Source organism: Hypomesus transpacificus, unplaced genomic scaffold, assembly GCF_021917145.1.
Source record: "Hypomesus transpacificus isolate Combined female unplaced genomic scaffold, fHypTra1 scaffold_223, whole genome shotgun sequence".
Lineage (NCBI taxonomy): Eukaryota > Metazoa > Chordata > Actinopteri > Osmeriformes > Osmeridae > Hypomesus > Hypomesus transpacificus.
This window is the reverse complement of record NW_025813758.1, coordinates 3334-145111: the sequence shown is the minus strand read 5'-3', so window position 1 is coordinate 145111 and position 141778 is coordinate 3334. Positions and strand designations below refer to the sequence as shown.

The window sequence follows — 141778 nt, the reverse complement described above, 5'->3', positions numbered from 1 at the left end:
TGATAGCACATGGTGTGGTAAGAAAGACCTCTGCAATCATTTAAATACCATCATTTCTCCCCAGTAACAAAGTGGCGGAATGTGTGACGTGTCCTCTTGTTAATACTGCTTCCGTCCTCATATTCCCCTTCCAGGGATTGACCTAGGGTCCTCTCATTCACACACACAACAACAACCTTTCAGAAATACTGCTTTAGACAGTTACGGTACCAACAAGCTAGACATTTGTGACACAAACATTGAATTGTATTTCCACAGAATTCCATTTCAATTGGTTGGTTTTCACCAAACCGTGCAACATGCAAAATGTCAATGAATTTAGCTATTGTTGCAAATCTGAATAAATACAAAGTATTCTGCCTTCACACTTGCAAGTCCCCTTTCCACCATGGTTACAGTTCCTGTAAAGCTAACCATAGGACTTCCCCCACTGATAATCAAATCATTCTGCTGCTTGAACGGTTCATCCCTACTGCATTTCCAAAACAGTTGGCAGCAGTAGCAAAGTGCCTGTAAAGTTTTTGAGTTATTGTCACAGGATGTGCAATGTGGTCTGCACTGTGATAATCCGAGTAGGCACAGTAGTAGGTAGCAGAGTCGGTTATCTCTAAATTAACAATCTTTAGAGGGTAGTTATTTCCTGTTTTTTCTACTGAGACCTGGTCAAATCCAAGCTCAGTGTACCAATTTGTATTCTTTTTTTGCATTTCCGGTGTTCTCAGATCTTTGGTTGCAATAATCGCGACCCTTTTTAAACGTTCTCCGTCTCTCTGACTGTACCACTGCACGTAGCTCGAAGGAACGTTTTGAGATTCACAATCAATGAGAACCATTTTGTTGGGAGTTTTTATCAGGACGGCCTTCTGCTTCAGCTCTGAAGCTTCTGATGCTACAGGGTTGCACAAAAGAAGCAGTAAGATATTGTAAAAACCATTGAAACTGTCTAGAAGTCATGCAACAACATTTTAGCAGTGACAGCTAATACTATATTCATCTCACCAGTGCACCATATAGTCCAATAGCACCAACGTGAAATCTAATTATAAAAACACATAATACCGTACAGGTGTGCTTCCTCAACATAAATTCTCCATTAACAAAGCTTACTTTATCTATATCTTCTATTATATGTTTGTTTACTTACCCAGATAAAGAAGACAGGTGAGACTTATGAGAACTGAGGACATGATTGTTCATAGACAGTCTGTTCACACTGACTACAACTCTGACTTGTGGTGCTCTAAGGTCTTTGAGGCCAAGAGGGAGTGACAAGGAGATGATGCTGGCTGGATGCATGAGGCCTTGTGACCTGCCTCTGAATCATCATGTTTCTACTGTGATTAAGTACAATAATTTACTGTTTGTGAAAAATAAAACGTCAGTATCATTTTAACATACCTAGTTTCAAGTTTCATGTTCACAGTAATCTCCAATTCTTAAGCAAATTGAACACAATCCAGAGAAGTATGTTCCTATATATTCCTATATATTCCTAAATGGATTAGACCCTATTTCTTGAATGATACTAAGTGGTTGTAAAAAATAAATTAAATAAATGTAAAAATGCACAAGGTAAGTGTATGAGTTTGTGTGTCTTCATGTTTTCATTTGAGTTTGCACATTGCTGGATTTGTAAGTCATTGCGCCCCCTTGTGGCTCAGATGGGGCAGAGTTGGTGTGAGAGGAAAACTGATCTGTGAATTGCTCCTCATTTGTAGCGTGTACGCGTATTTTTAAATGTATCTCTCCTTACAGCATGAACCCTTTTCTATCTTCCCTAGGAGTATGGTGCCTCCCTCAGAAGAGATCCCTCCACTCTGACTGAGGGGTGGAGAGGGGTGGACACATGGGCCACCACCCGGCCGAGGGCAGGGGTCCCTGGGCTGAGGAGGGTGGACCTCCCTATAGAGAGAGCAGGACCACCAGACTGGGAAGGGTGGAGCCTGTGGACAGGAGGGCACCAACGTACCAGGAGGCACTAGAACAGCAGGTGACTCCCCTCCCCCTCCTCTCTGTGTTGGGAGACTGTACTATACACTAAATACCATGAATGTAGTTATTCTGCTCATGGAAAAGTGTTCAGGATTGAAAGTACAGACTCATCAACACATGGACTGTACCGTAACACGTTGAATGTTCTTTATCAACTTTGAGTTGTGGTTGAAATTGAGATTCCATGTATTATTATAAATGCTGGATTCCATATTGGTCAGAACCAAGATCTTATCTGCATTGAATTACTTTATCTCTAAATATATATAGTATATATACACAAATATTTGATATTTCAGTTGGTTGCTTTATATTAAGTTCTCTAAATTATTATGTGTACTTGTTGCTGGTGATAATCAACAAGAGCACCATCACCTGAAGTATCCAGCTGACGTTGTTTGTTCCCTGTCCAGACCCCATAGGCGTCCCCTACCCGGTGCTCTGTCCCCCTCAACAGAAGCCCCCCCAGCTGTCTGCCAGAGAGGAGGCTGGCCAACAACAACGATAGTTAATGGAGGTAACTCCAGTTCTATGAGTGGAGCGGAGCCCCGTAGGGGAGCTCTGCTCCTAATGGTTTACCCGCTGCCTAGTGCAGCCAATGACTGAAGATCAAAATGTATCCGCACCTATCACTCACACAGGTGCCCTATATAAAGGGGTGACAGCTGTCACTCATCCTCCCAAAAGTATAAAATACAGCCGGGTTGAATAAGTCGAGCTGGGCCTGCAGCCCTATGGGGCTCCGCTCCACTCATAGAACTGGAGTTACCTCCATTAACTATCGTTCTATTTCGTGGAGCTCCGCCCCATAGGGGAGCTCTGCTCCTAATGTTTTAGGCGGAGCGAGCGAGGCCAGATATACCCCCAGCGAGACTAGATCTAAAAAGACACATCATCTCACAAGACACCGAGGACAGACCTGCTGATGTAAATAATACATAGGGTCTGTCCTCCCGGTCAGGCCCCTACTGTGACACAGAGAGCCGTCCAGGGTAAGAAAAACAGGGGAAGTTTACTTAGAAACTCATGTTGTTTCTCTCGCCTGCACAACAGAATAGCTGGAGGGGCAACAGAATACATACAGTAAAGACATCTCAACTGAGAACGTCTGCCTGTCCCACATTTGGCGATATAACCAACGAACAACTCGCATCTAGGGCCCACAAGAACCTAGCAAGTTGTCATGTCGCTACACCTGATCCACCAGCCATGCTGAGGACAGAATGCGCAAAAGATGAGGAGGAAACGTCCAACAGATAATATCGCACAAATGGTGAAGGCGACGACCAAGACGCCGCCTCACAAATCTCCTCCACTCCCACACCCCTGAGGATGGCGGCTGAAGCTGCCACTCCTCGGGTGGAATGAGCCCGAATGCCAGGTGGCACGGAACATCTCATAGACTCGTATGCGAGACCAATAGCCTCGCAGAGCCAGTGAGAAAGTCTCTGTTTGGAGAGTGGCAAACCAGCTCTCGATCCACCGTAGCAGATTAGTAACTGGGGAGAAGATCTGATACTTGCTGTGCATTTCAGATGGCGCGACAGAGCGCGCACTGGGCACAGCCCATGTAAGCGTCTTTCCTCCTCGCCGCTGTGCGGAGGCGGGACAAAGGCTCTCAGTTCGCAGCTCTGTGCCCTGAACGCTCGGCTAATCACCTTGGGGATAAAGGCCGGATTAGGACGCAACACTGCTCTCGTTCGATCACCCGAGATGATCAAACAATCCGCGCGCGTGGACAGAGCGCACAAGTCGCTCACTCGCTTAGCCGTAGTCAAAGCGAGGAGCAGACTCGTCTTGAGAGAAAGCAAACGTAATGACACGTTGTCTATGGGCTCGAAAGGTGGTCCGCACAGAGCGTCTAACACCAGAGATAAATCCCATGTAGGTGCTGACGCTCTCGGAGGTGGCATGAGCCTACACACCGCAGCCAGAAAACGCTTGACCAGCGGGTGGCTGAACAGTGTCGTCTTGGCGAACCCTTCGTGACATGCCGAAATGGCAGCCGCGTAAACACGCACAGTGCTCGCGGCTAAGCCCTCGTCAAACAACGATTGTAAGAAACACAAGAACACTTCGACCGGACATGAGACCGGGTCGAGGTTCCGTTTTCCACACCATTGTGCAAAGGCTTGCCAGCGCGACGCGTACCCTCTAGCAGTAGATTGTGCGCGCGCACCCAGAATGGTCTGAATGACAGCATCAGACAGACCCCTGCGCTCTAAGAGCTCCCTCTCAGTAGCCAGGCCATAAGTGGGCCTCCGATCACTGGAGGGCTCTTCACCAGGCCTCCGGCCTGAGAGAGCGCATCCGTCTGATGAGGTATGGGCCAAGGCCCGCCTACCAGCATCCCCATCAGTTCCGGGAACCACGGGGCTCCGGGACGATCGGGGGCTATCAGAATGACCGACAGCCCTTCCGACCTCACCCGAGCCAGCAAGGGAAGGATGGAGGCCAGAGGTGGAAATGCGTACAGTAGACCTCTCGGCCAGGAACGGTGCGCGAACGCATCGACTCCCAGCGGAGGTCTGTCCTGTGTGCGCAGCGAGAACCATAGAGGACACTGTGTGTTGGCTCGTGACGCAAACAGATCCACCTGTGCTCGGCCGAAGCGTGCCCAGATCAGAGAAACGATGGACGGTTTCAACCTCCACTCGTCCTCTCTCGGGCCGCCCCTTGACATCAGGTCCGCTCCCTCGTTGAGCAGACCTGGAATGTGCTGAGCTCTCAGGGAGCGCAGGTGCGTGAAAGCCCAAGTCCACACTTCCTCCGCTAAGCGATGAAGTGATGAAGAGCGCACCCCTCCCTGTCTGTTGATGTAAGCCACCGTCGCCCTGTTGTCGGATCTGACGAGAACGTCTTGATCTTTCAGAACAGGCGCGAAATGGCACAGAGTCAGTCGAACCGCTTCGAGCTCCAGGGGGTTGATGTGACGCGTCTCTGACGGTTCCCATCTCCCTCCTATCGAGCCCGCCTGACATACTCCACCCCACCCGGTCAAGGACGCGTCCGTAAAGACCGGGTAGAGAGATGTCACTCTGCCCATGTCGACTCCGCGCGTCAAGACACGCGGGTCTCTCCAATGGTTCAGATCGGCTTTGACTGATCTCGGTATCACTAGCAGTCTGCGGCGGTGTCGCACCGGATCCAACCGCAGCTGAGCAAACCATCTCTGCAGCTTGCGCATGTATAACAGGCCTAATGGCACTACTACATGAGCCACCGCCATCAACCCCAACAGGGACATCACCGACAGTGCGGTGATTGTGCGTGAGACCCGGAACGCACGGAGAGCTATCGAAATAGCCTCTCTCCGTGGTGCCGACAGTCTGGCTCTCATCCCAACAGTGTCCAAATGGATACCTAGGTAGGTAAACTGCTGAGCGGGCCATGGAGCGCTCTTCTCCCAGTTGACCGCGAACCCCAACTGGCTGAGCTGAGTCACCAGTGAGATCGCGTCCTGGATAGCTCTGTCCGGAGACTGAGCCAGAACTAACAGGTCGTCGAGGTACGCCAGAATGCGTATACCCCTCCGCCGTAACGGTTCTAGAGCTGCTTCCACGCACTTGGAGAAAGTTCGAGGAGCCAGCGCGTACCCAAACGGCAGGCGCGTGTACTCATACTTCTTCCCCTCGAAGGCAAAACGCAGAAATCTCCTGTGCTTCAGTTTGATAGGCACATGGAAATACGCGTCCTTCAGATCTATGCTGATCCCAAAGTCGTTCCGCTGTACACAAGTCAGCAAACGCTTTATCGTCAGCATGCGAAAGGGCCGTTTGGCCACACTCTCGTTGAGCACCCTCAGACCTAAAATCGGTCTCATCTGCCCGTTTTTCTTGGGAACCAAAAAATAAGGGGAGTAGAGACCCGAGTTCTCCTGATCTCTGGGGACAGGGATCACCGTCCCTTTGGTCAGCAAGCTCGCTATCTCTTTCCGGAGCGCGAGTGCTTTCAGTGGGCAGGACAAGCGTGTCTCCCTCACTCCTCTGAAAGGAGGGGGAGTCCGCATGAACTGGGTGGCATAACCCTCCCTCAGTATCCTGTCTAGCCAGCTTGGCAGTGAGCATGACTCTCGCCACTCTGCATAACGCAGAGAGAGCGGGCGTGCGTTTAGCTGCGGAGCCGCAGACAGGAAACGGCCGTACTCTCGTCTGACCCCAGCCGCCGCTGTGCACCGAATCGGCGACACAGCCCAAGGCGGGGTCACCTTGAAAGGGCTGGAGCAGTGTCTCAAGGCCAAAAAGACCTGAGTGCTGTCCTCGTTATGAGCCTCGAGAAGACTCACAGCGCGACCAGAGGTCTGCGCGTACTGTTGAAGCGGTGGCTCATGTAACGTGATAACAGAGTCACACGTTGTGTTATGGTGCATGGGGGCGGCTAGCGGTCTGGCCACACGCTTGCTAGCTGGGCCAGACTCCGCTATGTACGTGCTCGATGGTTCGGCATCACTCGTTGAGGACAACTCGCGAACCGAAACCAACTCATTAACCCGCTCGACAGCAGTACGAGTGCTCAGCTCTGTACTCGTCGAGAACGTAATAGGCACTGAATGGAACACTTGTCTTTCTGGGAAAAGGTAAAGTGGAGGTCCAAGCCTCTTTATTTCATTCATTAACACTGGGGTGAGAACCGAAGCCTCGGTCCCCGCCGCCAGTCACGCTCTCCTCTTCTTACCCCCTCCGCCACCACGCCAGCTGGTGTTCGGTGGACGGCTGTAACCCGCTCTCTCGGGGGGAGCAGTCGAGGGTGGAACAGGTGCCGCGGGAGGAGCAGTCTGCGTCACAGCGGCCGCTCGCGCCGCCGGACGGCGAGCCCGTTTCCTCCTGCTTTGCGAGAAACCTGTGGAAGCAGAGAAGGGAGCAGTGATACCTTTGCTCTGCAGGGGCATATGCCCTAGCAGGTGTTTCCTCTCCTCCTCCAGGCGCGAGAAGCGTTCGGAGGCTGACGCCACAGCCGGTCCAAACAAGCCTTCGCTAGCCACTGGAGCGTTGAGCAGGGCGGACTTGTCCGCCTCCCTCATGGCCGTTAGTGATAGCCTGATTCAGGTGGAACGCGGCGGATGACATCCTGGCAACCCACGACGTCTCCTCGGCCGACAGCCCCTCAGGTCTCTCCATAGAGAGCTTGGAGACCGCCGCCGTCAGAAGGGCGGCGTTCCCAGAGGCAGCCGCTGCCTGCGCACCCCAGACATACGCCTTGTCTGCCAGAGAGGCAGTAAGTTTGTCCCGGGCTGATGGCAGGGTTGCCTTCCTCGCCGTCATCCAGGTGCTCGCCCCTGGTACCAGGTGAGCCACGAGGGACGGCTCCAAGGGTGGGGGACCGGACTTCGCTGCCTCACCCAGCCCGCTCACCCTGCGAGACAGCATAGAGGAGACGGGAGTGGCGGGAGCCGACTCTTCCGTCATCCTCTGAGGCTGAGGTCAATAATCTTTATTATTCTTAATCTTAATCTTAAAGGTTCTTAATCTTAAAGCCACTAAATTCGAGCAACCCGTGCTGAATTTTTTTGGGAGGATGAGTGACAGCTGTCACCCCCTTATATAGGGCACCTGTGTGAGTGACAGGTGCGGATAGATTTTGATCTGCAGTCATTAGCTGCACTAGGCAGCGGGTAAACCAATAGGAGCAGAGCTCCCCTATGGGGCGGAGCTCCACGAAATAGACCTTAATTCAGTGATGGCAGATTGGCGATAATTATTTGTATCAATATTTATTGTACCTTGCATTTAAAGAACACAATAACTTTGACACAAGACAAAGAGTTGTAAGACAATGCGCTTTTGAAGAATGTAGTGGGTGGCTCTTAAAAGAGCCTTTGGGTAAAATGAAACTGAGGTTTAGTCTTTACTTGGCTTTGACGGCCTTCTCGGTCTTCTTGGGGAGAAGCACCGCTTGGATGTTGGGCAACACTCCACCTTGAGCGATCGTAACGCCACCGAGAAGTTTGTTGAGCTCCTCGTCGTTGCGGACGGCCAGCTGCAGGTGACGGGGGATGATACGAGTCTTCTTGTTGTCACGAGCAGCGTTGCCGGCCAGCTCCAGGATCTCAGCAGTGAGGTACTCGAGCACTGCAGCCAGGTAGACGGGTGCGCCCGCTCCCACACGTTGAGCATAGTTGCCCTTGCGGAGAAGCCTGTGAACACGACCCACGGGGAACTGGAGCCCGGCGCGGGATGACCTGGTTTTGGCCTTAGCCCTGGCTTTGCCTCCGGTTTTGCCTCTTCCGCTCATCTTCGTGATATTTCTGTTAAAACGAGTAGTGAGTTGTATCTGTCGGAGTACAGACTTTATAGGCTAGCTGACGGTAAACGGCTTTCATTGGTCACAATGTCGGTTGGGTCTTGATCCAATCGAAAGTGGCAACAAACTCGGGGGTGGAGCCATTCTCTCTCCGCAGAAGGCGCGTTTTGTCGTCTGGTCTGCCCTCCTCACGTCTCTTTGTTCATTCAGTCGCTCCTCGTTTAAGGCGCCAATCACATACATGAATGTGGCATGGATGGATCAATGCAAAGTCTACTATAGGCTACAATCGTCAATTGTGTAGTGTGAACAATTTTATATATCCGATTACATATTTACCAGAGATATAGGCCTACAATTATCCAGTTGGTGATGGTGGTTTTAAATTGGATTTGCACCCTTAATATTCCAAGCAACTATTTGCAGGTTGCTAATAGCATAAACACAATTTATATGCAGCTCTACAGGTACACGAAGCACTTTTACAAATAAAAGTCTCATGCACGATCATTAATCAAATCAGCTTGCTGTGTCATTAAATTTCTTCATTTGTTGTATGTTTTTTCTTGCTAGATTATGCCAAATGGGTAGTGCCATTGCAACATGTTCATTTCCTTTTTTTGTATCTTATTTATAATCGTTTCGTGGCGGACGCGTAACAAGTATCACTTCTACCTCTGGTACTGGCTGGTTACTTAGATTTCATATTGGCCGTCCCGGAGATTTAGCTCATGTTTGAGACCAAGGTAATTTAAGGTGCAGCAGAAGTGGTCTGCAATAAAAGTTCTAAAGACTCCCACACTACGAATGTACTGGGCGTGATGAAACACCATCATGCATGTGAAAGTGTTTGGTACAGGGGCAAACAACATGGACATGCACATTTAAGGACAGGTGGGTGGCTCTTAAAAGAGCCTTTTAGTGATACAGACGAGGACTAAGGTTTACTTCTTCTTAGGCGCTGCTTTCTTTGCCTTGGCCGCCTTGGGCTTGGCGGCTTTGGGCTTAGCTGCCTTCTTGGGGCTCTTGGCCACTGTTTTCTTGGGTGTTGCGGGCTTCTTCACCTTCTTGGGGCTCTTGGTTGCCTTCTTGGCTGCCGCGGGCTTCTTAACCTTCTTGGGTGACTTCTTGGCAGCCGCGGGCTTCTTCGCAACGACCTTCTTGGGCTTCTTGGCAGCAACGGGTTTCTTGGCGACTGCCTTTTTGACTTTCGGAGCGACGACCTTCTTAACGGGCTTCTTTGCCTTGGCCTCAGCCCCCTTGTTGATCTTAAAAGACCCGGAAGCGCCCGTCCCTTTGGTCTGGACCAAGGTTCCCTTGGTGACAAGGCTCTTCACTGCGATCTTGACGCGGGAGTTGTTCTTCTCTACGTCGTAGCCGCCTGCCGCCAGGGCTTTCTTGACCGCTGCCAGGGACACGCCGCTTCTCTCCTTGGAAGCGGACACCGCCTTGACGATCAGCTCGCCGACGCTGGGTCCAGCTTTCTTGGGCTTGGCTGCCGCCTTCTTCTTGGGTGCCTTGGCCGGAGCGGGAGCTGGAGCGACTTCTGCCATGTCTAAACACTCGTGGGACGTGTGAGATTTGAATATGTGAGGCTACACTCTGCTGTTTAGTGCCGCTCCGACGATCAGAGGGCTGAGTTTAAATACGACATGAGAACTGTGTAGACTCAACTCCCGGCCGGGCATATTTCTGTTGCTGCTATCCGTTGGCACTTGTGTTTTCTCCTTGTGAACAACGGGCTAAAAATCTATGTTGGATTGTGCTCAGGTCAAGAAGTAAATCGAGCAGCAAGCAGCCTTTTCAAAGTTCAAAATAAAACGGTATGTGGACCGGAGGCACTCTATGTTTTGTTGTGGCCGGCTCAAATCATCGCCGTTGGCCTCGCGGAGGGAGTTCTGCGCACCGTGTTGTCTGTGCCATTTGCCCCCAATAGCATTTAAAACGGCAGTCGTGCAAAACGAAAATATGTTTTCCAGAGTGCCAAATAATCTGTCGAGAAACGGAACTGTTTTACAACACGCATCTGGGGTACCAGGTGCTTAAAACTGGTCTCTTTTGGGGGTACACAAAACACAGTGTGGGTCTGTGGACCAGGGGTGGATGTCAGGGAAATCTTGGTCTCCCTATTGCACTACCTTGCTCTCCCTCCCCTAGTTTTTCCATCTCCAAGGACACAATCCTTACTATAGGTCTTACAGTAGCCTACTGTAAGACTTGTTACTTCTTACTGTAGCCTACAGTGACTGTATTCCGTGTATGGTGTGTGTCTTGTCTACCTGTTCATTATGAGCCGGACTCGTCAGTTAACATCACCAACCTACATGTTAATATCCATGTTGTTGGTGATGGGAAATGTATCGAGTCGTAAGGACTTTTCATGTATTTCATTAGTCTGGACAAGTGGTTGTATTTTGTTCCTAATAGCCTGTTTGCATGAGGCTCCGTTTCAGAAATTAGGACTGTCCTCACACAAACACATGAAATACATACACATATGAAACGTTCACACACACACACACACACTTTACGACTGAAAACTCACATTCAAATTTTTTTTAATCCTCGCACACACTTATGAAACACATTCACATGTGAAATGTTTACACACATTCATACTACTGAAAACGCACACACACACACACATTTAATGCTTGCACAGACGCATGGGAAACTCATTTACAAACTCAAGAAATGCTCGATTCTTATAAGGATGAGTAAGAAGCTTAGAGAATGTAAGAGTGTGACAACATTTTCACCATATATCCAGCAGTCGGTTCAGTAGCTAGTTTAGTATTTTTACAGAAACAGGAGTGAAATAGTTTTAAACTAGAAGGAACAATTTTAAATACTGAGTGACCAAACACGGATCTAGAAAAGTCATAAAGCAGGATTCTGGAATTCGAAGGAGTGCAATGTTTTTTTTTTTGCTGCTGCTGCTGAATTTTTTGGGATGGAAATTGCGAAATGTTTTGGGAAGAAAATTGTTTAAAAAAAAAATGGGAAGAAAATGGCTAAAAAAATTACACAAATATCTGTACTTTCTACTTCTTACATTTCCAAGCCAGGTTTGTTAATTTAGTTTTAATCTGTCGCACAGGGTGATGGGGGTGAATGGGGCTGTGTTCTTCTTGAAGTCTACAACCATCTCCACTGTCTTGAGAGCATTGAGCTCCAAGTTGGTCTGGCTAAACCAGGTCACCAGGTTGTCAGCTTCCCACCTATAGTCGGACTCATCTCCACCAGAGATGAGCCCAATGAGGGTGGTGTCGTCCGCAAGCTTCAGGAGTTTGACGGACTGACAGGCTACACAGGCACCTACTGTGAAGATGTAGTTGAAGAATCGAGATGTTAGTATTGCACTGTGCTTGAGCTATTAAACTGGTTTGTACTAGAAATGGTTTGATGCAGATTGCTTAATGATACATGAAATGACTTCTATTAGTCCATGTTTATTGCATACTCGTCGGACATAAGTCAAAGTGGAGTCAGATGGCTCCGGATCGATTCCCCGCCCCGCCAAAATGACATTGTGTCCTTGGGCAAGGCACTTCACCCTACTTGCCTCGGGGGAATGTCCCTGTACTTACTGTAAGTCGCTCTGGTTAAGAGCGTCTGCTAAATGACTAAATGTAAAGTGCGTTCCCCAACGCATCACACACACATTTAAAAACCCTGTGTAAAACTGTGCCCTTGTTAGAAACCGTATTGGTGCGCGGCATTATATGCAGTCGTAAATTTGGTTTCAGAATAACCTGTGCCTGTTCAAGGAGGCCTATAGTTACTTCATATAAACATTCAAGTAACGTGATGGACTTTACTCAAACATAGAGACCAGTGGGTGGCTCTTAAAAGAGCCTTTGGGGTGAATTTGAAGGAGAGCCTGTTTACTTGGAGCTGGTGTACTTGGTCACGGCCTTGGTTCCCTCGGACACGGCGTGCTTGGCCAGTTCACCGGGGAGCAGCAGGCGGACGGCGGTCTGGATCTCCCTGGAGGTGATGGTTGATCGCTTGTTGTAATGAGCCAGGCGAGACGACTCTCCGGCAATACGCTCGAAAATATCGTTGACGAAGGAATTCATGATTCCCATGGCCTTGGATGAGATGCCGGTGTCAGGGTGGACCTGCTTCAGTACCTTGTACACGTAGATGGCGTAGCTCTCCTTCCTGGACTTTCTGCGCTTCTTGCCGCCCTTTACGGCGGTCTTGGAAACGGCTTTCTTGGAGCCCTTCTTGGGCGCGGGCTTTGCTGGCTCAGGCATGGTTAAGTATCGTTGCTTCTCAGAAACGAATGATGATGGTAGTACTTGGTTACCCGGTATATGTAGCGGGAGACATGCTAATTTTGAGGTACGCCTCCTGCTTGTCGCTGCACCCAGCTGGGATGTGACTTTCGTGAGGTATATTGAAATCTACTGCGCGTGCGTGGGATTTACCGATTGCCCCCTTCTCTTTCAGTAATCATAAACTGACAGTTATGATAACTGAAAGGAAATATTAAAAACCTTTTTACACTGAAAAATCCTAATTTTCATCAATCATTAATGTCACAGCGGAATGTTTGCTGTATGGTTGGCGGGGAGATGGGGCAACTCAAAGCTAGGAAGTTGCGCCGAAATCCCTGAGCAGTTTACCGCGTAGTTTAACCAGAAACACGTGGTTAATGACGTCAGAACCTTCGTTTGGTTGCAGTTCCGCGCAAACCCCGCATGCATCCAGCTCTTAGTCAATAGGTGGTGTTCGACTTCATGCAGAGCCGGCGTCGCCTGCAGCCGGCTGTTTGCGCGCTGCGCGAAGTCGAACACCTATTGTTATTTACGAGAATTCTAATAAAGCATTAATTGAGCAGATGCTGGTATTTAAAGTGATGCACAGGGGGATTTGAACCAGGTACATCCCGGTCAAACGCTCTCCCCGTCCGGCTAATATAACCCATTTATTGATGCTATAGCCCAAACAGCCTACACACAGTTGAAGCCTGAATAAGTAACCTTTACAATACCATTGTCCGCTTCAGATACGCCCTGACCACCGAAATACAAATTGAACGTAGTATTGGTGCTTGATTAGACCAAGATGGGTATGTAGCCTACAGACTGATGTTACATTCAAGTTTAAATGCGCCAAACACTGGGGAATAAACTCAGCTACTCAAACAAGTTATTTATTGTGCATTCTTCACCGATAATACATTATAAAATAATTTTAAAGGCTGAAATCTAATAATTTTTAACACCCACAATTATGGAAACAAAGTCTCTGATTTGAAACATTTGGGTGGTTCTTAAAAGAGCCTTTGTGTTAAATTTCGATTGATATTCTTGATGATGTCTTAACCGCCGAAACCGTACAGAGTACGTCCCTGGCGCTTCAGGGCGTAAACCACGTCCATAGCGGTCACGGTCTTCCTTTTAGCGTGCTCGGTGTAGGTCACGGCATCACGGATGACGTTCTCCAGGAACACCTTCAGAACTCCACGTGTTTCTTCATAAATCAAACCTGAAATACGCTTGACACCACCGCGGCGAGCAAGACGGCGGATGGCGGGCTTTGTGATGCCTTGGATGTTGTCACGGAGGACTTTGCGATGACGCTTGGCGCCTCCTTTTCCGAGCCCCTTGCCTCCTTTGCCTCTTCCTGACATCTTGTTCTAGCCTGACGACAATATCGATGAGAATTGTTCTAAACTTGGCAAGAGCCAGGATGTTTAAGTTCCGTAAGCGGACGTGAAGGAGGCCAGTTCCTTACTTGGAGGGCGTTGCAATGGGAGGGAACTTGAGTCAGAGAGGGAAAATATGTATATTTTACGTTTCATTCATTCAGCACATTTAAGTAGACATATTTGTACATATAATACATACTTGTTAAAAAACGATTTGAAAAATTATAATAATACATTCGTAAATGTTTCAAGGAATGTCTTGGAATTGCGTATTTTCTGTGACTTTATTTAATTGGTCTGTTGACTCACCCACCAGTGTTGGTGTTGGATGAGTCATACAACTCTAGTCATACATTTACATTTAGTTATTTAGCAGACGCTCTTATCCATAGCGACTTACAGTAAGTACAGGGACATTCCCCCCGAGGTCCAAAATATTCCCTTTAAAATATATATTTTTTTAAACAATGAAAATCATTAGCCTGGCTTTGCCCTCCTACGTACTTCCGCTCAATTTGAATGTTGCTTCTGTACTAGGGGTCTGGTAGCCTGACGTTGTCATACTCATAATTCTAGTCAGAATATGAGTCTGAGAACTCTCCGTTGGGCTTTGACTACGAGGCCTGTTTCAAACGAGCCTGGAAAACAAATGCCTCTTCGCTCAATTGGATAGATCTACAACCAATCAGAGCAACAGAGTTTAAACAGAAATTAAACTTTTACCGATTCCCGTAGGAAGGACGGCAAAAACATATTTTCCATTGACAAATGCCTTGATTGCGTCTCTCTGTTCCTCTTTCAAAATTAATGCGCTGTCGATGTCTTCTAAAACAGACTCGATGGCAGAATCATAACATCCCAGATCTCCAGCGGTAGCCATGTTTGTTCAAAACGAATTCAACGTAAGCGCTCTTTTGTGTCGTGGGTAATTACGTTACTGTTGATCATCTGTCCATCATCGTATAAAGCCCGCCCTGGCAATTTCATTGGTTCGCCCAGATTCTGGTTTTCTGTAGTTGGTCCCCAATACGAGACCCTCCAGACCAAACTTCCCGACCAAATTTTTTTGGGGGCGGGAAGAAGTTGGGCTGGCAGCCAGCCAGGCTAGGGTTCTGGGAGTTTTGCTTAAAGTCGTTTTTCAGAAACACATTTTTTAGGTCCAATCAACGAACAGAGGGAGTGGCTGAGAACGATGACGCTAAAGTCGTGCACTAGTTTGAGTTGTAGTTCATTAATGGCGGATGAAAGATGCGACCGAAGCTATTCTGCGGTTGTGGCAACGCTGCCGAATATTCATAAGTTAAAGCCGGTACAAGAACATTCCTTACTGAGTTTTGTTGGTGGCTATGATGTTGTGGCCCTCCTCCCCACGGGGTTCGGGAAAAGTTTGATTTTCCAGTTATGGCAGCTACCTCTGATACAGTAGTGGTGAAGGAGTTGGCTAAGGCGAACGCTAGCGATTGGTTAAGGCAGATCAGAGTGGCTCTGGGCAGATCCAATAGTTTTAAACTTCAACAGAGCACCCGCCTTCAAGGAAGTTAACGCTTGTCAATGGAGCGATCCCAGACCCTCTGTACAAATGAAATGTACGAGGGTCTTGTTAGACCAGGCTAGAAAATCATGCCCACTCAATTACAATTTTCATATAAATAATTTGAATTCGGAATCTTTGGATGAACCTATTGGGATGTCAGTACTTGTCTCTTTTTCATTTTCCACTGAACAGATGAATTTAGTCTTGCCAGTCATCTTTTTCTTGATGATCACACTAATCACTCTCCCGTCCTCCCTCTGCTCCAGCTCTTCTCTCTCTGCTTCAGGCACCTCCACCAACCAGACATCTTCTCTCTGCTTCAGGCACCTCCACCAACCAGACGTCTTCTCTCTGCTTCAGGCACCTCCACCAACCAGACGTCTTCTCTCTGCTTCAGGCACCTCCACCAACCAGACGTCTTCTATCTGCTTCAGGCACCTCCACCAACCAGACGTCTTTTCTCTGCTTCAGGCACCTCCACCAACCAGACGTCTTCTCCCTGCTTCAGGCACCTCCACTAACCAGAAGTCTTCTCTCTGCTTCAGGCACCTCCACCAACCAGATGTCTTCTCTCTGCTTCAGGCACCTCCACCAACCAGACGTCTTCTCTCTCTGCTTCAGGCACCTCCACCAACCGGACGCTTGATAGGCCGTCACTATTGGTTCTTTTACATTGTTGTGAAACTCCTTTGACCGTAAAAGTGTAATAGCCTACTGCTCAGTGCCTGTGCAGCTGTCAGTCTTTTAGTCCATAGTATCAAGCTTGGTGGTTTGGAAAATATCTGGAATTGAATTAACAGATGTAGCCTAATACTATGTGGCTAACGAGTCAATTCACTTGAACAAAGAAATGTAAATTATGAAACTGCATCTAGGACCTTAGCTAGCTAGTAGATGCTGGTTCAGTTAAAATTGGGAGATTTGTATGTGATTTAAGGTGAGTGGTGGATGCCCAGTTATAACCTATACATGTTGACCAGAATACAGCTCTTTATTTATGTCCTAAGTGTATTTCCTGTTATCTGTTGCCATTGTCATGTTACTGTCACTGGTGGGCCATTGTAATGTGTGTTCTTGTTCCTGACATAGAACACAGACCTCTCAACAATTCCTCTTTGTGAGCCACTAGAGGGCGCTGTTGACCTTAAATAAGATCTTTCTAAACTAAGTATCCAACCAGCACATTTGTCAGTCTGTTCCCCGTGGAAAATAACAAAGATTGTTTTTCAACATACTTATTCTTACTTTGAGATAATATTCATACATTGTCTAGTGTCTGCTTAGGGTGTTTTTCCCATAGGCATATATGTCTATGGTTTTTCCTATGTATTCACCACAGACAACACCTGCAGCCAACAGTTAGCTTTCTGATAGAACAAGTAATTTTATTAAAGGTATGTAACAAGGCAATAAGGTTTTGACTAGATTTGTTGTTTGTGTAATTTAGATCATCTCAAATCATACAGTCTGTTATAATATCACTTAACAAACAACTAACTATATTTTTTACTATGTCATTGTAAACTTTATTTCCCTAATTTTTATGTTGCTAAGATTTCATGGAAGAATTCCTAAAACTTGTTTTCCTGCTAATTATTTTTGTTTTTCCCCCCCCTGTGTTATTAGACTTTGAGACAGACTTTGTGTTGTATTAACATGTGTAAGTGGACTCCACCTCCCCTGATGCAGTGTTAATAATGACCCATCTGTCTGTGAAGGGAAACTCGCCTTGGAAAGATCATGTTCCCTGTGACTGGGAATGCATGTTCAACTTGTTCACTTATGCTTTGTCATATCATAGGGAGTCAGATGGCTGAGCTGTGACGGAGTCGGGCTAGTAATCAGAAGGTTACCGGATCGATTCCCCGCCATGCCAAATTACGTTGTGTCCTTGGGCAAGGCACTTCACCCTACTTGCCTCGGGGGGAATATCCCTGTACTTACTGTAAGTCGCTCTGGATAAGAGCGTCTGCTAAATGTAAATATCTTTACACCTCTTGGCTACTGAATCTTCAAAGCAGAACCATTTTAAAGAAATACCTTTATACTTTTTATGGTCATGTTTTGGGATTTGTAAACACACCTTTACGGTTGTGACTGTTGAGAAAATAAATTCACGTAAGAAATTAAGGGAAGATCATAGTGTATGTAAACAATGTTATCTTTCCAAGTGCATGCATCTGTGGCTTATACAGTATCTCTGAGGCTTGATTGCTTGAAATCGATGTGTGGTTATGCTGTAACTAGTTTTTTCACAGGAAACTTGACAAACTAACCACATTTCACAACTATAATAATTAGTTCCACCTGGGTCAGAGTACAGATGAACATCTGTGTCAAAAGGTTATTTAAGAACAGAGCAGACGCTGTTGAATGAAAACAGAGCTTTATTGAAAATGCAAACATTTTCTTTGACAATATGTACCATTTAGTATGTACCACCTAAAAGATTTACTGAATATCCATCTGTTCATTAATATGTTGACAGTCATTGATTCATTAATTCAATCAAAATAGTACTTGTTTTAGTATTAAAATAATAAACATAAATATACATGCATACAAAAAAAATGGTATTGCATAAAATAGGCAATTTTTTATTTTTTATAAACTGTATTTGAAAAAAAAAAAATGCGAAAAGAAGACAGAAACTTAAACGTAAACAATCTAGACCGACACTACTGTTTTCTTAAAACCTCCATCAAGGCTCTAACACTTTTGACTCAACATGCACAATTATTCATGTCTACCCATTTCTCCACATCCCACATCCACTCAATGCCATGTGGCTTCAGGCAAGATATGGATCCATCTAAAATTAGTAGTAATGCAATATTACTGAGCAGTGGCTGTAGGTTTTAATGAGCTTTTCGCCATGTGTGTGGTGGACTTCCCTTGTTGTCCCTGAGGAGCAGCAGGAGGGAGAGCCCACAGCAGTACACCAAGCTCTTCACTATCATCACAGTGTAAACCAGAGAGGCCAGGTTCACACTGCACATGGACTGCAACACTTCTGGAAGGGAAACAAACCAACAATACCATACATTGACACAGACAAATCATTATATTTCTCCTAAGGCAACGTAAGGGACGTACAGATTTATGTGATGGTGATCATAAATGTCATACCTTTTCAGTAAGATTTATTAGGAAACAAAAGCACATGAAATGTACTGGTAAAAAAAATATTCAATAAATCGTATTCTAACATTTTTTTTTTTTTTACTTGCCATGAAATAAAAGTCAATAGCAGTTACATCAATCCATCTGGGCATTATTATTACGTGAAAAATATATTAAAATACAGACATACAAAAATAAATATGTATCGACTATTGATAAACAGTTTACAACGGTATTGTAAATGTGTCTTACCTTCAGGGACGTGGACGGCAGGAGAGACGTGTGTATGATTCTGGGGTGGACAGGGTGGTGGAGAGGCAGCCGTGGTAAAAGAAGATTCCTCTGAGACAGATGTGCCAGAACATTATTATAATTATGTGACAAATAGCTGTGCATTTAGAAAGTAATTTGAATACAAAAACAAGACAGAAAGACAGGAATATAAATTAAATTACAACGGATGAATATCTTTAGGTGAGCCTATTTTGTCCTATTAACTATAGACACTTCCAAATAGGTACATAAATGAAACAAAGATAAACCTTTTTCGTGTATTTCAAAGTCTTCAACTTCAACATCACCCACTTCATGCTTTACAGTACAGCTGTAGTTTTTAGTTTTATCCTCTTGGTTCTTGATGATGATCACACTAGTCACTCTCCCGTCCTCCCTCTGCTCCAGCTCTTCTCTCTCTGCTTCAGGCACCTCCACCAACCGGCCGTCTTCTCTCTCCATCTTCCATGAAAACCTCACCAAGTCTGGGAACATGTCACTGGCCTGACACAGCAGGGTTGTCCTCTCATTTGTTTGGGTCTTGGGTGCTTGATAGGCTGTCACTTTTGGTTCTTTGACATGCTTGTCTGATGATATGATAAAAGTAAAGTAAATAAGTACGGTCCTATGTTCACTGGAATTCATTATTGAGTATCGAGAAATTAAAATGTACAGCAAATATTAAGTTCCTTGCAGATTACTTGAGTCTTTAACATGATATACATTTTTGAATAGAGCTAATCATTAAAAACAAATGGATATGTCCCTTGCTGTACTGTAAATTGTATTACTTAATATAATTACTACCACAGTTTGTACGTGAACAGTATCTGCATGCACAATCATTCAAAGTAACTTCATCAAAGGACATTCTGGGTAGCGTTCTGGGCTCTGGGAAACACTGTGATGACACTCATGACAAGTATTGTACTTAAAATGTCCATCCCTAAAATTACTTTATGAACAAAAGTATGGAGATAACAAAACAATTTATTTAGATATAATTTGAGAATATGGGAATTTAAGAATCACTAAAACAACAACTGAAGAACAGTATCAATTAAACATTTTACTTTGTTTTGTAACATGAAATTTATTACAAACATAAAGCCATAGAAAACATATTCAATATAGCGAATGATGAAGTCAAGTTTATAACTCAAATACTTGTATCTTACCAGTAATGTAAAGTCTAGTGCCAGGACCAAAGATGTAGACACAATGAAATGCCCCATACCTTTAAGTCTGTTGGATGGAGTAAGGGGTATAGGCGTGGTTTATTTAAATGTTCTAAATATCTGATGTATAAACTAGCACCATTTAATACAAAGGTATACTTCAAACTTACATATTTCTACATTCATACTTAAAACTCAAAACATTGTTACACCACATAAGAAATTATTGGGTCTGGGGTGTCCTTGCTAAATGTATTCCACCTACCGTAAGTTTTTCATTTCTGCATTTAATGAGAAATGATTTTCTATATATCCTCTCTACACAGTCATGGCTGTCACTTCACCTGAAAGTGTTCCACTTCTCTATCATTTTGAGTCTACCCTCCTCTATATTAGTGAGTGTGAGTCTGCCCTCCTGTCTAATAGTGAGTCTGCCCTCCTGTATAATAGTGAGCCTGCCCTCCTCTATAATAGTGAGCCTGCCCTCCTGTATAATAGTGAGTCTGCCCTCCTGTATAATAGTGAGTCTGGTAATGACCTTCCGAGCAGTGAACGGGACTGCACCCGACTACATCAAGTCTCTCCTCCAGCCTTGAACCCCCACCCGCCACCTACGGTCTTCTTCTGACAACCGTCTGGTTGTCCCACCACTCAAGAGCGCCCGGTCCCAAAAAAAGCTCTTCTCCTGTCTGGCCCCCCAATGATGGAATCACCTCCCCACCTCCATCAGGGACACTGACTGTCTTCCCAGCTTCAAGAAAAGGCTCAAGACCCACTTGTTCCGGGAGTACAACTGTACTTAGGAATGCTTGGCTGGACCTGATGTTAGTTTCCTCCAGGATCACAATGACTCTTATTGAGTGACTTGTTGCTCTTGTAGGTTAGTTATAACGAAGTTAAGTCTTGTACTCGCTGTGAAATATTTACTGCTGATTGTTCTTCTACAGGTACAGTTCTGCATTTTTCGTGGTTCACTTTTTGTGGTTCATGTTGTTTTAATTTATAAGTTATCTTGTATAACTGCATGCTCTTATGGGTCTTCCCTTTTGGCATTTGTTTAGTTTTTCACAATGTATGCTTCATGTTTTGGCTGCTTGCAATGTTTAGGACTACCTTGTTGTTATGATCAGTGACCTAAGATCTTTTGTAAAGTTTTCTTTTGGAAGTCGCTTTGGATAAAAGCGTCTGCTAAATGCATAACTGTAAATTTAATGTTATATGTTTTGATTATTTACCCAAACAAAGGACATGGACCAAATTAGTAAAGATTACTTTCATGTATCCGCTATTTAACTGTCTAACTGCGCTAAACAGTTAATTACATGAAACTCAGGCGTAGGTAAAAATCGTCTGCTTAATCAGAGCATCAACCCTAAAGTATGCGTGTTCACTAATCAGTCGTTTATCTCTCCAATAATATGGATTTAACCACCGACCTAGTATGTAAACCAACCACTCAGAGGCTCCGGTAAAGCGTGGAGATCCAGTTTAAGTGACTCAGAGGCCTTATGTTAAAACCTACTCCAAAAGTCTATGTTTATAATCAATATATAGCCATATCAACCAGACTAGATCAACGTTTTCACCGCCGTAGCGTGATAGATATGTTTCTGAGAGAAAAAGTAACTTAAAATGCACAATAATAGTTTATTATCTAAATAGTATACATACAATGTTTCTCCTGGTACCAACCAGCAGACAGGCTTCACTCACCAGTGCCTTCCTGGTACCAACCAGCAGACAGGCTTCACTCACCAGTGCCTTCCTGGTACCAACCAGCAGACAGGCTTCACTCACCAGTGCCTTCCTGGTCATGTGTCTTTTGAACAGTTAATTTAACCTCATGTCCCTCTCTCCCTCTCCTGGTCCATGACTTCTGGTCCTGGAACAACTGTTCTCCAGCCTCTATTATAGTTCAGAAAATGAATTAAACGATTTCACTTGTTTAAGATTCAAGATTAACTTTATTGTGTTAAATTTTGCTTTGACCTTCACCCATAATGCAGCTGTAAAATACATTTTTCAGACAAGTGAACCAAAACATACATGAATGTTCTTTCTTAAAAGCATTATTTACAAACAAATAGAAAACCAAACATCCATTTTAGAAGATGTGTACCAATCCCTTCAATACAGGCAGAGATCCCCCTGTGTCCATCCTGGCCTTGTTCATTCCTCATCCTCTGGTATTTACATTTTGTATTGAAAAAGGGACAACATATTTGTTTTATCTATGTAATCTACAACAGCTGCTGGTACTCAGCATGTAGAACATGGGATGGGTCAGTGGTGATCTCCTGGGCTTTCCTCAGGCCAGCCTGTTCTTATAATAATGCCTGTTCTTAATAGTAGTAGTTCAGACTACAAGGTGGAACCAAACTGTTGGTATTTTGATACATGATTCTGCTTTGTCCTCATTTAAACCAGAAATGTATTTTCAGTTGGAGCAGAAGTATGAAGCTAACTGTTTGGCTGATTTCTACTAACTCTGTCTCACTATGTCACTTCCTGTTGCAATGTTTTATCATCTATCCAGATGAAGCCCAGACAGTTTTTGAACTGAGCATCAGAGACAGTTGTCACTGTGGTGCACACCACTCTTCCAGCAGGCACAGTAGTAGGTGGCAGAATGGGACAGTTTAACTGACTTTATCTCCAAATCATAGTTGTTGTCCCTTCTCAAGGCTGAGAAGTCATCTTTTTGAGGATGACTATATCTGGAATCTATGTTGCCATTATTCCTGTTTATGTCCAAAATCAGAACAAAAGGCTCCCCAACTCTTTTCTGGTACCAGAAGACATAAGCACGAGTACACTGCCCAGTGCCTCTGCAGCTGAAGGAGACACTCTCGCCCTGTCTCCTGGTCCATGATGTCTGGTCCTGGACCAGTTGGTCTCCAGCTGCTGCTGTTTTACAGGGAATAAATCTAACGTTATCTTGTGATCACAGCTGTCTATGTCACATTTACAGTACATGTGGAAAACTCACCTAAAAACAGGACAGATGTAAAAGCACTGAAAACAAGGAACATTTCTACACCATTAAACTGTCAACTGTTGAAAATATAATTGTTGAAGTCTTTGTTCAGTGTGGGCAGAGAGATGAAGATGTAATAGGGTGTGGTTTCAGATAGTTCATCTAACCTCATGTCACATGTCCACCATGCTTCAATCCTCTATTGGTTGAGATCATTGCCTAGCATGACCTTTAACTTGTGTAAAAGACGTTAACTGTACACATGGACTCCCAAGCTAATCTGTAGCTAAATGGAACGTTGGTTAGAGTGACTGTCTAATGCATATGATGAATCACCTGTCAATCTAACTGTGGTTGAACAGTCTCACTGTATTTCCAGTTAACAACATCAGAGCCTTCATTAGAAAACCATGAACATGTTCACCACATTCCTACTGTGCAGCTGTGTACCAGCAAACTCATAGCAATGTGCCTGTGAAAGGACAATTATAAAACAGTCAAGCTTTATGATTATATAGTATCAAATCCATAACATATCTTAGTAATAATAATACAATTACAAATTGTATTATTGCCCTGCCCTACTCTGCCCACACTGAACAATACAATTACAAATAATTGGGTTCATTGAAAATGTTTTAAAAAATATACACACTGGCTGCAGACACATTGACACTATGCAGATATAGCAGCCGTACATTCATACAGTAAACAGCCTTTCAATCTTCATCCCGAAGAAGCTTTATTGAGTTGAGGACAGTCAGGAATGCTGAATTTATGATAACAAGTAAATCACTAGCTTTATGCAGAGCCATATTAAGATAATGTATTTGGTGTTTATTTGTCCTCAAGAAGGTGGTCTTGCACGCACTTACACTCCCCTATGTATGTATTAGAAATCCATATGATGTTTCTGCTGCACACTAAAGACACACGAAAACATGATTAAAAGAAGAACAACATCTTGGTATTAAACTTATTAAATTAAATTGTCCAAACACTTCTGCTTTGTTAAAATAGAAAGGTGAAACACAAATTATTGTTATTATAAGTTTGTAAAACACACACATTTTGAAACAGACACAAATAAAAGGTCAAATTCTTAACTTCTGCTCCATGATCATGTTTTCAGGTAGTTTGTATTTATTTTATTTCATCTTGTGACATTACTTGAAAGGGCGGCAGCTACATTGCCTATCAAAATGCAATTTATACTATTTATAATTGTATTTATAAAAAAGTGTAATTTGTTTAAATATAAAAAGCTATGAAACGTTATTAAGCAATAAGCCCCAAGAGGCCGTGGTTTACGCTGATTTTAGAACAGATAAGGGGAGTTGTTAGAAAACCCCCTTACCTTTTCTAAAATCAGCGTAAACCACGGACTCGCAGGGCTTATTGCTTTTCTAAAACTGTTACTACAAATTTTTGATATGGTTTCATCAATAAAAACTATTAGAAACAAAATAGTTTAATAATAAACCGTAATTCTTCCGCTACTACAAAGTATAGTTCCTACATAAATCGTTGCCACGCAACAGCCAGATGGACATCTTTGCAGTCTTTTTCAATTTGAAAAATTTGATGCGCAATAATATGGAATGTTAAAGATTGTTATGAGGACAACCTGTGAGGTTATGCCGGATTTTACAACGGCATGGAACACGTAGCCAATCACAATCAAGGATGGGAACAACCAGTTTTAGAAAGCTAATTATAAACTTCTGGGACAGATACATACAATGTTATGATACTAAAAGTAAGTGTGTGGGGAAAAACACTGATATGTACTAGGAATGTTAATTCAATTAAAATGATTGCTATGCCTCACCATGTTTCAGTCCACAACATCTCAGAATTTACTTCCACAAAAATATTATTAGAATTATTTGTAACAATGATCTTCCTGTAATCTACTTGTTATATTTTCAAAAATTACGAGTATTAAGTAGACTATGTGTACAGTGAAGATATGTTTGGAAAGGATAGCATGAGCAAGACAACTACAATTTAAACATAAAAAAACGACAAATAAAACTTCAACCTTAAAACAATGACTGGACAGGCAGGGACATATTTTTGATGGAGAATACAATTTTACAAACATTGTCTTCAAAGGTCACCAGAACTGTAATCACCAGAACTGCATGTGTTATCTGTGTTTCGTCCACAAGATGGTAATATTGCACAGTGTTGTTTACATTTACATTTACATTAATTCATTTAGCAGACGCTTTTATCCAAAGTGACTTCCAAGAAAGAGCTTCACAAAAGTGCATAGGTCAATGATCATAAACGAGATAGCCCCAAAACATTGTGGGTAGCCAAAATATGAAGATACATTGTGAAAAGCAAATAAGTGCCAATAGGAAGAAACACAAGAGCATTCAGTTACGTAAACAGATTACAAATTAAACAACATGAACCTCAAAAGTGCAAAAGTGTACGTGTAGGAAAGCAAGCATCAATAATATAATTTACAGTGAGTTGTTAGTGGTTTATTCACTACACTGAAGAGCAGCTACTATTAAATTACATGTTGCAATGATTTTATGGTAAGAACATGCAGTTAAATTGCCCTGTTAAGGTGTAATAATTATCCTTGATGCAGTGTCCTCGTGCATTAAGCCATTGAAGTCAACATTATACTCCATATGAATCAGTTTTGGAGAGATATTATTTGCAAGTTTAGATATAAACTGATAACACATTTAAGTTAAATAAATGACTTATTATTCATAACTATATCACAATAAAGTCCTGTTTAAGCTTCCTTGTGAATGCAAAGATGTCACTTTTTTGTTGTAGCTTCCACAACACTATTGTCCTAAAGTTATGGATTAATGAAAAATGTATTAACAGTCATGTTTCTCAATGTGTATTCATAAGGATGGATGATTTAGAATACACTTTGTGATGTGAATGATGGGTAGTTTTCAAAAGGTGTCATAGTTTGATTTGAAAAAACTAGCACCATCATCATCATAGCCTAATCATCATCCTTTGAAACTCATCTGTACGATAAATGATCTTTTGATCAAACTGTGGTTAAACGGCCTCACTGTGTTTCCTGTAAGTAGCTTGTCAGCGTTTATTAGAAACCATAAACACTTTCACCACATCTTCCGTCTTTATGGTTTCAAACAACAGTGTGAGCTGCACCTGTGTTTCATCTGACTAATGTGTGCCAGAGAGAAACACATACAATTAGATCATGCAATTATGATGATATTAAAGATTGGAAATTATTTTGCTTGTTTTATATTTAGATTGAATTTTGTAATTCCAAAGCCTTTACAAGACTGCGAAAACTGTCAGGTCTCATAGATAATAAATCTGATAGGCTACAATGCATTCTTGTTCTACTCGATACCCCTTGGTGTCTACTGAGGCCTGATGTATATTTTACTGTGAGCCATGAACATGGAATATATTTGCTTCGACGGAAACAGGCCTATATTTGTCAAATGTATCTTAACTATTTATCTGATGGCCGTTGAATTGTTACGTAATAATTTAAGCTTAAAATTTAAATTGTATTTTGAAATTCTATGAAAAGATTTAATGACTTTTTGAAATTCTTTACTTTCAATGATGGCTATATTTCAACAACAGACGACAAACAGCTTTTATGCTAAAGTGAAATTTCCAAGCATACCAATGTTTAATGGACACGTCATTTTCAAGACATGATGTGATCCACTCCATGTGTATTATTTTAATTTAACAACTTTAGTTCAAGAATGTCTAACATTAAAATATCAAAAATAATAGAAACAGATCCTCATCCTTAATTTTTGACTAAACTGCTTTTTTTAGAGCAGCATCCAGACAATACTTCATAATACGGTATTTTTTTTTTATAATTGAGATTATAAATGTACTGTGTATATAATCTGCAACAATTTGTGGTGTAGAGAGCACAGCCTGTCATTTCACTGCAATAGCTTATTGGACGTGGCTTCCTGGAAACATGGTGAGGCAGTTCAACCACAGTTTGACTGACAGATCATTTGTATGCATTTTCATGTTGCATTTTCAATCTCACTCACTAATCTTTGTTTAAACACAAGCACGTTTATCGATGTACATATAACATGCTTTAGCTTAGTATAGTGTTTGACACAAAAATGGTGCCTATAATGACAATAACAAATCTGTTGATCAAGATGCAGTTAAACTGCTTCAGAATGTTTCAGTCGGAAACTTCTTACCCTTAATTAGAAGACCCTAAACTCGTCCACCACATCTTCATACCGTGCACCTGCATCCCATCAAATCAATATGCCATGGTAAAGGAAACGATGAAAAGTTTAAGTTTTTGGATCATGACACCTTCATATAAAGGGATTATGATTTTTTCGTTGAATTAATTACAAAATAATTTGATAATATGTTTGGTCATAATAATGCCTTCCTAATCCGAGTACCTGTCTGTAGAAATATATACTGTATATAGAATATGTAGTAGCATCACTTAATAATATTGGATTGCTGTTAAGATGTACAATAAAATATCTAAATAGGCTTATTTAAAATGTATGCATTATATGACATCAAACAAGAGTTGACTTTCAAAGACACCTTTTCGAAAAATCACGTAGACTGTTTTGAACATCTAGTGGCATTACCCAAGAATGTCACAAGCCTTTGTTTAACATGTTGTCGTGTTGTAAAATTTTCTGTATCGTAAAATATTAGCTTTTGATATTCCTTCATTTGTAAACAGCTGTTTGAAGATAATTAAGTTAGGTAACACCTTTTGCTCAGGGATGTTAATTAAAAAGAGCTGAATTAACTGTATACTTCTGAACTATTATAAAGTATTTGAGCATGTTCAGGAAATACAAAGAAAACGTATAAGTACTCAAGCAGTCTTACATTTCATGATGAATTTAAATATTCCCTTGGGTATTTATTGTACAAAAACATTATAATAAATACATGAATAAAATAAGAAAGTGGCATGGATAGGGAATTCTTAGTCTGCAATGTCTCTTCACCATTCTGCTGAGCGGGATCTAACAGCCAGCAGATAGATACTTCATTGTCTGTACTGTCTCTTTACTATTGCTGCTGAGCGGGCTTTACAAGCCAGTAACATCTCCACTAGCTGTTTACCTCTGCTGCATAACTAGCTTTACAAGTCAGTAGCATCTCCACTAGCTCTTTACCTCTGCTGCAGAAATAAATGTACAACTTGATGTTAAATGTTTCTTGTTTTCTATAATTATGTTTGTACTATGGTGTTTCAGGTAATGTAAGCCTCCTTTCCTGCCGGACCATTCAAATATGGGTCGAAAAAGACCCATAGATCCCGCCTTAATAACTTTGCCATCCAATCACCGATTTTATTTCTGAAAACTGCCAGATACTCATGACAACTTAAACTCAAAGCACATATCATTGGTTAAGGGGTTAGTGGGAGGGGGAAATAAATCTATCGTCTGCAACGGCAGCCATTGTTTTCTGAGGCGGAGCCAGAGCGGAGACCATGGGAGATTGCCTACAGTGTTAGATTTACAGCTTCGAATTGAAATCGGAGACGATATTATGAGTTAAGACAAGTTCCTTAATATGTGTTGTCAATATTGTCAATTAAAAGTCTCAACTTTTTACTTACGAAGAATTTGTTTGTGGGAGTGACGCGAGTGTTTTCAGGAAAGAATGACGTGTCCGGCTTGGCCGTTTGTGACAGGCAGCAATGACGGTAGTAGCACTGTTTAGCTTCGATTTGAGCAGATTTCTAAAAAACTTCGAAAAACAACATTAACTAGGTAGATTATGTATATTGTAAGATAAATGTACATGCCTTGTTTGGCCAATTCGGTCGATTGTGGAAGAAACTCGAACGTTTTTTACTTATCGAGAGGAGTATCCAGCCATAGCGCTAGCTGCTTTTGGGACAGGATAATTCCGGTTTCCCCCATGTCTCCACTAGTCACAAGAATGGTCATAACTTTTAATCAAAATATGGTATTTCTAATCTGTCTTCTGTTCTACATTGCCCACAGACTTGTGGATATTCCACCTACTCAAAGTATTTCTCTATCTTGTAATTAAAGTGGTGACAAATTCAGTTGTCTGATGAGGTATGGTGGATGGAGAAGTTTTTGTTAAAAATGGCTACCTGAAACCACTTTGATAAAATATGATTTGCCTTAAGTAATCATATATTTATTGACATGATAAAAATCCCCTAGTTATCCTCTTCAAGGTGGTATAAACAGTTAAGGTGTATGATTTTATATGAAAATCCATAAAATATTAATATGAATATAATATTTCAACAGTATATGGAATGTTCGGAATTTTGTATTAGGCAGTAAAGGGTTAAGGCAGGTAAGTATATAGGCCTCTCGTTATTCCAATATTTTCCAGTATCGTATTTTTAAATGCTAAGTGAGTTTTGCATTGGATATACTCTTAATGCACATATATTCACTGACTACCCATTTTGAAATGTTGTATTTATTTTTTTGTTGTATTTATTACACATGTCTAGAGAAAAAAAAACATAAAATATTTTTGACAGACAGGATTAGGAAGTCTCTTTGAAGTCACTTTGGATAAAAGCGTCTAATAAATGATTACATGTAGATTAGGGCTCTAAATGTATTGTCACGTTAATGACAGTAGGGATCAGTGATCATGTCTCCAGGTGTGGGGTGGACTGATCATGTCTCCAGGTGTGAGGTGGACTGATCATGTGTCCAGGTGTGAGGTGGACTGATCATGTGTCCAGGTGTGTGGTGGACTGATCATGTGTCCAGGTGTGTGGTGGACAGATCATGATATAGAACCTTAAAGATTTGCAGAATTTTCATCTGTTAATGAATATGTTTATAGTCATTAATTCATTAATTCAATTCAAATAGTATTTGTTTTGGTATTAAAATATAAATGACAAATATACATGCATAAAAATGCAAAATTGCACTACATAAAATAGCCCATAAACATTTCTTTTATAAATTGTATTTGTAACAAAATAAACTAGATATCTCCAGATCCTGCCGTAATCTGCATTAGTTGGAATGCAATATTACTGAGCAGTGGTTGTAGGTTTTAATGAGCTTTTCTCCATGTGTGTGGTGGACTTCCCTTGTTGTCCCTGAGGAGCAGCAGGAGGGAGAGCCCACAGCAGTACACCAAGCTCTTCACTATCATCACAGTGTAAACCAGAGAGGCCAGGTTCACACTGCACATGGACTGCAACACTTCTGGAAGGGAAACAAACCAACAATACCATACACTGACACAGACAAATCATTATATTCCTCCTAAAACAACATAAGGGACGTAGAGATTTATGTGATTGTGATCATGAATTTCATGTCCTTTTAGTGAGATTTATTAAGAAACAAAAGCACATGAAATGTACTGGTAAAAAAATATTCAATAAATAGTATTCTAACGTATTTTGTTTAGATAGGCATGAAATAAAAGCCAATATAAGTAATATCAATCCATCTGGGCATAATTATTACTTGAAAAAAATTTGCTATTAAAATACAGACATACAAAAATAAATATGCATTGACTATTAATAAACAGTTTACAAAGGTATTGTAAATGTGTCTTACCTTCAGGGACGTGGACGGCAGGAGAGACGTGTGTATGATTCTGAGGTGGACAGGGTGGTGGAGAGGCAGCAGTGGTAAAAGAAGATTCCTCTGAGACAGATGTGACAGAACATTATTATAATCATGTGACAAATAGCTGTGCAGATATAAAAGTAATTTGAGAACAAAGAAATATACATTTAATTGGAACGAATGAATATTTTTAGGTGAGCCTATTTTGTGTCCTATTAACTTTAGAGACTTCAAAATAGGTACATAACTGGAATGAAGAGAAACCTTGTTTGTGTCTTTTTGGAATGTCTTCAACATCGCCCACTTCATGCTTTACAGTACAGCTGTACTTTTTAGTTTTAGCCTTTTGGTTCTTGATGATGATCACACTAGTCACTCTCCCGTCCTCCCTCTGCTCCAGCTCTTCTCTCTCTGCTTCAGGCACCTCCACCAACCGGCCGTCTTCTCTCTCCATCTTCCATGAAAACCTCACCAAGTCTGGGAACATGTCACTGGCCCGACACAGCAGGGTGGTCCTTCCATTGTGTTGATGTGTAAATGCTGGGTAGACGGTCACTTTCGGTGTTTTGACTTCATTATCTAATAAATAAATACAATTGTCGGGGAAAACGTTTTCATTAGGAATTGATGACATTTAAATTAAAGAACAATGTGATGTTATGCTACAATAGGTACATTCTCAAAATGTCTGGACAATTTATTATGACAAACAGCTCAATCTTGACCTTTTAGTTATTGTAGTTAAAATAGTTATCTAGATGCCTGTCACTAAAGTTATGATAATGTCATACTGAACAAATAAATGTAATTGTTATTAAATAATTCATGCAACAACCATAATATACTCAAGGGTATGTGTCATGATTGAAACTATTGTAGTTGAGAGGATAAAAACTTGCATTAAAACAGAAATAAGATCTTACCTGTCACAATGAGTCTTGTACCTGAGCCAAATACCATCACCTCCTTCTCCACAGTGACATACATGATGTCAAAAAGTCTGCAAGGCAAGCTTGGTGGTACCTGCTGAAGTGGCCAAACAGGGTCCAAGGATGAAGGGGTGGATGAAGAAAGAGAGTTGGGTGGGGACCAATCAAGCTGTGCCTGGAATGACCACAAGCAACAGAAAAGTTACAAATGAAGCTTATTCACAGTCAGGAGGAGGTAGAACTATTCTCTGTGAAGATGGTACAGATCCTGTACATACAATCAAGCCTGTACAAGGAGCCGGTATGAAATACAATCCTCCATCTATTTTGGTTGTCACAGTTGCTCTTCAGCCCTGATGTTATGGCCCATTGTAGGAAGACGACATGAACCACCCTGCTACTGTATGTGTGAAATATTCAGGTAACTTTGTGAGAATGTTCCACTCCTGTGCAGTTTGTAGGTTTTAGCACCCACCTAGCTGGCCAGGTCCATCCTTTCCAGATAGACAGAGGATGCACTGAACAGTCTGATAGCACATGGTGTGGTAAGAAAGACCTCTGCAATCATTTAAACACCATCATTTCTCCCCATTAACAAAGTGGGGGAATGTGTGACGTGTTATCTTGTTAATATTGCTTCCGTCCTCATATTCCTCTTCCAGGGACTGACCTAGGGTCCTCTCATTCACACACACAACAACAACCTTTCAGAAATACTGCTTTAGACAGTTACAGTACCAACAAGCTAGATATTTGTGACGCTCAGAGTGAATTGTAATTCAAAAGAATTCCATTTCAGTTGGTTGGTTCTCACCAAACCGTGCAAGATGCAAAATGTCAATGAATTTAGGTATTGTTGCAAATCTGAATAAATACAAAGTATTCTGCCTTCACACTTGCAAGTCCCCTTTCCACCATGGTTACAGTTCCTGTAAAACTAGCCATAGGACTTCCCCCACTGATAATCAAATCATTCTGCTGCTTGAACGGTTCATCCCTACTGCATTTCCAAAACCGTTGGCAGCATTAGCAAAGTGCCTGTAAAGAGTTATTGTCACAGGATGTGCAATGTGGTCTGCACTGTGACAATCCGAGTAGGCACAGTAGTAGGTAGCAGAGTCGGTTATCTTTAAATTAACAATCTTTAGAAAGTAGTTATTTCCTGTTTTTTCCACTGAGACCTGTTCAAATCCAGGCTCAGTGTACCAATTTGTATTCTTTTTTTGCATTTCCGGTGTTCTCAGATCTTTGGTTGCAATAATCGCAACCCTTTTTAAAGGTTCTCCGTCTCTCTGACTGTACCACTGCACGTAGCTCGAAGGAACGTTTTGAGATTCACAATCAATGAGAACCATTTTGTTGGGAGTTTTTATCAGGACGGCCTTCTGCTTCAGCTCTGAAGCTTCTGATGCTACAGGTTTGCACAAAAGAAGCAGTAAGATATTGTAAGAACCATTGAAACTGTCTAGAAGTCATGCAACTACATTTCAGCAGTAACAGCTAATACTATATTCATCTCACCAGTGCATCATATAGTCCAATAGCACCAACTTGAAATCTAATTATAAAAACAGATTATACCGTACAGGTGTGCTTCCTCAACATAGATTCTCCATTGACAAAGCTTACTTTATCTATATCTTCTATTATATGTTTGTTTACTTACCCAGATAAAGAAGACAGGTGAGACTTATGAGAACTGAGGACATGATTGTTCATAGACAGTCTGTTCACACTGACTACAACTCTGACTTGTGGTGCTCTAAGGTCTTTGAGGCCAAGAGGGAGTGACAAGGAGATGATGCTGGCTGGATGCATGAGGCCTTGTGACCTGCCTCTGAATCATCATGTTTCTACTGTGATGAAGTACAATAATTTACTGTTTGTGACAACCAAAACGTCAGTTCATTTCAACATGCCTTGTTTCAAGTTTCATGTTCACAGTAATCTCCAATTCTTATGCAATAGAACGACAAATAGAACACAATCCAGAGAAGTATGTTCCTATATATTCCTAAATGGATTAGACCCTATTTCTCAAATGTTACTAAGTGGTTGTAAAAAATAAATTAAATAAATGTAAAAATGCACAAGGTAAGTGTATGAGTTTGTGTGTCTTCATGTTTTCATTTGAGTTTGCACATTGCTGGATTTGTAAGTCATTGCGCCCCCTTGTGGCTCAGATGGGGCAGAGTTGGTGTGAGAGGAAAACTGATCTGTGAATTGCTCCTCATTTGTAGCGTGTAAGCGTATTTTTAAATGTATCTCTCCTCACAGCATGAACCCTTCTCTCTCTTCCCTAGGAGTATGGTGCCTCCCTCAGAAGAGATCCCTCCACTCTGACTGAGGGGTGGAGAGGGGTGGACACATGGGCCACCACCCGGCCGAGGGCAGGGGTCCCTGGGCTGAGGAGGGTGGACCTCCCTATAGAGAGAGCAGGACCACCAGACTGGGAAGGGTGGAGCCTGTGGACAGGAGGGCACCAACGTACCAGGAGGCACTAGAACAGCAGGTGACTCCCCTCCCCCTCCTCTCTGTGTTGGGAGACTGTACTATACACTAAATACCATGAATGTAGTGATTCTGCTCATGGAAAAGTGTTCAGGATTGAAAGTACAAACTCATCAACACATGGACTGTACTGTAACACATTGAATGTTCTTTATCAACTTTGAGTTGTGGTTGAAATTGAGATTCCATGTATTATTATAAATGCTGGATTCCATATTGGTCAGAACCAAGATCTTATCTGCATTGTATTACTTTCTCTCTAAATATATATAGTATATATACACAAATATTTGATATTTCAGTTGGTTGCTTTATATTAAGTTCTCTAAATTATTATGTGTACTTGTTGCTGGTGATAATCAACAAGAGCACCATCACCTGAAGTATCCAGCTGACGTTGTTTGTTCCCTGTCCAGACCCCACTGGCGTCCCCTACCCGGTGCTCCGTCCCCCTCAACAGAAGCCCCCCCAGCTGTCTGCCAGAGAGAGGAGGCTGGCCAACAACAACTAATTGCACAGAGTAACTTCACATATTCATCTATGTTGGAAATGTAGAAAATTCATGATACCAAAGTATAAAACATAGTAAAGGGAGGTACAGTCACATGAGTCCTCAAATGTAGCTTTCAGAAATCAACATTAAAGCACGTATGTCGGTAGTCGTTTGACTAGGAAGAATTTGTCTTTTCGTGTGAACAGTGAGGTGGCTCTTAAAAGAGCCTTTGTGGGTTTCGAGATCACATGATCACGGACAACTTCTAGGCGCGCTCTCCGCGGATGCGGCGGGCCAGCTGGATGTCCTTGGGCATGATGGTGACCCTCTTGGCATGGATGGCGCACAGATTGGTGTCCTCGAACAGACCGACCAGGTAAGCCTCGCTGGCCTCCTGCAGAGCCATCACGGCGGAACTCTGGAAACGCAGGTCTGTCTTGAAGTCCTGGGCGATTTCCCTGACCAAGCGCTGGAAAGGCAGTTTGCGGATGAGCAGCTCGGTAGACTTCTGGTACCGACGGATCTCTCTCAAAGCCACCGTCCCGGGCCTGTAACGATGAGGTTTCTTCACGCCACCAGTAGCCGGAGCACTCTTACGAGCGGCTTTGGTGGCGAGCTGCTTCCTCGGGGCTTTTCCACCGGTGGATTTACGAGCGGTCTGCTTTGTTCTGGCCATGATGCTTATCTTGTCGTTGACGAGATTGAAGTCAGTTTTTGAAGAAAGGATAAGGAAGTATATATCGTCGGCTTGTCGTCTGCTGATTGGACTTCTCTCCCGAGCAGAGTGATTGGCAAACCGTCGACGCCTTCTCCGTTGGCAATTGGACGCAGGGACGGAGGTCTGTTCCCGCCCACATTTGAAACCTTCTGGCCCCGCCCTCATCCTCCTTGCACTGCCGCGCAGTGGTGGGCAAGAAGGCGATTAGTGAATGTTTAAATTGTAATTGTCTTGCTTATGCTATCCTTTCCAAACACATCTTCACTGTACATACAATTGTATGTATCTGTACCAGAAGTTTATAGTCAACATTTTAACGTTTCATAGCTTTTTATCTCGAAACATATTCCGCTTTTTTATAAATAAAATAATAAATACAAAAAATTGCATATCAAAAGTAAGTGTAATGTCACAAGATAAATTAAAATACCACCTTAAAAGAAGAACAACATCATGGTATTAAACATATTAAATTAAATTGTCCAGACACTTCAGCTTGGTTAAAATAGAAAGATGAAACACAAATTATTTTTATTATAAGTTTGTAAGACACATACATATTGAAACAGACACAAATAAAAGGTCAAATTCTTAACTTCTGCTCAATGATCATGTTGTAATCATGTTTTTATGTGTCTTTAGTGTGCAGCAGACACATCATACTATAGATTTCCAATACATACATAGGGGAGTGTAAGTGTTTGCAAGACCACCTTCTTATGGACGAATAAACACCAAATACATCATCTTAATATGGCTCTGCATAAAGCTAGTGATTTACTTGTTATCATGAATTCATTATTCCTGACTGTCCTCAACGTAATAAAGCTTTTTCGGGATGAAGATTGAAAGGCTGTTTAATCTATGAATGTACGGCTGCTATATCTGCATAAAGTCAATGTGTCTGCAGCCAGTGTATATATTTTTTAATACATTTTCAATGAACCAAATTATTTGTAATTGTATTATTATTACTAAGATATTTTATGGATATTATACTGTATAATCATAAAGCTTGACTGTTTTATAACTCTCCGTTCACAGGCACATTGATATGAGTTTGATGGTATAGAGCTGCACAGTAGGAATGTGGTGAACATGTTCATGGTTTTCTTATGAAGGCTCTGATGTTGTTAACTGGAAACACAGTGAGACTGTTCAACCACAGTTAGATTGACATGTGATTCATCATATGCATTAGACAGTCACTCTAACCAAAGTTCCATTTAGCTACAGATTAGCTTGGGAGTCCATGTGAACAGTCTACCTCTTTTACACAAGTTAAAGGTTATGCTAGGCAATTATCTCAACCAATAGAGGATTAAAGCATGGTGGACATGTGACATGAGGTTTGATGAACTATCTGAAACCACACCCCATTTTATCTTCATCTCTCTGCCCACACGGAACAAAGACCTTAACAACTTCAGTTACAACAGTTGACAATTTAATGGTGTAGAAATGTTCCATGTTTTCAGTGCTTTTACATCTGTCCTGTTTTTAGGTGAGTTTTCCACACGTACTGTAAATGTGACATTGACAGCTGTGATCGCAAGATAAAGTTACATTTCTTCTCTGTACAACAGTAGCAGCTGGAGACCAACTGGTCCAGGACCAGACATCATGGACCAGGAGAGAGAGCAAGAGAGTCTTCTTCAGCTGCAGAGAAACTGGGCAGTGTGGTGGTTCTTATGTCTACTGGTACCAGGAAAGAGCAGGGGAGCCTTTTGTTATAATTTTACGTATTGATGAAGACAATGGAAACATTTATTCACAATACGGTCATCCTCAAAAAGATGACTTCTCAGCCTTGAAAAGGGACAACAACTATGATTTGGAGATTAAGTCAGTTAAACTGTCCCATTCTGCCACCTACTACTGTGCCTGCTGGAAGAGTGGGCACCACAGTGACAACTGTCTCTGATACTCAGTTCAAAAACTGTCTGGGCTTCATCTGGATAGATGATAAAACATTGCAACAGGAAGTGATATAGTGAGACAGAGTTAGTAGAAATCAGCCAGACTGTTAGCTTCACACTGTAGAGTGTGTGGAAGTGTAAGTGTGTGCAAGACCACCTTCTTGAGGACAAATGAACACCAAATACATCATCTTAATATGGCTCTGCATAAAGCTAGTGATTTACTTGTTATCATAAGTTCAGCATTCCTGACTGTCCTCAACCCAATAAAGCTTCTTCGGGATGAAGATTGAAAGGCTGTTTACTGTATGAATGTACGGCTGCTATATCTGCATAGTGTCAATGTGTCTGCAGCCAGTGTGTATATTTTTTAAAACATTTTCAATGAACCCAATTATTTGTAATTGTATTGTTCAGTGTGGGCAGAGTAGGGCAGGGCAATAATACAATTTGTAATTGTATTATTATTACTAAGATATGTTATGGATTTGATACTATATAATCATACAGCCTGACTGTTTTATAATTGTCCTTTCACAGGCACATTGCTATGAGTTTGATGGTACACAGCTGCACAGTAGGAATGTGGTGAACATGTTCATGGTTTTCTAATGAAGGCTCTGATGTTGTTAACTGGAAACACAGTGAGACTGTTCAACCACAGTTAGATTGACATGTGATTCATCATATGCATTAGACAGTCACTCTAACCAAAGTTCTATTTAGCTACAGATTAGCTTGGGAGTCCATGTGTACAGTTAACGTCTTTTACACAAGTTAAAGGTCATGCTAGGCAATGATCTCAACCAATAGTGGATTGAAGCATGGTGGACATGTGACATGAGGTTAGATGAACTATCTGAAACCACACCTCCTATTACATCTTTATCTCTCTGCCCACACTGAACAAAGACCTAAACAATTATATTTCCAACAGTTGACAGTTTAATGGTGTAGAAATGTTCCTTGTTTTCAGTGCTTTTACATCTGTCCTGTTTTTAGGTGAGTTTTCCACATGTACTGTAAATGTGACATTGACAGCTGTGATCGCAAGATAAAGTTAGATTTCTTCTCTGTACAACAGCAGCAGCTGGAGACCAACTGGTCCAGGACCAGACATCATGGACCAAGAGAGAGGGCGAGAGTGTCTCCTTCAGCTGCAGAGGCACTGGGCAGTGTTATAATGATTATGTCTACTGGTACCAGGAAAGAGCAGGGGAGCCTTTTGTTATGATTTTACGTATTGATGAAGACGATGGAAGCATTTATTCAGGTTACGGTCATCCTCAAATAGATGACTTCTCAGCTTTGAAAAGGGACAACAACTATGATTTGGAGATAAAGTCAGTTAAACTGTCCCATTCTGCCACCTACTACTGTGCCTGCTGGAAGAGTGGTGTGCACCACAGTGACAACTGTCTCTGATACTCAGATCAAAAACTGTCTGGGCTTCATCTGGATAGATGATAAAACATTGCAACAGGAAGTGACATAGTGAGACAGAGTTAGTAGAAATCAGCCAGACTGTTAGCTTCACACTGTAGAGTGTGTGGAAGTGGAAGTGTGTGCAAGACCACCTTCTTGAGGACAAATAAACACAAAATACATTATCTTAATATGGCTCTGCATGAAGCTAGTGATTTACTTGTTATCATAAATTCAGCATTCCTGGCTGTCCTCAACCCAATAAAGCTTCTTCGGGATGAAGATTGAAAGGCTGTTTACTGTATGAATGTACGGCTGCTATATCTGCACAATATCAATGTGTCTGCAGTCAGTGTGGATATTTTTTTATACATTTTCAATTAACCCAATTATTTTTAATTGTATTAATATTACTAAGATATGTTATGGATATTATACTGTATAATCATGAAGCTTGACTGTTTTATAATTGTCCTTTCACAGGCACATTGATATGAGTTTGATGGTACACAGCTGCACAGTAGGAATGTGGTGAACATGTTCATGGTTTTCTAATGAAGGCTCTGATGTTGTTAACTGGAAATACAGTGAGACTGTTCAACCACAGTTAGATTGACAGGTGATTCATCATATGCATTAGACAGTCACTCTAACCAAAGTTCCATTTAGCTACAGATTAGCTTGGGAGTCCATGTGTACAGTCTACCTCTTTTACACAAGTTAAAGGTCATGCTAGGCAATTATCTCAACCAATAGAGGATTAAAGCATGGTGGACATGTGACATGAGGTTGGATGAACTATCTGAAACCACACCCCATTACATCTTCATCTCTCTGCCCACACTGAACAAAGACTTTAACAACTTCAGTTACAACAATTGACAGTTTAATGGTGTAGAAATGTTCCTTGCTTTCAGTACTTTTACATCTGTCCTGTTTTTAGGTAAGTTTTCGACACGTACTTTAAATGTGACATTGACAGCTGTGATCGCAAGATAAAGTTAGATTTCTTCTCGTACAACAGCAGCAGCTGGAGACCAACTAGTCCAGGACCAGACATCATGGACCAGGAGAGAGGGAGAGAGTGTCTTCTTCAGCTGCAGAGGCACTGAGCAGTGTTACAATGATTATGTCTACTGGTACCAGGAAAGAGCAGGGGAGCCTTTTGTTATGATTGTGGTCAGCAACAGAAAAAATGCCAACATAAATATCCATTCTGATACTCAAAAGGATGACTTCTCAATTTTGAAAAGGGAGAACAACTATGAGTTGGAGATAAAGTCAGTTAAACTGTCCCATTCTGCCACCTACTACTGTGCCTGCTGGAAGAGTGGGCACCACAGTGACAACTGTCTCTGATACTCAGTTCAAAAACTGTCTGGGCTTCATCTGGATAGATGATAAAACATTGCAACAGGAAGTGACATAGTGAGACAGGTTGAGGAGTTGGTAGAAATTAGCCAGACTGTTAGCTTCACACTTCTGCCACAACTGAAAATCAATTTCTGGTTTAAATGAGGACAAAGCAGAATCGTGTTTCATTATACCAACAGTTTGGTTCCTCTTTGTAGTTTGAACTACTACTATTAAGAACGGGCATTATTATAAGAACAGGCTGGCCTGAGGAAAGCCCAGGAGATCATCGCTGACCCATCCCATGTTCTACATGCTGAGTACCAGCAGCTGTTACATAGATTAAACAAATATGTTGTCCCTTTTTAAAATATAAATACCAGAGGATGAGGAACAGATGAGACCAGGATGGACACAGGGGGATCTTTGCCTGTATTGTTTTCACCACCCACCACCAATCATCACCTCCCATGGCTTCTCCTACCACTGCTACGCCGACGACACCCAGCTGTACCTGTCGTTCCCCCCGACCGATCCGGGGATCTCAGCTAGGATTGAGGCCTGCCTCGCAGACATCTCCGTCTGGATGACCAAGCACCACCTCCAGCTGAACCTCGCCAAAACAGAGGCTAAACCCTCCATCTCCCACGATCTGTCAATCACCCTGGGATCTGTGACGGTGACCCCCTCATCCTCTGCCAGGAACCTTGGGGTTACCATGGATGACGAGCTCTCTCTCACGGCCCACATCGCCGCAGTCTCCCGGTCTTGTAGGTTTACCCTCTACAACATCCGGAAGATCAGGAGATACCTGTCTGAGCACTCCACCCAGCTGCTAGTCCAAGCACTGGTCCTCTCCAAGTTGGACTACTGCAACTCGCTGCTCGCTGGTCTCCCAGCATGTGCAACCCGCCCTCTTCAGAGGATTCAGAACGCAGCGGCCCGCCTGGTCTACAATCTACCCAGACGCTCCCATGTTACCCCGCTCCTCATCTCTCTCCACTGGCTACCCATCAACGCCCGTATCAGATTCAAAACCCTGGTACTGACCTTCCAAGCAGTGAACGGGACTGCACCCATCTACATCAAGTCTCTCCTGCAACCTTCCACCCCCACCCGTCACCTACGGTCTTCTTCAGACAACCGCCTGGTGGTCCCACCGCTCAAGACTGCCCGGTCCCAACACAAGCTCTTCTCCTGCCTGGCCCCCCAATGGTGGAACCAGCTCCCCACCTCCATCAGGGACACTGACTGTCCCCCCACCTTCAAGAAAAGGCTCTTGTTCCGGGAGTACAACGGCACTTAAGAATGCTTGGCTGGACTTGTTAGTTAGTTAGTTTCCTCCAGGATCACAATGACTCTTATTGAGTGACTTGTTGCTCTTTTAGGTTAGATATAATGAAGTTAAGTCTTGTACTCGCTGTGAAATATTTTACTGTTGATTGTTCTTCTACAGGTACAGTCCTGCACTTTTGTGGTTCATGTTGTTTTAATTTGTAACTTGTATAACTGCATGCTCTTATGGGTCTTCCCTTTTGGCACTTGTTTAGCTTTTTCACAATGTATGCTTCAGGTTTTGGCTACTTGCAATGTTTGGGACTATCTCGTTGTTATGATCAGTGACCTATGCTCTTTTGTACATTTACATTTACATTTATTCATTTAGCAGACGCTTTTATCCAAAGCGACTTCCAAGAGAGAGCTTACAAAAGAGCATAGGTCACTGATCATAACAACGTGATAGTCCCAAACATTGCAAGTAGCCAAAACATGAAGCATACATTGTGAAAAGCTAAACAAGTGCCAAAGGGAAGACCCATAAGAGCATGCAGTTATACAAGTTACAAATTAAACAACATGAACCACAAAAGTGTAGGACTGTACCTGTAGAATAACAATCAACAGTAAAATATTTCACAGCGAGTACAAGACTTAACTTCGTTATATCTAACCTAAAAACCTTTTGTAAAGCTCTCTCTTGGAAGTCGCTTTGGATAAAAGCGTCTGCTAAATGAATAAATGTAAATGTAAATGTATTGAAGGGATTGGTACACATCTTCTAAAATTGATGTTTTAGTTTTTCTATTTGTTTGTAAATAGTGCTTTTAAGAACATCCATAAAGGTTTTTGTTCACTTGTCTGAAGAATGTCTTTTACAGCTGCATTATGGGTGAAGTCAAAGCAAAATTTAACACAATAAAGTTCATCTTGAATCATAAACAAGTGAAATTGTTGAAAACATTTTCTGAACAATAGCAGAGTTTGGAGACAAGTTGTTTCAGGACCAGAAGTCATGGACAAGGAGAGGGAGAGAGGGACACGAGGTAAAATTAACTGTTCAAAAGAGACATCTCACCAAAAATCACATAATAATCTCCCCATTTAAACTAAACCAGCATCTACTAGTTAGCTATCTAAGGGCACAGTAGCAGTTTCATAATTTGCATTTCTTTGTTCAGGTGAATTGACTTGTTAACCATATATAGTATAACATATTTTAAAATACATTGCAAGATGTTTTCTGAACCACAAGCCTGATATTATGGACTCAAAGACTGAAAGCTGCATAGGCACTGAGCAGTATTCCATCATTCAATATTGGAAGAACGTTTTACTCTCATTATGAACATTGATTAATGAACAACACCCTTTTGCAAATTGAATAACATGTTCTGAGAGGACAGGGGAGTTGTTACACGTCTGGGCCAGTGCAGTACCGTCCAACACAGTTCTCATTACAACTCATGCAGTTCTGGGTTTGTTATGTACACTGTTTTACAAGGATGTATTTAGTGCCCATCATAATGCCATCAGCGTGTGATTAATTCATGCAAACATGAACAGTTTGAATTTGATGTTCACATTGAACTGATGTTTCAGTGTTTGTGGAACTGCAGACAATGGAGCAGCAGATAACTGAAGACAATGGAGCAGCAGATAACTGAAGACAATGGAGCAGCAGATAACTAAAGACAATGGAGCAGCAGATAACTGCAGACAATGGAGCAGCAGATAACTGAAGACAATGGAGCAGCAGATACATGAAGACAATGGAGCAGCAGATAACTGAAGACAATGGAGCAGCAGATAACTGAAGACAATGGAGCAGCAGATAACTGAAGACAATGGAGCAGCAGATAACACAGACCCAGAAAGACAGCCAGCGTGTCTCAGACTGTGAAGCACAGAGTGAAGCCTGTTAGCTGGTTGGTACCAGGAAGGCACTGGTGAGTGAAGCCTGTCTGCTGGTTGGTACCAGGAAGGCACTGGTGAGTGAAGCCTGTCTGCTGATTGGGACCAGGAAGGCACTGGTGAATGAAGCCTGTCTGCTGGTTGGTACCAGGAAGGCACTGGTGAGTGAAGCCTGTCTGCTGGATGGTACCAGGAGGGCACTGGTGAGTGAAGCCTGTCTACTGAATGGTACCAGGAAGGCACTGGTGAGTGAAGCCTGTCTGCTGATTGGTACCAGGAAGGCACTGGTGAGTGAAGCCTGTCTGCTTGTTGTTACCAGGAAGGCACTGTTGAGTGAAGCCTGTCTGCTGGTTGGTACCAGGAGAAACATTGTATGTATACTATTTATATAGTAAACTATTATTGTGCATTGAAAGTTACTTGTTCTCCTTGAAACGTATCTATCACGCTACGGCGGTGAAAACGTTGATCTAGTCTGGTTGATATGATTATATATTGATTATAAACATGGACTTTTGGAGTAGGTTTTAACATAAGGCCTCTGAGTCACTTATAGTGGATCTCCACGCTTTACCGGAGCCTCTGAGTGGTTGGTTTACCTACTAGGTCGGTGGTTAAATCCATATTATAGTAGAGATAAACGACTGATTAGTGAACAAGCATACTTTAGGGTCGGTGGTCTGATCAAGCAGACAATTTTTACCTACGCCAGAGATTTATGTCATTAACTGTTTAGCACAGTTAGACAGTTAAATAGCGGACAAATGAGAGTAATCTTTACTGCTTTGGTCCATGTCCTTTGTTTCTGGAAGTAATCAAAAAATATAACATGTATGTTCTTAAAATAAATATATTTTTGATGTTTCAGTGCAGCCATGGCAACACAGGAGCAGGTGTCATGGACCAGGAGAGAGGAACGGAGTGCTTCCTTCAGCTGCAGCAACAATGAGCAGGGTGTCTGTACTCACTGGGATCAAAACATGGAGAACCTTTCATCTGGATTATTCATGTCTCTTCAGGTGGAGGTGTCAGTTCAGAAACCCCTCATCCTCAGAAGGCAGACTGCTCTGTTGTCTTGGAAGAGGCCAATGTCAGTTAAAGATCCAGTCTGTTAAACTGTCCATTCTGCCACCTGCTACTGTGGCATCTGAACGGGGAGGTCCCAAAGTGAGGACAAGTCAACCCACTTTGTACAAAAACAAGTGGAACTCACTTGGTGCAGAAGCCTCATTCATACAACCTCACCTCTGTTCATTTTCCCATGAAAGCTGTACACCACCAGGGTAGATATTACATTGGCTTTGTCTGTCAAATAATGTAAACAACATGCAAACTACAAAGACAGAAACACTTAATGAGAAATGGACATTATGCGTGCAACTGATTTCTGATACAGAGGCTATAACGGTGCTGCAGATGACAGTACTCTCTCTGCTGAAGCCGTGGGTGCACAAATCAGTGTTGCAATAAAAACAAGTGACGTCCAATCAGATTAAATGCAGTCTGCACTGTGGGGAGAGAATACCCAGATATTCACAAAGTTTACGATGAATGACAGATTGTTTCTTCATGCTAAATAGATTAGTGGTTTAAAATGTAATTTAGCTGCTTTTGAAGCTTCTATTTGAGGGTTTTAGTAAAAGCGGTTTATACCTAACCCTAAGGACAAGGGGAGTAAACATAGTGTTTACATAGTAAACGTAAACATAGTGAGACTACACAAGGGTTAACAATGCTTGAACCATATTGTGTCAATCTTCGTACATTTGTCAGTATATTATATATTTTTTATTCATGACACTACAATAATAATGATGGCAGTTTCATGTTCAATGTCGGCAACTATTTTTTGTATTTTCTAAATTCCCCCCTAAAATATATCTGTCTTGGAATGAGATACTGTTAAGGGGGATCTATTGGAATGTAAGTTTTGTTGAGAATAATTTAATCCATTTCCAACATATTCCAAACTTCAAAAGCCCAAAAGCAAACCCACTAGGCTATGGAGTTTGATCGAGAAGCATTTGTTGAAAATCCTATTTGTGAAACATTAATTTTTATTTTGGCTGGATGAGTTTAGGTATGTGTAAACCATTGAAGATGATTTCCAGGAAGGATCCAAATGCTTTTGTTCTACCAAACCTGACAAATATATTTTACATTTTATTTCTGATCCAGTCTACATTTTGAGTTGTTCTTTAGAGGATGGATTTCACAAACCAGTGTTGAAAAACTTAGGATGACAATAAAAAACAAAGACAGAATGTGTAATGTAGTAACAAAACTGTCTCCATAACAGAACACTGCCAAGTACCTCCCTATGGCTGAAAAGTTCAAAGGTGACTCACTATAATACAGGAGGGCAGACTCACTATTATACAGGAGGGCAAACTCACTATTATACAGGAGGGCAGGCTCACTATTATACAGGAGGGCAGACTCACTATTGGACAGGAGGGCAGACTCACTATTATACATGAAGGCAGACTCACTATAATAGAGGAGAACAGATTCACTATTATACAGGACGGCAGACTCACTATTATACAGGAGGGCAGACTCACTATTAGACAGGAGGGCAGACTCACTATTAGACAGGAGAGCAGACTCACTATTAGACAGGAAGGCAGACTCACTATTAGACAGGAAGGCAGACTCACTATTAAACAGGAGGGCAGACTCACTATTAGACTGGAAGGCAGACTCACTATTATACTGGAGGGCAGGCTCACTATTATACAGGAGGGCAGACTCACTATTATACAGGAAGGCAGACTCACTATTATACAGTAGGGCAGCCCCAATATTATAAAGGAGGGCAGACTTACTATTATACAGGAGGGCAGGCTCACTATTATACAGGAGGGCAGGCTCACTATTACACAGTAGGGCAGGCTCACTATTATACAGGAGGGCAGACTCACTATTAGACAGGTGGGCAAACTCACTATTATACAGGAGGGCTGACTCACTATTATACAGGAGGGCAAACTCACTATCATACAGGAGGGCAGACTCACTATTATACAGGAGGGCAGACTCACTATTAGACAGGAAGGCAGACTCACTATTATACAGGAGGGAAGACTCGCTATTACACAGGAAGGCAGGCTCACTATTTTACAGGAGGGCAGACTCACTATTATACAGGAGGGCAGACTCACTATTATACAGGAGGGCAGACTCACTATTATACAGTAGGGCAGGCTCACTATTATACAGGAGGGCAGACTCACTATTATACAGGAGGGCAGACTCACTATTATACAGTAGGGCAGGCTCACTATTATACAGGAGGGCAGACTCACTATTATACAGGAGGGCACACTCACTATTAGACAGGAGGTCATACTCACTATTATACAGAAGGGCAGACTCACCATTAGACAGGAGGGCAGGCTCACTATTAGACAGGAGGGCAGGCTCACTATTATACAGGAGGTCATACTCACTATTATACAGAAGGGCAGACTCACCATTATACAGGAGGGCAGGCTCACTATTAGACAGGAGGGCAGGCTCACTTTTATACAGGAGGGCAGGCTCACTTTTATACAGGAGGGCAGACTCACTATTAGACAGGAGGGCAGACTCACGCTCACTATTATAGAGGAGGGTAGACTCAAAATTATAGAAAAGTGGAACACTTGCAGGTGAAGTGACAGCCATGACTGTAGAGAGGATACATAGAAAATTGTTTCTCACTAAATGCAGGAATGAAAAACTTACGGTAGGTGGACTAATCATACATTTAGCAAGTTATGTATGTCAGTTATGCAACAGTATTTTTAGTTATAAATATAGACAAAAGTATGTATGAAGTATGGTACCTTTGTAGTAAATGGTGCAAGTTTATACATCAGATATTTGGAACAATTAAAGTATAAATAACCATCGATATACCCCTTACTGGATCCAACAGACTACTTAAAGGTATGGGGCATTTCACTGTGGGGATTACTACATCTTTGGTCCTGGCACAAGACTTTACGTTGAAGGTGAGACATAATTATTGGAGTTATAAATTGTATTTTATCATTCGCTAAATTGAATATGTTTTCTATGTTTTAATGTTTGTAATACATTGCATGTTACCAAACAAAGTAAACATTTAAATATTTAATTGATAATGTTCTTCAGTTGTTGTACTAGAGATTCTTAAATTCCAACAATCTATCAAATTATATCGAAATAAATTGTTTCGTTATCTTCATACTTTTGTCAATAAAGTAATTTTAGGGATTGAAGTTTTAGGTAAAATACTCGTCATGAGTGCAGCCTATCACATCTGTAATCATTCTGATCATCACAGTGTTTCCCAGAGCCCAGAACGCTACCCAGAATGTCCTTTGATGAAGTTACTTTGAATGATTGTGCATGCAGATACTGTTCATGTACAAACTGTGGTAGTAATTATATTAAGTAATACAATTTACAGTGCAGCAAGGGACATATCCAATTGTTTTTAATGATTAGCTCTATTCAAAAATGTATATCATGTTAAAGACTCAAATAATCTGCAGGGAACTTAATATTTGCTGTACATTTTAATTTCTCAATACTCAATAATGAATTCCAGTGAACATATGACCGTACTTATTTATTCTACTTTTATCATACCATCAGACAAGCATGTCAAAGAACCAAAAGTGACAGCCTATCAAGCACCCAAGACCCAAACAAATGAGAGGACCACCCTGCTGTGTCGGGCCAGTGACATGTTCCCAGACTTGGTGAGGTTTTCATGGAAGATGGAGAGAGAAGACGGCCGGTTGGTGGAGGTGCCTGAAGCAGAGAGAGAAGAGCTGGAGCAGAGGGAGGACGGGAGAGTGACTAGTGTGATCATCATCAAGAACCAAGAAACTAAAACTAAAAACTACCGCTGTACTGTAAAGCATGAAGTGGCCAATGTTGAAGTTAAAGACTTTGAAATACACGAAAAAGGTTTATCTTTGTTTCAGTTATGTACCTATTTGGAAGTGTCTATCTATAGTTAATAGGACAAAATAGGCTCACCTAAAAATATTTATCCGTTCTAATTTAATTGATATTCCTGTATTTCTGTCTTCTTTTTGTTTTCAAATTACTCTACAGCTATTTGTCACATAATTATAATAATGTTCTGTCACATCTGTCTCAGAGGAATCTTCTTTTACCACTGCTGCCTCTCCACCAACCTGTCCACCTCAGAATCATACACACGTCTCTCCTGCCATCCTCTTCCCTGAAGGTAAGTTTACAATACCGTTGTAAACTGTTTATCAATACATTTTTATTTTTGTATGTCTGTATTTTAATATATTTTTCACGTAATAATAATGCCCAGATGGATTGATGTAACTGCTATTGACTTTTATTTCATTGTTAGTAAAAAATAAAAACATGTTTGAATACTACCTTTGAATACTACCTAAAAAAACTTACCAGTACATTTCATATGCTTTTGTTTCTTAATTAATCTTACAAAAAAGGGTATGGAATTCATGATCACCATCACATTTATCTGTACGTCCCTTACGTTGCTTTAGGAGAAATATAATGATGTGTCTGTGTCAAGGCATGGTAAAGCTGTGTATTCATTCAACAGCGTCTGCTGTGTTCTTAAACAACCTTTTGACACAGATGTTCATCTGTACTCTGACCCAGGTGGAATTATTATAGTTGTGAAATGTGGTTAGTGTGTCGGGTTTCCTGGTGAAGAAAAGTATGTTTTTTACTGTGAAAAAACGAGTTGCAGCATAACTACACATCGATTTCAAGTAATCAAGCCTCAGAGATACTGTATAAGCCACAGTTCCATGCACTTGGAAAGATAACATTGTTCACATACACTATGATCTTCCCTTAATTTCTTACGTGAATTTATTTTCTCAACAGTCACAACCGTAAAGGTGTGTTTACAAATCCCAAAACATTACCATTAAAAATATAAAAGTATCTCTTTAAAATGATTCTGCTTTGAAGATTCAGTAGCCAAGAGGTGTAAAGATATGTACATTTTACATTTAGCAGACGCTCTTATCCAGAGCGACTTACAGTAAGTACAGGGATATTCCCCCCGAGGCAAGTAAGTTGAAGTGCCTTGCCCAAGGACACAACGTGCTTGCCCAAGGACACAACGTAATTTGGCATGGCGGGGAATCGATCCGGTAACCTTCTGATTACTAGCCCGACTCCGTCACAGCTCAGCCATCTGACTCCCTATGATATGACAAAGCATAAGTGAACAAGTGGAACATGCATTCCCTGTCATAGGGAACATGATCTTTCCAAGGCGAGTTTCCCTTCACAGACAGATGGGTCATTATTAACACTGCAGCAGGGAAGCTGGAGTCCACGTACAAATGCTAATACAACAATAAAGTCTGTCTCAAAGTAAAATAACACAGGGGGAAAATAACAGAAATAATTAGCAGGAAAACAAGTTTTAGGAATTCTTCCATGAAATCTTAGCAACAGAAAAATTAGGGAAATAAAGTTTACAATAACATAGTAAAAAATAAAAAAAACATGTGTGTTTTAGTTCATGTGATATTAGAACAGACTGTATGATTTGAGATGATCTAAATTACACAAACAACAAATCTAGTCAAAACCTTATTGCCTTGTTACATACCTTTAATAAAATTACTTGTTCTATCAGAAATCTAACTGTTGGCTGCAGGTGTTGTCTGTGGTGAATACATAGGAAAAACCATAGACATATATGTCAATGGGAAAAACACCCTAAGCAGACACTAGACAATGTATGAATATTATCTCAAAGTAAGAATAAGTATGTTGAAAAACAATCTTTGTTATTTTCCACAAAGAGATATCTTGTATTGACACAAGATACAGACTGACAAATGTGCTGGTTGGATACTTAGTTTAGAAAGATCTTATTTAACCTCAACAGCACTCTCTAGTGGCTCACAAAGAGGAATTGTTGTGAGGTCTGTGTTCTATGTCAGGAACAAGAACACACACTACAATGGCCCACCAGTGACAGTAACATAACAATGGCAACAGATAACAGGAAATACACTTAGGACATAAATAAAGAGCTGTATTCTGGTCAACATGTATAGGTTATAACTGGGCATCCACCACTCACCTAAAATCACATACAAATCTCCCCATTTTAACTTAACCAGCATACTAGGTAGCTATCTAAGGGCCCAGTAGCAGTTTCATAATTTACATTTCTTTGTTCAAGTGAATTGACTTGTTAACCACATAGTATTAGGCTACATCTGTTAATACAATGCCAGATATTTTCTAAACTACTGAGCTTGATATATATGGAGGATTATAGGGGCCAAAACTAAATAAATAAATACTTGGATAAATAAATAATTATATAACACAAAGCTTAAATAAATGACACAAAATATATAAATGTTACATGTATTTGTGTGTATATATATATATGTTTACGTTTTCATGTGTTTACATTTATTCATTTATACTTACATTTATTCATTTATACTTACATTTATTTATTTATACTTACATTTATTTATTTATACTTACATTCATGTATTTATACTTACATTTATCCATGGTGAAACTTCCTGCAGCAAAATAAATCTGTCGTCCCCTCGTCACCAAGTCAGGGGGCGGGTCAAAGCCTCTGATTGGTGAATGAACAGTATTACACACCAGGCAGGCTCAACCAGTCGATCAAGCTCTCTTCAAGCTAGAGGGATCCTCTATCGCCTCACTCTACAGCTGCTAGGGGTGTGCGACACTGCACGATGTGGTATAGATCCGATACCAAGGAGTAAATACAGGGCCAGTATTGCCAATACCGATACTTTGGGCTTAGAAAAGCAGTGGAGGGGCAAAGTGAGTTTGAGCGAAGTTAGACGGTGTTTGCACAACCACTATGATGTAAAGGGAGTTGTGTACTCAGTGTGGAATGAAACTTAAGTATCGATCTTATCACGCTATGAATCAGGCTATTGATACCAACGTTGGTATCGATAGTTGCCGGGTTTCCCAACCTGGCCACTGTCGGTCTTAAGATCGATATGCCCACCCCTATGCTGTATCATCTCGCTGAGGATCGTGAACACATTTTCATTGATGTCTGTGTCAGTTAGGGCCAATATCATTCCTATAATTTCAGCGAAGCTCTCAATATGATGTAAAAAAAAAGTGAACTGGCAGGTGCCTCCATCTCTTCAGCTTCCGCCAACATTTCGACCACTGTAGCATTCAATATTTCATTCATTGAATCCGCACAAGGTGCTGCCACCTTGGAATAGTCAAAAGCAGTCGATTCAAGTTGAACCACCAATCAAAGGCTTTGACCCGCCCCCTGACTTGATGACGGGGGGACGACAGATTTGTTTTGCTGCAGGAAGTTTCACCGTGGATAAATGTAAGTATAAATAAGTAAATGTAAGTATAAATAAATAAATGTAAGTATAAATGAATAAATGTAAGTATAAATGAATAAATGTAAACACATGAAAACGTAAACATATATATATATATACACACAAATACATGTAACATTTATACATTTTGTGTCATTTATTTAAGCTTTGTGTTATATAATTATTTATTTATCCAAGTATTTATTTATTTACTTTTGGCCCCTATAATCCTCCATAGATATAGAGGGTTTTCACCGACGCGTCATCAGACCGGAAGTCGACATCTTGGAGGCACTCCGCATCACAACAAAGCACTGGCACTGAAGTATATCCCAAACGTCGTCAAGGAAAATTGTGAATTATTGCCGTGTTTCAGGTTGAACAAATAGGACAGATCGTAAAAAACATTTGGTATATTATCGACTTCCAAAAGGTATTAAAAACCAGGGAAAGGAATGCCAGAGATTGTCAGAAGAAAGGAGGCGCTTGTGGTTGCAAAGCTCAACCAAAATCTACGAGGGAAAAATCTGGACAACATAGGCACATTTTTTGTCGGGTATTGTGAAATGTTTATTTCAGCGGCTCAAAACACATTTTCTATTGTAATTATAATATTTTTTATAGTAAATAGTAAAAACATTGACTGCTTTTATTGTTTTTACTGTGCGCTTATTTTACTGTAAAGCTGACATTGACATAATATAATTCATATCAAACTAGGCTAGTGCATGTGTATGGGTTTGGCGAACAAAACAGGTAATTAACAATATCGGGATATCCAACTGAAGGCTCACCGGGTCGTCACGGATCCAAGTAGAGGGAGCTAACTGGTAGGGATCTGCACCGCCATTATATCGTAATTTCTCAAAATATCGACCCATTTCTTGTTGTCCAAGTCCTTCCCTATATGCCTTTGGATCTTGGACGCATTTTGATGACCATTTCGGTCGTTTAGACATGGCAACAGTTGTACCAAAGAGTGTAGAATATACGTTCTTTGGTTGTACTCCGTTCAGTTGTTTACACCGAGTGCCTCCAATATGGCCGCGCATCCGGGTTACCACGCAGAACATGACGTTGGTGAAAACCCTCTATTATGGACTAAAAGACTGACAGCTGCACAGGCACTGAGCAGTAGGCTATTCAACTTTTACGGTCAAAGGAGTTTCACAAGAGTGTAAAAGAACCAATAGTGACGGCCAATCAAGCGTCTGGTTGGTGGATGGGCCTAAAGCAGAGAGAAGACGTCTAGTTGGCGGAGGTGCCTGAAGCAGAGAGAAGACGTCTGGTTGGTGGAGGTGTCTGAAGCAGAGAGAGAAGACGTCTGGTTGGTGGAGAATGAGAAAGAGACAAGAGCTGACATCCCAAAAGGTTCATCCAAAGATTCAAAATTCAAACTATGTATATGAAAATTGTAATTGAGTGGACATAATTTTCAGTGTTTAAAAAATATCTAATTTAATGGGAATATTTTGGACCATTGTAATACAAAATATCCAACTGATTATATGACTACAGATGTATGACTCATCCAACACCAACACTGTGATGGGTGAGTCAACAGACCAATTAAACAATGTCACAGAAAAGACGCAATTCCAAGAAGTTCCTTTGAAACATTTACTAATTATAATTTTGTATTTCAAATCGTTACGATTTTTAAACAAGTATGTATTATGTTCAAATATGTCTACTTAAATGTGCTGAATGAATGAAACGTAAAATATATATATTTTCCCTCTCTGACTCAAGTTCCCTCCCATTGCAACGCCCTCCAAGTAAAGAACTGGCCTCCTTCACGTCCGCTTACGGAACATAAACATCCTGGCTCTTGGCGAGGGTAGAACCATTTTCATCGGTGTCAAAATCAGACAAATTCAAAATGTCAGGAAGAGGCAAGGGAGGCAAGGGACTCGGAAAAGGAGGTGCCAAGCGTCATCGCAAAGTCCTCCGTGACAACATCCAAGGCATCACAAAGCCTGCCATCCGCCGTCTTGCTCGCCGCGGTGGTGTGAAACGTATTTCAGGCTTGATTTATGAAGAAACTCGCGGTGTGCTGAAAGTGTTCCTGGAGAACGTCATCCGTGATGCCGTGACCTACACCGAGCACGCCAAAAGGAAGACCGTGACCGCCATGGACGTGGTATACGCCCTGAAGCGCCAGGGACGTACTCTTTATGGTTTCGGCGGTTAAGATATCCTCAAGACTATCAACCGAAATTCAACACAAAGGCTCTTTTAAGAGCCACCCAGATGTTACAAATCAGAGACTCTGTTTCCAAAATTGTGGGTGTTAAAAATTGTTAGATTTCAGGCAGTAGAATTATTTTAAAATATATTATCGGCGAAGAAAGTACAAGAAATAACACTGGGTTGAGTAGCTTAGTTTGATCCTCAATGTTTGGCGCATTAAAACTTAATTTTAACATTTAACAGTCTGTAGGCTACTTGCCCATTGTAGTCTAATCAAGCACCAATACTACGTTCAATTTGTATTTCGGTGGACAGGGCGTATCCGAACAATGGTATTGTAAAGGTTACTTAATCAGGCTTCAACTGTGTGTAGGCTGTTTGGGCTATAGCATCTATAAATGGGCTCTATTAGCCGGACGGGGAGAGCGTTTGACCGGGATGTACCTGGTTCAAATCCCTCTGTGCGTCACTTTAGATACCAGCATCTGCTCAATTAATGCTTTATTAGAATTCTCGTAGATAACAATAGGTGTTCGACTTCACGCAGCGCCAACAGCCGGCTGCAGGCGACGCCGGCGCTGCATGAAGTTGAACACCACCTATTGACTAAGAGCTGGATGCATGGGGGGTTTCCGCGGAGCTGCAACCAAACGAAGGTTCTGACGTTATTAACCACGTGTTTCTGGTTAAACTACGCGGTAAACTGCTCAGGGAGTTCGGCGCAACTTCCTAGTTTTGAGTTTTACCAGATAATGTCTAATAAAGAGAGAACTCCCACTCTCGGGAAACTTCCGGGTTCTGAACTGGTTGCAGTTCCACTCAAATTCCATATAAGGGCGCTAACGGTCGAGTGCAGAATGAATGGAGGTCTATGGAGCTATACCCCTCAAAATCCACTTTTCTCAGGATATAATTTTTTGTCTAGTAATTTGAATTCTGAATTCGACAGGGGAGGCAAGAAAAACACACCACTGGGTGTTAGATCTTTTTTAAAGTCGCTTTTCTGTTCTAAAAAGCCTTTGAAAATGGCATTGACGTCATACACATCATACGACCAGAGCTACTGCTTGACGGCAAGCTCTGGTTACTTCCACTGTACTCTCGAGGCATCGACAACACAGCTGACAGGTTAGGCTCTCCCTGTCAAAACACATGCTAGAAAGAGTTTTGGCTTGCTAATGTTGTTGCTAATGTTGCTAATGCTCTGACATTCTGGTTCTGCTTCGGATGCCATTAAGCGGGATCTCTGGTCGTAGTCAGTCCTTCACTAACCAATCAACATTCGTTAGCAGAATGCTAGTGTGTTATGGGCAACAACGACTTACCCCGTAAGAAATCGAAAGGACATAAGTACTCGTTCAGTCAACTTTTGACCTGAAATCCATGTTGAACATGCAAAAACTATAATCAAATCTAAGATTTATCAACGACAATCAGGCGAAAGAGACAAATTTAGCCGTTTAGCTCCATAGACTCCCATTCATTTTGCACTCTACCGTGATCACTCCCGGTGGAACTCTGGTGGAACTGCAACAGAATTCGGTACAATGGGGCTTAATAGGGAGTATACCCCTATTATACCCCTATATTAGCCCATATCCCCGCCAAGCATACAGCAAACATTTCCACTGTGACATTAACGATTGATGAAAATTAGGATTTTTCAGTGTAAAAAGGTTTCTAATATTTCCTTTCAGTTATCATAACTGTCAGTTTATGATTACTGAAAGAGAAGGGGGCAATCGGTAAATCCCACGCACGCGCAGTAGATTTCAATATACCTCACGAAAGTCACATCCCAGCTGGGTGCAGCGACAAGCAGGAGGCGTACCTCAAAATTAGCATGTCTCCCGTTATATAACCCGGGTAACCAACTGCTACCAGTATAATTCGTTTCTGAGAAGCAACGAGACTTGACCATGCCTGAGCCAGCAAAGCCTGCGCCCAAGAAGGGCTCCAAGAAAGCCGTTTCCAAGACCGCCGTAAAGGGCGGCAAGAAGCGCAGAAAGTCCAGGAAGGAGAGCTACGCCATCTACGTGTACAAGGTACTGAAGCAGGTTCACCCTGACACCGGCATCTCATCCAAGGCCATGGGAATCATGAATTCCTTCGTCAACGATATTTTCGAGCGAATTGCCGGAGAGTCATCTCGCCTGGCTCACTACAACAAGCGATCAACCATCACCTCCAGGGAGATCCAGACCGCCGTCCGCCTGCTGCTCCCCGGTGAGCTGGCCAAGCACGCCGTGTCCGAGGGAACTAAGGCTGTGACCAAGTACACCAGCTCCAAGTAAACGGGCTCTCCTTCAAATTCACCCCAAAGGCTCTTTTAAGAGCCACCCACTGGTCTATAAGCGAGAAATCCATCACATGTATTTAATTTTCTGCTTGTAATAGATATGAACCAATTTAACCTTTGTGGACAGGTTATTCTACTCTTCTTCACAGCCAAAAGCGTATACTGGTATTTCCCGACGCCACCTTTTTTGAACGCCATTCGCTTTGATTATTTTTTCCTAATATGATTCAAGATTACGGACCACTGTTGAATAGGCACCGATTGCTGAGTTGACATGGGATACTTGTTTTGTCATTGTAATGATTCGATATGTGCCTGTTTAATATTTACCTAACGTTTTTGCCCAAAGCTACCTAATGTACGAATGTAGCATACGAACGTAGGCTGCTGCAGAACACCTCGGATCATAACAGAATTTCCGTGGTCAGTCAAGGAATGGGCGGATTGACCAGCTACATCGCAAGTATCCACATCAGCTACCAGGCGCGGTGAACAAACCAAATACTGTACGACAGTGTAAACAAAGTCTCAATAGCTTAAGCACAGCGCAACAATCTCAATAACAATAATGTAGGCTATGATGAACATACTATACCACAGTGCAATAGTAACTTCCCGATTCCTCAACAACAATCTTAATGTCATACTGTAACGGAGTGAGAAGCGCGAAACTCACTCCTCGGGTATGTAAAAGGACACCCGCGTCAAAGAGGCAGCGTTGCCAACTTAGCGACTTTTCAGACCCCTTTGGCGACTTTTTTTCAAAAAAGCGACAAGCGACAAATCTAGCTTCTTTTCTGGAGTTATTGGCGACTTTGAGGTGAAAACACGTATCGCTATGACTCTTCACAACGAGCAGCGGGTGCCTGCGCGGCCCCTCCCTTCCCCGTTTCCAAGCACTTACAGGCGGCTTCATTCCTCGCGCAGAAGTCCCTCCCAGCTGTCTCCTGTTAGCAGGTTAGCAGGAGCTAACAGGAGACGTTCACGGCTCAGCATCCAAGCTGCAAATTAATCCGCGTCCCGGCCAGCAAGCTGCCGCTGACTGATCCCGCCCCCTGACGTACAGTCAGGGCGGGATAATGTATATTTTCTTTGTCTAAATAAAATAATAAAATCACTGCACTAAATAAATCACTGTGTTATATATAGTTTGACTCACACTGCCTCAGGCTCAGTCACTCACTCACCTCACCTCATCCACTGTATGTGTGTGCCTCTGTGACACAAACTTTCTTTACCATGTCTAAACTTTACCAGCAGAAATACAGAAAGGAGTGGGAGGCAAACACAGCTTTTAAGTGATGGTTAAAGCCATTTATTGGAGATATTGGACGAGCATACTGCCATTACTGCAAAGTGGATTTCTATGCTAAAATCAGTGATGTGAAGAAACACAGTACAACCCTAAAACACATTCAAAAGGCAAAGCCTTATAACTTAGCAGCACAAACAACGCTGCCATTTATGGTAGGCAAAATTGATAGCCCCAAAAAGGCTGAGGCTACCATAGCATTAGCCATTGCTGAACACTGTTCCCTCCTAGCATGTGACCACATTGGGGAAGCATGTAGGTCAGCCTTTTCTGACTCCGCTGCTGCTACGCATTTCAGAATGCACAGGACTAAGTGCACTGAAATGATCAATGGTGTCCTAGCACCTTACTTCTTGAAAAAGTTGGTGGCAGATGTGGGTGAGCATCATTTTAGCCTCCTCCTCGATGAGGCCACAGACATCAGTGTGTCTAAGTACCTGGGTGTTGTCATCAGATACTTTAGTGAAACTAAAGGGACAGTGGTATCTACATTTCTGGGTCTTGTTGAGCTGGAGGGAGGAGATGCACATTCTATTGCCCGTGCTGTGGTGGCTTTTTTAGAAAAGTGCTCTCTTGTTAAAGAGAAGCTCCTTGGGATAGGGACTGACAATGCCTCTGTAATGACAGGGATAAATAATGGGGTCCATGCAGTGCTCAAACATGAGTATGGCCTTAAAGATCTGGTCCTCATCCGTTGTGTGTGTCACTCCCTGCAGCTTGCTGTCACCCATGCATCGAATGAGACGATCCCACGCAGTGTGGAGTACCTTGTAAGGGAGACATATAAATGGTTTTCAGTGTCTCCCAAACGCAGGGAGGCATACAAGGCCATTTATGAGACCATTAACTGTGGGGAGAAACCACTACAGATCACAAAGGTGTGTGCCACACGTTGGCTCTCTATTGAGCCCGCAGTCTCACGCATTTTGGACCAATGGGAGGAGCTCAAGCTGCATTTTGAGGTCACCAAGTCGAGTGAGCACTGCTACATGGCTGAGGTGTTATACTCCATGTACAGTGATCCTCAAAATGTGCTATACTTGACCTTTCTGAAGTCAGTGCTGGGAGAGGTACAGTTGGCCATGAAAGCGTTTGAGGGAGAGCAGGTCGATCCTCTCAAGCTACTTGACAGCTTGGTGAGCCTCATTAAGTCTGTGAGCAGCAGGGTCCTGAATCCACTGGCAAAGGTGGATGTCTTGAAAGGGCCTCTCGATGGATACATAAGTCCTGTTCCATACCTCGGTTTCCTTTTTGATTCAAAGGCAGCTGAGCTCCACCTTGCGCCTGACGATGAGCAGAATGTCAGAAAACGGTGTGTCGCCTTCACTATCTCCCTCACCAATGAGCTGAGGATGAGACTGCCTGAGAACATGGAGACATTGAAACACATGTCAGTTTTCAATGTACAGGAAACTCTGAAGCACAATAAGAGCCCAGCAGAAACGGTCACATTTGCAAAGCTCCTTGGCTTCTCACCTGAAGCAATAGACAAGATTGTCCAGCAATGGCGTACCATCCACCTCAGTGTCTGGACTGAGAAAAAGAACACGCTGAGCTTCTGGAGTGAGATTTGGAGGTTCAGGGACGCAGCTGGTCTCAATCCATTCCAGGAACTCGCCATGGCTGCTGTGGCTGTGTTGTCTTTGCCACACTCAAATGCTGAAGTTGAGAGTGTTCAGCCAGATGAGTGTGGTGAAGACCAAACTCAGGAACAGGATGTCCTTGCAAACCCTGAACTCCATCCTATACATCAGATATGGATTAAAGCTGTCAGGTGAGGCTTGCTTTGAGCACCAGCTGCCTGATCACATTCTGAAACTGTTTGGAACCTCACCTGCTTATTCATTCAAGGCAGCTCCTTCAGCTGAACCTGCAGTGGAGAGCCTGAGTGACGATGAAGAGTCACTGGTTCTGTGAGCTAGCACAGCCTGTCTGTGTTTTTGGCTTCAGACCTCCCTCCACACCTGCAATTAGAGCAAGACTAGTTAACATCATCCCCAAAAAAGTGTTAGTTAAAAATGTTCATATATAACTGTGACTTGTTTTAGGCTCCTAAGTGGACCATAAGGTTAAAACAAAACTAAAGAAGAAAAAAAACATATTAAAAACAAAAAACTTAAAAAAAATAAAAACTTGAATAGGCCTAACTGCCAGAGTGGGCAATTTAAATTGTTAATATATATTGTACACAACACATGTTATGTTTAAAAGTGTTCATGTTTAAATGTTACCTGTTGTAGGCTCCTACGCGGACCATAAAGTTAAAAAACAAACTTAATTAAAAAAAATATATATAAAAAATAAAATAAAAACCTAAGTAACTCTGCCAAAGTGTTCCTTTTTGGTCACTTTTGCCGGTCCCAAGCCCGGATAAAGGAGGAGGGTTGGAATTATTAATTGTATTTCTAAACATATTTGAGCTGTTCTTACCTGTCTTGCACAGTCCATGTCCATGGCGTTTCTTCTAAGGTTCTTACCTCATTGTTCTCTTGCTCACTTTTCGCGCGAGCGGGAAACGTTTCAGTGATGACGTCACGACGCCGTGCTCCACCAATCAGAGACGTCGGTGAAGACGCTCAAGGATCATGGGTAGTGTAGTTCTTCTTCCAGAGATCGCCAATAAACTATGTTTTTCTTAAAACGAGGTTGATACCATGCAAACTTGTGTCATGTACAGTACCTTGTATCAAGTCATATAAGTCTCCCTTAGATGGTGATGAAATTAGGGCTAATAATCTCTTAGAATAGGTCCATGATAATAATCCGCTATGGCTATGGAGAAAATGAATGGGATTTTTACTTCCGGGTATGCAAATTAGGCGATGACGTCATCTAGCGACTTCTAGCGACTTTTAGAACAGCCAATAGCGACTTTCCTCACTGAAGAGTTGGCAACACTGCAAAGAGGTAGCTTTTCTTTGGCGTAGCTTAACTCAGTTGGTACTGGTCGCGCTTGGCAAGTCTGGAGTTTCGTATCCCGTGAGCGGCAAAGTACTGTAGACTCACGGTGTTCCGTTCACAACTTTTACTCACGGTGTTCCGTACACGTCACCTAAAGCACGCCAGACAATAAATATTACTGCCGGGCTAATTGTGTAATCGATACTGTTACAAGGTAAATTTTCTCCCGCTTCCAGCTAAATCAAATTGACATCAGTTGGACTTCTGTCAACAAGAGCACAGTAAATAGCAAAGCTCCCCCTACCGTCGAATCAAAATGGTGCCGGGAGAGGAATTTGCATAGCCGTTAGCTAGCCGGAGCCATATTTTCGTACATTTACATTTAGTCATTTAGCAGACGCTCGTAAGGGAAACTTACGGTGGCCCTGAAGTGCAAATGACACCCCCTAATATGAGTACATCCCCCAAATGAAAATACTCCCCCCCAATACGAGTCAACTCCCCCCAAATCGGATGACTTGTTCACCTCCCCCCAAAAATGAAAATACTCCCCCCCAATACGAGCCAACTCCCCCCAAATCGGATGACTTGTTCACCTCCCCCCAATACAAAAACGCGCTCCCCCCCCCCAATACAAGTCAACTCCCCCCAAATCGGATGACTTGTTCACCTCCCCCCAATACAAAAACGCGCTCCCCCAAATGGAAAAGACATTACATTAACTCAAAAACACATTACATTAACTCTGAACGGAAAGGGTAGGTACTACACTTTAGCGCTGATTGGATGCAGTAGGCTAACTGACAAGAAATAAGAAATTGATTGACAGAAGTACAAAATGCAATAGCCTGACAGAGTTACGTGCACCAGGACATTTATTTGGGTATCGAAGCATGTAGCATAGGCTATGTATGCAAAAGCATAAATTGCTATGTTAAACGTAAACATCGATAGCCAAACAACTAGTCCACGTAACTCTGTCATTATCATGAAATTAATCGTTTTGATTTGAAGGAAAGAGGAAACATTAATGTTTACAATTCAGAGTCATTACACTACTCTTTATTTTAATCAGGGTCATTCCTATGAAATAATCTTAGATCTGCTGTTAACGTTTCACAATATAAGTAGCCTATGCGCACGCTAAAAACGCAGTTGAAGGAATCAGGACTTTTCAGAAGAAAAAACTGATAGTCCACTACAGAAGAATGAAATGCCACAATGACAGAGTAACGTGGACCAGGATAGTTGTTTGGCTATCGATTTTTACATTTAACTCGAAATACTTTTGCCTAAGAAGCCTACTATTTGCTACATTCTTCGATAGCCAAACAAATGTTCTGGTGCACGTAACTCTGCCAGGCTATTGCATTTTGTACTTCTGTCGATCAATTTCTTATTTCTTGTTAGTTAGCCTACTGCATCCAATCAGCGCTAAAGTGTAGTACCTACCCTTTCCGTTCAGAGTTAATGTAATGTGTTTTTGAGTTAATGTAATGTCGTTTTCCATTTGGGGCAGCGCGTTTTTGTATTGGGGGGAGGTGAACAAGTCATCCGATTTGGGGGGAGTTGACTTGTATTGGGGGGGGAGCGCGTTTTTGTATTGGGGGGAGGTGAACAAGTCATCTGATTTGGGGGGAGTTGACTCGTATTGGGGGGGGAGTATTTTCATTTTTGGGGGGAGGTGAACAAGTCATCCGATTTGGGGGGAGTTGACTCGTATTGGGGGGGAGTATTTTCATTTGGGGGATGTACTCATATTAGGGGGTGTCATTTGCACTTCAGGGCCACCGTAGAAACTGCCTTGGTTTATCAACTTACAAATGTCTACATTAATGAAAAACATATTGAAGTATGTTTTTACGTATCATTTCATACAATTTTGTTGTTTTAAAATGACTTGTTACAGTCTTGATTACACGATGGTGTAATGCTAGAATCACCGCAAGAAAATTGACCGTCATGACGCGTCTTTTTGAGTGAAGCCAATATTTTGTATTATGTATTGAATTACGTCAAACTGATGTTATTTGATTTGATACCGATGTATTCCTTTACAATCATTATCAAAACTGTCCAATAAGACAATTTATTTTAAAAAATTATCTCAGAAAACGTTAACTAATTGGGTGACTGGAAAGTTCACCCATGGGCCCCACATCAACCTGGCCATCACTCCGTATGAGGTGGAGGAGCTCATCAAGTTTTCCCTGTGGATGGTAGACCATTGGTGGCCATCGAGCCGGGCCACCATGAAGGTTTACGCACTGGAGATGGTCAGAGTCTCAGGGAGGGACGTAAAGCATACTAACCATTCACTGCACGTGATCGCTAGTAAACATATTACACTTGCTCTGCCAGTCTATGTTAGCTAGCTTTTAGTGCATTTAAAGAGAGAGAGAGTGTTGCTGTATTTCACAGCCTCGCAAAATGCACAAAAATGTTTCAAAACGATTACCTGCAAGCACGTCGAATGTATTGAAACATGCTGCGACACACGGAATACTTCTTCAAGCAGAGAGATGCACCGTGTTTGACAGCTGGTCCCGGGACAGCCTCCCCAATTTGTCTGCCCTTTCAAATTCATACCTGTGTGTACAGGCCTCTTCGACACGGGTTTTCTCCTGTGCAGGCAGGACATGCCATAAATCAGGGGAGGTATCTTGCCAGAGAAGGCAAATATGGTAATTTCTCTGCAAAAGAACCACTGAAGTTTGAAGCTGGTTTAGTTAGCATACCAACTCAACATGTATTTTGTTGTTACATGTTAATAGTGTAACTGTTATTTATTGTTAAATTATTGTAGTTGTGTGTTAGGTGACTTAGATTTACTTATTATAAGCTACTTCAAAACTTTAATATATTGTTACATTTAAATAATTTTCCATTAAATACAAAACTATAAAAGAGCCTTTCTTTGAATACTTTAATTTTTAAGGTTTTCAAGAATCGGTTTAGGATTCGTTTAGGAATCGAAATCGTTTTAAAAGTACCGGTTCAGCATTGGAATCGTATAAATCCAAACCATACCCAACCTTATCTATGGCAGGTCAGAAAAGGGCTATATGGACAGTGGCCTATGGCTGAAGTAGCTAGGCCACTTTATCAAACATGCCCCCCCAGAGAGGCCTCTGCTCCTTGTGGTGGACCGGGCGGAACCCCACAACAACAGGGAAGCCATCCAGTTCTGCAGGGAGAACATGGAGGTGGTTGTGTGCCTCCCTGCGCACACCACCCATGTGATGTAGCCACTGGATGTGGGGGTGTTTTGTCCTCTGAAGAGGATTTTTGAAAGATATGCTGCCCACCTTGACCTGGTGAAGGGGGGAAACCTTTCCCCTCTCCTTAAAGAGGCTTGGCCTAAGGCTGCCAATTCCTGAGAACTTCAAGGCAGCGTTCAGCAGGACAGACCTCTTCCCCTTCAACAGGGGAGGCTATGATAAGACCCAGCTGACCAAAGTCAGACCTGCACCCACCACGGCAACCAACACCAGTCCAGCCCCCTCCACCAGCCCTACCGGCCCTGCCCTCCCTGCAACAACCCCTTGCTGCCCAACCTGCACCTGCCATCGACCTGCTCAATCCAATCCTTTGGTGCGAGCAGGTCTGGTCTCAGTCAAGTGGGGAGACATTTTAATGCCCCCAGTGATGACCAACCGCCAAGACCAGCGGCTACCAGTGGTGAGGAGGAGGCCACCACTTGGTGCTCGGGTCGTCACCAGCGACCAGTACAACGAGCTGCTGGTCTGACAGGAGGAAGAGGAGAAGGAGGAAGCTCAGCTTCAGAGGCTGCAGAGGAAGAGGGAGATGGCGCAGAGGAAGAGGGAGGAGGCCCAGAGGAAGAGGGAGGAAAAGGAGAGGAAGAGGGCAGAGAAGGAGAGGCAGATGGCAGTAGTGGAGGAGCTTGGCGAACACTGCGCTGTCTGCCGTAGCCTATCCCCTCCCTCAGGTGAGGAGGCAGGTGTGGAGGATGCCATCTACGAGTGGGTACAGTGTGAACTTTGTGAGCTCTGGTTCCACCTCACTTGTTTGGGGATTGTAAGTGTGCCAGCAGGGGACTGGTACTGCCCCAAGTGCTTCCTCAGTGAGATACAGCACTTTGTATATATGTTTGCTATCTCTGTATATACGTTTGCTATCTTTGTATATATGTTTGGCTATTTTACCCAGTTCTGTTTAATGTTTTTAAATATGTTCCGTGTTTCAACAGTTTAATATTTAATCAGTTTAATCTTTTAAAATCAAGGCATATGTTTTTACGTATCATTTCATACAATTTTGTTGTTTCAAAATGACTCGTTACAGTCTTGATTACACGATGGTGTAATGCTAGAATCACCGCAAGAAAATTGACCGTCATGACGCGTCTTTTTGAGTGAAGCCAATATTTTGTATTATGTATTGAATTACGTCAAACTGATGTTATTTGATTTGATACCGATGTATTCCTTTACAATCATTATCAAAACTGTCCAATAAGACAATTTATTTTAAAAATTACCTCAGAAAACGTTAACGTTTAAGTCACGTTGGGTGACTGGAAAGTTCACCCATGGGCCCCACACCAACCTGGCCATCACTCCGTATGAGGTGGAGGAGCTCATCAAGTATTCCCTGTGGATGGTAGACCATTGGTGGCCATCGAGCCGGGCCACCATGAAGGTTTACGCACTGGAGATGGTCAGAGTCTCAGGGAGGGACGTAAAGCATATTAACCATTCACTGCACGTGATCGCTAGTAAACATATTACACTTGCTCTGCCAGTCTATGTTAGCTAGCTTTTAGTGCATTTAAAATGCCTAAGCAAAGCAATTGAGAGTGTTGCTGTATTTCACAGCCTCGCAAAATGCACAAAAATGTTTCAAAACGATTACCTGCAAGCACGTCGAATGTATTGAAACATGCTGCGACACACGGAATACTTCTTCAAGCAGAGAGATGCACCGTGTTTGACAGCTGGTCCCGGGACAGCCTCCCCAATTTGTATGTTTATTTTATATGTTTGGCTATTTTACCCAGTTCTGTTTAATGTTTTTAAATATGTTCCGTGTTTCAACAGTTTAATATTTAATCAGTTTAATCTTTTAAAATCAAGACATATGGATCAGCGTTCTCGTCGTGCCTCCTGTCAGTACCTGTTCTAATGCAGGGAAGCTAATGGTCCTAATATGTTTCTAAACACAACATCTCACAGTTCTCTGTTGAAGGCAGGGCTCCAATTTATTTGCAATTCTATGTGTATGTGTAGGATATGTAGTTATGCTAGTTTGAGACCACAATAGCTATGGAAATAAAGAGTGAATGCAATTATGGAGGGCGGCTTTGTCCACATATAATTTGTCCATTTCACAACACCTTGTAGGCTATTTCTAACGCCGAGAAGTAGCCTAGCCTAAGGAATGACTTGTCCCACTACAATATTGGATGGATAGCCAATGGTAATCTCACGCCAAACTTTTGAGAAATATTGAGAACCCTGTGACGGACGCCAACTTTCCACCAGCTTTCATTTTGACACTCATATTCAAGGGTAACCTCTAGAATCACAGGAGCTTCCACTTTGTGACCATAAAGTATCCCTGAAAACGTGTGCTAGCGAACTGATACAACCACACAAATACAAGCTCCTATTCCAACTCTCTTGCGATGAAAGAAAGTTGAATTGTTGTCTTTCAGAAGCAAAAGGAAAGCTAAGTGACTTATTTGGTTATTAGAATAATGTGCAATTAGAATGGTCCGTAATATACATAGCCTACTCATTTAGTGCTAATAATGTATATTAGGTTATTATACATATTATTATTATAATCCACATAATATTATCCATATTATACATACGCTTATTGTGTATATTATATTGTGAGTATAAACGCTTAAGAATGGTTTGCTGGACCCAATGTTAGTTTCCTGAAGGATCACAAAGACTCTTAGACACTTGTTGGTTAGTGGTAACTGATTTAAATTGTTGTACTTACTGTGATTTTTTTTTAACTGTTGCTTGCTTTTCTACAGGTACACTTGCACTTATATCGATTGATGTTGTTTAATTGTAACTTGCTTAACTACATGCTCTTATGGTTCTTCCCTTTAGCACCTATTTTTGGTTGTTCACAATGTGTACTTCTGTTTTTGGCTACCTGCAATGTTTTGGGGTTATCTTGTTGTTATTATCAGTGACCTATGCACTTTGTAAAGCTCTCTCTTGGAAGTCGCTTTGGATAAAAGCGTCTGCTAAATGAATACATGTAAATGTAAATGTAACATCAGTTCAGATATAATAAATGTTTGATGCAACTGAAATGTAAAATTCATAGTTTTTTTGCAAAACTAATGGAGAAAATATGTTTGCAGTTACATATTAACAAGGTCATAGTCAGGTATATGTAAAAAAACCCAGAGTAACACAAAAAATCTAGCTTGTATCGTTGTGTTAATTTTGACCCACCCCTGTGTTACTTTCGTCCCAACTAATGGGGTCGAAAGTAACAATGTGCAACTTGTGTTCAAGATGAAATTATACTGAAGTTGTTCGACATTTGTACAAAATACCATCTGGTATTGATTGACCCAGTGGCGGATCTAAGGGGTTGTAAGGGTTTTATTTATTTGTATGCATTTAGCAGACGCTTTTATCCAAAGCGACTTCCAAGAGAGAGCTATTCAAAAGTGCATAGGTCTCTGATCATAACAACGAGATAGCCCCAAACATTGTGGGTAGCCAAAACCTGAAGCATACATTGTGAAAAAACAGTCCCAAAAGGAAGAACCATAAGAGCATGTAGTGAAACAAGTTACAATTAAACAACATGAACCTCAATCTTCCCATGGAAAAATATTATTTGTACATTACAGAACATTTCAATAAATAATATTAATGTTACTGTTTAATTTAAACTACAATGTTATAGCCTAATCATTTACCATAGGAAGTACTGTACCCCCTACCTTGGGTTTGATTCGCCTCCAGGAGGCCACCCAACAACTTCCTTCTGCCACCCCATTGCCACCCCGAATGAAAATCTCTAGATCCGCCCCTGGATAGACCACACTTATAAGTTATAGACCCAAGCAAAGATATATCTATGTCTAAAACATTCTCTTTTAAAATTAAGTTTTTCTGAAAAATTGTAATTTCGCCCCCGCTCTCCCCTAAAGCATCTACCGGTCGATGAGGGTGTACTCCAAACAGTAAATAGTATGGTGAATGACCCGTCGTGGCATGGGGTGTCACATTGTATATATAGACCAGCTGCCCAACCACTGTAACACAACCTCAGTATTCTGTCCAACCACTGTGACACAACCTCAGTATTCTGTCCAACCACTGTGACACAACCTCAGTATCCTGCCCAACCACTGTAACACAACCTCACTATTCAGTCCAACCACTGTGACACAACCTCACTATTCAGTCCAACCTCTGTGACACAACCTCAGTATTCTGTCCAACCACTGTGACACAACCTCAGTATCCTGCCCAACCACTGTAACACAACCTCACTATTCAGTCCAACCACTGTGACACAACCTCAGTATTCTGTCCAACCACTGTGACACAACCTCTGTATTCTGTCCAACCACTGTGACACAACCTCAGTATTCTGTCCAACCACTGTGACAGTGACCTCAGTATTCTGTCCGGGGGTCAGATGGCTGAGCGGTGAGGGAGTCGGACTCGTAATCAGAAGGTTGCCGGATCAATTTCCCGCCAAGCCAAATGACGTTGTGTCCTTGGACAAGGCACTTCACCCTACTTGCCTTGGGGGGAATGTCCCTGTACTTACTGTAAGTCGCTCTGGATAAGAGCGTCTGCTAAATGACTAAATGTAAATGTCCAACCACTGTGACACCAGCTTGCCTAACTTGACAACCTTTAACACCTGCACCGACTAAGTCTGGCTTTAATGCTGTGCCCTTTCTGACTACATTGCAGATGGATATACATCCGTCATACTCCTAATCTCCATTTAGGTGGGGCTCCCCTTCTAATGGCCTAGAGAGTGCGTCTGCTGCTGCCTTACATCTGCCACACGACGGTTCTGGACCTCAAAGTCAAAGGGAGGTAGCTGAGCTACTTAGCGTTGTTCAATAGCTCCTAGCTACTAGCTTTGCTGAGTTGAGGTGGCACAGAGGGTTGTTATCTGTCACTATAGTGAGCTTTGACCCCAACAGATAACCTCTGAATTTTTCAGACACAGCCCATTTGAGGGCAAGAAGCTCTAGCTTCATGCTGCTGTAGTTCCTGTAGTTCTTTTCTGCACTTCTCAACTGCCGACAGGCATATGCTATCACACACTGTATCTTTCCCTGCAACTGGTAGAGGATTGCACCTAGCCCTAGACTACTGGCATCTGTCTCTATGATAAATGGAAGGGAGAAATCAGCATAGCAGAGTAAGGGAGCTTTGGTCAGTCTCTCTTTGAGTTGTTCAAAGGTCTTTTGACATTCTTGCGTCCACAGGCTGGCCAACAGGTTTTTGGTCCTAGTGGGGTTGTTTCCTCTGATACACGCATTGACGACATCATGCAAGGGACCTGCCAGCTGGTAGAATCCCTTCAGAGACTTCCTGTAATAGCTACAGAATCCTAAAAACGACCTAAAGTCTTTGATTGTGCTGCGAACTGGCCATTGTTTTACTGCAGCTACTTTGTCTGGATCTGTGCCTATGCCCTCAGCTGAGATCTGGTGGTCAAGAAAGTGTAGACTGGACTGGAGAAATTCAGCCCAGCGTACTCAAACAATCCAAAGGGAGTCGTAAAGGCTGTTTTGTGTCTGTCATGTCTACAGTCCTTCCTACTTTTAATAGGTGTGAGGTGGAGAGAATTCTCACCTTGTGTGTCACAGTGTGGTACGGAAACTGCTCTGGTACAGATAGGAAGGCCCTGCAGCGGGTGGTTAACACGGCAGAGAAAATGACTGGATGCAGTCTCCCGGCTCTCGGTGACACATACATCAACGGTCCGAGGCTACCAGCATCATGAAACACTTTCCCCACCCTGCCAATGGACTATTTCCCCCCTCAGGCAGGAGGCTGCGCAGCATCAGAACATCCAGGTTGAAGAACAGCTTCTGGGAAGGTGCTGTCAGACTCATTAACTCTGCCACACCCCAGAACTGACAAACTTGAACTGTTAAACTGAATTGTTTCCACTATACTGCTAATTTCTCAGGTTATTATACTATGTATCCATGTGTTAGTGTGTATCCATGTCTGTGTATGATTGGTTGTCTGTATTTATTGTATTTATTTAAGATGAGTAGTTTTAGTTATTTATTTTTGAGTGGTTTTAACCAGGACCTCAGTACTAAATTTTGGTTCCGGCTCATGCAAATGTTTTTGGAATGACAAAATTATCCTTGTGTTGGGATCTCTGACTACCAAAAATCCACACTCAGGTTTACCCATAGTTTGCACATCCAGCTCAATGTAACCTATGTAAGGGACTGGCAATGAGTTAATTGCAGTTAGCTTAAGCCAATTGGGTGTAGGGGTAATGTCTTCATTCTATCCAAGCAAGTTCTGTCGGAAGAATGCCTCAGAGATGGTGCTAACCTGGCTTCCTGTATCTAACAGGGTCTTGGCCTTAACTCCTCCCCCCTCAGCTTCAACTTCTGGACACGTACCTACAGCTCTATCAATAAATCTCTCATGAGTAAGGGTCTGACAGTATTTTACCCCACCTCGGACTTCCCGGCTCCCGGCAACCAAGGAAGCTTGTTTCTCTGAGCATGTGCATCTCGGGCGGCAGGCTGACCTTGTTGGTGTGGTCTGCACTCCCTAGCGATGTGTCCTACCCCCTTGCATTTGAAACAGACAGGTCTTCCATCGTCCGTGAACTGGAACCTTGGTTTAGTCTTCCCACCTTTGTATGACCTTTCTCAGAAAGCAACTCCATCCCGCAGCACACTGACTAACTCCTAGCCTTGCCTTGTTCATAAACCACCTTAAGAATTTCATCCAGAGTAGCAGATGACTTATCTTGTACACTATCTGTGTTCCGACCTTCATCACCCACACTACCACATAATATGCTCCTACTCTTCACAGCCTTAGTGTCACTGGACCTGTCTTCTAAACACCAAGCAATCGCCTCCTGACGCACGTCAAACAGTGAGGACTCTGGCTTGTCCCTAATCATTCTGCAAAGCTCTCTTCTGAGAGCAGAATCTCTGACTCCCTCCACAAACTTATCTCTAACTGCCGTTTTTGTGTCAGCTACACATCAGGTTTTTGCTTGTGCACAGTGCGAAGGATCTGGGACAGGGTATGTGAGTACTCAAATAAATCTTCACCCTCTAGTTGGTGACGGCTGTAGAAGGTCTGCAAGAGCTGGGCTACACTGCGCTTCTCTCTATAAGCTTCTCTGAGGAAACTGACAATGTCGACAGGTTCCTTTAATTCACCCTCAGTACATAATCTCACGTCTTCAAGGGCTGAACCCCTGAGAGAGAGAATGAAATCAACCTGATCGTCAGTGCCTAGGCCCCTGGCTCTAACAACACGTTGTACTTCATCTACAAATCCACAGTACGGCCATCGACCGTTGCATAACCACTAAATGGTTGGATAGGGCGTTCTCTTGGCTAATACACATAGGATCTGTTAGCCCCACTACTCAAAGCAGTTATCTTAGCCATGGCTTGGTCATGCTTCAACAACAGGGTCTGTCTTGGTACCTTCTTCAAGGCTCACCTCATCATCACTGACTCTCTGTGACATCGTGGGATGTCTGATCATCATCACTGTCCCTCTGTGACATTGTGGAGTGTCTGTGTGTAGCTTATCTCAATGTCAGGATAGAAAAAGTCTTGCAGAAATCGGTCCAGCTGGGTCGTGTTGATGTCCTCCACTTCTTGTGTGAAGAATCCACCCACGTCGTTGACTGACTCCAGCAGCCTGGTCACTGGTCCCTGTTTCCTGCCTGCCCCTCCAGGAAAGCCTTGTCATCGAATAACTTATATTGACAAGAAGTGAAAATCAATAGAACGCTCCATTGCAACACCAAGGCCCAGTAGCAGCGCTACGCGTCCGCCATTTTGGGGTGAAAGCGACTCGGCAGTCCCATATGTCCCAAGTCTATGGGCAGTCCATTAGTTTGTTGCTGTCGCTTCGGCAATATCAGCTACTTTGTAAAAAAAAAATGACAACAACACAGAATAATGTAATCACTAGACTAGTGATCATCAAATCCCTTTTAACAGTTTATTTCACACATGCATCAAATAATCTGGGATTTTGGACGATGAATACATCAAATCAAATTGTATTTGTATAGCCCTTTTTACACGCAAGCATGTCACAGAGGGCTTCACATACGTCCAAAGAACTGCCCCTCAACCAACCTAAACCCTCAAGGAAGACAAGGAAAATCTAGTGCGAACCTCAGTACTAAATTGTGTTCCGGCTCATGCAAATGTTTTTGGAATGACAATAAAATTATCCTGTGTGGAGGGGGGACAAAGAGAGAAGAGCAGGGATTAGAGAATGCCAGGAGCAGCTAACAGTTAAAGTCATAATAGAATGAGATCCCCACCGGTCAAGTGTGAACTAGTGCAGAAATTTAACAGAGCAAAAAGGGGTATTTGATGCAGCCCCACACTAAGACAGCGACAGCCCCCCTCGGTTGGAACATTAAATCTGTTCCAGGGGAAAGAACTCTAAAATAAGTTATACTTATATGAATAAGGGTGAAAACGCCCCGTCCCTGTTGTCTCCGACTAGTATTGGCAACTGTAACAGTAACAAATATATAACAGCAATAGAACAGCTTTGCAGTAAACATTTTTTTGGCAGTATATTAATGACCGTTAAAGCAACACTCAAATGTGTATTTAATGATTGGATTCGACAACTGATAACAAAAAAAAAACAACAACTTTCATTTATCCTTCCAGCTGGCATGAAAGGCTCCCTTCAACAAAAGCACCCTAATCCATCTGTCCTGTGTTAACCTGTTGCAGACAGAAAGTGCAATTCATAGAGACTGTGTTCCAGTAAAATCATTTTAAATAAAGATACTTTTGTACTTTTAAAAGTGGTCAAAATATTTTCTTTAAGGACTCTGATGTAAATACATTCAGAGACGTAAATACACCTTGTCAGATGCTTCTGCAAAATGTTTCTTGACAATCTAAAATGTGTCCTACAAAGTACGTCAGCATGTCAAGGTACCTTTCCCCCCCCCCCCCCCCCCCCCCCCCCCTGATATTCTTGCAGGGTTATACAAATCCAGTAAAACCAGGATCCCATGATGAAAACCTGCAGAACACTGACTGTACCTCAACAGAATAGGATTTCTGTCTATTTTGCAGTGGATTTTCCTACAGAAAAGATTCATAATATCCCACTGGGTATTCAAGATGGAAAATGGCCGCAATAATCATTTGGGACTCCCAGGAATCCTGCATGGAGAACTTGGACTTGAACTTTATGTAAGGTGGGGGCGGAGTTGTGCGAAGTTCAGGTTGGGGTATTTGGGTTGCAAAGTTGGCTAGCTCGGAGTGGGAGGATTCTTGTTGGATTGTAGTGAATGGGAGGGGGTGCGGAGTTGTGCTAAATTCAGGCTGGGGTATTTGGGTTGCAAAGTTGGCTGGCTCGGAGTGGAGCGGGGTAAAAGAAGGGGAGGTAACCAGACGAAAGTTACGTCAAGATTGCCATGGCTGTAGCGGGGTGGACAGGCCTGGCCCGACAGGCAGTGACATCCGTCGGGTACACTACAAGGCGCAGCCATTCGGCCGTCAAGTCTCAGTACGACGCTGTCATCATCGGTGGAGGTATGATCTATGTGCCAGCCAATCTGCAACGGTGTCGCAGAACTGTGTGCTTTCGCTGCTTTCGTTTCGCTTCTTTCTTTCTTGGGGAAACAACTTTCACGACTACATGTAGCATTTTTTACTTGTTCTGCCGCACCGTGATCTTGATATAGGCTATAACCAATGAATTACACGAAATGGTCGCATACACACTTTGGACTCAACTATAAAAGTCTGAAGTTGCTCGTGTTTATGCCCGTTATCACTATTTGCTTTTAAGAATCGTTGCACATTTGCACAATCGTTAAGTATTAACAAAGCTGTACATTTTAGATAATTAACCTCACTTTATAATTGATTTATAGCAATCACGTGACCCTCGTTTTCAATTTTAATCTGTACCTTGAACATTCACTAATTGTACTCTGTCATTTCAGGACACAATGGATTGGTAGCGGTGAGTCTTCTTCATCTCTCCTCATATTCAGTGATGTCATAACACTCTTAACCTTGCCCTCTGGGTGTTAAAGTCTTAGGTAGTTTGTTAATTATTATGTAGCCTATTGCTGTGTTTGTGTGTGTGGGTGTACCTGTGGCATTGCGTGTATTTAGCTTCATCTTTGTGCATGTACACTATGGAGTTTTGCATTTGTTGGGTGTTAGTGTGTGTGCATCCGGTTCAATGTTTTATTTTGTGCGGGTGTCCAGGCAGCCTATCTGCAGAAGGGGGGGCTGAAGACAGCAGTTCTGGAGCGTAGACATGTGTTGGGAGGGGCAGCTGTGTCGGAGGAGATCATCCCAGGTGAGGAGCACTCTTCCTGGGGAAGTGTCCTGGCATGGCAGCCTGTTGGCCTGCGCTTTCATATAATCTCGGCTTCCTATCTCTGTTCAGGCCTTTTATTAACCATCTATACTGCAATTGTCCATGTACAAAGTACTGCAACAAACAGACATAACCCTGTCATTGATTTACCTTTTGCAATTATGATGTGTGTGTGTGTGTGTGTGTGTAGGATACCACTTCTCCAGGTGTTCTTACCTGCTCAGTCTGTTGAGGCCCCACATCAACAGAGACCTGGAACTCATGGTGAAGCCACAGTACAGCCACTGCATGTTGTTGTGCTGCCAGGCTAGGCTGGGCTAGCGTGTAGCACACTGCATGGTGTACTGCTAGGCTGGGCTAGCGTGTAGCACACTGCATGGTGTAGAGCTAGGCTGGGTTAGCAAATAGCACACTGCATGCTGTGCTGCTAGGTTGGACTAGCATGTAGCATATGGCATGGTGTAGAGCTAGGCTAGGCTAGCATGTAGCACTCTGTATGCTGTGCTGCTAGGCTGGGTTAGCATGTAGCATACTGCATGGTGTAGAGCTAGGCTGGGGTTAGCATATAGCACACTGCATGCTGTGCTGCTAGGCTATACTAGCATGTAGCACTCTGCATGCTGTGCTGCTAGGCTGGACTAGCATGTAGCACACTGTATGATTTAGTGATAGCCTGGACTAGCATGTCGCATGCTGTCTCTCTGTGCTTTGAGCTGGAGAGCTGTGTAACCGGGAGAGGATTGGTACATGGATTAAAGGTTCAGAACCTCTCAGGTATGCCGGTGTAGGTGTATGACACATGTCTTGACGTGTAATTGTGTGTGTGTAGAAACATGGGCTGAAGGTGTATATGAGGGACCCCCATGCCTTCACCCCCATGCTGGAGGAGGGGGTGGGGGGAGCCCCCCCTCGGTCTCTGCTTCTGGGGGGAGACCTGGCCATGAACCAGAGGGAGATCAGCAAGTTCTCAGAGAAGGACGCCAAGGTACGACCCTCCCATCAGTCCCAACTCTCTCTCTCTCTGATGCTCATATTCTCTGTCTGTCTCTATTCAGCACCTTTTAGGCTGAATAGAGACTGTCTACAAACAAATTTTGTAGACAGCATCAATAAAATACACTTGACTTGACTTGACACAGCCTGTTCAAGGTGAGAATGTTGCACCTTTATACCGTCGGGGAGTCAGGTGGAGTCAGGTGGCTGAGCGGTTAGGGAATCAGGTTAGTAATCTGAAGGTTGCCAGTTCGATTCCCGGCCATGCAAAATGATGTTGTGTCCTTGGGCAAGGCACTTCACCCTACTTGCTTCGGGGGAATGTCCCTGTACTTACTGTAAGTTGCTCTGGATAAAAGCGTCTGCTAAATGTAAATGTAAATGTAAATACCGGCTCGCAGTTCAGTATAAAAGCTCCAAACATGGAATGGGGGGGCATTGTTATACTGGCATGAAGTCGGCAGTGGAGGTAGTCACAGAGCCAAACTGACATGTGTAGGGAGAGCCGGGACACACGAGATGCTGATGTCACGCCTCTGATTCCGGAAGGCTGGTGTTCTATATGAAATCACTCGTGTGGTGGCGTTATGCCGGCTTTGTTTGGTTCTCTCTATCTCTCTCAGTCTCTCTCTGTCTCTCTCTCTCTGCCTAATCATCTACTGCACTACTCAGTATTCTTAATTCCTCCCTTTCTCTCTATTTCTTCCTCTCTCTCTTTCTCTATCTCTCCCAGGCTTTCCCAGAGTTTGTGACCCACCTGGAGAAGCTGGCTGGGGCTATCCATCCCCTCCTGGACGCCCCCCCTGTGGACATCCCTGGGATCATGGGGGGGTCACTCACCAAAAGGCTGGTTGCCCTCAAGACTCTGATTCCCATGGTCAAGTGTGGTAGGGCTGGCTTCATGGTTCTGACTTGCCTGTGACCACCAGAGCTTGGAAATAACTGCCACAGCAGAGCTAAACGTTTTCAGTTTGAATCTTCTTGATCATATTGTTATTTGTTTTGACAGGTATGAAATTGGGCAAGAACATTCCAGACTTCTATGAGATTGTAACAGCGCCAATAATGAAGGTTTGTGTGTTTGACAAACTACTCAGAGACTCAGAGACTCACAGATGGCGTAGTAAACCTTTCCTCCTCTCCCGTCTCCTGGGTCAGATCCTGAATCGCTGGTTTGAGTCTGAACCTCTCAGAGCCACCCTGGCCACAGATGCTGTCATCGGAGCCATGACCAGTCCCAGCAACCCTGGCAGTGGGTAAGAACACACACACACCTAGGCACACACTCGCTCACAGGTACACACACACACACATTCGCAAGCACAAACACTCACAGATACTCACACATAAACATGCTTGGAGGCACACACAAATACACACACAATAAGAACTGATGCATGTAGACACGTGTACAGTGCCTGTGATGCATGTAGACACGTGTACAGTGCCTGTGATGCATGTAGACACGTGTACAGTGCCTGCCCCATCCCCCCCAGATATGTGCTGCTGCACCATGTGATGGGAGAGCTGGAGAAGGAGAAGGGGGCGTGGGGCTACGTGGAGGGGGGCATGGGTGGGGTGTCCAAGGCGATCGCCAGCTCTGCCCACTCCCTGGGAGCAGATGTCTTCACTGAACAGGTGAGAGCTGAAACTAGTTCAGGTGTGTTGGAAGTGGATCACACCTGTTCAGGAATACTTGATGTGCAACACTTTGTGTTTGCTTTATTCGTGTGTTTGTGACATTGCTGGTTTCTTTCTGTGTGTGTGTTTCTGAACGTGTGTGTGTGTTTCTGTACATGTGTGTGTGTGTTGCTGTGTGTGCGTGTGTTGCTGTACGTGAGTGTGTTGCTGTATGTGTGTGTGTGTGTTGCTGTGTGTGTGCATCTGTACTTGTGTATGTGTGTGTGTGACAGAGTGTGCAGCAAGTCCTGGTCGGGGCGGATGGCTCTGCCAGGGGGGTGGTCCTGCAGGACGGCACAGAGGTCCACAGCAAGGTGGTTCTGTCCAACGCCACACCGTACCTCACCTTCAAACACCTGGCTCCTCAGGTAACAAACACCTGGCCCTTCAGGTAACAAACACCTGCCTCCTCAGGTAACAAACACCTGGCCCCTCAGGTAACAAACACCTGGCCCCTCAGGTAACAAAAACCTGGCCCCTCAGGTGACAAACACCTGGTTCCTCAGGTAACAAACACCTGGCCCCTCAGGTAACAAACACCTGGCCCCTCAGGTAACAAACACCTGGCCCCTCAGGTGACAAACACCTGGTTCCTCAGGTAACAAACACCTGGCCCCTCAGGTAACAAACACCTGGCCCCTCAGGTAACAAACACCTGGCCCCTCAGGTAAAAAACGCCTGGCCCCTCAGGTAACAAACACCTGGCCTCTCAGGTAACAAACACCTGGCCCCTCAGGTAACAAACGCCTGCCCCCTCAGGTAACAAACACCTGGCCCCTCAGGTAACAAACACCTGGCCCCTCAGGTAAAAAACACCTGGCCCCTCAGGTAACAAACACCTGGCCCCTCTGGTAACAAACACCTGGCCGCTCTGATAACAAACACCTGGCCAGCAATGTTTTACGATGTTTATCAGTCATTTGATTGTGCTGCAGAATCACTGTATTACTGTAAATCAGCGTTTCAGAGTGTCTGTGCTGTGAATTTGTGTTTCAGTGTGTGTGTCTGTGCTGTGTTTCAGAGTGTGTTTCTGTGCTGTGCTTCAGTGTGTGTGTGTGTGTGTGTGTGTGTGTAATGTGGCAGTGTTTCAGTGTGTGTGTGTGTGTAATGTGGCAGTGTTTCAGTGTGTGTGTGTGTAATGTGACAGTGTTTCAGTGTGTGTGTGTGTGTGTGTGTAATGTGGCAGTGTTTCAGTGTGTGTGTGTGTGTGTGTAATGTGGCAGTGTTTCAGTGTGTGTGTGTGTGTGTGTGTGTGTAATGTGGCAGTGTTTCAGTGTGTGTGTGTGTGTAATGTGGCAGTGTTTCAGTGTGTGTGTAATGTGGCAGTGTTTCAGTGTGTGTGTAATGTGGCAGTGTTTCAGTGTGTGTGTAATGTGGCAGTGTTTCAGTGTGTGTGTAATGTGGCAGTGTTTCAGTGCGTGTGTGTGTGTGGAATATGGCAGTGTTTCAGTGTGTGTGGAATGTGGCAGTGTTTCAGTGTGTGTGTGTTTTGTCTGCCCCCCAGGGGTCCCTGAGCCCAGAGTTTCTCAAAGCTGTGGACCAGATCGACTACACGTCCCCCGTCACCAAGATCAACGGTACGCTGGTGGAGCTGCTCCCAGCTCAGCTTCAGCTCTGCCTCACCCTGAGGCAGCTCTGCCTCACCTTGAGGCAGCTCTGTCTCACCCTGAGGAAGCTCTGCCTCACCCTGAGCCAGGTCTGCCTCACCCTGAGGCAGCTCTGCCTCACCCTGAAGCAGCTCTGCCTCACCCTGAGGCAGCTCTGCCTCACCCTGAGGCAGCTCTGCCTCACCCTGAGGCAGCTCTGCCTCACCCTGAGGCAGCTCTGCCTCACTCTGAGGCTCTTCACCAGGAGCAGTGATGAGCTACACTTGTAAGACTCACCTCGTGTGTGTGTGTGCGTGCAGTGGCGGTGGACAGGCTGCCTAACTTCCTGGCCGCGCCCACCCCTGATGGCAAGGCGGGCCCCCACCACCAGTGTTCCATCCATCTGAACTGTGAGAGTGTGGAGTTGCTAGAGACAGCTTACAAGGATGGCCTGGATGGACGACCCTCGTCCAGGTACACTCACTCACTCACTCACTACTCACTCACTCATCCGCTCACTCACTCACTCACTCACCCACTGTCCCTATATGTCTCTATATAACAACTTGTGTATCTCTCTCTGTCATCATCCCTCGCCCCCCCCCCCCCCCCCCTCTCTGGTTCTTTCCCTGTGTTCTCCCCAGGCCCATGCTGGAAATGACTATCCCCTCAGTGCTGGATCCTACTCTGGCGCCCTCTGGCTGCCATGTGGTGTCTCTGTTCACCCAGTTCACCCCCTACCACCTGGAGGGGGGCCGGGACTGGACGGACCAGGACAGGGAGGACTACGCCGACTCAGGTGAGAGGCACAGCACCAGAAAACGACCAGGAAGACTCACAGGAGACTAGCAGAGGACTCAGGTGAGAAGCACAGCACCATTTCCAGGAGCCACTTCCTGGAAATGAGTCTCTGCAGGTTGGGATGTCTGCTGTTTGGAGAACATTTCAACTTTGATGCGGTCATGATCTCACATCCATTTGCTATTCAACTCGCTCCACAGGCTGCGGCCGTACTGTAGCCTAGTACTAGTATGGCCGATACTTTGTTCGTGAAAATCTTGATATTGATTTCGGGACAGTGACATGGCTGGTTACCTAGCTAGGCTAGTCTTCTTGTCAAACATATTGTCCAAACACATTTACTGTTTGTCAACCGTACACAATGTTATTGCCTTTGAATCTTGCTAGCATAACGTTAGCTGTTGGGCTAATAGCTCAGCCAAGGGGAAGCCGGTGTTGGTTCTATGAGCTGAGCGGACTAGAAATATCTGAGTTGGCTAAAGTTGACAAATGTTAGATTTCTATTCTCTTATTCTTCTATGCTCTTTTGTGACGTGGGTGATTACGTTACTGTTGATCATCTGTCCATCATCGTATAAAGCCCGCCCTGGCAATTTAATTGGTTCGCCCAGATTCTGGTTTTCTGTAGTTGGTCCCCAATACGAGACCCTCCAGACCCAACTTCCCGACCAAATTTTTTTGGGGGCGGGGAGAAGTTGGGCTGGCAGCCAGGCTAGGTGGGGACATCCACCCAGCGCAAATCGAGATGACATTCTGTACTCCCTAAAGAGCTAGTATAACTGTTTCCTATAAATAATCCATGCTTGAATAAATATGATTGGCTGAGCATCCTAAAACAAACATCAATGCTGATCACTCCAAATAAATTGTCAATTTTACTAATTAGAACCTCAGCCTGTTTCCTCTACATCTGGAGTGTTTTCATGCCGTCTTTCCTGCATACAAAATTGTTCATTCATTTTGTAGCTGGCTAGCAAGTTTAACCCTCCTTCCATATTGTATACAGTGTTATTTGGACATTAATAATCAAATAATGATTCATTATATTTGAATAACCAACAGTGTTAACTTATTCACATTGCCAACTGGTTTTTCCAGCACCTGTCTAGCAATGCAGTGACAGTCCATCAACTGTGAATTCGTCCTAGGCTAGACTCCTAACCTTGGTTGAAAGATTAGCTACAGAAGCTAGGTTTAGCTGTAACATTATCCTGGGTAACAAATAATATCACCAGTTAATACTTTTTCCACAGTAAAATCTGCATTTGAAAGCCTGGTCACTACCACTGCTAGTGTGGCTAGTTATTTAGCCTGACTTACAAAGTTTTTTCAAAAAGCAGAGTGTATGTCCCCTTTCTTCTTGGGTGGAGGCATATTGTTAAGGATAGTGTAAACTGGGTGTTGAGAGGAAGAATGATACATGGTTAAGCATCGGACCAAGTTATTTGTAGTTTAATTAGTAATGATGCAATCACAAGATACACAATGAAAACAATACACCAAGATGTCCGTAGTCTAGTACAATGAATCAGTCGATGATGCAACAGCAGTCATCCCACCAAAACAGAGTATAAGATTAGAACGAACGAAGGCCTTCGTTGAGAAAGTGGTCGTGACAGAATATCAGAGAAAGTTCTGCCCCTCCCAAGTTCTGTCTCCCCGCCCTTGGGTGACAGATCTTGTACTCCCCAAAGAGGGAGGTCTGGTGAGTGGCCATTGGTCAGGAGACCTTGGGGTGGCTATTGTTAACCAATTAAATGTCCAGGGCGTTCATGCTGGCGCAAGGTGGGCAGTCCACGGACCTGGTGATGTTAGGAGAGGGAGGGGGCAGAGAAGACCCACAGGTCTGGTGTTGTTCAGGGAGGGGGGTGGACGAGACCCACAGGTCTGATGCAATCCAAGGGGGGGGGGGGGGGGTTTGAGTTCTCCAGAGTTGAGAGCAGGTCATCTCGAGGTCCTGATGATATACGGGGTGGGGTCTTCAAGGGGAAGGGGAGAGGGTAAGACCACTCCTAGGTCAGATGATGTAAAGGGGCAGATGGGCTCCAAGGAGAAGGGGGCATCCAGTGAGAAGGGGGGGGGGGGGCAGAGTCTCCAGGGGAAGGGGGCATCCAGTGAGAAGGGGGGGGGGGGGCAGGGTCTCCAGGGGAAGGGGGCATATTATCCATAGTAAGAACTGTCCGGTCTGACTCGTCCTGAAGCAGAGAAGAGTTATGTTCCCAGCATCACCTTATCTCCCAAGTTGACACTTTTACTCCCATGAGCTGACTAGCTCATTGTGCTCACACCAGTCCCTGAGCGTCACAAACTCGCCTCCCAAGTCAGTTTGCCTGACATCTGCATTCTTGTCCACACACCAAAGTTACATTTCAATGTTTCTTATCTGTTACTTTATTAAATCAATTGATCACATTCAATATTTGTATCTTAGTTATTAGCATTACAAAACATGTGTGTTTACATATTCATATTAGATATTGATTGGTATAGCAGCATTGATCAGCAGTATAATGCTATCATTTCCTCACAATCCCTCCTTTGACACCACTATGTGGTGTCAACATTAAAACTGGATATTTTAAAGTTTCATGGATCCCTCCTTTCACACCCTCTAAAGGGTGTGACAACACAAATTTAAAATATACCAGTCTGGCAGTAAAGGCAAATCAGTTGTTAACTAGGTTAAACATGCGTAAAACACTTAAGCAATGAACCAAAATACAGTCAAACTAGATGTTAAAATGCAAAATCAGTCGATAACTAGGTTAAACATGCGCATATGGTCATCAAAACAGTCAAAATTTAATATTTTTAAAGTTTTCATGGATCCCTCCTTTCACACCCTTTAAAGGGTGTGACTACACAAATTTAAAATATTATGAACCTGTGTGAGCAAACAATGGAGGTTAGTTCAGATGAGCAATAAGAAACAGTCAGTCAGATTACAGGAAGATATATATGACTTTTTTTTTTTCTAGAACTCACCCTCCTTTCACACCCTCTAAAGGGTGTGACGCCTTACGATCAGTCAATCTGTTAAACAGAACATTAAAAGAGTCAATACATGTAGAAAGAAACTGTTAATTCGGACAGGATATTTTAAAGTTTTCATGGAATCCCTCCTTTCACACCCTTTAAAGGGTGTGACAACTAACACAAAATTTAAAATATCCCGTTAAGGAACACAATGCTTAGAACGATAATAATGAGACTATGCAGCGTTATGGCCAAGTGGTGTGGACACACTGGACACAGTGGGAAAACCCTAATGATGTTATAGGGGAAAACCCACCGTCACTCCGCAGAGTGGACATTCGACATCCATGTACCCACGGCAGACCTGAACATACTCACAGGTCCCCTTCACCACATACATACAACTGTAGCCAAGCTTTTAGAATTGTAATAAAATAAATTTGAGAACATTGAATAACAATCAAACTGGATATTACTGATTAAGATATGTCCCAGTGTAAATAAGGACGTGATTAGTGAAAGTAAAGGGGTTCAAAAGATAATGCCGTGAGGAAAGAGAACATGGCCCTAGCGACAGCCGTCGCTCCAGTCCTGTCCACTTGTAGCCTCACAGAAACGCTCGATCTCTGAGTGAACTTCAAATTCCACAATTTCCTCCAGATAACACTGTGCCTGCTGCCCTAGATTGGCTGCAAGTGTGAAGGTTCGACTATAATTTGTGATGCCAGCTTCTCGAAATATTCTGCTTGTGCTGGATACTGTTCTTTTATTTCCTCCTTGTTTATGCACTGCAGCGATCCTGCAAACACAAGTTTGTATTCTTCCTCAGTTAATGCCACTCTTCTGTTGGTTGTGGGGTCTTTTTTACCGCTGCCTTCTTTAAACCCAGTATCTGGGTTGACTGTGTATTTGGTCTGCCACCAGTCTAATATTTTATAACCTGGCCTTAATTCAACGTGCGATGGACGCCACTCCATTTGTCCTCTCCTTAAAGACACATAAACATAATTTTCTCTTGTTTGAAACAGACATAAAACAAACATGACAGATACATATAGGCAACATAAGGCAAACATAACAGACACACACAGATAGCAAGGTCACGTCTGACCATAAATACTTGTTGTTCCACCACTGGTTGGAATCAAACAATAACAGCTGTAGTAATGCCATGTACCACTAGTCGGAGCCAGACAAAATAGAACTGCAATAATGCCATCCACCACCAGTCGGAGCCACAGACAAAACACAACTGCAATAATATAATCCACCACCAGTCTGAGCTCACCAACCACCCAACTGCCACCAGCCGGATCCAGGCTAGTAACAGCTGCAACCCACTGTCACCAGTCAATGCCAACCACCAAAATAATTGTAACCTGTTGCTGGTCGTAGCTGTGGGTAGAGTCTCAAAGATCCATACATACACATCAGTATTAGAGAGAGAGAGAGAGAGAGAGAGAGAGAGAGAGAGAGAGACAAGGAGTTTAGTTGGCACCGGTAGGTCTCAGCTCCTTGACCAGAGAGAGGTAAAGAGAGAGAGAGACATAGAGAGAGAGAGAGAGAGAGAGAGAGTGTGTGTAGTGCAAGAGAGGGGAGGGGAGGAGAGGGGTGGGGAGGTGTGTGAAGGGAGAGAGTGTGTGAGAGGGGAGTGGTGGGGAGGTGAGGTGTGTGAAGGGAGAGACGAGAGGGTGTGTGAGAGGGGAGGGGTTGGAGGGGAGGGGTTGGGAGTTGAGGGGAGGTGTGTGAAGGGAGAGGAGAGGAGAAAGGAGAGGAGAGGAGTGGAGAGGGGAGGGGAGGAGAGGAGAGGAGAGGAGAGGAGAGGAGAGGAGAGGAGAGGAGAGGAGAGGAGAGGAGAGGAGAGGAGAGGAGAGGAGAGGAGAGGAGAGGAGAGGAGAGGGGAGGAGAGGGGAAGGGAAGGGAGGGGAGGTGTGTGAAGGGAGAGTGTATGAGAGGGGAGGGGTGAGAGGAGAGGAGAGGGGAGGGGAGAGGTGCGAGGGGAGAGATACACATTATTAACCCAACAATGCTAAGAGATAGCGAGAGAGAGAGAGAGAGAGAGAGTTTGTCTAAAATGCGCCATGCTCGAACCTCGGCATGGCCCCATCCCGACAATGCAATAGAGAGAAAGGGAGAGAGAGCAAGAAAGGGAGGGATTCTGCTTGTGAAATGTGCCCTGCTCGAACCTCGGCATAGCCCATTCCAGCAATGCAGTAGATAGGGAGAAAGAGAGAGAAAGCAAGAAAAAGAGGTTTGCTACTCCTTAAATCTCCACAAACATATTATTTACGTCTATCTCAAACAGCCAGGTGCTCCCGTCACAGTGCCGCATTCTGCCGGACCCCACCTCGTTTTCCAATAGACACACTTAGAAACAGCCAGGTGTTCCCGTCACAGTGTGACCACTGCCAGGCAACGCCCCGTACCACGTAGAAACTGCCGAGCGCTCCTGTCACAGTGCCACATTCTGCCAGACCTCACCTCGTTTCACAATAGACACAATTAGAAACAGCCAGGTGCTCCCGTCACAGTGTGACTACTGCCAGACCCCGCCTCGTTTCACGTAGAAACTGCCAAGCGCTCCCGTCACAGTGCCACATCTGCCAGACCCCACCTCGTTTCACAATTACAAATGTATCATTGAGTTTGCATCAACGTTAATCTCTCTATGGACAATTTGATTCAAAGTGTGCAGCCCAGAGTCACAGTACAGTGCAGTTTAAAGACACTCACTCCTAAAAGCTAAAGTCCTAAGCTATGCAGATTTCGTTTAAACAGGCTCTGCTTACCCTATTTTTGTGGATATCCAAGTGAGTGTCAGTGAACCACAGCTGTCCCGCTCCTGCCGGCTGGGGTCCCCTTCTCAGGGACCTCTCGTCCAGATCTCTCACCCAGGCACGTCGGAAGGTCACCAATTGTTAAGGATAGTGTAAACTGGGTGTTGAGAGGAAGAATGATACATGGTTAAGCATCGGACCAAGTTATTTGTAGTTTAATTAGTAATGATGCAATCACAAGATACACAATGAAAACAATACACCAAGATGTCCGTAGTCTAGTACAATGAATCAGTCGATGATGCAACAGCAGTCATCCCACCAAAACAGAGTATAAGATTAGAACGAACGAAGGCCTTCGTTGAGAAAGTGGTCGTGACAGAATATCAGAGAAAGTTCTGCCCCTCCCAAGTTCTGTCTCCCCGCCCTTGGGTGACAGATCTTGTACTCCCCAAAGAGGGAGGTCTGGTGAGTGGCCATTGGTCAGGAGACCTTGGGGTGGCTATTGTTAACCAATTAAATGTCCAGGGCGTTCATGCTGGCGCAAGGTGGGCAGTCCACGGACCTGGTGATGTTAGGAGAGGGAGGGGGCAGAGAAGACCCACAGGTCTGGTGTTGTTCAGGGAGGGGGGTGGACGAGACCCACAGGTCTGATGCAATCCAAGGGGGGGGGGGGGGGTTTGAGTTCTCCAGAGTTGAGAGCAGGTCATCTCGAGGTCCTGATGATATACGGGGTGGGGTCTTCAAGGGGAAGGGGAGAGGGTAAGACCACTCCTAGGTCAGATGATGTAAAGGGGCAGATGGGCTCCAAGGAGAAGGGGGCATCCAGTGAGAAGGGGGGGGGGGGCAGAGTCTCCAGGGGAAGGGGGCATCCAGTGAGAAGGGGGGGGGGGGGGCAGGGTCTCCAGGGGAAGGGGGCATATTATCCATAGTAAGAACTGTCCGGTCTGACTCGTCCTGAAGCAGAGAAGAGTTATGTTCCCAGCATCACCTTATCTCCCAAGTTGACACTTTTACTCCCATGAGCTGACTAGCTCATTGTGCTCACACCAGTCCCTGAGCGTCACAAACTCGCCTCCCAAGTCAGTTTGCCTGACATCTGCATTCTTGTCCACACACCAAAGTTACATTTCAATGTTTCTTATCTGTTACTTTATTAAATCAATTGATCACATTCAATATTTGTATCTTAGTTATTAGCATTACAAAACATGTGTGTTTACATATTCATATTAGATATTGATTGGTATAGCAGCATTGATCAGCAGTATAATGCTATCATTTCCTCACAATATCTGATCTACAAAGCACAAAGAGGGGAAAACATGTACATGCTGAAGGGCAAAGGGAATATTAAAATGTGTTACTCTGGCCGTTTATGTATGTATTGTCGGCAGACAGCCCTGGTAAGTTAGCTGTAGGCCTACTGTTGTCGCCAACACACCCGCTAGCTTGTCTGCCACTGCCATTGCAAGCAAGCAAAGTAGCATGTGCTTCTTCCAGTGCGTGACGCGTGTCAGATAACCCTCCCCCTTCGGGTTTTCAGCCAATCAAATGATGGCGTTTCTTGTACTGTCCGGTCCTGGCCGTCGGAATCGATCAAAAACACAAGTTTTTAATAAAAAGTTTTGATTTCAATATATCCTTACATTTGATTCCAATTTGCTGTTTAGTGTTACTTGTTTGTATTTTACTGTGATAGGCAGTTAAATGTTGAAAAAAATCCCACTGCATCAAAACTCATTGTTATAAAAAAATCAATAAATGTGAATCGATATGAATCACTAGAAGACTGAATCGCGATTCAAATGCTAATCGATTTTTCCCCCACCCCTATCACAAGGTGACTGTCCTCTTAGTAGAAATCAGTTTCCAGTCTTTTTTTCTGATTTGTTTGTTTCTTGTGTATTTGTTTTATCTGTCTGTGTGTCTCTAGTGTTTGGCTGGGTGGAGCAATACGCCCCTGGTTTCAAAAGCTCCATCGTGGGCAAAGACATCCTAACCCCGCCAGACCTGGAGAGAATCTTTGGACTCACTGGAGGGGTGAGTGTGTGTGTGCAAGTAATTGTTTAACCCGTCCACAGTATAGAATGTCCAACTGTTAGATGACATACAGGATACAACTATGTTAGTGAGAGATGATCACATGATGGATAAGTCAGAGGAAACAAAACTGGAACACATATGGGAACAAGTGGGGGGTTTAGATGGCTGAGTGGTTAGGGAGTCGGGCTATTAATCAGAAAGTTGTTGGTTCGGTTCCTGGCTGTGCCAAATGACGTTGTGTCCTTGGGCAAGGCACTTCACCCTACTTGCCTCGGGCAGAATGTCCCTGTACTTACTGTAAGTCGCTCTGGATAAGAGCGTCTGCTAAATGACAACATTTAATTACATTTTAAGTGAGTCGGGTGGGGGAGAGGGGCGGGGGAGAGGGCCGGGGCTGGGGGAGAGGGACAGGGACAGGGACAGGGATTTATCTGTGTGCCTGACAAGCTGCTTTACCTAAAATCAGACTGCTGTTGTCTGAACCAGGAAGTTGTTTGCATCCCAGAGTGTCAGCCTGAACCCACAACCAGGGGCATTGTTAGTCACAAAGCCTTACTGGGGCAGAGGCCCCTATTCATATCCCTTTTTTTTCTTCCAAGCTTGCTGCGCACAATGCACTACTAGGCTATAGAAACTTCCCTTGCTTAACCCACTTTACAACAGTTCAGGTTTGATATCAGCTTTGGCAGGGACATCAATAGTTAATGTGAGCGTGCACATTCTTTTTGCATTCATTTGAGCGCAAGTACTGTTTTTTGAGCTTCATGTTACATTGTTTTTATGTTTTAGCCCAAATAAGATGATCAGTAGGCCTATCATGTAGAATCTTTCTTTGGTTCTGTAATGTTTTCTTAGCCTACCTCAATTCTGACTTGTGTACCGAGTCCGACACCTGGACTTTGTGCATGCTGCAGTGGCTGTTTGGCAAGCTCAGAAGAGCGCGCTGATATGGAATTCTGTGGGCCTCGGTTTGTGTTTTCGGTTAAACTGCTTTGATTTTACAAACGTTGATTGGGATACTGCGTTAATTTTTTCCGGGATTATCAATCTAAATGAATGCATTGACTATTAAAGTAAATTAAACTCAAGCTTTTGATTTTTCTGGGACACCGCAGATTTATAGTGGGTCACGTGCCCCAGTAAAAAGGGTCTAACGATGTCCCTGCCCACAGCCCAGAGTGCCCCTCTGTGTCTACTGTGCAGTCAGGAGACACTAAAGAGACTAGACCATGTTAGACTGGGTCTGGACTAGACTAGACCATGTTAGACTGGGTCTGGACTAGACTAGACCATGTTAGACTAGGTCTGGACTAGACTAGACCATGTTAGACTGGGTTTGGACTAGACTAGACCATGTTAAACTGGGTCTGGACTAGACTAGACCATGTTAGGCTGGGTCTGGACTAGACTAGACCATGTTAGACTGGGTCTGGACTAGACTAGACCATGTTAGCCTGGTTTGGACTAGACTAGACCATGTTAGACTGGGTCGGGACTAGACTAGACCATGTTAGACTGGGTCAGGACTAGACTAGACCGGACTGGACTGGAACGGACCGCTGGTATTAAACAGCTGCTGACAGACAACGACAAATATAGAGAGAGACAGAGACGGAGAACAACATTTATGGATAGTGAACAAGAGTGAACTGTTAAAGGGACTCTTGGTGTTTTCTTCATTCCAGAATATTTTCCATGGCTCCATGTCATTGGACCAGCTGTACCTGGCACGACCTTTGCCCTCTTTCTCTGACTACCGTTCACCAATCAGAGGGCTGTATCTTTGTGGCAGTGGCTCCCACCCAGGTCAGTAATGCAGGTTTTCAGACTTCTAATAGTGTGTGTGTGTGTCTCCATGTGTCTATCACTCTGCATGCCAAGATTATGGTTAGCTGACCTTTGGATAGGTTCTGAGTCATATGATAAGGAAATTAGGTTGTCATGGCTTTGGAACTTTTTCTTATGTTAGACATACACTGTACATACTATGTAAAACAGTAAGCATCCATTGTTTTAATTAAATTGTGTCAAACTGTTGCTCTTGTAACTGTCTTTAGCTCAGTCACCTGACTGTGTCTGTGGTTCAGTCACCTGACTGTGTCTGTGGCTCAGTCACCTGACTGTGTCTGTGGCTCAGTCACCTGACTGTGTCTGTGGTTCAGTCACCTGACTGTATCTGTGGATCAGTCACCTGACTGTGTCTGTGGTTCTCGTAGGTGGTGGTGTGATGGGCTCCTCAGGATGGAACGCTGCGCAAACTGTCATGGCCGACCTGCGACGTGGCTGAAACCCTGAACTTTGGAAGAGAGAAAGAGAGAGAGAGAGAGAGAGAGAGAGAGAGAGAGAGAGAGAGAGAATATAATGAGGTGGATAGAATAAAGGATAAAGACAGAAGGCAATGTCAATTTGCATATTGTTGCCGCAAAGAAAAACAGCCACGTTTAAGTGAATGTGACATTCATACTGAAACATTTTTTGTGAGAGTGATCAGATATGGATCTGTGTGTCTCTGGTCTACCCATCCTGTCTACCTGTCTGTCTACCTATCTGTCTCCCTGCCTGGCTGTGTGTCTACCTGTCTGTGTGTCTACCTGTCTGTCTGTCCGCCGGTCTGCCTGTCTGTCTGTCTGTCTGCCTGTCTGTCTGCCTGTCTGTCTGCTTGCCTGTCTGTCCTCAGGACACTGCATATCTACCAATATGTTAGGGTTAGGGTAACCTGGGGTAACCTGCACATCTGTGGCCTGGCGACAAGCACGAATACAACAGATGTATTCACACTACATACACATGATAGACAAAGACAAATTAAGTATTCTTGAAAAGTGAACTTTTTTTACGTATTTGAATAAACTAACATCTTACGAATGAAATGTATGCCTTTAAAAATAACTGCTAGACACTCCAATGTTTAAACTAAAAAATTATACTCATAAAACATTCCTAAAAACAATGTTTTCATGTTGAAATGAATGAATCATGTTCCAGCCAGGACCAGATGTTCAGTGTTCTCATTCTACAAGGCTCTTGAAGTGCTTCATTAAAACCATGCCCAAAGACTGGCTGAGTGTTTTCCATTGTCTTATACAGCTTCAATAAACAGGAATGTCTTTCTTCTGCAATCTATCTCTCTTAGTTTATTTCCAGTTAGTAGAACTTCCAGTCTGAACTATTGAGACTAACCCCAGGCCCCAGTCTTAGTGGTTGGGGTTGGTCAGGTAACATGTACTTCACTCCAAACAAATAGTGTCCTCAATAAGTATTGGGAACGTTTCAAGTCAAATTTGACAAGGAATAAATGATCAACTAGAAACATAAGCCTAATACGATGGGAGAACCTCTAAATGGGTTGTTATTCTTTGTAAAAGTGTTGAAACAGCAATACATAAATGCTGACATTCTGTACTTTTGCCTCATATCCATAATTTAATATTAGTTACATATGCCTTGAGTGCACAGCAAAACTTGTTTTGACCTGTGTCCCAATATTGAAGCCACTATGTTATGGGTCAGACAAGACCACTTGGTGTGGATTGATTAACATCAGAGCTCTTCTCAAAGCTTACAGCCTATTTAATTAATTATCATCTTGCAAACTTAATAACTGAATATTTCATTTCCTGAAATTCCATTAAATGACCCCTGTACCTTTAAGACGCTGGCAGGATTGTTGCAGTTACTTTGACGTTTTCACGCCCAGGAGGAAACAGACGAAACCACAGATTCCCGTGGATTCGACACCGATTCTTATATATACTTCTTTTTAATTAAGAAGTTGTTGAGCCGATAATGCTGAATGGTGGCACTAATGAAATTCACAAGAGATATATGCAGGTTGCTGGGGATCGTGAGCGGTAAGACATGTCTTTTGTAAACTTTTGGAACATTCCCAATCCGTAAAAAGTTACATTGATTCCTGAACGTTTATTGTAAAAATGTACGTCTTTATAAACTTCCGTTACATTAACATAATTACTTTGTTGCAATATTCCGTATTTCTTCTAGTACTGCTGAAGTTCAGAGGGAAGTTTTTAACAAGTCTTCCCTCTGTCCCGCTAGTTTCACAATGTGGCGAACTACACCCGACAAATAAATACACTGGATCCATGTCTTTCAGAGTTGTTTTAACAACCACTTACTTTACATTTTCAACTGATATTAACTGTTGGTCAATTAAACACATTTTAATACCCAATCGTATATAAATATCCGTATCTAGTGGGAGCAAAACAACGGTTTTGATTTCTTGAAGGGCGACGGAATGTAGTTGCGGTTCAGGAGGATTGATTCTGCCCGACGAGTGATTGACCAGTTCTTCTTTCCTATCTGTGATTCATTTGTATTGAAGGTTACCGACTGCATGAGTCATACTGTAGCATTAGGAGTTTGATAAGTCGTTTTCATCATACTGAAATTACAACCACACAGGCTGGTTCTGTAATATACTTTTTTTGAGACATGACATAGGCCTATGCTCTCATTATTTACAATTTAATTCTGGAGGCTAGGCAGAATCACTTTGTCTGTTGCTGCAGGCACATGTTTTCTATCTTCATCCATTCAAAATTCACTAAATGTCGGATAAGGTTGATGTGATTGCAAAGTTGTCCCAGTTGTGGCAAAAATCCTTCTTGGATTGCACATTTAAAATCAAAATGGCCTACTGCTGTTTTTTTATATTAAATAATATTCTGAACGTTATTCAGAATTTTGTTATCAGGCATCAGTGCTGCACATGCAATGTGATGTTCTAAAGCAGTTCTTCTCAACCATGGTCCTCGGGACCCACTGCCCTGCCTGTTCTAGATGTTTCCCTGCTCCAACACACCTGATTCTAATATGTTCATTATCAGGTTTCTGCTGAACTTCATAATGGCCCGTTCATTAGAATCAGGAGTGTTGGAGCAGGGAAATATCTAGAACATGCAGGACAGTGGGTCCAGAGGACCAGGGTTGAGAACCACTGTTCGCGAGGCCAGGCGGTGGAATGCCTTCTTCACCAAGCCGGGGTAGTTTTGAGGCTTATGGCCTTGCCATGTACATGTCAGTCAGGGTTTTCTGACGCCAGATTGACTTCTTTGTGATAATAAGGCAATGAAAGCCATAGTAGTTGACATTCCTGTAACATGAGCTCACCTTAAATACCGCACGTATTCAGCCGGTTTGCTCCTCACGGAGAAACGGAAGGTGTCCTGTTGCATTGGCCTCTACATCTGTGGGAATTAATGTAAAGATCACATTCCTATATGATGAGGATTTAAAGAGGGCTGCAGTTTGAGTAACACAGAGACGGACAGAGACAAGCTTTTCGAGAGGGTCTGTGTTGTCTGAGGAGCAGGCAGGGTGCCAGCATCTGAAATTCCTTGCCTTGTCTGAGTGTGGTTAGGGACATCTCTGAGGGTTGTTAGGGACATCTCTGAATGTGGTTAGGGACATCTCTGAGTGTGGTTAGGGACATCTGAGTGTGGTTAGGGACATCTCTGAGGGTGGTTAGGGACATCTCTGAGGGTGGTTAGGGACATCTCTGAGTGTGGTTAGGGACATCTTTGAGGGTTGTTAGGGACATCTCTGAGTGTGGTTAGGGACATCTCTGAGTGTGGTTAGGGACATCTCTGAGTGTGGTTAGGGACATCTGAGTGTGGTTAGGGACATCTCTGAGTGTGGTTAGGGACATCTCTGAGTGTGGTTAGGGACATCTCTGAGTGTGGTTAGGGACATCTGAGGGTGGTTAGGGACATCTCTGAGGGTGGTTAGGGACATCTCTGAGGGTGGTTAGGGACATCTCTGAGGGTGGTTAGGGACATCTCTGAGGGTGGTTAGGGACATCTCTGAGTGTGGTTAGGGACATCTGAGTGTGGTTAGGGACATCTCTGAGTGTGGTTAGGGACATCTCTGAGTGTGGTTAGGGACATCTCTGAGTGTGGTTAGGGACATCTGAGTGTGGTTAGGGACATCTCTGAGGGTTGTTAGGGACATCTCTGTGTGTGGTTAGGGACATCTCTGAGTGTGGTTAGGGACATCTGAGTGTGGTTAGGGACATCTGAGTGTGGTTAGGGACATCTGAGTGTGGTTAGGGACATCTGAGTGTGGTTAGGGACATCTGAGTGTGGTTAGGGACATCTGAGTGTGGTTAAGGACATCTCTGAGTGTGGTTAGGGACATCTGAGTGTGGTTAGGGGTTAGGGTGGGACATCTCTGAGCTCCAGTGGAATGTCCCCAGGCTTGACCAGGGCCGGGTCCTCTCTCGGACCTTTCTCAGTGAGCAGTCCCCCGGTCTCCTCTGCCCAGCTCCCCGTCTCCTCTGCCCAGCCTTCTGTCTCCTCTGCCCAGCCTCCTGTCTCCTCTGCCCAGCCTCCTGTCTCCTCTGCCCAGCCTCCTGTCTCCTCTGCCCAGCCTCCTGTCTCCTCTGCCCAGCCTCCTGTCTCCTCTGCCCAGCCTCCTGTCTCCTCTGCCCAGCCTCCTGTCTCCTCTGCCTAGCCTCCTGTCTCCTCTGCCCAGCCTCCTGTCTCCTCTGCCCAGCCTCCTGTCTCCTCTGCCCAGCCTCCTGTCTCCTCTGCCCAGCCTCCTGTCTCCTTTGCCCAGCCTCCTGTCTCCTCTGCCCAGCCTCCTGTCTCCTCTGCCCAGCCTCCTGTCTCCTCTGCCCAGCCTCCTGTCTCCTCTGCCCAGCCTCCTGTCTCCTCTGCCTAGCCTCCTGTCTCCTCTGCCCAGCCTCCTGTCTCCTCTGCCCAGCCTCCTGTCTCCTCCTTCTCATTTATATCAGGGACAATGCACACTGATCAACAGCAAAAACTGTAAGTGCGCCAGAGTTAGCCAGAGAGGCTAATTTTCATCTGCTATCCCCAGCCAGATGTTTAAAGGCAGCTTAAAATGACAAAATATCAAATAACATACTAAGGTCAAAATAAGTCAATAAACATACAGTAACGTAGACACACCCAGTTCACATATAAGCAACAGAATAGTGTACCTACAGTACAAGCACATATGAGGCACATGACATACATCAACACGACAAACACACATATAAGCAGACAGTACATCAATGCTTGCATACCTGATTGGTAACAAGCCATACCTTAAGGCTGTTTGAATGTTTGAGTGTCTTTCGTGTGTATGTGTGATGGCAGAGCGTTCCAAGTGTGTGCTGAATTACAGAAAATGCTGATTTGCTAAAAGAGCTAGACCTATGTGAAATAATACAATCACCTCTTGAAGCAGATCTAGTGTGTCTGCCAGTCTGTTTAATAAAATCACTTAGCGGAGGTGGAGCCATACCATTTAACATTTTAAAAACCAAACACACATCAGTGAATTTAACAATGTTCTCCCAACTCAATTTTGTTTGATGAGGATATTGCATTGATGGTGACTTTGTTTTTTTAATCAAGTGTTTTTAAAGCTTGTATTTGGAGAATATGTATATGTTTTAATGTTGTGCTGCTGGCTTGTGCTCAGCTGCTTAAACAGTAGGTCAGATGAGGGATAATCATTGCATTAAAATACAGTTGTTTAGCCTGCATGGTTAGACCATCTCTTATATATCAAAAATTCACGAGGTAAACTTTTAAGACATTTGACACGTTTTACCAGTTGTTTAAAGGAGAGATTAGAATCATTAAAGATTCCTAAATATTTAAAATCGGATACTACCTGTAGCCTTTTACCAGCAACATAAACATCTGGTTCAGGTGACACCTTGCAAGCCCTTTTTTTGAAGAACATACAGACAGTCTTCTTAACATTCAGATGAAGGCAGGACTCTGCAAAGCCATTTAGATACAGTGGTCCTTGTGGATGTGAGCTTAAGTGCTGCTTGGTCTTTGTTTTTTTGCATGAACATAAATCACTGTGTCATCAGCGTACATTTGAATATCACATCCATTGCAGACACCGGGCAAATCAGTCATGTTACTCATTACACGTAGGTTTAAACGTAGGCTCACTTGAAAAAAAAACTATTCAGTGTACATTTTGGGTCATTTTAAAAGCATAAAGGAAAGGATGTTAAGTCTGAAGGCTCGATAGAGAAAGAGAGAGGGGGGGGGGGGGGCAGATTAACAGAGGGGGAGATGGAGACAGAGGATTGCTTTGAGGAAGGGAAAGAAGATCCAAAACAAGAGGAAGTGCCTTTTCTACAATATTTTTTTTCCACTCTTCAGACCTGACGTCAACACAGGCAACTGGTAGTTGTGCAACAATAGGGAAGGGGGGTGGGGGTGAGGGAGGGGGTGCTTACCCCAGTTCAGTACCATGAGATCCAAGCCTCGACTCCAACGCAGTGCAGGTCAGTGAAGGTGCTTTGTGGAAAAGGACTTCCTGTTACTAGGTCATGTTGGACCTTTTGTAGAGCCTCAGGTCAAGTGTAGCAGCCTGGTGCATGCTGGGTAAATGATGTGGGTCCTGTGAGGTCCAATGTGTAGGATGTGTCGTTTCCTGCTAACATCATCTAGTCAGTCTGATTGTTGTTCCTCCTGGCCTCAATCAACTGGGAAGTGACTGTGTAAACCCAGATAGATGAATATCTGGTCATGCAGATGAACCTATGCACAGGGTGTGTGTGTTTTCAAAGAACAAGCGTTTCTGTGTATCTTATGTCATTGTTATGAACTTGGAACAAGTATGAGAGAAATGATTTGTGAAAGTGTCATAGAAATTAGATAATCCCCTCCTCCCCATCCCCTCTCTCTCCTCCCCCTTTTCTCTCCTCTTCCTCCTCCTCGCCTCTGTTCACCATTCAAATCTATACCATCAATGTGTTTATGATTAAATTGTTTACCAGAGCGCACACTTATTTAGAGGAATATGTTCATCATAGATCTAGCCTCTTAACTGTGCTCTCAAAGTGAACCAGATTGATATAGGTAACGTTTTAATGTACTACATTTTCTTCTGCCCCCATCATGCACCCAGACTCCCCGACAGGGCCCATGGTCCACCCACCAGTCTCACAGCATCCTGTGGGAAACACTGGGACTTCTCTCCCTTCTCCTCTTCCTCCTCCCTGTACTCTTCCTCCTTTTTTCAATTTTACCTTCACCTCTTCCTCCCCTGCATTTTCCCTTTTCCTCCTCTTCCTCCTCCTCTGCTTGTCCAGGGTCTGTTTGTGGTCCTAGTCCACATGCAGGTGCTGGTGTGAGAGAGGAGAGGTACTATATCCAGAGCCACGAGTCACAGACCTCCTATACTGGGACGGAGCTCAGGGTCTCACTAGTCCAGCAGGAAAACATCCACATGACATCAACTAACTACAGTGTCTGTATGCTTATGAAGTCCTCTCATGGTGTACTGTAGTCCAGGATTCAGTTCACTGAAAGTGACCCCGGTTTTCCAGCGTAATCTGTGTTTTGTTAGAGATGTTTGTGAGATGTCAGAAACTCCTACGACAAGAGTAGGTGAGACAGCTACAGTACTATGACAGGTAGAGAACTATGGTAGGAGGAGGTAAGACAGGTGCAGTCCTATGGTAGGAGGAGGTAAGACAGGTGCGGTCCTATGGAAGGAGGAGGTAAGACAGGTGCAGTCCTATGGTAGGAGGAGGTAAGACAGGTGCAGTCCTATGGTAGGAGGAGGTAAGCCAGGTGCAGTCCTATGGTAGGAGGAGATAAGACAGGTGCAGTCCTATCGTAGGAGGAGGTAAGACAGATGCGGTCCTATGGTAGGAGGAGGTAAGACAGGTGCAGTCCTATGGTAGGAGGAGGTAAGACAGGTGCAGTCCTATGGTAGGAGGAGGTAAGACAGGTGCAGTCCTATGGTAGGAGGAGGTAAGACAGGTGCAGTCCTATGGTAGGAGGAGGTAAGACAGGTGCAGTCCTATCGTAGGAGGAGGTAAGACAGGTGCAGTCCTATGGTAGGAGGAGGTAAGACAGGTGCAGTCCTATGGTAGGAGGAGGTAAGACAGGTGCAGTCCTATCGTAGGAGGAGGTAAGACAGGTGCATTCCAATGGTAGGAGGAGGTAAGACAGGTGCAGTCCTATGGTAGGAGGAGGTAAGACAGATGCGGTCCTATGGTAGGAGGAGGTAAGACAGGTGCAGTCCTATGGTAGGAGGAGGTAAGACAGGTGCAGTCCTATGGTAGGAGGAGGTAAGACAGGTGCAGTCCTATGGTAGGAGGAGGTAAGACAGGTGCAGTCCTATGGTAGGAGGAGGCTGTTTCAGCCAGCAGAACAGTGACAGACAGCTACCCACAGTGTTAAACTGAACATGGTGATCTGTGAAAAGCCAAAAAGCCATGAATCTGCATTCATGGCTTTTAGTCATGTGATCAAGTGTTTGAGATATACGTGCTCCTAATCGGCAACAAGCAATCAATGCCCCCTGGTCCTTGCGTTTGTGTGTTTGCCCGTGTGTGTGTGTGCGACCTGACGCTGTGTGACAGAAGGCCCCAGCACCCAGCAGGATCTGGAGCAGGACTGTGGAGTGGCCGTCCCTGACCCCTCCAGCCATGACCGTCTGGCACAGGTAGGACACCTATCTGTCTTCTGTAACAGGCACACTACTCTGGGGTTCTCTGGTCCTTAGACTTAGAAAACAGTCATGTCCTCCAAGAGGTAGTTTACTGTACAGCACAGTTTCCTAGCAGCCTGTCTAAACCTATAATGAATAAGTCCTATATCGTATAGAGTTAGTATTCTTATCAACAATAACTATAATATTAATATACTGTATTTCTTTGAATAAACGCTGCAGCGTTTACTAAATAACGTTAATTTTTGGTGCGGCGTTTATTCGGGGGCGGCGTTTATTCGAGGGCGGCGTTTAATTATTAGAGATTTCGTGAATTGTAGCTACAGTGCAGCCATAGAGAACTTTGTTGCTGGCATTTTGACAAATGAATCATGCAGCTAAAAACGCAGGTTTCATTTACTTCCGCTGACCTCCTTGTCTATTCTTTGTTCGTCTCCGAGTGTGGCAACTCCCTTTCTGATTGGCTATCAATTAGGTGTGCGTTGGTAGTACAACTGTCTGAAATACAAGTGTTCTACATTGTGTAGATATCTGAAGCAGCATGCCGAAACGTTCATACATGTTAGCTTTCAAACAGAAAGCCGTGCAGAAAGTTATGTACATGTGTAATAAATACTGGGGTTGAATGTCACCAATTAAATAACCGTTTTCAGTTTTTTTGATGCAGCGTTTATTAGAGGGCGGCGTTTATTCAAAGAAATACGATATATATATTGATAAATAATAAATCAATGTAATATCAATATTTACTGAAATGAGTAATAATTAACCAACTAAGAACTAAATAGCCCAGGCCTATCTGGATATGGACATGAGGTCAAGTGCCTGTGTGACTTGGGTGTGTACAGTTGGTTTGTGTGTGTAAATACTCATGCATGACTTGTGTGTGCTCACAATCATATTGATGTTGTGTGTGTGTGTTTCCATCCTGGTGTGTGTGTCCATCCTCATGTGTGAGGTGTCTGTGTTCATAATCAAATGTATGCATGTTCATCCTTGTGTGTGAGTTTGTGGGTGTTCGTCCTCATCAGCATGATGTGTGTTCATCCTTGTGTGTGTGTGTTACCAGGACGACCTGAACGGAGAGGAGGGGCTCAGTGAGGAGGAGAAGGTCAAGCGGAGAGCAGAGCGTCGCAGAGCCAAGAGGAAGGTGAGTGCGTGTCTCACACACACACACGCACACACACACACACACACCCACTTGGGGGTCAGTGTTTCATTCCTGGTTTTTCCCTCGCTAGCGTCAACGAGAACGCAGGAAGATGGAGCAGGTGCAGAGAAGCACTGAACAGGTAGGGAACCTTTCATCCCTCGAGTCTGGACGAAAACTACACCTGAATATGTTTACTGAGGTGTGTGTGTGTGTGTCAGGATGATGAAGATGAGGATGATGTTGAGTCTGAGGAGAGCGAGTCTGAGATGGAAGGAGGAGGTGGTGGAGTAGTAGTAGAGGAGGAGGAGGAGGACAAACATCAGGGCTCCATGTGCTGCTCCCAGGATGAACCGGGCCCCCCTCCCTGCACCTCGGGCCCCCCTCCCTGCACCTCGGCCCCCCCCAGGGCCCCTCCTGGCCCCCCCAGGGCCCCTCCTGGCCCCAGTGAGGAGGTACGACTGAATCATTCCCTCCCACTCATGGACAGTTTGTACCCTGTTTTATAACTCATGGAGGGTAGTTTGCTGTATTATCATCTCCATTATAGGGTACACATTATTTTATTAACTCTTTCCTACATTTTGAGAGCCATTCTATACTAATCTGTCTGTGTTTGTAATTTGTCTGTATATGTTTTTGTCTTTCTGTTTCTGTGTGTATCTATGTTTCTCAGGAGCCAGAATGGGATGTAAGCAGTGCCTTCTTTTCCAATGCTGCCAGCCACATCAAGCCTAAAGGCTGGACCAAACCAGGCCGCAAGTCCAAAGAGAACAAGGAAAATGAGGCCAGAACCAGCGAGGTGAGAGTTTGCAGATCACACCGAGTTTCTCCTAGTCTGGGACCAGGTGGAATCTGAGAAACCGGGTCTGAAAGTCAAGTGTTTTCTTCTTTTACAATAACTGTTGGTGTTGGGTCAGTGTTACTAGGGGTTAGGGTAGTGGTGGCTGTCCTGATGGCAATGTCACAATGCTACTTTTGTTTATGTTGTATTGTGTTTATGGTCAGCGTAACAAAATGGCTCACTTGACAGAGCTGCTTCTCTGATAACTGGCTAGGGCTAGTGCGGTGGGCTAGCATGGTGGGCTAGCATGGTGGGCTAGCGCGGTGGGCTAAGCACGGTGGGCTGGCTGTCTTCCTGTGTGACGGTGTGTGATTGGCAGCTTTTTGCAGTCAAGTCCAAAGTCCTGTGTGAGAACGTGCTAACCCTAGGCCCGGACAACACTGTGTAAACATGTCTTAAGATCACAAACAAGACTTGATGTACTTAACGTACACTTGGACACTTGAGCCCACTCACAATTTCGAATAAAATAATGAATTGAAATTAGATTAAATTGAATGATTTTTTGTTTAAGATCAACTGTAGTTTTGTCATCTTCCAGTCTTTATTAGATCATTTATTTTAATCACTCATGTAATCTATGAGTTTGACTGAGTTACCCATTTTGTAACAAATAAAGCAAACAATAATATCTATGTTGAGTGAAGACATAACAAGCATGAGCAAGATAAGGTGCTAGCTGCTTCACAGGCACATTCCCCACACACTGCCTGCCTTGGCTAGGAGGTGATGGATAGCTCTGAAGTTGAATCTTAGATTCAGTAGAACACTGTTTAGTGAAACACTGTTTAGTGAAAGTATTTTTACACACACACAATGTGACCAGAACTCAGGATTGGGACTAAACATCTATTGGAGAAAATAATAACTGAGATTCTGGAGCTTCAGGGCGCAAGAAGTAGTGTACCCATCATGGTGACCACTGGACAGGCAGTTGAGGCAGTGTCATGATCTGAGGTTGCATCCATTTGTCAGGTCTAGCAACGTTATGTGGCCAAACGTCAGCTGAATGACCAGATGATCCCATCGGTGGATTCTTTCTTTCCTGATGAGATGGGCATATTCCAGGATGCCAGGATGGATCAGGCTAGGTTACAGTGGTTCAGGGATCATGGGATTCCTGCCACCACAGGATCCTGAGATGTGCCGGAGAAGTCTTTACAGAGTGGGGAAACTCACCCGTCATCAACACAAGGTCTCGAACACAAATTTGACCTAATGCAACTCTGGGCAGAAAGAAATGTTGTGGCGTCGCACAACGTTGTCAAAACAAGCCATGGCAAGTGTGTGCCGTAATCAAAGCTAAAAGCGGTCCAACAAAGTATCGGTCCACTTTGTTTTTGGGCAGGCAGTGCATTAGCTTACTGCTCAGGGATTCATTCACATCTGAAGCAGTCACTCCAGCTAGAGTGACCACTCCACCAGCTGTCAGTGGTTCCTACACCTGCTTTGGAACAGCAGTCATTCTAAGAAGCAGGATTTGGCTCGGTGGAGCTGTTTGTTTAGCTACTAACAGTACAGTGTTTCTCCTCTAGGAGAACGGATCTGACGCCACGATCAAGAGAAGCGCCTCGCTGACAGGTGAGTGTGAAGCCGTGGTTAGTAGGAGGATGAAGACCCTCCTGATGTGGGAGGACAGGTGATGAAGTTGCTTGGTTAGGAAGGCCCGAGGACCCAGAATCTTTCGATGGGAGGGTTGGAGGTAACTTCCAACTGATGTCTGCACTTATTCAAGGTTTTGTGTCTCAATTCTTTGGCCCTTTTTGTCTCTGTGTGTGTGCGTGCATGCCCTTTTGTGCATGCTTCTACGTGTGTGTGTGTGTGTCCTACAGAGAAAGGAATCAAGCTGGTTCAGGAGGGCCAGTACGCACAGGCTGTCAGCATGTTTACAGAAGCCATCAGATATGATCCAGCTGACTACAGGTACACTGACCCAGCCTCTCAGGTAGCTAAGTCCTCTAAAACTCAGAAGCACAGTTAGCTAGCATCTGTGTAACACAGCAACACGGTTAGCGTATTTTCCGGAAAATAAGCCGCATTTTCTATAAAGCACAACCCACCACAATGGGAGCTTTGTGTTTGTAAATCTGAGTATAAACCGCACTGGAATATATGCCTCACTTGATACAGGAACAATGATACCAAGCAATGCACGAGTATAGAGGGTTTTCACCGACGTCACGTTCTAGGCGGTAACCCGGATGACAGCCATTGTTGAGGCACTCGGTGTAAACAAACTGAACGGAGTGCATGGAGTATTGTGCGCTTTGGATACTTTAAGTGAATATAGCCATGTCTAAACAACCGAAAAGCTCGTCAAATCACGTCCAAGATGCAAAGGTATTGAGGGAAGGACTCGGACCACAAGAAAAGGTACAATATTTTGAGAAATTACGATTTATTGGCGGTGCAGATCCATACGAGTTAGATCCCTCTTCTTGGATCCGTGACGACCCGGTGATTCATCCTTCAGTTGCATATCCCGATATAGTCAACAACCTGGTTTTCTCGCCGAGCCCATACACAGCGGAAGACCTTAAATCCTACAAAGGTTTGGAGGCCTATAACCAGATGCTGTGTGGATGGGTGAGGGAGACGCAGTAACAAGTTAGTGCTATAAACGACCGTTGTGTTGTGAAGGCCAAAGTAAGTAATGCAATAACGTCATTAACCAACTTAACCTTAACTGTATGATATCATTGCAATACTCATGGTGTAGCCAAGTGACTCTCAAACGTGTTTTTTCCCTTGTAAATCTTGGTGGAGCATTGCCAACCACAAGTACCTCCTTTCCTTTTAATCTCTGGTATTCCTGTCCCTGGTTTTTAATAACTTTTGGAAGTCGCTAATATTCCAAATGCTTTTCTCGATCTGTCCTTTTGGTACAACCTGAAACACGGCAATAATTAACCATTTTCCTTGACGACGTTCGGTATATACTTCAGTGCCAGTGCTTTGTTGTCATGCGGAGTGCCCCCAAGATGGCGACTTCTGGTCTGATGACGCGTCGGTGAAAACCCTCTATAGGTGATCTTATAGCATGCTGTTGTGGAACACACTTCGAAAACAAAAGTAGTTGCATAATGTATGTTTTTCTATTGCCCGGGAATTAACTAATATTTACCTTTTTAGACGCGTAATTTCTAATTATTTCCGACGGTCCCCAAAGCGCAAGTCATTGTTCCTAAATGGTAGCGAACTAGCTTTAGTTAGCTTCCTGGCTAATGAAACCGCGGTTTCATTTAATAAAAAAAATACGGTAGCTAGCATCTGTGCAACACAGTTAGCTAGCTCCTTTTATAACCCAGCAACACAGTTAGCTATAGCTCCTGTTGCAACACAGTTAGCTAGCTCCAGTATATACAAACCCATCAACAGAATTATCTAGCTCCTGTTCATTAAAAGTGTGTATGGATGTGTGTTTTCAGGTTCTTCGGGAACCGTTCCTACTGCTATGCATGTTTGGAACAGTACCCTCAGGCCCTGGCTGATGCTGAGCGCTCCATCGGGCTGGCTCCTGATTGGCCCAAAGGACACTTCCGTCAAGGGAGCGCCCTCATGGGACTGAAGGTACTGGTCACACTTCCTCTAACGTACACGTACAAACACACATAAACACTTACTATTTTCAATATGTATGTAAAAGTGGATACTATAGCTAAGAAATCAGAATGTTAGTCCTAAAGTGTGTGTGTGTGACAGAGGTACAGCGAGGCAGAGCAGGCCATGGAGAAGGTGTTAAAACTGGACCAGGACTGTGAGGAGGCTGTCAATGACCTCTTCAACTGCAAAGTTCTGCAGCTCATGGTAAACACACAAGCAAATACACTTCACACACTACACCGATTCAAACTGATATTATCAAATCAAACTTAAATTGATGTGATGTATGGGTTTACTCATCGACCACATCCTTTCAGTCTCCTGCTGGGTTGGGCTGGTGTTCAGTAGACTGGCTGGTTTACACACCAACAGACTCCTAACATCTGACCTTCTGCATGAAGCTGTCATTGTTGACTACTAACAGACTCTTCCTTTCTTTCTATCATGCTCTCTGTCTTGTTTTTTTCTTTCTCCCTTTCTCTCCCAGGATCTAGGTTTTGAGGAGATGCAGTGTGTGTTATTGCTTGAGAAGTTCTCTACAGTACAGGCTGTACTGTCCTCTCCAGAGGCTTCCAGGGGTGAGGACACACACACACACTGGCCAAGAACAAGGTCGGAAAACTACATTTTGCATATGGGACACTAGGGAGTAGTAAAGATGTGAAGACTCATCCAATGGCCTCTCTCTTTGCCTCTCTCTCTCCTTTCCTCTATATCTTCTCTCCCCCCTCTCTCTCATCTCTTCCATTCCCTGTCCCTCTCCTCACTGTCTCTCTCCCCCCTCCCTCTCTTTTCCCCCCTCCCTCTCCTTTTCATTCTTTTTTCAGCTTTGAGCCAGGAATCCTCATTGGTCCAGCCAGGGTATGTGATAAATAACCCAGTCATGTTTGCCAGACGGAATGCATGAAATCTAAGAATGATTAATTCATTCTTCTCTTAATCTTTGTCTTGTCTGTCTCTGTCTCTCTCTCTCCCTGTTTCACCATCTCTCTGTCTCTCTCTGTCTCTCTCTCTGTCTCTCTCTGTCTCTCTCTCTGTCTCTCCCTGTTTCACCATCTCTCTGTCTCTCTCTGTCTCTCTCTGTCTCTCCCTGTCTCTCTCTCTCTGTCTCTCTCTCTGTCTCTCTCTCTCTGTCTCTCAGAAGTCCATGCCAGTCCCTCTGGGTAGGGAACGTGACTGCAGAGCTGACTGAGAAGCAGCTCTGGGACCTCTTTAAAACGTAAGACTCTGGGTTAACTCTCCCTGCACTTCGTTAAAGATCCTGTAAAGTGGAATTGAAAATGAGTTTTAAGTTCTTCACATCACAGAAGAATGTGTTGTTTACTACCCATCCAAATTCGAATGAAATAAGAAAGAAAAAACTGACAAGTATGTTAAATTAGGCTTTGAAATCGTGAGAAAACCAGCAGTCTTCTTTGCTTGAGACTGGGGGAGCATGTCGTCTGAATGAGCTGAAGCTCTGCCCCCTCGAATTTAATGAATTTAGCAACAACAGCAACACTAGCTAAATCTACTGCAGATATCAGAAAAGCCATGCCTGCAGTCTCTGAGTGTTTTGTGTGTTAATTACATTGTCTTCGCATCGTACCAGCTGAGTAACAGAATGCAACCGTCTGTGATCTGAAGTAGATCGGTCGCTGTGATGTAGATCGGTCGGGTTTTGGCTCCACCTATACAAAACCCGAGCTGAGTTTTTGCGCTTTGCACATGCTTTCAGGAACTAATTTCACACGTATATAATGTACTGTATATAATGTACTGAGAAGCAAATAATGGAATTGTATTTACCGGATCTTTAACTCTCCCAGCACTGCTTTAACCCAGGTTTAACTTGCTGCTGCTCAACAACTAAAATGGAGAATAAAGTAACAGAAAGTCGCCAGATTTGTCACTAGTCGCAGTGTATTTGTTGTCGATAGGGAAGGTGAAAGTCGCTTACTTGGCAACGTGGGGGAGACGGTTCTGACTGTTGTGGTTCTCTCCTTGCAGCCACGGGGAGATAGACAGTATCCGAGTGCTGCACGAGAGGTTTTGTGCCTTCGTCAACTTTCAGAACGCCAACATGGCGTCGCAAGCTCTGGAGAAGCTCAACGTGAGTGATGCTGTCTGCTCCTCTTCTGAAGAGAGGACCGGATGCTCTTTGTCATGTAGGGTGTATTGTATGTTTTGTAGTTGAATTGCCATGTCTAACAAGTGCCGGTAAACACAATTTCTTGGTCCAGATTCTTTCGACAAACTTGTATAGTATTCTATGGGTCTAACAGGTAATTTCGATATGAATAAAGTTGATCCATAATGTAACAACATGTTTCTGCATGTGCTTGTTTGCTCCCTACAGGGCTATAGTATTGAGAACACAAGACTGGTGGTTCGCTACCCAGACCGCCACACCCAGAGGGTCCTGCACACCCCCCTGAAGACCAGCCTCCCCCTGAAGACCAGCCTCCCCCTGAAGACCAGCCTCCCCCTGAAGACCAGCCTCCCTGCCACGGAGCAGGCTGCTGCCGCTGCTGCCGCTGCCGCTGGGTAAACACTTCTACTTCCTGTTTACAATCCAATTCAGGAAGTCATCACAATCCTGGATGGAGCCCAATGTAGAGCTGTCAGAAGGATGTGTGTCGAGGAACCTGTGTTCGCACCTTGTCTATATAGTGGTTAAATCATCATCGTTGTTGTCTAAAACTCTCCCAACCTTCCTCCTTTCCAGACAAAGACGCAGAGGCCCGGTGAATGGAGATGAGTGTTACTTCTGGAGATCTACCGGCTGCCACTTTGGGGACAAGTGTCGCTACAAACACTTTCCGGAGCAGCAAGGCAAAGACAGGAAGCCTTGGCAGCCCTGAGGCTAACTTCCTGTCTGGGCAGGAAGCTGAGCACACTAAGTGACCTGAGAGAGCCTTGTCTAACTGACTGGGAGTGCTCATTGGACAGCATTAAGACTGGCAGACTGGACCAGAACAGGCCCAACTAACCCAGGCTACAGCCGGAACACTAATATTCTGGATGGAGCCAGCCTTTTTAACCGGATAGTTCTGATAGACCTACAGCCTTGCAGCCCTCTAGCTAAGAGTCTGAAGGACCGGGGTGGTTTTCTAGCCCCAGGTGGTCTCTTCACCCTATAAAAACATGGATGTTTTGCTTCACCCTTCAAACTCACCATTCCTCCGTCCCTCCAATCCACCATCACTCCATTCCTCCACCCCCCTCCACCCCTCCAAGACACCACCTGTCCAGCCCTCCACTTCTCCACCTCACCATCCCTCCATCCCTTCTCTCCACCCTACCAACGCTCCAGTCCTTCCACTTATGCACCCCTCGACTCCACCACCCTTTCATAGCCCCCTCTCACCCCCACTATCCCTCCATCCTTCCACCCCTCAATCAGAGACCCAGCCGCTCTGCACCACCTCCCCCTTCAGGCTGCCCAGCTGCTGGCTCCGAGGCAGGGCTAGGCCCGGCATCATCACCCCTTGGACGAGGGAACTCTGGAGCACACCTCTGCCCATTTGGTATTTGGAATTAATGGCAAATACCTTTAGCGGGCAATTTGATTAATTTTTCCCAGAGCAAATGAAAGGAGGGTAATCAAAATGCACCTGGAATATTCAAGAAACCAAACTCTTGTTGCTCAAGATGGAAGTATAACCCTTGATTTTTATCAGTTCATGTTTATTGTAGGACCCCCCCTCGTTTACCCCATGACTGCTGCTGTAACACTGAACACACACTCCTGAACACCCAGCTGGGACAATAGAGCAGTGTCTTCAACAGTTTCTCTGCTCCGGAAGAAACATCATGGAGACACACAGCGCCAACGTTTTTGAACTGTTGTGGTCATGTGTGAGAAAGGAATCTGCTAATGCAGATTTTTTTGTATTTCTATACGAGTACGGTTGTGTGGCACAAGATCTACGTGTCAATATTCTACTCAACCAAAGTGATCTTCCAACCCACAGAAGGACAGCTAGCTAGCTGACCCGTCTCTAAGGTGAGCAGGGGACTGTCATGGCTTACAGACCCATCCTCCAGGGGACTGTCATGGCTTACAGACCCATCCTCCAGGGGACTGTCATGGCTTACAGACCCATCCTCCAGGGGACTGTCATGGCTTACAGACCCATCCTCCAGGGGACTGTCATGGCTTACAGACCCATCCTCCAGGGGACTGTCATGGCTTACAGACCCATCCTCCAGGGGACTGTCATGGCTTACAGACCCATCCTCCAGGGGTCTCAACCACAGCTGCTCAGTCAGCATGTGTCTGATCAGGTCCCTGTGACTGGCTGGACTCAAAGACAATCATCAGGCAGGTTGCCGAGCACACTAGCACCACTCGCTTACAGACAACCGCAGCAATCCTCTCCAGTGTTGGCTCACACTACAGCCCAGACCTTGAACTGTGTGGACTGCTGGAGGTGTTCTAGTTTTGGTTTGACACGCTCGCCTCGTGTCTTTGACCTCCGTTTCTTGTTTTGGTTCCTGTGAGACTTGTGACAGACTCATCACACCAATGAGGTCAAATGTCGTGTTTCCACGGTGACATCTGTGGACCTTGTGAGGGCGTTGTCACAGGGGGAGGGTGGAGCAGTGGGCCAAGATCACCAGTGTTAATGGTACACAGACTGAGGCACATGGTGTCCCCTCACCTAACATGCTGGGTGGTGATGAGTGTGTTCCTCCGCCCCTCTCGCACGGCCTGTCTGTGAGCCTGGGTCTCTCCTGGTCCCTCCCTGGCCCCCTCTGCTGTCACATTCTGGGCACAGACAGGCGCCAGAAGGGAGGTTTGCGTTGTTAGAGAACTTAGAAGATAAAGTATTCATTCATTTTTAACCAATGCATGTTACTTTGGAGTCGGATTTGGTAATTGCTTCCCTGTGTGGGCCATACATTTAAATTTGAGTCAGTAACTTTATTCTCCACCCCACCCCTTCCCCCAAGTTCCTATTTTGAGGAAAATGTGTTTTTAATTACGACGTATACTCAGTGTTTGACTTGAACATTGTAATTCCCGTTCAGGCTAAATTTACCAAATATTTTAGGTCTACAAATATTCTGCAATGCACTGCCAAAGAGTCTGTATTTAATAAATGTATTTAAATTATTATAAACACCTCAGTGTCTGGTCACGCCTGTCACATTTATTTCATCAGACCTGTTATGCACACACATAATTATGCATGGTTATAGATGTACGGAGACATGGTCCCTACCAAACTGAATTCTTGATGTCAAGGTAAACTTACCAGTCGTCCAACATCCTGAGAAGGTGCAGTACACCATCCTATCCACCAGGGCGCAGCGTTGCATTTATGAAATCTCTTTGGCTACGATCGCTCGCTGACACTGAGGCATGTGGCAGACAAGCCCTCTGGATGGATCTTTCATCTCTGACACCAGCCCAGACCGAGGAGGCTGAAAGCAGCCTGGGTGCAGAGAGGGCACATGGAGGGCCTGTCATCACGGCCAGAGACGCCTCGTGTGGTGGGGAACGGAGGAAGATCTGTAACCACGACGACCAGGGGGAGGGGCACAGATGGGCCCTGAGGAGGGGGAGTGTGGGAAACACAGCTTCCATGACTGACATGGAGACTGACTAGCTACACAGACTGGCCAGCTTCCATTAGTGACAGAGAGACAGAAATAAAAATATCTGCCTCCACCAACAGTGTGGAATATTTTATTTTAATATAACTACATATACCTATACCTACGAAACTCAATCTCAATACAGTCATAGTCATTCTACATTAGTTATAGAAGTAAACTAGGCATTTCAGTACAGGAGGACAACACATGGAGGTGAGGATGTAGGTGGGGATGTAGGTGAGGATGGAGGTGAGGTGAAGATGGAGGTGGGGCGAGGATGTAGGTGGTGATGTAGGTGAGGTGAGGATGAAGGTGAGGCGAGGATGGAGGTTAGGTAAGGATGAAGGTGGGGATGGAGGTGAGGAGAGGATGGAGGTGAGGATGGAGGTGAGGATAGAGGTGGGGATGGAGGTAAGGATGGAGGTGAGGGTGGAGGTGAGGGTGGAGGTGAGGATGGAGGTGAGGGTGGAGGTGAGGGTGGAGGAGGGGATGGAGGTGAGGGTGGAGCTGAGGATGGAGGTGGGTTTGGAGGTGAGGGTGGAGGTGGGTTTGGAGCTGAGGATGGAGGTGAGTATGGAGCTGAGGATGGAGGTGAGGGTGGAGCTGAGGATGGAGGTGAGGGTGGAGCTGAGGATGGAGGTGAGTATGGAGGTGAGGATGGAGGTGAGGGTGTAGCTGAGGATGGAGGTGAGTATGGAGGTGAGGATGGAGGTGAGGGTGTAGCTGAGGATGGTGGTGAGGGTATAGCTGGGTTTGGAGCTGGGAACCTGATGTGCACAGCCAGTAAGTCAGAAAGTGTTCCCAGAGGCAACAGATGTGCTGCCAAGAGCCAGCTAATGGACAAGTCTCTCCGGTTAGCGGTCTTACAAAGCTTACGTGACGGCCAGAACTGGGGTGACCGGGAGAATGGGGAGGAGGGGTAGTGGTGTAATTTGAAAAGGCACTTGTTTATTGTCGGAGAGCATGTATTTATTTCATGGCTCCGCAGATTGTGGCTAAGGGCTGAGCTGGGACGGTAACGTAATTAGAGAGAGCGACAGAGAAAGAGAGTGAGTGACAGATATAGGAAGGGGGGAGTGAGCATAGAGAAAGAGAGAGAGAGAGAGAGAGAGAGAGAGAGAGAGAGGGAGAGAGAGAGGGAGAGAGGGAGAGAGGGAGAGAGCGAGAGAGCGAGAGAGCGAGAGAGCGAGAGAGCGAGAGAGCGGGAGAGCGGGAGAGCGGGAGAGCGGGAGAGAGAGAGGGAGAGGGAGAGGGAGAGAGCGAGAGAGAGAGGAAAGAGAGTGTCACAGCAGCTAGCTAACCTGACAAACCTTTCAGTGATGCCCTGGGCCAAGGTGTCGTGACCCGTACGTCTATATTAAGAAGATCCCCAGTTTCCCTCCCTCTCGTTCCATCTCTCCGCCACTCCCTTCGTTCCTAGATCTCTCTGATTAAATGGCTCTAATGGGGGTTGTTCCACTGTTGGCTCCCCAGCCAGGGAGCGGTCCCCACTCAAGCAGTCACACCATCAGACTGCACACAAACAACTCAATCACAGGTTCTGCATTCACACACACACACACAAACAGCTCGTGCTAACATGCACATATGCTTCTGCACGCACGCATACAGACACACACACACACTGGCTATATATGTAAATGTATATACAGTGTATAAACAAATCACTCACACAAAGGTACATATGTATTTTCCAGTCAGGTCTGATGTACAGTGATGGTGGATGTTTCTCCAGCCTCCTTGCCTCACCAGATGAAAATGTTCCATCTATAAATACACTTTTCCTCCTCAAAACAGTGCACCTGAGGTCTGGGTTCCAACCCAAATGTACTTATCAACACCACACAGGGAGGCACAAAATTCCAGGCTGCTAATTTAGTCACAACCCCCCCCTAACTTCCATGTAGTTAAATAAACAACTTCCAAACAGAACACATAAAGGAAACCCACCATGCAAGTCAACAGGCAGAGCACCGAGGTGACCCCAGCCCTCACGATATGTTTACATATTACACTTTACATACATGTATAGCACTGAGTAAGCATATTTATGAATGAACTTGAATATGAATAGTTATATGTATACTGTACACCTGTAAAAGACCAGACGGTCTATCTCTTTATATCAGTTAGTGAATGAGCAATTCCTGTTCTGGGACCAGGAAACATGAGGACAGGACAGTTCAGATATGAGAGTGTGGAGGCGCATTCCCATAATACCCCACCGTCCTCACCATGACGACCACCTCCACGGTGAGAGAAAGAGAGGCTAGGAGGCTCATCTTATTTTGGAGTGGTGGTTTGTGGTCCATCTCAACAAGGAAGCATCTATCCTGTGGTTTGGGACATTTCTTTTGGATACTAGGGTGCTTGACGTTTGCAGCTATTCTAGACCTAGCTGTTTCCTGTTGGTGGCATTTACACACGTTCTCCTAGGTTGTGTAAAACGCCTTTGCCAAGGTTGTGTAAAAGAGCGACAGCCAATCGGAAAACAGACGCGTACAAGGAACCAATCAGTAAAGGGTTAGGGTTAGTGTCTGGTTGAATAATTCAGACCAAAACATGTGCCTCTGTTATGTCACTTTCATTTTGAATTCCCTCTGAAGGTTTTCACCCTGACAGATCTTGAGTCTGACACGTTAACTGGTATCCTATAGGACAGGAAGTCTATAGACCTTCTATAGGATAGGTCTACAGACCTTCACCCTGACAGATTCATTGTTTGTATTTAGCTGCTCATCCTGTGGTTTGATATAATCTGCCTTCGATTAACAATATTAAGAGTTGAATCACATGAGGATGGTAACTGTAAGGAGAAGGAGAGAGAGGAGGGAGGAGAGAGTGAAAGAGAGACACAGCCCCAAAAAATACCTGTGGTACATGTGTGAGGAATCAAAGAAATTCAGTATAGGCTCATTCAAACTTCACACAGTATGCATCGGAAAACTCATTATAATTCATTATCCACTAGATGTATCAATTCAGCATATCAATTATACGTCTAAAAAGACAAAACTGTATCTAGTGTTAATTTCAAAATCGAACTAAGACACTGCTTGTCAGCATATTTGAGTGGACAAGAATATGATTCATAAAGCATAACTCCAGTACATCTGGGGGAAGGACAGGGTAAGAATGTGTGTGTGTGTGTGAGAGATGTGGGAGGGGAAGGGAGGTGAGGGATGGAGAGTGGAGAAAAGGAGGGAGTGAACATACAGAGAATGAAAGAAAGAGGGAGGAGAGAGCGAGTGAGAGGAGGAGGAATGATAGAGAGAGGGATTGACTAGAAGGAATAGTCCTCTACTCAGTCACTCCAAGTCAGTGAGGGTCAGAGCTCCTTGGTCTGTCTGTCTGTCTGTTTGTTTGTCAGGTGAGTCCACTCAGATTCCACTTCTGCCTCCACTCCCAGCATTTTCTTCTCTTCATGTTGGATGATGACACATTTAATATTCGATGATATTGCGAGGGGTCAGAGCTAACTGAGTATCTATGTAACAGTCAAAACTGTTATGATGGGCTTATCTCTGGCTTCCAGATCTTAAGAACTCTGTTTTTAAATATGACTCTACTAATCTGGCTCTTTGACAGCTAAGTAAACATTAGGTTCTAAGACTCTGGTGTGTTTCTGAGAGAGTGCCAGGAATGCCACAGGTGTTTCAACACAAACCAGTAGCTCTTCCAACAAACAATTATCAAACATATAATCATGGATTTGTGTTTTAAATAACTTATTGTGTAGTCACTTGCTCTGTGAATTCATGTAGTCACCTTGTCTGTACATTCAGTATACCTGAATATGCAGTGTTAGACTTTAGATTACAAAGAGAGATGTGAGTTGTAGATAAAGAGCTGTAGATACCTGGAGTTCAACGTCAGACAGCAGAAAAACGTGACATGTTAGATGTGACTCAGAGCTTCACTTATAAACCTGCACCTGTACACGTTTCTTGTCTCGTGTTTTTGTAGTGGTACTCCAAACCTCTCCTTTAGTTTCTCTGTCTGCTTCTGTGTCTCTGCTACTGTGTCTCTGCTACTGTGTCTCTGCTACTGTGTCTCTGCTACTGTGTCTCTGCTTCTGTGTCTCTGCTTCTGTGTCTCTGCTACTGTGTCTCTGCTGCTGTGTCTCTGCTTCTGTGTCTCTGCTACTGTGTCTCTGCTACTGTGTCTCTGCTACTGTGTCTCTGCTACTGTGTCTCTGCTTCTGTGTCTCTGCTACTGTGTTTGGGGTGAAATGAGCTGCAGTGGCCTCAGGGTGACAAATATACTTTTGAGGTTTGGTTTGAGAGCAGACATTTTTATACTGCTAATTATATGTCTACATTTTGAAATTTGGTGATATGCTGTTGTAGTTCTGTGGTTTCGCTTTGTGTTCTGTTGTCTGAGGAGTTGTTTCAATGTAGAACAAAAACATATCATATATTTTTTTATATATATATATTGTGCAAAATAAAAATAGTTTTAAAGATCAAAGGATCCTAATGGTTTAAATGACAAAACAGCTGAGTAGAGTATAGTATTTGCAGAATATGAGTCAGCAGCTGCCTGAAAATGACTCCATTAGAACAAATTAGTCGCCAATGAACACAAGATAATGAGCACATTCTAAGTAGTTACTGCGCCTTGCTCAAATTAATCTCCAGCCAAGCAGCACGCAGCCAGGCCCCCTGGTGAGCCTGCTTCTCTATCCTGGTTCCTGGTTCTGTCCAGATGATGTCACCATTGTACTTCCTGATGCCTCAGCAAAATCTGCACCTTTAGTCAACTCCCGCAAATTACGTTTCTCGACAGATAATTGGCTACCTGCCCGGACCCACTCTTTAAGGACATGTATGTGATCATTTAGAACCTTAGCAGCGTGAATAACCCCTGATGATAGTGGCTCGTTGACACTTCAATGGGGGGCAATCGTCCAAGCAGTTCTCGCAAGCTGTGACACATTCCTTTGCGCATACCGATGTCTGTCTAATCTCTTTACAGACGCATTTTGCTACGCAGGAACGATGGCTCGCATCTTCATCCTCGGATTCAGCTACCTCCTCCTGCTCTTCCTCTTCTCTTCCCCTGCTCACGCGGAGCCCCGCCAGTCAACACCGTCCCCGCGCAGGTCCACACGGGCTCCGGCCGCCAAAGTGCGCCTGGCTGGAAACTTTGCCCGCGGACCTAACGAGGGTCGAGTGGAGGTTCTGCACAACAACACTTGGGGGACCGTGTGTGACGACGACGTGGACATCAAACTGGCTAACGTGGTGTGTCGCGAGCTGGGATTCCAGAGCGGCATCACGTGGGCGCACAGCGCTAAATATGGAGAGGGAGATGGTGAGAATACTTCACGAGTCTAAGTGGATAGGCTTTAAAGCTCAGAACCAGATGTCTACATAAAGGGTTCCTGAGAAATATCGTTTCACTGGTATCTAGTAGACACCCTTGCCAAAACCACAAACTAACTAGACACTTTCACACGATCTACAAGTTAACTTGAAACATCAGAAAGTGTTGAGCACCTTATACAGGCTAAAACAAAATACATGTCTATACATTAAAAAACGTATTCACTGGTCCATTCACTGGTTCATTCTCTTGAACTGATTAATAAATAATTGGCTCTGCTAGCTGTGCCACTCCTGAAATAGCCCAACTCTGATCTTCAAACTCGTACCTTTCCAATTACACAGAACAAACATAGGTCTACCCGCACGCCAGTTCCATGGTAGCAGCCAAACGTGGCGGAGAACACCAATTAAGATGCAAAAATAACTGCTCTTCTGACTCACCAGCCATAAAGAAACAAAGATAACTTATGGGATTGTGGAGCAGTCCTCATTAGGGCCAGTTGGTAGCAGGCTGGCATGGCGATAAATACGCGCGGGCGCGAGAGAGAGCAGAACATTTGTTTTACAGTAATGACAGCTTTGCCTTGCCAGGATGCTGTTACACTTGCCATACTTTATGGCGCTTCTTTACTGCTCCCTTTAAATTCTAATTAAAGGGAAGGGCGAGGGATAGCACGGCCGCGCGGGCGCTCAAGTCCCCATTGCTCTTGGCCCCGGGTATGGAATAGGCTACGGTGCGTTTGTGTACTGAACGTAGCCTACCTTCGCAAGCGTCGCATGCTAAATCAGCGAGCCTGTTAAAGTCAAGTAGTGTTTAAAGGTTTGAAAGGCGGGTTATGGACCCTGTGTTATTACAGCAAAGTCCTAACTGCCAATAATCGCATGAGCTAACCTAAATGCAAGAACAAATATCAGAGCAATTGAAGAATTACTTTTTGTTATGTTGATAGATGGGTTGGGTCAAATCAAGATCTAGTATACCTTATTAGGGCCCCATAGAAGAGCCATATAACACACCTAACATATGCAACTTTCAACAATGCCATATCTTATATCTGATATTGTTCCTATGGTCTCTCCCTCTAACAAAGTAATATCTAATATACCTTAATGTAGCCTGTGACAAGCATCCACATCTCAACCTTTCCTTTGTCCCCAATGGTAGTCATGCTAGAGATCCAGAGAGGGATGCTATGTGTATCTAGCCATAGACATCCTAGATATGTGTCGGCATCTAACCACCTGACCTCGGTGCTTCCCAGGGCCCATCTGGATGGACAACGTGCGCTGTGATGGCTTGGAGAAGAGTGTGAAGGAATGCAAGCACAACGGCTGGGGCGTGCACGACTGCAAGCACGGCGAGGACCTGGGCGTGGTGTGCACCCCTGAGCGCCGGCTAGACCAGGCGGGCTCACGCAGGGGCCACTCCATCGCCCTCAGGCCCAACGTCAGCCCATCGCCCCAGTGGCAGAGCATCTTGGCTGGCCGCCGGGGGCAGGCCTACCATGGGAACGGACACCCCCCAGAGATGCCGCGCAGGCAGCACCTCCAGCACTCGGTACGCTGAGGGGACCAGGCCCCCAGACCGGGCCCCCAGACCGGGCCCCCAGACAGGGCCCCCAGACCAGGCCCCCACACTGGACTAGAACAGAATAAAACAAAACAGACTAGATGTGACTAGATATGACTAGACTAGATTAGACCAGACTAGACTACCTTATTTTTCGGAAAATAAGACGCATTTTCTATTAACCGCACCCCACCGGAATGGGAGTAATGTATGTTTTCTATTGCCCGGAAATGAACTAATATTTACCTTTAGACGTCTGAGTTGTAAATATTTCCGACGGTCCCCAAAGTGTAAGTTATTTTTCCTAAATGGTAGCTAGCTAGCTTTAGTTAGCTTCCGGGCTAAGTTATTTTTCCTAAATGGTAGCTAGCTAGCTTTAGTTAGCTTCCGGGCTAAGTTAGCTAGCATAATACTCGTAGCAATGCTACTACCATGCTAGTGTTACTTGTTAGCCTTCTCATTAGTACATTTTGAAGCCATACTAAAGCGTTGGTGGCATAGTTTTTGTCCATCGGAAAATATTCAGTTGGAATGTGCGACGTTGCGCTGTTAGACCCTTATTCGACTGTGCAACGCCACTCCTTAACGGGTTAAATAGCATTCACGAAAAAAAGTGTTTCTACTCTTGTTTTCTTATAAAAATGTGCTGTTAGCCACATCGAAACATAAACCGCACCACCACAAGAACATTTTTAAATCGGGGTATGAACCACGGTTTTATTTCCAAAATTACGGTAGATGTGACTACACTAGATGTGCTCAGACTACATTATAATTTTTTTATTGTGCAACTAGGTGGACATTTTCCTTGTAGCTTGTCACACGTAATACATATATTATCACTGGGCAACATGTTTATTTTATCTGATAGTTATGGTGGTCCTTGACTGCGACCTTTGTGTCCTTGACCCTTGACCCTTGTTTCACCCACCTCAGGGCTCCAGTAAAGTGCGTATCCAGGAAGTGCGTCTGCGACCCATCCTCATGGCAACCAAGAAGAGCTCCCTGATCACAGAGGGTGTGGTGGAAGTGAAGCATGCTGGGAGATGGAGGCAGGTGTGCGACCTGGGTTGGAGTCTGAACAGTAGCAGGGTGGTGTGTGGCATGCTGGGATTCCCAGACGCAGCGCAGCACAACGCACACACCTACAAGTGAGTCCAATGTTCCCTCCTCCTCTCTCTCATCCTCACTTCACCTCCTCCTAACTCTCTCCTCCTCTCTCCTCCTCTCGAATCTGATCTAATCACCCCTCTTCTTATCTCACTTCCTCTCTCCTCCTCTCTCCTCCTGTCTCCTCCTCTCCTGTCCCTGAAGGACCTCTCTGAACCCTGTCTTCTCTGCTGCCGCACTGTTGGGTGAGATGAATAACCACTCCCAGTCTGGGGAGGCCATGGACAGCCTGTTTTAATGCTGTTTCACATCACCTCTCATCAGGTTGGAACACAGGCCCTTTATCTGCCTTATCTGCCTCCCTCAGACTCCCCCATCCCCCCTCCTCTTCCTCACCCTCTACCTCCCCCCTGCCCTCCTCTTCCTCCCCGTAGCGGGATGATAAAGCCGTCCCCTCCTGTCTCCGTTCCCCTCTCTACCTCTCCAAGTCTCTTGTTCTTCACATTCTCCTCTGGCTCCCCCTAACTCCCTCCCTCCTCCCTCTATCTCTGTCTCGCTCACTTTCTCTGTCCGATGTTCTCTCTCCCTCTTTCTCTCCCTCTCCCCCCCTCCTCTGTTTCTCCTTCTCATCTTTCTCCCTCCTTCTCTCCTTCTCTCCCCTCATCCTTAACCTTCATCTCTCTCTCGCTCTCTCTCTTTCTCCAGATGCTATCTTCTCCCTGCACCGAGACAAACAGCCTAACTTTAACTTTTAGATTCTGGTGAAGGGCAATCCAGCTGATTGTTCTTTAACTGACTCATCAATACTGCGGCCTGGAAGAAAAACAGCTATGGAGGTGTAGAAGTCTAGAGGATGTCTCTCTCTCACTGAGGATGTTGGGGCGGGTGGAGTTACTGATTCGGGCATTGATCTTATCATCTTTTCATCCTCTTAGAGATTTTTTGATGTGACCTTGACACTGGCATTTGTTAAAGAACAAATTTGATCTGTCTCTTTATCACTCTCCCTTTTTCTTTCTCTATCTTTTTTTCTCAATCGCTTTTTTATCTCTCATTTACCGTGTGTCATTCTTACTGTTACCCTGTCTCTTTCTCTCTCTTTCTCTCTCTCTTACTCTCCCTCTCTCCCCCTCTCTATACCGTTGCGTCACTGTGGAGAACAGTTTGGGATCCAGAAGGTTCTGGTGTCGACCACAGGATGACCACACATTAGCTGGGCTGTTCCGGGGCTGTTGTGAGGATGAGGGAGGGCTGGTCTGTGGGCATCTCAGCAGACAGGCCAGAAGAGCCAGGACGACAGCCTGTACATATGTGAACCTGTGACCTCCAGAGCTGCAGTCAAATGCTCTACCACTGAGCTCAACCAATTTGTCTCCCTGCATGAGAATCAGGCGCATCACAATAATGTCACTTTTTACATGAAAGACCAATCTCCCTGTCATGAATCTGCTGACACAGATAGGCCAGCAAGACAGATGGATAGATGAGGTGGATGGATGAGGAGGAGAGATGCAGGTGGATGATCCTGGTGTGCGAGGAGTGGTGCCTGGCTCCCCACCAGAGATGGAGGGATGAGGGCGGAGGAGGGCAAGGTGGTATGGCCTGAAGGATACTGGCTGCCTCTCTCTGAGGTCACCTGGCTGCAGGGCTGCAGACAGGACACTGCCTCTCTCTGAGGTCACCTGGCTGCAGGGCTGCAGACAGGACACTGCCTCTCTCCGAGGTCACCTGGCTGCAGGGGTGCAGACAGGACACTGCCTCTCTCCGAGGTCACCTGGCTGCAGGGCTGCAGACAGGACACTGCCTCTCTCTGAGGTCACCTGGCTGCAGGGCTGCAGACAGGACACTGCCTCTCTCCGAGGTCACCTGGCTGCAGGGGTGCAGACAGGACACTGCCTCTCTCCGAGGTCACCTGGCTGCAGGGCTGCAGACAGGACACTGCCTCTCTCTGAGGTTACCTGGCTGCAGGGCTGCAGACAGGACACTGCCTCTCTCCGAGGTCACCTGGCTGCAGGGCTGCAGACAGGACACTGCCTCTCTCTGAGGTCACCTGGCTGCAGGGCTGCAGACAGGACACTGCCTCTCTCCGAGGTCACCTGGCTGCAGGGCTGCAGACAGGACACTGCCTCTCTCCGAGGTCACCTGGCTGCAGGGCTGCAGACAGGACACTGCCTCTCTCCGAGGTCACCTGGCTGCAGGGCTGCATAGGGTTGGCGGGGATGGGCTCAAAGTCTACACGACACACACTAACTCTTTCACACATACACTCTCACAGATACACACAAACACATTTATACATACACACACAAACTTTCTCTCTCACACATACAAACACACACACTCTCAAACAGTGTTTCCAACTTAGCGACTTTGTCACTAGATCTGGCGACTTTCCAAACCCTCTTGGCGACTATTGTCTAAAGCGACTAGCGATTAAACTAGCGCCTTTTCCGGTCTCGTTGGAGGCTGGTGTTTTGGAGACTCTGACGTGAAAGCATGGATAGTTTTGCAGTACCGCCTCAACAATCAGCATCAGTAACGGTTCTAGCACATTCAGCGCCCTAGGCGAGATGTATGAACAGCACTTGGCAACTATTTTAAATATATCCATATCTTAATAATCAAATTACCCAGAGTTTTTCTCGTTTCTTGCCTCTCCAACCATTCAAATAGCCTATCTTGTTGCGATTTAGTGACACTCAACAGTACATTTCATCATCAGCAGCTCAGCAGGTAGCCTAAATACTATTGCTCACAGCAGCCATTACAAATATGCAAATTAGGCGATGATGTCATTTAGCGACTTTTAGGACAACCAATAGCTACTTTCCTTACTGAAGAATTGGCAACACTGTTCTCACACGTATAGTAGCTACCATATTTTTCGGAAAATAAACCGCATTTTCTATAACCCGCACACGCCCCCAGACATTTTTCATAGGGTTGGCTAGATGGGGCCAAGGAAAATCTTGGGGTGGCACCACCAAAATCAAAACACATAACAGAATTTCAGGAATTTCTCAGGCCACCCTGAGAAAACTGCTGCCCCCCCACTGGTCCCTCCATCGCCAGTCGCATATTGTCTGTCATCCACATATATATTTTTTTTCATTAATGGAAAACAGGATTTTCAACTTCACTGTAGGACAAATCAACATAAAAAAATATTTTAAAACACATTTTAGCCTAGAAAAAGCACAGTCTACGATTGAAACATTTCGTCATAGAAATCCACGTATTTCCACACTCAGATTTTGTCAGGTATCTCCACACTCAGATTCTGTCAGGTATCTCCACACTCAGATTCTGTCAGGTATCTCCACACTCAGATCCTGTCTGGTATCTCCACACTCAGATCCTGTCAGGTATCTCTACACTCAGATGTCAGATATGTCCACACTCAGATCCTGTCACCCCTCCCCCCAAGATGTTGCACTGGGCCAGGTGAGAGTGCAGTGTATAGCCTAACGGTACATAGAAGCCGAGGGAGCAATCGAAATATAAGCCGTACAACCACAAGAAAACTGTAAAATTGGGGTACAAGCCGTGGTTTCATTTCCCCAAAATTTGGTACACATACTTACACATACACACATATATGTTCACTCACACACACATAGAGTACATACAAGATACATTCACACACCCATACAAACACACACACACATGTGTAGGAACTGATGCGTGCACACACAGTAATTATAGCTCTGTGCAGAGGAGCTTCATTGTTTCTCTAAAGTCAAACCTCCAGTTTAGTGTGCTCATGTTGGGATGTACCGGTGTTGGCTGGTTTAATGACAGGGCGGAGGGCCTGGTTCCGGGTGTGGAGGGTTCTGGTTGGTTGCAGTCTAGTCTGTGTTGGGTTGGTGCCGGGTGGGATCTGGGGGCAGGGGTCAGAGGTCAGATGCCTTGACACCAGTCTCCATTAGGCTGGTAATACCCCCTTTAAAGAGGATAATCATGTTTATATTTTTACAGTATATTTTGTGTTCATTGTAGGCATATTTACAGTAAACATATGGTAATTGTATGTTTTTAAATATTACTTTTTCTATTCTTTGATTCATTTGTCTATGATGTAGTGAAGTAGAATTAAATGAGATCTTCCCAAATTGGTCATCTTGGTCTACAAACCAAGCTTAAGGACAGCCATTTTGGCGTCCCATTCTACTGCGATACTCAGGCTTCAAAGGGCCAGTAGAGTCCTGCATAGCCTGAAATGGCTTGGCATGGATTGACCCACAGCTCAGATGTCCCTCCCTCCCACACAGGGTATGCCGTGAGTGTCACATCCATTCTTAGAAAGCCTGGCCATGCCTGTCTCCTGTTCTGTCTGTTGAGGCTGCATGAAGATGCTGTAATTACAGGTTGGGCTGGACTCAGGCTCTGCTGGGTTTCTGCTGAGCGGGGTAGAAAAAAAATCACCCCAATTATAGCTACGTGTGTGAGAGAGAGAAGGAGAGAGAGATGTGGACCAAACAGGCTTTCCGGCACAAGTGAAAAACGAAGCAATTACAGCCATGCCCTTCTGTCGGTCGCTGTGTCAGCAGGCGTCTGTGTCTCTCACCGTGGAGACTGGAAGACTCAAACCACCATTTTGGTTAATGATGCTGGTGTGGAACTTGCCCTGGGATGGGGGGTATATCATTTGCCCTCCACTGGGTGACATTTTTTGTGACGGATTCTGTCTTGGTGTCCGCAGTGTGTGTGATCTTTCGCTGCGGTCCCGTCTGTAATTTACTTGTACATCTTTTAATTTCCGAGCGCGCCGCTCGCCTCTTCAAGTGTTCTCGGAGCTGTGTTGAACTGTGCGGTCTGAAACAGGCAGCGGGCAATGTGTTCCAACCCAGATTGTGTGGCGTTTCTTCGGGGGCTTGTTTTAGCTGAGTTTGTCTTCACCACAGCCCTGCTTCCGGGAACAGACGCTTCACTAGACATCTCAGAACGGCTTGTTCACATGGATGTGTCGGTGAACTCATCTCTTCACATTCTGTCTAGTTCTATTTGTAGTGATCTTTGTACAAGTTACAGCCCTTTTAACAAGTGCACCGATGCCCACAGATAAGCACCTATAACTGACCTGAAACCCTCAGAGAAGAGGGGACAAATCACAACAATTCTGAGGATTAATCGAAGTTGAGAAAACAATTTTCAGGGGAACTACTTCTTAGTCTTCTCTGTGTAATGTCGCCTAGTAGATGATAACATGTGGAGAAGATAGTAGGACTACTGGAGAGAGAGAGAGAGATAGAGACAGAGAGAAATAGAGACAGAGACAGAGAGAGAAATAGAGACAGAGAGAGATAGAGACAGAGAGAGATAGAGACAGAGAAAGAGAGAGAAATAGAGACAGAGAGAGACAGATAAAGAGAAAGAGAGAGAGAGGGAAAGAGAGAGAGAGATGTATATAGAGAGAGAGGCTGGAGAAGTAATTAAAGGGGATGTGGGAGTGGAACGAAAGGGAGAGAGTTACTATTAAGTGAGAAAGACACTGTGTGTATATGCATGTGCGTGTACGCATGTGTGAGAGTTAAGGGGAGGGGTGCTTACTGTTTAGACCAGAACAGCAGGTTGACTGTAGTGGGTGAACAAGGTCCTTGTGATAAAATACACACTCTCTCTTTCTCTTCACAGATTCCTCTTTCCTTCGTCTCAATCTCATTTTCCTTCTCTCTCCTCCATTAACTTGACAATAAGAGAGTAGAGACAGAGAGAAAGTGAGGGCTGAGAGAGGGGTGTGTGAAAGAGAGAGGAAGGTACAGAAAGAGAGTGTGTGTTTGAAGTTAAACCCAGTCCCACAGTTCATCAGGAGCTGGGCGGGTCCTGCTAATCAGAGCCCAGCTGGACTTGGGTGTCGTCTCTGCTCAGCCCCCACCTGCTTTTAGTTCACCCATAACCATATATACCTCACACTGGGCCCACAGACCCATATATACCTCACACTGGGCCCACAGACCCATATATACCTCACACTGGGCCCACAGACCCATATATACCTCACACTGGGCCCACAGACCCATATATACCTCAGATAGTGCCTAGGAAACTGCATAAACCCCACAGGGCCCATATTGACCACATAAAGAACACACATAACCATTTATAGACCTCATCCTGGGCCTAGAGAACCGTCTGTAGACCCTGTGGTTCAATGTGGACCCCTCTTCAGTCCATAGATAATCTAAAGCAGTGCCAGTGAGAAACCTGCCTGAGGAGAATCCCTCAAGCTGAAAGTGAAATGAAAGTTCAACCTCCCAGTGGGATGTTGCCATGGTTACTCGGGCGTCGCGTTTAAGGCCACAAGTTCATCAGACGGTACCAGCTAATCAAATGAAGATGTGGTGGGTGGTTATTATGTTCTGCTGGCTTAACTGCCCTGTTTACTGGGTGAGTCTCAGCGAGAGAAAATGACTGTCTGATTGGCCTGTGGTGAGGTCATGTTCATGTCAGAGACATTCACACTGTAGTGAGGGGAGGAAGGGAAGGAGTACATGAGTGCGTTATGATTTCAGACAGACACGTTACAACAGCTCCACATGGTAGACGTATCCTGGGTATTTTACGAGCCCTAATTCCAGTTTGGAGAGCACAAACGCTGATCCCATTCAGCGTTCTGTTTGGCCTATCACAGCCTTCGCCATGTTATATAAGCTTGCTCTCACGCCCAAGGTAACGTCGTACAAGGACAGTCCGTCCACAACAGCTGGGCTCTTCTCAGTTCAGCCGTGAATACAGATCACGTTGGCTCTTCTCAGTTCCCGTGTGAACACAGATCACGTTGGCTCTTCTCAGTTCCCGTGTGTACCTAGCCTCCTCACGTCACGTTTGCGTCTGGGAAGGTATGCCAGGTTTGATGTGATTCAACTGTGTGTGTGTGTGGGTACAGCAGGTGCCTTTCATGCTGAGAGTATCCTGGCAAAGAGTGTGGATGCCAGGGGTGGGGGTGGGGCTATGGGGTGGGGGTTGGGCTATGGGGTGGGGCTATGGGGTGGGGGCGGGGCTATGGGGTGGGGCTATGGGGTGGGGCTATGGGGTGGGGGTGGGGCTATGGGGTGGGGGTTGGGCTATGGGGTGGGGCTATGGGGTGGGGCTATGGGGTGGGGGTGGGGCTATTGGGTGGGGCTATGGGGTGAGGCTATGGGGTGGGGTCAGGGCCAACTGTCTGACAGGCATGCCTACTTTCTGAATCACCGTTTCTCGGACATGGACATCAACAACAAGGCAAAGCCTGGTGTGTGTGTCTGTGTGTGTTTGTTTGTTTCTTAGGTCAAGCCCTGACTTCCCAGCAACATTGGTTGTTGCCGCTAAATGCTGTGGTTTTATATAGACTAGGTGTGGTTGTGCACTGTATGTTCAGGAGCTGGAAATTGACCTTTTTAACTTTAATCTAGAATCATGATTCTGTTGGGAGACAGAAGCCTGTATTCAGTAGCAAAAGCAACACAGATGTTAAACACCAACAGGATTGTTAAATCTTGGAGTCTCAGTCAATGGACACTTGTCTAACTAGCAACACAAAGCAATGGTCTTCTTTTTAAACCTGGCTTACATACAAACCAGTCAGCCAGCCAGCAAACCAGCTAATCGAACAGCCAGCCAGCCAGCCAGCCTGCCAACCAGCCTGTCACAGCCAGCCAGCCAGCCAGCCAGTCAACCAGCTTGCCAACCAGCCTGTCAGCCAGCCAACCAGCTAGCCAGTCAGCCAACCAACTAACTATCCAGCCAGCTTGCCAGCTAACCAGTCAAGCAACCAACCAGCCATCCAGCCATGCATCCAGACAGCCAACCAGCTAGCGAGTCAGCTAGCCAACTAACTAGCCAGTCAGCCAGCCAACCAGCTAGCCAGTCACCCAACCAACTAACTATACAGCCAGCTTGCCAGCTAACCAGCCAAGCAACCAACCAGCCATCCAGCCATGCATCCAGACAGCCAGCCAGCCAGCCTAGATGCAGATATAGCTAAAGCAACAGAGGACAGGAACATGGTCTGAGAGAACAGGAACAATACATTCTAACTTCAACTGCACCAATCATCACCACAAACAGACTTTACCAGTCCATGCCTTAGAAAACCACTATACCACACACACACAGCCACACACATACACACATACACACACAACCACACACACACAACCACACACATACAGTACACAGGAATACACACACACACACAAAGACAGACTATGGTATACAATTATAGATGTTACAGGGAACAATTGTATTGCCATGTCAGTGGAGTGTGTTAGGGACCCACCAAGGAGGCTCATAAAAGCTGCTCGTGTGTGTGTTTGTGTGTTTGTGTGTTTGTTCCATGAGTGTGGTAGGTTTATGGCGGGCTCAAACCCAAACGCATGTACTATAGAGCACAGAACTAACATCCTTCCCTACGTCTCTCCTCTCCAGGAAAATCTGGGACACCAAGGTGGCAGACCCGTCCACAAGGTACAGAACATTCCAGATCTTCTTCTAAACACACACAAGCATGGCTTCTCCTCCCATGTTGGTGAACACACTCAACAGCCATTCAGTCAGCGCTCCCAGACAGAACTCTGTGACCCCTGGTGACCCCTCATCCCTGTGCTGCCCCTCCTGCAGGCTCAGCTTGATGGCCAGTAAGAAGGGCTTCTGGGTGGAGAAGGTGCACTGCCTGGGTACTGAGAACAGCCTATCAGAGTGCCACGCTCAGCTGTCCATCCCGCGTAGCCCCACCCCCTGTAAGAGTGGCAGGCATGCAGTGGCCAAGTGTATTCCTGGTCCCCAGTTTGCCCGCATGTCGTCAGGACGACCTCAGGCCCCCAACCCCACTGTGGTAAGACCCCACCCCCCAACACACACACACACACACTCCTCCACTATAACCCACACAATACACACACACACACACTCCTCCACTATAACCCACACAATACACACACATCACACACACATTACATTTAGTCATTTAGCAGATGCTCTTATCCAGAGACTTACAGTAAGTACAGGGACATTCTCCCGAGGCAAGTAGGGTGAAGTCAACGTCATTTGGCCCGGCAACCTTCTGATTAATAACCCTTAGCCATCTGATCCCCAATACATACACATGACACACACACACACCATTGGTGGCCTGTATTGACCCCCCCCGCCCCCCCTGCAGCCGGTGCGTCTGAAGGCGGGGCCGCGCTTGGGAGAGGGGCGCGTGGAGGTGCTCAGGGAGGGCAAGTGGGGCACCATCGTAGACCACCTGTGGGACCGGGTGTCAGCCAGCGTGGTGTGCAGGGAGCTGGGCTTCGGCAGTGCCAAGGAGGCCCTCACTGGAGCCTACATGGGGCAAGGTGAGTCCCTGGCTCTCACTGGCTCAACATGCTGTACTGTTCTCAGGCCTCTTCTACATCTTCTGTTCTCTCCTCTCCTCTTCTATTCTCTGCCCTGTTTCGGCCTCTTTCTCTCTCTCTCCTTCCTCTTCCCCCTCTCCAGCTCTCTACTACTCTGGCTCTCTGTCTCCTTCCTCTTCCCCCTCTCCAGCTCTCTACTACTCTGGCTCTCTGTTCAACTTCCAACTTGTCCTCCTGTCTTTTCCTTCATATGCACTTCTCACAACTTGAACTCTTGACTTCATGCAGCCATCTGGATGCAGGGATAAGCCTTCTCTCTGGGCGGTACCTCTGAGCTCTCTGGGCATGCTGACTCCCTCTCCCTGTCACTAGACTGGAACCGATCCCACAGCCGTTACTGGGACTTATCTACGCCTGTACGCCTCCCTAGCGCTGAATGGTCGGAGAGTGGGTGTGTGTGTGTGTGTGAGTGTGTGTGAAGCTGAAAATGTGTTGATGGTTCCTTTGAGGGACTTCTGTGGTCTCCAGTGTTCCCCAGCTGTTTCTGTGAGCCCCGCAGCTGATCACAGACCCACACACACACAGACACACACACACACAGTCACACACAGACACACACACACACACACACACAGTCACACACACACAGACACACACACACACAGTCACACACACACACACACACACACAGGTTTTCTTAGAAGACATAGCTCTCTGTACTTTATGAAGCAGATATCTGACTGGGAATGAGTTGATCTCATAAGAAATGAGGATCGCATTTTCAGTCATTTCTTGGCATGGGTGTGGTCTGGTTGGAGCACACATCCATCTACCCACAAAGTTATAACTTTGAAAGCAGGCTAATGTAAGGTTCATAGTGCATTACTTCCAACATTCCTTCCTAGCAGACGCAGGGTTTAAAATAAGGATTCTGTCTTGCATTTACAGCAGACAAACACACTCACTCACTCACACACACACACACATACACACACACACAGGGACAAGGACAGTCCCATGGGAGAGAGTGCAGTGCTACATCCATGACAGGATCAAAGCTGATTAACGTGGCTGCTTCTGGTTACACTCAACCTTTTACTGTCACATGTCATTTAGCTCTCTGAGGCCACATAAACATATATGGTGTTGGAAAATGTGATCCTGGAGTGGAGAGAACTGAGGCTGTTGGAAAGACAGACAGACAGACAGACAGACAGACAGACAGACAGACAGACAGACAGACAGACAGACAGACAGACAGACAGACTGACTGACAGGCAGACAGGCAGGCAGGCAGGCAGGCAGATAGGCAGACAGATAGGCAGACAGACAGACAGACAGACAGACAGACAGACAGACAGACAGACAGGACAGGCAGGCAGGCAGGCAGGCAGGCAGGCAGGCAGGCAGGCAGGGTTGGAAAGAAACAGACAGTAAGTGTGCTGTTTGCTGTCCCTCCTTGCAGCAGGCGGACAGAGACAGTGTCAGACCTGCTGAAGAGGTGGATGTTTCGTGTGGTGAGCTCAGGCCACGGGCTGTGTTCTTCTCCAGTGGAGAGATGTTGTGGTTCAGGGAACTGAAGGTGAAAGTGACACTAACGCTCCCCTGAACATTCTCTCATCTCCACCAGATCTCATGCTGATTGTGGATGTGGTTTACGATCCTTCTCTCACTCCCTGAAAGGAGACATGGTGTTCTTCACCGTAGTCTCTGCCTGTGAAGCCTATCATATCGCCCATCCAATCAAAAGCCTTGGGGTATGTGACCTCAGCGTGGGTGATTTACATGCTAGGTGCTTAGAGAAGCGAAGCGTGAAGCAACATGGCCGCCCGCCCCAAAGACTCCCAAGGAGATCAAAAGAGGATCTCCAGAGAGTTATGTCCCTGATGGGGGTGTGGATGACAGGTGATAACGCTGAGGAAGAGATACGAGCAACCGAGAGATAACTGACTGAGGCTGACGTGTGATATACACCTTTCTATATTCTCTCTCTCTCTCTCTCTCTCTCTCTCTCTCTCTCTCTCTCTCTCTCTCTCTCTCTCTCTCTCTCTCTCTCTCTGACTCTGACTCTCTCTCTCTCCACTCTGTCGTCATCGATGTGTGATATACACCTTTCTATACTCTCTCTCCATTCTCTCTCTTTCCATTTCTCCAGCCTCTCTCTCCATATAAATCTCTCTCTCTCACTCTCTGTTTTTCTTTCTCTCTCAAGCACACACACACACGTGTGCACACACACTCAGAGAGGGGGAGGGAGTAGAGACATACCAGAGACCCCTCACATGGGATCATAACCTTAACAGCCCCATGTTCCACATGTGATAACAACATGGTTAACAGGTCTGAATACAGCCTGGCCCCTGTCCCATAACACCTGAGGGACCTCAAGCTGCCCTGTCCCATAACACCTGAGGGACCTCAAGCTGCCCCTGTCCCATAACACCTGAGGGACCTCAAGCTGCCCCTGTCCCAAAACACCTGAGGGACCTCAAGCTGCCCTGTCCCATAACACCTGAGGGACCTCAAGCTGCCCTGTCCCATAACACCTGAGGGACCTCAAGCTGCCCTGTCCCATAACACCTGAGGGACCTCAAGCTGCCCTGTCCCATAACACCTGAGGGACCTCAAGCTGCCCTGTCCCATAATACCGGAGTCCTCCTTCCGAGCCTTGTTCACTCAATGGCAAGTCTTATGGAAGCAGGAGATTTTGCAGTCACTTAGCAAGGAGTCATATAGTGAGCATGATCTCTAGGTGGAAGGAGTCATACAGGGAGCCTGATCTCTAGGTGGAAGGAGTCATACAGGGAGCGTGATCTCTAGGTGGAAGGAGTCATACAGGGAGCCTGATCTCTAGGTGGAAGGAGTCATACAGGGAGCGTGATCTCTAGGTGGAAGGAGTCATACAGGGAGCGTGATCTCTAGGTGGAAGGAGTCATACAGGGAGCCTGATCTCTAGGTGGAAGGAGTCATACAGGGAGCGTGATCTCTAGGTGGAAGGAGTCATACAGGGAGCGTGATCTCTAGGTGGAAGGAGTCATACAGGGAGCCTGATCTCTAGGTGGAAGGAGTCATACAGGGAGCGTGATCTCTAGGTGGAAGGAGTCATACAGGGAGCCTGATCTCTAGGTGGAAGGAGTCATACAGGGAGCGTGATCTCTAGGTGGAAGGAGTCATACAGGGAGCCTGATCTCTAGGTGAAAGGAGTCATACAGGGAGCATGATCTCTAGGTGGAAGGAAAGCACTAGAACTCCACCCTCCAGTATATTTAACATTGTCATCATCGTCTTCACCACCATCATCATCATCAGGAGGGTAAATTACAGGACAATGCTTCCATTTCCCTCTCCTCTGTATCCATAATGTGGTTAGAGCTCTCTCTCCATCTTTCATTCTCTCAGTCTTTCTTCAGAGTCGTGTGTATACCCACTTATGTTTCAGCATTTTCTTGGTAACCCCCGAGTGTATTTCCCGGAACTGAGGCCCAAATAGAAGGAGGGAGTGTGTGTGCGTGTGTGTGTGTCTGTGTGTGTGTCTGTTTGCTTGTGTGTGAGTGTGTGTAAACATTCACTGTGGTGTTCCTGTTTTTCCTGACAATCAAAACAGTGGGTGTTCAGATGTTCCCAATTGGTCCCACACACAAACACACACAAACACACACACACACCACCACCACACCACACATACTACACACACACAGATGCCTGACCTCGGAAGTGGCTTCTGTTATGCATGTTTGGTGTGTGGGTGTTTGGCAGGCAGGCAGGCAGACAGACATACAGGCAGACAGATAGGCAAGCAGACAGACAGGCAAGCAAGCAAGCAAGCAAGCACACAGACAGACAGACAGACAGACAGACAGACAAACAGGCAAGCAGGCAGGCAGGTAGGCTTAAATAGGGAGGAGCTGTTTTTGTTCAGGTGCAGTTGTGGTTGGAAAAGACATGATCCCTATCTGTCAATCCCCACAGTATAATTAGGGCTTTATGTGTCTGTGTTTGAGAGTGTGGGTGTGTGTTTGTGTTTGTGTGTGTGTCTAGGTAGATAAGGTGTGTTTAGAGTGATTGCAGTGATGCCCTCATGTTTGGGTGACGTAAAGAAGTGAGATGATATGGTGTTAATGCTTTCTCTCTCTCTCTTTATCCCCTCTCCTCCTCCTTTCCTCTTCCTCTCCTCCTCTACTCTCCTCTCTACTCCTATCCTCCTCCTCCTCCTCTCCTCCACTCTCCTCTCCTCCCCCCCTCTCCTCCTCGCCCCCTCTCCTCTCCTCCTCCTCTCCTCTCCTCCTCTCTCCCCCCTTCCCTCCTGCTCCAGGTACTGGTCCTATCCACATGAACAGTGTCCAGTGTCTGGGTTCGGAGAGGTCTCTGCTGGACTGCTACTTCCAGGATGTTCCTCTGTGGACCTTTAAACACACCCAGGACGCGTCCGTACGATGCAACATCCCCCACACCGGCCTGGAGAGCACGGTTAGACACACACTTTCTTCTTCCATTCACCCATTTCTCGCTGTATTTGTTTCTCTCTCCATCTCTTGTTTTCTGTCTTTTTGTCTCAGGTGCGTCTGGCAGGGGGCCGGGAACGGGCCGAGGGCCGTGTGGAGGTGCTGATGGAGGTGGGGGGACGTAAGCGCTGGGGGGCTGTGTGCAGTGAGAACTGGGGCATCAACGAAGCCATGGTGGTGTGCAGACAGCTGGGCTACGGCTTCGCCTCCAGGGCCCACCAGGTAGGAGCCCTGATCCCTCAAACAGGAATGGGGCTGCCCTGTCCAGACACCAGACACACTGTCCAGACACCAGACACACTGTCCAGACACCACCAGACACACCAGACACACTGTCCAGACACCAGACACACTGTCCAGACACCAGACACTGTCCAGACACCAGACACTGTCCAGACACTAGACACTGTCCAGACACCAGACACACTGTCCAGACACCAGACACTGTCCAGACACCAGACACTGTCCAGACACTAGACACTGTCCAGACACCAGACACACTGTCCAGACACCAGACACACTGTCCAGACACCAGACACACCAGACACACTGTCCAGACACCAGACACACTGTCCAGACACCAGACACTGTCCAGACACCAGACACTGTCCAGACACCAGACACTGTCCAGACACTAGACACTGTCCAGACACCAGACACTGTCCAGACACCAGACACACTGTCCAGACACCAGACATTGTCCAGACACCAGACACACTGTCCAGACACCAGACGCACTGTCCAGACACCAGACACTGTCCAGACACCAGACACACTGTCCAGACACCAGACACACTGTCCAGACACACTGTCCAGACACCAGACATTGTCCAGACAGCAGACACACTGTCCAGACACCAGACACACTGTCCAGACACCAGACACTGTCCAGACACCAGACACACTGTCCAGACACCAGACACTGTCCAGACACCAGACACTGTCCAGACACTAGACACTGTCCAGACACCAGACACTGTCCAGACACCAGACACACTGTCCAGACACCAGACACTGTCCAGACACCAGACACACTGTCCAGACACCAGATATACAGTCCAGACACCAGACACTGTCCAGACACCAGACACATTGTCCAGACACCAGACACATTGTCCAGACACCAGACACTGTCCAGACACCAGACACACCTCTCTCACTGTCCAGACAACAGACACACCAGACACACTGTCCAGACACCAGACACACTGTCCAGACACCAGACACTGTCCAGACACCAGACACACTGTCCAGACACGCTATCCAGACACCAGACACTGTCCAGACACCAGACATATTGTCCAGACACCAGACACTGTCCAGACACCAGACACATTGTCCAGACACCAGACACTGTCCAGACACCAGACACACTGTCCAGACACCAGACACACTGTCCAGACACCAGACACATCTCTCTCACTGTCCAGACAACAGACACACCAGACAAACCACTCTTCCTGTCTCGGCGTCCAAGCTAATCCCTCATCTTTATTTGGTCCTCTTCATCTATCTATTCGCTCCTCCTCTATCTCTTTCTGTCTCCCTTCTCTTTCTCACTCCAATCCCCCCCTCTCCCTCCCCCCATCTCCCTCCCCCCCATCTCCCTCCTCCCTCTCCCTCTCCCCCTCTCACGCCCAGGAGACTTGGTACTGGGCTGGGGCTCCTAACGCAGCAGACCTGGTGCTGAGCGGAACACACTGTGTCGGAACTGAGCTGTCAATCCAACAGTGTCGCCGTAACAACCACGTGCACTGCCCTAGAGGGGGCGGGACTAAGGCTGCCGGAGTCACCTGCTCAGAGAGTAAGACCTACCAGCAACAGCATGTCTCACGCTGTTGGCTGTTCAACCACTGACCCTGGTCCTCTGAGGGCTAATCAACCACTAAGTCAGTCACTGAAATCACATGTTGGTGTAGTGCTCTGGAAAAGTGCTCACAAAAGCCACTCACCGTACAGAAGGTATCCCAAGTACACCTCCTTGGATTGATAAGTCCTAAAAACGTCCCCGTCTGACCTGTCACCTTTGACCCCTCTCCCAGCGGCCCCTGATCTGGTTCTGGATGCCCAGCTGGTCCAGGAGACGGCCTACCTGGAGGACCGGCCGCTGCATCTGCTCACCTGCGCCAACGAGGAGAACTGCCTGTCGTCGTCGGCCTCCAGGATGGCCTGGCCCTACGGCCACCGCCGCCTGCTGCGCTTCTCCTCCCGCATCATGAACCTGGGCAGAGCAGACTTCAAACCCCGCGCCACCCGAGAGAGCTGGACCTGGCACGCCTGCCACCGGTAGGGACGGGGGGAGGGTGTGTGTGTGTGTGTGTGTGTGTGGGTGTCTGTGTGCGGGAGAACTGCTGCTGGTGCAGGTGTGTGTCTGTGTGTGTGTGTGTGTGTGTGTGTGTGGGAGTACTGCTGCTGGTGCAGGTGTGTGTCTGTGTGTGTGTGTCTCGCATGCCACATATTACTAACAAAACCCGAGAGACTTCTTGCAGGTGGTCATGGGATTTGTAGTTATGGAGCACCAACAGGTTGAGCAGATGTCTCTCTGTAGTTTACTAAGATTATTCTGCGATAGAGAGAGCCCAATCAGGGAGTAGTACAGCCACAGGATATGAGGTTGCCACATAATTATGTTTGCTTGTGGCTGAGTGAATTGGGAGTCTCTCAGGTAGTGCTTCTGTCTTAAGGAGTGTGTTTCTGTCTCAGGGAGAGTGTTTCTGTCTCAGGTAGTGTGTTTCTGTCTCAGGTAGTGTGTTTCTGCCTCAAGGAGTGTGTTTCTGTCTCAGGGAGAGTGTTTCTGTCTCAGGTAGTGTGTTTCTGTCTCAGGGAGTGTGTTTCTGTTTCAGGGAGTGTGTTTCTGTTTCAGGGAGTGTGTTTCTGTTTCACGGAGTGTGTTTCTGTCTCAGAGAGTGTTTCTGTCTCAGGTAGTGTGTTCTGTGTTTTGAGGCCACCGTTGTTCGTCATGTGTTGTGTCGTTGTCTGGACCTTTGGGAAACTGTGACAGGCATTGCAGGGCTGTGTGGTAGCACATAATAGATGGATTGACCCTGGTTGGACGACTGAGTCTTAAGAAAGTCAATTAAGGGAAAAACTCTGGTCTTATTGAATGTAGTTAAACTGAATCAGGGACAGGTATGAAAATAAGCTTGAAGCATGAGCTCAGCACCAAAGACCAACGCCTGTGTGCGGTTTCCTGGGAAACCACTTCACGTCAGTCACCATAGAAACCTCTGTTTGTTTTGGGGAGCGGGGGGTTAACTAAGGGGCAGGTTGGTCAGGTTAGTCTGTTGGTTACTCTGAGATACTGGAATCATTGTCCTCAGTCATGCCCGGCGACACATTCCACACACCTAGCTCCCCTCTGAGAGCTCTGGAACATTCCCTCCTGGTTCATTCTGCTCTGCTGCCGTGGCGGTGGCCGTGGCGACGGCCTGTCGCCATGGCAGCAGCGGGGTGTGTGAGCAGGACAGAGAGGTCCGTGTGATGCGGGCGCAGGGGCGAGCGAGGGGCGAGCGAGGGGCGAGCGAGGGGTCAGGAACAAAGTGGTCAGATCTCCAGCTTCATTAGCTGTCTGCTACATGGGACTGGAAATGACCAGTGACTTACTATTTTGTTTTCTGTGTAGCACAAACACCCACAGACAAACACCCACAAACACACACTCTCACACACCCACACACACAAACAGGCACACACACCAGGGTTTGGCCCCTGTCATAATCTCTTACAATAACAGTACTGAGGCGTGTGTGTGTGTGTGTTTGAAAGCCCCTCATTCACAGTGTAGGTAAACAGCAGAGTGAGAGTGGCCCTGGTGGAGCTTGAACATAGCTTTGTGAGAGGGTGAGGAGGTGTGACCTGGAACACAGACCCATGTTCAAGCAGTGAGAGGGTGAGGGTTAAAGAGGTGTGACCTGGAACACAGACCCATGTTCAAGCAGTGAGAGGGTAAGGAGGTGTGACCAGAACACAGACCCATGTTCAAGCAGTGAGAGGGTGAGGGTGAGGAGGTGTGACCTGGAACACAGACCCATGTTCAAGCAGTGAGAGGGTGAGGGTGAGGAGGTTTGACCTGGAACACAGACCCATGTTCAAGCAGTGATGTCACTGGGGCACACACCATAGGGCGCTACTGTTCAGCTCTCTCTCTCACACACATGCACACACACACTAACACATACACTAACACACAAGTGCATACACACTCACACACACACACAAACATACAAACACAGACATGCACGTAAGCGCAGGCCCAGCCCCACACATACTGAGCCTTCTCCTGTTCTGCAGACACTACCACAGCATCGAGGTGTTCACACACTACGATCTGCTGACGCTCAACGGGACCAGAGTGGCAGAGGGACACAAGGCCAGCTTCTGTTTGGAGGACACCTACTGTCCTGAGGGTAAGGTCTCACACAACACCTGAGATAGATCACATCTCACACAACACCTGAGATAGATCACATCTCACACAACACCTGAGAGACCACATCTCACACAACACCTGAGATGGACCACATCTCACACAACACCTGAGATGGACCACATCTCACACAACACCTGAGAGACCACATCTCACACAACACCTGAGAGACCACATCTCACACAACACCTGAGATAGACCACATCTTACACAACACCTGAGAGACCACATCTCACACTACACCTGAGAGAGACCACCCCTCACACAACACCTGAGAGACCACATCTCACACAACACCTGAGAGACCACATCTCACACAACACCTGAGAGACCACATCTCACACAACACCTGAGAGACCACATCTCACACAACACCTGAGAGACCACATCTCACACAACACCTGAGAGACCACATCTCACACAACACCTGAGATGGACCACATCTCACACAACACCTGAGAGACCACATCTCACACAACACCTGAGAGACCACATCTCACACAACACCTGAGATGGACCACATCTCACACAACACCTGAGAGACCACATCTCACACAACACCTGAGAGACCACATCTCACACAACACCTGAGATAGACCACATCTTACACAACACCTGAGAGACCACATCTCACACTACACCTGAGAGAGACCACATCTCACACAACACCTGAGAGACCACATCTCACACAACACCTGAGAGACCACATCTCACACAACACCTGAGAGACCACATCTCACACAACACCTGAGAGACCACATCTCACACAACACCTGAGAGACCACATCTCACACAACACCTGAGAGACCACATCTCACACAACACCTGAGATGGACCACATCTCACACAACACCTGAGAGAGACCACATAACCCATGACAGCTTGAGCTGAGACCATATTACTAATTATAACTGAGATAGATATGATTGACACATCAGTCTGAAAACCAAGATCGTTGTGCGTGTTGTGTACACATTGATTCCGTTTATGTTTGAACTCGTTCCCATGTTTGTGGCGTGTGTTTCCGTGGCAACAGGTGTGCAGAAGCGTTTCTCCTGCTACAACATGGGGGACCAGGGCATCTCCATCGGTTGCTGGGATACCTATCGCCATGACATTGACTGCCAGTGGATCGACATCACTGACATACGACCTGGGGACTACATATTCCAGGTCAGAGGTCACTTCCTGTCAGTTTAAAGCCATTGGGTTCCACAGATGCAGTGGGAAATAGAACCTTGGTACCCAAAGGAGCAGTGTGGAACACTTTGTACGTCTTCCGTCAGTAGAGAACCAGACAGACTGTGTCTGTCCCACTGACAGGCAGACACACAGCCCAGAGCTACCACACATACACACCACATACACACACACCACACACACACACCACACACACACACCACTCACACACACACACCACACACCACACACACACCACACACACACACCACACACACACCCACACACCACACACACCACACACACACACACCCACACACCACACACACACACACACACACACACACATACACTTTTCTCTCATTAATTAGCCTGTCAGTCGGGCATGTGATTGCCGGGTGCACCGCCTCAGCACACATCAAAGGCTCCATCTCCCATCAGCCACCACTCTTAACCTCAGACTACTAATCCCAGAATGCCGCACAGCCAGGCGTCAGATCCAGGACGCAGGTTTCACAGGAACCAGCCTCCTCGATAATTACTGCTAGCTAATCCCTGAGAAAGTCAAAGGGTCTGTCTGTGTGGGGAGTGCTGCTGCTCTCAGTTTAGGAGTCTGTTTAATGTCATCACCACCTGCTTGTTCCTGTGACAGAAACACACACACACAATCACAGGCAATCACCCACACGCATACCGCTTGTATTTTAAGCATGTAGAACAGGGTGTAATTACAAAGCGGCACCTTGACACAGCTATGCAAAACACAGGGGGGGGGGGGTGAGAGAGGAGAGGAGAGTAAAGGAGCTGATAAGAGACAGGAAAGGAGGGATGAGAAGATGAGAGGACAAAAGAGGAGAAGAGAGGAGAGAAGAGGATAGACTAGAATAGAGGCCCAGTGGGAAGAAGGGCTGGAGGAATAAACAGATGAGGATGAAAGGTTGGTCAGAAGTCCCAGCTCCTTGTTGCCTCATGTGAGGTTTGTTATGTGGTGATGGAGGATGTTGATGTCTACTACTCACTGTCAGTTCCGGAAAAATCTGCTCCTTCAACCAGGAGCTAAACCAACCATCCCAATAGTGCAAATAACACCTTGTACACACTCACACACACACACTCACACACACACACACACACAGTACCTAGCTCCCTGTCCATCAGAAACAGCTCATTTAGCACCCCACCATAGCTCCTGGCCTGTTTATACAGGGGCCTTGTCACTCTCTAACATTCCTCTACTGCTCACTGATGTGGCCCCTCAGTATAACACACATACACACACACACACACACACTCACAATCACACACGCACAGCCAACGCTGTAATTTTGAATACAGAGAGCTGTTTTTTGTGCATTCAATAACGTTTTTAAGATTTCCAAGTAGCTGTTGTTTTTAGTCTCTGGTTATGGTTTGAGCTTGTTGGTCCTGTGTAGCGTAGTGTAACCTGCAGTTAAAGAGGGTGTAACAGCTTATGAAGGTGCCATTATACAGAATGGGTCCTCACAGTGCCTAGTAGTCTCAGTGTGGATTAACACAACTGTCCTATCAGCAGTTAGGTCCTTACACTGGATTTAACCCGGTTTTACAACATGCCAGGGTTCACTGTACACACACACACAAACACACATTCACACACACTCACTACAGGCCCTGTTTGTCTGTCTGACTGGGCAGCTAGACACAGACTTCTATTCAGAGTTTCTCATTTAGATTCTGGGGTTATACATTTCTCATTCTAAATTACGGATTTTAAGTTCTGAGTTCAAAGTACTGGGTTCGAAGTGTTCTGTGTTTCTCATTCGCAATTCCATGTTTCCGGGTTGAAAGTTTTGCATCCAAACTTCTACATTCCGAGTTCAGCATTCTGGTTCTACGTTTGAAAGGGCTGCTAGCAAACCAGAGCTTGAGACTGAAAAGTCATCCCATGGGGTAGCTCTACAGGAGGGTGTCCGTCAGACTGTTCTCTGTGGAACTGCAGGGAGCCCTAGAACAAGCTACGTAAGCATGTGGGCCAGGGTTACTGCACGGCTGACAATGTCTGTGTTTCTCTTAACGACACGGTTTTTCCTGCCCGTGAGCTCCTTGATGAGGGTCTGTCCCTGGATCCACCACTGCAGTAACAGCCTCTATCACAGACTCATGAACAGGAGAATCGACTTCAGATTTAGTAGCAGAGAGAGACAGGGAGAGACAGAAAGGTGGGAGGGAGAGAGAGAGAGAGAGAGAGAGAAAAAAAGATGATGCCTATACAGTACATTTTCTATTCCCGTAGTGAAATATGGAAAAGCCATCCAGTTTTTTATGGATGGGAATGAGACGCTCTTTAAAAACAATACCAGCCACCACTGGTTGTTTAATAACAGTGTCCAGCTATAAGACATCCAGCTGGAGTTTGTTCCTGCTGGGGCTCTGAGGGCAGAGCAGATCTCTTTCTGGCTGGGCCCTCCCTCCTCTCGGCCCCCACATGGCCAGGCGGACGAGAGGGAGGAACAATGGGGCAGAAAGAAATGACAAACTCCATCCCTTCTCCCTCCCTCCCTTCTCCTGGAAGTCTCCAGTGTGGCGTGAAGTGATGGTGAACGCAGAAGCTGGGGATGTTAACTGGTTGCAGGCCTTCTAGAACACTGGGTTGATAATGTTATAGAACACTGGGAGGATGTTATAGAACACTGGGATGATAATGATGTAGAACACTGGGATGATAATATTCTAGAGCACTGTGATTATTATGTTCTAGAACGCTGTGAGGATATCTCAGAGGTTCTTCCAAGTTCTAACAGTGGTGTTCTCTCTGCCTCTGTCTCGGTAGGTGGAGGTTAATCCCTCATTGGACATGGCTGAGTCCGACTTCATGAACAACGTGATGAGGTGTCGCTGCAGGTACGACGGACAGAGGGTTTTCATGTATGGATGTCACGCAGGTGAGACACACACACACATATACACACTATCTCTCTTTTATCCTATCTTTTCCTCTTTCTCTGTCATCCTTTATCTTTCTCTCTCTTTCTCTGACATCTTACCCTGTGTTCTGTCTCTCTACAGGGGATGCATACAGTGCAGAGATAGAGGATCTGTTTGAACACCAGAGGCAGATCACCAATAACTTTGTCTAGCCCGGCCTGGCCTGGCCTGGCCTGGCCTGGCCCGGTCTGGCCTGGCCCGGTTCACAGGCCTCTCAGTGGACCCAGAGACTTCTCAGGGTGGGCCCTGCTGTGGGTGATCCTAACCTCCTCACCCACTTACACCGGAAAATTCACTTTATGGCGCCTGTCCAAACTCCCAGGCCATTGTGGACTACATTTCCCATCACACACCTCTTCAAGGAAGATACCAGTACACAGACCTCACCCTCAACCCTCACCACCAATAGCAGATGAGCCATACGGGTGGCGTGGAGGCAGCTTGGGACTGGGGATGGTGGGAATGGGGGTGCACTGTCCTGATTGGGCGAGTGCTTTACCCATATGATTACTGGTGCTTCTCTATTGGGTACTGTAAAACTGACGATAACCTCTTTACCCCAGCTGTTACGTACAGCTATGCTTTGTCTGTTTGGATTTTCAATTGCATAGTTGTTTGGTAAATGTTTTTTGTGTTTTTTTTCCAAATGCAGATTATTGTATCTAATTTCAATGTATTTAACTGCAGTAAGACTGTCAACAGTCAGTCAACAGTCAGTCAACAGTCAGTCAACAGTCAGTCAACAGTTAGTTCACTGTTTCGGCTTTTCCTTAGTCCTGAAATTTAGTTTCCAAGAGGGTCAATTGTTTTCAAAGAAAGTTGCACTTTATCTATGTATCGTCAGTATTCAAGCTTCTTGACCAAATGCCCCCAACCTAGTTTGTTGCCATTGGCCTTCAGCCAGTATTGAGATTTGATTTGATATCATGTCAACATTCTATAACTGGAACTGTCAAAGCATTTTACTGTAGCTTTTTGAGAAACTGAATTGGAAATCTTTTGGTGCTTATTTTGATATATGTTATGCTCTATGCCACAGGTTAATTTATTTAAAGTTATAACATTTGCATAAGGTACTACGTTTTATAAAAACATTTACGACCCCAACATTGTATTCTTCTAGGTAGTAGTTAACTAGATTTTAACTTGATTCCTTAGCTTGTTATATTCCTCAGCAGTTCCTATGAAAACCTTTTTATACCATTGTACACCACATCTGTAGTGAGCTGCACATGTTGATGTTTTTCAGAATCGGACAGAACAGAGTTGAAGAGCAGAGCAGAGTAGAATTGAGGATAGGACAGAAGAGCAGAGCAGAGCAGATTGGGTCAGAACAGAGTGGTGCCTAGCCAAGCCACAGTATTGTGGTAGTAAGCCAGATCATTTAAAAGCCTTTTAATCAGGTCTGTTTGGGTTGGGGTTAGGCTTAGTGGTTAGGGATGGTATGGACACTGAGCCTGTTAAATATGGGGACCACCAGCTGGGGGGTAACACAGGCAGGGGATGGAGTGAGAATGAGAAATGAGAGAGAGAGACAGACAGAGAGAGAGAGAGAGAGAGAGAGAGAGAGAGAGAGAGAGAGAGAGAGAAAGAGAGACTCAGAGAGAGAGAGAGAGAGAGAGAGAGAGAGAGAGAGAGAGAGACTCAGAGAGAGAGAGAGAGAGAGAGAGACTCAGAGAGAGAGAGAGAGAGAGAAAGAGAGAGAAAGAGACAGAGAGAGACAGAGAGAGAGAGAGAGAGAGAGAGAGAGAGAGAGAGAGAGGGAGAGAGAGAGAGAGAGAGAGAGAGAGAGAAGAGAGAGAGAGAGAGAGAGACTCAGAGAGAGAGAGAAAGAGAGAGAGAGAGAGAGAGAGGAGAAAGTCAGCGTGGAGAGATTGAAAAGAATAAGAGGTGAGAAAGAGAACTTTTGAAGCCGCTGTACAAAAGTTTTAACTAGCAGATCCAGCCCTCTCCAGGCAGAGCAGCAGACCACAGGCTGGCCCTCAGCTCTCTGAAGAGAACAACATGTTTGTCTGGGTGCAAAAATACACGTCCCCATGGATGGTGGGTGCAGTCCACAGGGGCTGCTCTGTGAGGTGTAGGGTGCCCTCTCCTGCTGGCTCCCAGGCCCCACTGCTCTGTGAGGTGTAGCATGCCCTCTCCTGCTGGCTCCCAGGCCCCACTGCTCTGTGGGGTGTAGCGTGCCCTCCCCTGCTGCCTCCCAGGCCCCAAGCTCAGATACTTCTACCTGCTGCTTCTGTTTCCACCTCCTTCTCCTCCCTCCCCTTTCTGCTCTTCCTCCACCTCCATATCCTCCTCCGCGTTTTCTCCCCCGTCTCTTCCTCCTCCTCCACCTCTTCCTCTTCCCTTGTCCCTCACGGTGCCTCTGTGACTGGGTGACCTACTCGGCTGCAGTGGCTGTGTGTGCTGGGCCTGGATGATGTGTTGTGGTCTGCAGTAAAGGAGCAGAGATGGAAGTGATATGAGGGAGGTGTATAGTGTTGTTCTATGGTCTGAGCGTCTGCTTGCTGACCTGAGGTGGGCGGCAGTTATTATATTGCAGCAGACTTTCATTATTAACTTTCACAGTGCTACACCTCCATATTACAGAGATCAGTGTTCCTTCCCCTCTCTGTCTACCCCGTAAGCCACCCAAGCTGTTGTTGAAACGATATTCAACTGAACTAGACCATTTTACACAGCCATTTAATAATGTCAAAACTAGATTGCAGTTGTATAAATGTTTAATTTTATTGTTTTTGTGCTTTGTGTACTGTTGAGTACGTAGTCTGTCCTGAGTGTTATTTAAGTTTGATATGGCCGTTTCATAGCTTTTATAACTCCTAACTTATCAACACTGCTTCGTCCTGTTTAGTTACTGTATGTGTGTTCATGCTGGCATTGAGATCGCCTGAGCATCGCTTCCGGATCCTGCTAACCAGCCGGTTGTGCTATAGTACCCATCCTGTCCCTCAGTCCCCCAGAGTCCTGTCCCTCAGCCCCTCAGAGTCCTGTCCCTCATAGTCCTTGCCCTCTGTCCCTCAGTCTTTTTCCTCAGCCCCTCAGAGTCCTGTCCCTCAGTCCCTCAGAGTCCTGTCCCTCAGCCCCTCAGAGTCCTGTCCCTCATAGTCCT

The 141778-nt window shown here is 45.1% G+C and overlaps 13 protein-coding genes and 1 long non-coding RNA gene across 21 annotated transcripts in view; 6 read left to right on the top strand and 8 right to left on the bottom strand.

The window, feature by feature from the left end:
• The window catches only part of LOC124462522, a 15465-nt gene extending 14186 nt beyond the window's left edge, over positions 1-1279 (bottom strand). Inside the window, exons 1-2 of one of the 4 annotated variants that reach the window (XM_047014128.1) lie at positions 1145-1276; positions 1-889 (exon numbers count right to left, since the gene is read on the bottom strand). The exon at positions 1-889 is cut by the window's left edge and continues 53 nt beyond it. The gene's annotated coding sequence lies outside the window, so the exon portion shown is untranslated. Of the gene's footprint in view, positions 890-1144 lie in introns of all 4 variants that reach the window. The other 3 variants (XM_047014127.1, XM_047014126.1, XM_047014125.1) reach the window with 3 other exon arrangements.
• LOC124462527 (histone H2B-like) overlaps positions 1-12872 on the bottom strand; it is a 65749-nt gene extending 52877 nt beyond the window's left edge. The window contains exons 1-2 of the mRNA XM_047014135.1: positions 12124-12872; positions 7057-7059 (exon numbers count right to left, since the gene is read on the bottom strand). Coding sequence (XP_046870091.1) covers positions 7057-7059; positions 12124-12494 — 374 coding nt within the window. The 5' untranslated portion in view covers positions 12495-12872. The remainder of the gene's footprint in view (positions 1-7056; positions 7060-12123) is intronic.
• Positions 7696-8602, bottom strand: LOC124462528 (histone H2A). The gene has a single exon (XM_047014136.1). It carries the CDS (start codon positions 8221-8223, stop codon positions 7837-7839), a length of 387 nt encoding a protein of 128 aa, XP_046870092.1. The 5' UTR covers positions 8224-8602; the 3' UTR covers positions 7696-7836.
• LOC124462526 (histone H1-like) lies at positions 9133-9816 on the bottom strand. The gene has a single exon (XM_047014133.1). The coding sequence runs from the start codon at positions 9783-9785 to the stop codon at positions 9177-9179; it is 609 nt and encodes a 202-aa protein (XP_046870089.1). The 5' UTR covers positions 9786-9816; the 3' UTR covers positions 9133-9176.
• Positions 12873-13108: 236 nt separating the features above from the next.
• Positions 13109-13919, bottom strand: LOC124462531 (histone H4). The gene has a single exon (XM_047014139.1). It carries the CDS (start codon positions 13874-13876, stop codon positions 13565-13567), a length of 312 nt encoding a protein of 103 aa, XP_046870095.1. The 5' UTR covers positions 13877-13919; the 3' UTR covers positions 13109-13564.
• A 4357-nt stretch (positions 13920-18276) lies between these two features.
• Positions 18277-23062, bottom strand: LOC124462533 (immunoglobulin kappa light chain-like). Its single transcript, XM_047014142.1, has 7 exons — positions 22992-23062; positions 22598-22909; positions 21563-21570; positions 20003-20036; positions 19094-19411; positions 18804-18893; positions 18277-18441 (listed from the first exon to the last, which is right to left on the bottom strand). The coding sequence occupies exons 1-7, from the start codon at positions 23032-23034 to the stop codon at positions 18287-18289; spliced, it is 960 nt and encodes a 319-aa protein (XP_046870098.1). The 5' UTR covers positions 23035-23062; the 3' UTR covers positions 18277-18286.
• A 6408-nt stretch (positions 23063-29470) lies between these two features.
• On the bottom strand, positions 29471-33275 carry LOC124462524. 2 transcript variants are annotated; one of them, XM_047014130.1, is made up of 5 exons: positions 33173-33275; positions 31501-31681; positions 30842-31156; positions 30566-30655; positions 29471-30202 (listed from the first exon to the last, which is right to left on the bottom strand). In XM_047014130.1, exons 2-5 carry the CDS (start codon positions 31562-31564, stop codon positions 30048-30050), a joined length of 624 nt encoding a protein of 207 aa, XP_046870086.1. In that variant the 5' UTR covers positions 31565-31681; positions 33173-33275; the 3' UTR covers positions 29471-30047. The 2 variants fall into 2 exon arrangements, with proteins under 2 accessions (XP_046870086.1, XP_046870087.1); XM_047014131.1 differs by lacking the exon at positions 33173-33275 and adding an exon at positions 31982-32174.
• A 976-nt stretch (positions 33276-34251) lies between these two features.
• Positions 34252-35415, bottom strand: LOC124462525 (histone H3-like). Its single transcript, XM_047014132.1, has one exon. The coding sequence runs from the start codon at positions 35391-35393 to the stop codon at positions 34776-34778; it is 618 nt and encodes a 205-aa protein (XP_046870088.1). The 5' UTR covers positions 35394-35415; the 3' UTR covers positions 34252-34775.
• Positions 35416-46683: 11268 nt separating this feature from the next.
• LOC124462534 lies at positions 46684-48667 on the top strand. Its single transcript, XR_006955446.1, has 4 exons — positions 46684-46847; positions 47040-47115; positions 47744-48061; positions 48258-48667. It is a non-coding gene; the product is annotated as an uncharacterized LOC124462534 (long non-coding RNA).
• A 4615-nt stretch (positions 48668-53282) lies between these two features.
• Positions 53283-53917, top strand: LOC124462532 (histone H4). Its single transcript, XM_047014140.1, has one exon. It carries the CDS (start codon positions 53366-53368, stop codon positions 53675-53677), a length of 312 nt encoding a protein of 103 aa, XP_046870096.1. The 5' UTR covers positions 53283-53365; the 3' UTR covers positions 53678-53917.
• A 1637-nt stretch (positions 53918-55554) lies between these two features.
• Positions 55555-56964, top strand: LOC124462529 (histone H2B-like). The gene has a single exon (XM_047014137.1). The coding sequence runs from the start codon at positions 55596-55598 to the stop codon at positions 55968-55970; it is 375 nt and encodes a 124-aa protein (XP_046870093.1). The 5' UTR covers positions 55555-55595; the 3' UTR covers positions 55971-56964.
• Positions 56965-72652: 15688 nt separating this feature from the next.
• On the top strand, positions 72653-89743 carry pyroxd2 (pyridine nucleotide-disulphide oxidoreductase domain 2). Of its 3 annotated transcripts, XM_047014114.1 has the most exons (16): positions 72653-72963; positions 73380-73399; positions 73651-73744; positions 73956-74029; positions 74595-74750; positions 75492-75645; positions 75768-75829; positions 75917-76014; positions 76255-76396; positions 76672-76806; positions 77943-78015; positions 78345-78498; positions 78669-78823; positions 86515-86621; positions 88310-88430; positions 88841-89743. In XM_047014114.1, the coding sequence occupies exons 1-16, from the start codon at positions 72846-72848 to the stop codon at positions 88909-88911; spliced, it is 1734 nt and encodes a 577-aa protein (XP_046870070.1). In that variant the 5' UTR covers positions 72653-72845; the 3' UTR covers positions 88912-89743. The 3 variants fall into 3 exon arrangements, with proteins under 3 accessions (XP_046870070.1, XP_046870071.1, XP_046870072.1); XM_047014115.1 differs by lacking the exon at positions 73956-74029 and having other exon boundaries at positions 72892-72963; XM_047014116.1 differs by lacking the exons at positions 72653-72963; positions 73956-74029 and adding an exon at positions 73026-73245.
• A 539-nt stretch (positions 89744-90282) lies between these two features.
• Positions 90283-107793, top strand: zgc:123010 (uncharacterized protein LOC641500 homolog). 2 transcript variants are annotated; one of them, XM_047014118.1, is made up of 16 exons: positions 90283-90475; positions 97000-97079; positions 98155-98235; positions 98327-98377; positions 98457-98690; positions 98912-99037; positions 100615-100660; positions 100912-101002; positions 102508-102649; positions 102782-102886; positions 103170-103260; positions 103510-103543; positions 103824-103901; positions 104672-104774; positions 105021-105208; positions 105390-107793. In XM_047014118.1, the coding sequence occupies exons 1-16, from the start codon at positions 90418-90420 to the stop codon at positions 105523-105525; spliced, it is 1644 nt and encodes a 547-aa protein (XP_046870074.1). In that variant the 5' UTR covers positions 90283-90417; the 3' UTR covers positions 105526-107793. The 2 variants fall into 2 exon arrangements, with proteins under 2 accessions (XP_046870074.1, XP_046870073.1); XM_047014117.1 differs by having other exon boundaries at positions 90284-90475; positions 96997-97079.
• A 3736-nt stretch (positions 107794-111529) lies between these two features.
• Positions 111530-140250, top strand: loxl4 (lysyl oxidase-like 4). Its single transcript, XM_047014143.1, has 15 exons — positions 111530-111638; positions 113246-113584; positions 114861-115156; positions 116105-116319; positions 124685-124723; positions 124877-125090; positions 125418-125595; positions 129908-130062; positions 130152-130319; positions 131739-131901; positions 132140-132383; positions 134388-134503; positions 135560-135696; positions 138512-138623; positions 138748-140250. Exons 2-15 carry the CDS (start codon positions 113269-113271, stop codon positions 138816-138818), a joined length of 2424 nt encoding a protein of 807 aa, XP_046870099.1. The 5' UTR covers positions 111530-111638; positions 113246-113268; the 3' UTR covers positions 138819-140250.
• The last annotated feature ends 1528 nt before the right edge of the window (positions 140251-141778 follow it).

Coding starts and splice junctions, on each gene's coding strand:
- LOC124462528 (XM_047014136.1), bottom strand. CDS start 8,223: ATGAGCGGAAGAGGCAAAACCGGAGGCAAAGCCAGGGCTAAGGCCAAA.
- LOC124462525 (XM_047014132.1), bottom strand. CDS start 35,393: ATGAGGGCGGGGCCAGAAGGTTTCAAATGTGGGCGGGAACAGACCTCC.
- pyroxd2 (XM_047014114.1), top strand. CDS start 72,846: ATGGCTGTAGCGGGGTGGACAGGCCTGGCCCGACAGGCAGTGACATCC. Junction 75,830..75,916: donor TAACAGCGCCAATAATGAAG/GTTTGTGTGTTT, acceptor CTCCTGGGTCAG/ATCCTGAATCGCTGGTTTGA. Junction 88,431..88,840: donor TGGCAGTGGCTCCCACCCAG/GTCAGTAATGCA, acceptor TGGTTCTCGTAG/GTGGTGGTGTGATGGGCTCC.
- LOC124462531 (XM_047014139.1), bottom strand. CDS start 13,876: ATGTCAGGAAGAGGCAAAGGAGGCAAGGGGCTCGGAAAAGGAGGCGCC.
- LOC124462532 (XM_047014140.1), top strand. CDS start 53,366: ATGTCAGGAAGAGGCAAGGGAGGCAAGGGACTCGGAAAAGGAGGTGCC.
- zgc:123010 (XM_047014117.1), top strand. CDS start 90,418: ATGGTGGCACTAATGAAATTCACAAGAGATATATGCAGGTTGCTGGGG. Junction 90,476..96,996: donor GTTGCTGGGGATCGTGAGCG/GTAAGACATGTC, acceptor GCTGTGTGACAG/AAGGCCCCAGCACCCAGCAG. Junction 99,038..100,614: donor ATGAGGCCAGAACCAGCGAG/GTGAGAGTTTGC, acceptor TTTCTCCTCTAG/GAGAACGGATCTGACGCCAC.
- LOC124462524 (XM_047014130.1), bottom strand. CDS start 31,564: ATGTATGTCACTGTGGAGAAGGAGGTGATGGTATTTGGCTCAGGTACA. Junction 31,157..31,500: donor TACAAGACTCATTGTGACAG/GTAAGATCTTAT, acceptor TTTATTTATTAG/ATAATGAAGTCAAAACACCG. Junction 30,203..30,565: donor TGCCGTCCACGTCCCTGAAG/GTAAGACACATT, acceptor TTTCCCTTCCAG/AAGTGTTGCAGTCCATGTGC.
- LOC124462529 (XM_047014137.1), top strand. CDS start 55,596: ATGCCTGAGCCAGCAAAGCCTGCGCCCAAGAAGGGCTCCAAGAAAGCC.
- loxl4 (XM_047014143.1), top strand. CDS start 113,269: ATGGCTCGCATCTTCATCCTCGGATTCAGCTACCTCCTCCTGCTCTTC. Junction 131,902..132,139: donor CGGAGTCACCTGCTCAGAGA/GTAAGACCTACC, acceptor CCCCTCTCCCAG/CGGCCCCTGATCTGGTTCTG. Junction 138,624..138,747: donor CATGTATGGATGTCACGCAG/GTGAGACACACA, acceptor GTCTCTCTACAG/GGGATGCATACAGTGCAGAG.
- LOC124462533 (XM_047014142.1), bottom strand. CDS start 23,034: ATGTTCCTTGTTTTCAGTGCTTTTACATCTGTCCTGTTTTTAG. Junction 19,412..20,002: donor CACTAGACTTTACATTACTG/GTAAGATACAAG, acceptor TCATATCATCAG/ACAAGCATGTCAAAGAACCA. Junction 18,894..19,093: donor CTTTGAAATACACGAAAAAG/GTTTATCTTTGT, acceptor CATCTGTCTCAG/AGGAATCTTCTTTTACCACG.
- LOC124462526 (XM_047014133.1), bottom strand. CDS start 9,785: ATGGCAGAAGTCGCTCCAGCTCCCGCTCCGGCCAAGGCACCCAAGAAG.